Source organism: Sphaerodactylus townsendi, linkage group LG07, assembly GCF_021028975.2.
Source record: "Sphaerodactylus townsendi isolate TG3544 linkage group LG07, MPM_Stown_v2.3, whole genome shotgun sequence".
Classification (NCBI taxonomy): Eukaryota; Metazoa; Chordata; class Lepidosauria; order Squamata; family Sphaerodactylidae; genus Sphaerodactylus; species Sphaerodactylus townsendi.
The window spans coordinates 112,217,517-112,336,239 of record NC_059431.1 but is presented as its reverse complement, the minus strand read 5'-3'; the positions used below and the strand labels follow the sequence as shown (position 1 = coordinate 112,336,239).

At 46.8% G+C, this 118,723-nt stretch overlaps 3 protein-coding genes across 5 annotated transcripts; 1 reads left to right on the top strand and 2 right to left on the bottom strand.

The window, feature by feature from the left end:
- Positions 1 to 10,726: 10,726 nt before the first annotated feature.
- LOC125437062 (atrial natriuretic peptide receptor 2-like) lies at positions 10,727 to 22,055 on the bottom strand. Its single transcript, XM_048504431.1, has 7 exons — positions 22,022 to 22,055; positions 16,512 to 16,714; positions 14,491 to 14,604; positions 12,415 to 12,556; positions 11,845 to 11,939; positions 11,469 to 11,592; positions 10,727 to 10,881 (listed from the first exon to the last, which is right to left on the bottom strand). Exons 2-7 carry the CDS (start codon positions 16,704 to 16,706, stop codon positions 10,727 to 10,729), a joined length of 825 nt encoding a protein of 274 aa, XP_048360388.1. The 5' UTR covers positions 16,707 to 16,714; positions 22,022 to 22,055.
- A 186-nt stretch (positions 22,056 to 22,241) lies between these two features.
- Positions 22,242 to 76,477, top strand: LOC125436462 (atrial natriuretic peptide receptor 2-like). Its single transcript, XM_048503473.1, has 10 exons — positions 22,242 to 22,276; positions 24,917 to 25,080; positions 27,970 to 28,172; positions 31,191 to 31,304; positions 32,624 to 32,762; positions 33,252 to 33,346; positions 33,572 to 33,695; positions 75,155 to 75,232; positions 75,348 to 75,446; positions 76,179 to 76,477. Exons 1-10 carry the CDS (start codon positions 22,251 to 22,253, stop codon positions 76,355 to 76,357), a joined length of 1,221 nt encoding a protein of 406 aa, XP_048359430.1. The 5' UTR covers positions 22,242 to 22,250; the 3' UTR covers positions 76,358 to 76,477.
- LOC125436463 (methionine-R-sulfoxide reductase B3, mitochondrial-like) lies at positions 50,793 to 101,682 on the bottom strand. 3 transcript variants are annotated; one of them, XM_048503476.1, is made up of 7 exons: positions 101,505 to 101,633; positions 84,213 to 84,333; positions 63,670 to 63,778; positions 63,195 to 63,272; positions 60,551 to 60,579; positions 58,280 to 58,377; positions 50,793 to 52,100 (listed from the first exon to the last, which is right to left on the bottom strand). In XM_048503476.1, exons 2-7 carry the CDS (start codon positions 84,286 to 84,288, stop codon positions 51,936 to 51,938), a joined length of 555 nt encoding a protein of 184 aa, XP_048359433.1. In that variant the 5' UTR covers positions 84,289 to 84,333; positions 101,505 to 101,633; the 3' UTR covers positions 50,793 to 51,935. The 3 variants fall into 3 exon arrangements, with proteins under 3 accessions (XP_048359433.1, XP_048359432.1, XP_048359431.1); XM_048503475.1 differs by lacking the exon at positions 101,505 to 101,633 and adding an exon at positions 87,508 to 87,622; XM_048503474.1 differs by lacking the exon at positions 84,213 to 84,333 and having other exon boundaries at positions 101,505 to 101,682.
- Between the last annotated feature and the right edge of the window lie 17,041 nt (positions 101,683 to 118,723).

Genomic DNA, 118,723 nt, shown 5'->3' with positions numbered 1-118,723 from the left:
CCAGGGCTCCCCAGGAGGCTATATTCAGAGGAATGTAATGCCCTCCAGGGGCAATGTGGGGAGAGGTGGTCGTGCAGATACAATGCTCAAGGTTAACACCAAAGCCTTGAACAATCTGAAATTCAATTGGTAATTAGTGTATCTGGTGGAGCACAGGTCAAATATGTGTTCTTGTTGGCGTTTGTGAAAAGACTCTTGCTACATTTTGACACTGGGTGATGGGTGCAGCCCCAAAATAGCTACCATGGGAGGCAGAGCCAACCACGAAATGGCCTCCATAGGAGGTGGAGACACGCAGAAAGCACAAGGGCAGGGGAATCACAGAATCGGAAGAGACCACCAGGGACATCCACTTCCTCACACTGCTTTCCATGCTTCCCCCCCACCACGCCCCTCCCCCCACACCTGAGAAAGAAAACAATTTGTCAAAGTATTTTTGAAGACAAAGATCACTGAATCAAGCACAGAAGCCAACTGTGGAAAGGGGAGGGGGGAAATAGAGGAACTACCGTTAGCCATGGGGGTGGGGATTTGTTCAAGAGAACCCCCCATCTCTGTCTGACACCTGTGTTCAGTCTCTCCTCCAGCAGCACAGCCTCAGTTGCCAGGTGCCCTGGAGCCTTCCCCCTTGCCCCCGCCCCCTGCTATCGGCTTCTCCTTGCTTCTCTAAAGTGCACATATTGGTGGAATCCCCACGGTCAATTCATCATGTGATGCTCACACCAAATATCAAGGTTTCAGCAAGAACTCCTCACCGCTCAACCGCTGAACACGGATTCATCCAGGTTCTGGTGCTCCAGCTGCCCCTGATCACGTGTTTTTAAAGAACCTGCATGGAAGTGTACCTTTTTAAAAAAAACATGCACCAAAGCCAGATTGGTTGGGAGGCTCAGAGGTTGAATGTAAATTTATTTTCCCACCGTAGGGAGTGACATGGAGCCTTCCAGCCAATCAGGGGGCAGCGGGCTGTGTGCAATGTGCACGCAGCCCTTTTGTTTTGTTTTGCGCCAGTGGAGGCTACGTTGAAACGTGATTGCGTGGAACGTGATTTCTGTGCCAACTGTAAACTAAAATTAGACTTTCGTGCTCGAAACTGCGCATAAACGTATCAATTCTATCTACACATGCATGTAGGGACGTAGCTACGCCAAAAAAAGTTTTTTAAAAATCCCAACACAACAGCCAATCAGGACGAGGAAGAAGAGAGCTGCTGAGCAGATCACAAATGCGTGGGGAGTGCTGCACTGTTTGAAACCATGATAGACATTGATGTCCTCATCGGACGCATGCTGCAGTGGGGAGGGTAAAACTGCGATGAAAAGGTGCTGTTTCTTTTGAAACCTGGTTTTATCTTGCTTTAATTTCTCAGTGGGGAAATCACTATAGAGCAGTGGTGGCGAACCTTTGGCACTCCAGATGTTATGGACTACAATTCCCATCAGCCCCTGCCAGCATGGCCAATTGGCAAGGGCTGATGGGAATTGTAGTCCATAACATCTGGAGTGCCAAAGGTTCGTCACCACGGCTATAGAGAGACCGAGAGATGGATCTTTTGACTCAACAACAAAGACAGCTTTTTAAGAGGTCTTTTTAGGTCAATCTCACCACCTCTCCTCCTCCCCCCTCCGCCTGTTCTGCTTCCACACTCCCTGATTGCAGGGAGGGTTTTTACCATTTTATTTCAGACAGTTTTTCTATTGAGATTTTTGGGAGATGACATCCCAAATCAATACAGACTGTTTTTCATGTATCTGTCTATTGCTGCAAGGACATTTTATGTGCAGAAATGGAGAGTTGGAAACATCCCAAGAAAGAAAGACTGGACACAGAAAGTCACAGAATATTCAGAAATAGCAAAATTAACAATTTTATTAGGGGGCAATAATACAGAGAAATTTGCAGAAAACTGGACATCTTTTATGGACTATCTATCGAAAAAATATCAGGAGAGAAATGTGCAGGCTTTGAGACTAAAACAGCAGATTGCATTAGAACATTAGTAATGATACAGCGTGTAATTGATAAATTGTTTCATGTTAAATAGATGCAAGAACCTAGAATGTATTAGAATTCAACAATGAGATAGCAGGAAATCATGTGGTTTTACAGTGTATAGTTTAGTTGGCTAAAATAGATTGAGTTTAGTTATTGTTAGATTATTGTTAGATTGTGTGTGTTTTTATATTTCATATTTTTGTTTTGTATTAATGAAATAGCAGTGCGAAAGTATATGTGTGTCTTTTTTATATGTTGAGAAAACAAAAACAAATTTATTTTAAAAAAACGTTATTTCAGGTAAGACTTCCACACACGCAAAATAATGCGTTTTCAAACCACTTTCACAACTGTTTGCAAGTGGATTTTGCTATTCCGCACAGCTTCAAAGAGCACTGAATGCAGTTTGAAAGTGCATTATTCTGCATGTGTGGAATGAGCCTCTGTTTTAAAACAAGTCTCTCTTTTCTCTTCTCAGTGCCATTTTGAAGCAACGGCACGATCCTGAGGAGGCGCCTCTTGCGCCATACAACAAAGTGGAAATCCAGAAACATTTCTTCTTTAAATGTAGTTGATTCATCACTGGAATTATGATTGATGAGAGGCAAATTTCCTCAGTTTCAAGAATGAGGTGAGGAAAAACACTGAGCAGCAACAGAGATCCTCTCTTCGCGTGGGAAAAAGAGAACAGAGGGAGTAGCATTCCTCCTCCTGATCATGTGATCATTTTGGCGGGAAAGCGCCGGAAGGAGGAAGGGTGCTTCTAGTCTGCTAGAAAGTTTTGGAAATCTTTTCCGTGACTAGTCCCAATGTGGGGCTGCACAAAAGCCATGAAGATGAACAAGATGAATGCTGGGCTGGGCGGTGGGGAGGAAGCGAGGAAGTGAGGAAGCGGGCTGGTGTTAAGCAAAAAGCTAGATTATGGACCATCAAAAGTTGCAGGAATGAAGCTTTATTGTTTGCCAGATTACTTGAGGCTTGAGCAAGAACCATGGAATTAAAAAAACTAGACAAAAAGCAAAGTTAATCCATCGGTGATTTAGCCTCAGTCACACAGAACTCTTTAATTGAATGATTTAATTCAAATAAGTATCTTGATGCATTTCTTTTCCTTTTTTCACTGAACCGAGTGAACTTTCCACCCTTGTTAGAAATTGTTTGTGTTCCAGGCATTCAAGATCCTCGCCTTGTGCTTTTTGGTCTGTGATAGGCCTTTCACACATGCAAGTGGTCACACAGCAGCGCGAGCATCCTGACGACAAACACGGACCGCCTCAGAGGTGGGCGCAGTTCCCTCCTTGCATCTGGGAGGCCTGAAAAAAAGTGCTCAAAACCAGCAAGAAATGCTTTTGTCCCACCAAAAATCCAGGAGTTTTCCAAGATTCAGATCTCATCGTGGCACTGTTCCCCTCCAGCTACAAAAAGAGGACGGATTTCAGAGTTTGAACTTTCCAGAAGAACCCACATCACAGCCTTTCTGGAAAGAAACAAGAACTCTTCCCCAGCATCGAATTCCTTTGAGTGAGTGGACTGTCAGTTTAAGACTGTGGGGTCTTTGGGGAACAGCGTGGCTATTCAGAGCAGGGTCCAGCAGGAATTAAAAGTCACTTGGCTCCAGGCCAAGGACAGGCATCTGGGCCGGAAAGAAAAACTCTTCGGAGAACATTTCCAAATCTCCTGGAATAGAAGCCTCCCTCTGGGGTCTGCCCAAGACCATCTCACCCCTGCCTGAAGCCAGATCTCACTGAAGCAGCCAGAGACTCACTCAGAGGCTTTGGTTGGAAAAAAACCCCCACGCATACACAATTAAACTCCTGAACTAAGGGAGGAGGGAGCAGACAGTCCCTGGGCCGCCTGTCACCCTCGCTGCCTCTCTGGGCTACTGCCATGGGCATGGAGGGCTGGATAGTAAAAGGAGACATCAGGTCCAGAAGGAGGCTCCCTCTATGGCTGGCAGGAAGTGGAGAAGCCCCAGCACAGGGGGGTGTTTGTCACTCACCCTCACAACTCACTGGGACAAGATTTTCTGAAGGAGCCCCTTGGGTCTGTGCCTCCTCCTCCTCCACCAGTGGGGTCTTCCAGCAGCAGTAGGTGAGGGAGAGTTGACTGGCCAGGATGCTGGTGCTGAGGACAGGTAGGAATGCCTGGAGAGGCGCTGGAGTCCCTGTGGGAGTGGGCCCCACAATCGGAGCTATACTCTGTGTCCTTATGCTCTCAGAGGACGGCCATCTGATCCTTCCAAAGGGCTCATTCAGAGCTCCATGCCTCATCCACCTGTCCAAAATGGCAATCTCTTCCCCTGCGAAGACAGACCCAGTTCACTGTTAAAGAGATCTATCTATCTATCTATCTATCTATCTATCTATCTATCTATCTATCTATCTATCTATCTATCTATCTATCTATCTATCTATCTATCTATCTATCTATCTATCTATCTATCTATCTATCTATCTATCTATCTACAACAGTTCAGGTCCACAGCAGCCCCTCGGAACTGGAAACGTGGAGAGTCTTTGCTTTACTAGATCACCTTCCCTAAACCTAGCCTTCATTTCTCAATGCCAGCAGAGCTAAGTCCTTTTTCTCTGCCAATGAAGAAGAAGTGCAGACGAATGCCAGGGCCTGGCTCAGTCCTTCCCTTCAGAAGCAAGTTGACCACAACAGGCAGCCTGACAGAGCTTCAGTGGTCAGGACACTCCTCTTGGGACCAGGGGCAGCCTGCAACAGCAATGATTCGGGGAGGGGGGGCACCTCTGTCCCCAGGTGATGGAGCTCCTGTCTGACTAAGGGCGCTCTCCTTTCCAGCCCAAGAAGAGGTCTCCACTGGTAGTCACAAAAGTGTTACATCTGAGCTCCCTGCCACACTGAGCAGAGATGCTTCTACCCTGGAGCTTCACTTGGCAGCCATTTCTTGCAGGTGGGGGGGGGGATCCCTGGATTCTGGCATTTCAGTGAGGCCGCAGTCCTGAGCTGGGAATCCTGAAGGGCCCAGTTGGTGATCTACTCTGTACTCTTCAAGGTAGAGTTGCAGATGGAGCCAAGGCCTGGAAGCGCCCAAGAATTCAAACGCCCTCCTAATAATCAAGGTCGCCTGCACTAGCAGGGAGAGCTGCATGGAGAGGAGACACAGGGCAGGGGTTTCCAGACACTGGCAGGTGGATCTGTCGAAAGGAGGGGCAAAGAACCCTTCCATCCCTTTCCTAAAATCAAAGATTGCAGACTGAGACCAGACACTAGGCATATGTGGGGACAGGTAGGTGGTGTGGTGAATGGATCCTCTCCCTTGGTGTCAAAACCAATCTGAAAGTTAACAAAAGTTTTCTCCTCTCCACCCCCCCCCCCCCGGAAGATGGAGAGTGCCTCTGGAAGTCCATATCCTCACCCTTCCTTTGGCCTCTGCCTGTTCTTCAGTCTCCTGGCAAGAGGCCAGCATGGGGACACAGAGGACGGAAGGCACGGGATGAAGGGAAGCTGCTGGCTGAGGGGAAATGGCGATGGGAGGGGGGAAAGATATGGAGGAGGCATCCCTGGATGGTCAACAACAGCACAGATTTTTTTATTTTCTCATGGCCAAAGACCTACAGCGAGAAGAGGGGCCACAGCAACTGCCTCCCCCTCCGCTCCCCAGACCTGTTGCCTGTCTGAGGTAACTAGGAAGATGCTGGGATATGGGGATGTTTATTGCCTCTGGGGAGCTACGTAGGACTCAGGAGCGCACTGAAGAGAGGCAGGTTAATCTGGCTTCTTCATCACCCTGTCGGATATGGGCAGTTGCTAGAAGGAAGACACAGAGAATCATGTGTGGAACAGATAGGAATCAAATAATCTGTGTACTTAAAATAACGCGTTCTAAGAATATAATCAAACTGAGTGCCTGATAAATAAATACAGTGAGATAAAATGGGTGACGTATCCAAACCATCAAATTACTGGCCAATTAGTTTACTATCCGTGGCCAGCAAGCTTTACCCAAAAACCCTAATGATGTGGCTAACAAGCTGGACCTCCTCGGCCTTAGGACAGGAACAGATCAGTTTTCCTCCTGGCAAATCAACTCTCAATCACTGCCTGGTTCCGCACTATCTGGCAGAGAAATATAGTTGTCACAAGGGAGGAAAACTCTTTACAGCTTTTAAAGATCTGAAGTGTGCCTTCGATTCCGTGCCCAGGGAATGCCTATGGGATAAACTGTTAACGATGGGAATTGATCAAAGACTTTTGTTTCTAATTTGCCAATTGTACTCTGCCATTACCTGCCAAGTTCAGCATGATTAAGACAGTCACCTGACATAACCCATTATCGTCAATAAAGGTGTCAAGCAGGGATGCATCCTTACTCCCTCCCTATTCAACATTTATTTAAATGATCTAGCTCAGGGGTAGGGAACCTTTAACACTCAAAGAGCCATTTGGACCCGTTTTCCATGGGAAAAGAAAACACTTGGTGCCGCAAATAATTTTTGACATTTAAAATAAAGATAACACTGTATATATTGGTTTTTTTACCCACTCTACTTCTGAGAGAGCGCATGGATGCGTCAGCCCTGCCTACCTGCAGGGTGGAGCAAGGGATAGGGGCCAGCTGAAAAGCTCACCGGCCCTCGGCCAGCTCCAACAGTGGGCGGGCGAGAGGGGAAGCCGGGCAATTGGTGCGCCCGCCCTGCTGCCTGCAGGACAGGCAAGGATGAAGCCAGCCCTGCTTCGACCTTACCCGGGCCACGAGCGCCCGCCCAGCTCAAGCGGGGCCGAGGCGAGGGGGAGGGGAAGCCCACGGCGCGGCCCAGCCGGCTGCGGGCAATTGGTGTGCTCGCCCTGCTGCCTGCAGGGTGGGCAAGGATGGGGCTGGCGGCTCGGCTCGTGAAGCCGCAGTGCAAGGGCAGAAGAGCCGCATGCGGCTCTCGAGCCGCAGGTTCCCTACCCCTGATCTAGCTCCACATCTATCAACAATAGAATCTAACACACCAACTTTGGGACAAAGACCCATCCAAGTGCTTCTGTATGCAGATGATGCAGTCCTACTGTCTCGGACCAAGGTGGGGCTACGCAAACTCCTCCAAGCCTTCGCCACTTACTGCGCGAATAACACCCTGACATTAAATCATAACAAATCCAAAGTGCTAGTCTTCTCCAAATCCAAAAAGCTCAGTATGTGGAAGATAAACGACACACAAATAGAACAAGTTTACTCTTTTAAATACTTAGGAATCACCTACCACCACACCCTGTCTTGAAACCTTCGTATACAAGCGGCCACTAATACAACAAAAAACAAAGGCCAAGCAATCACTATTCATCTGCCGCTTATTGGGCCTCCCTAACTCAGTCTCTTACCAAGTCCTCTGCCTAGAGACAGGAGTCTATACGCTTTCTGCTGGAGTCTGGCTCGCAGTGTTCAAATACTGGCTGCGCCTCCACTTCAGAGCCTCCCTGAACCGTCTGACTCAATTTCTGTTAAGTGATCTATCTAATTACACCTGGCAAAATACAATCCTCAGCCAAATCCACAAAATAGGAATACTGCTCGACCACCTTCTCCAGATGAGAGTCAAGCATTCCGGACCCTAAAGCAAGGAACCCTTGACATTGATGGGCAGCCGCTCCTTGTGAGAGCCCAGAGAACTTGTGCCCCCATGTTCTATGGCATCTCCCCAGCTCTATGCCTAAATACATCAACAATCTGATTATCCCCCATCTACACAGATTTCTCATGAGGGCACGATTGAATATTCTTCCAATTGCCCAAATGAGAGGAAAATTCAACACGCCACACAAAAACAGAGTATGCCCCTGTAATGAAGGCTCTCCGGAATTGACTGAACACATCCTTCTTAAATGCAACCAATTCGCTCTCCATCGCCCTGCTTTCCTCAAAGCCATTGGGGCGATCAGATAGGGATCTGGTAGCGTCTTTTCTCAGTGACTCCCAGCCATTCATTACAGAGACAGTCACCAGATTCCTTTACAAGACCCTTGGCTCTGGAGGGAATCCTATGTTTTAGTATAATGTTGTTTCATTCTGTAAATAGTTGTCCTTTTTATGCCATTAAAGATTTTTGGAATTTGGATTTGGATCCGACCAGAGAAAGCCCCACTGAACACAGTCATCTCTTGTATGGTGATACCCATCTGCCCCTCTCAGCTTTTTGCCTCTGCAGGGTGCTCCCCACAGCTTCCTGGGTTGGGCAGCAAGAAGAGGTTGAGAGACAAAAAAAGCCCAGAAGGTGATCCAGGAGAAGTCCACCGTTCCTCTCAAAAGGATACAGGGAATACTTAAAAAGAGCTCAGGGCTGCCATGGGGGCACTCCTTGCTCCAGTGTGGGGGAGGGAGAAACCAAGGAAGGAAGGCCCTTGCCTCTGAGAAAGAGCTAAACAGGAGACCCCACAAGGCACAGGTACTGTGGGTTGGAGACTCACTGGTGGAAACAGTGTGGTTCCTCTCATTCTCCCTGTTCTGCTGGAAGCTAACTGGTCCACAGCCATCCATCTAGAGTTCCAAGTGGTTGTTCACCACACCAGTGGAAGAGTTGAGGCTGCCGTAGTTACCCGTGATGCTGTGGAAGGAATGGAAGAGACTGCTGAGGAAGCCCTTGGGGGCATGGGAGACTCACTACCCCACTTGAGAGCTCTCTGAGAGGCCAGCTCCAGTTAATAGCCACCAACCTTGTAGGGAGGGGTGACAGAGAAATGACCCCTGAAAGGTTATAGACACGGTGCCCAGAGGGCCACCCACCAGGGTAACCTCTCCCTCAAGATGTTATGGGGCCCTGAGCCCAGATGGTAGGACTGCAGGGAGAATGGAGGGAAGAAACCCCCTCCTCAGCCTTTTGCTGGGTGTTGTCTCAGCTGCTTTGAGCCACTGAGCCACTCACTCGGTGCTGGACTGTTTCAATTTTACCTCACAGTGTGCACACATACGATTCCCTGATTCCCCCCTCACCTCAACAAAGTCAGCGATGATTTAGTAGCAGGAAATCCACTTTCCACTGAAGCTGTCACTCTCCTGAATGTCTGGCCAGAGGGGGCGTAGAAAGTAACGGACTGGCTGTAATATCCCTGTGGAAAAGAGCTCATCCCCAAGCCAAAGGAAGGGGGATCCAATGAGCAAATCTAACTTCCCAGCATCCACCCAGAAACAGATTTCCCTGCCCACCCTGACCACAGACTGTTCTCCTCCAAATCCGATCCCCTTTCTGCCCTCATAAGGTGCCCAGTTCCTATGTATCATCCACTTCCTCACCTGTAAGCTGTTTGTGGGGAGGGGCATCCATTCTAGGCAGGCAAATTCAGGACCTTCCAATCCATACAAGGGCATGTCTTGCACCTGGAGTCAGGCTGAAGCTCCATTGGTTCTGCTGCAGCAGGTCCACAGTCTTCTGGGACAGCAACATGGATGAAAGTCCATAGGGTGGGCAAAGGTGATCTCCAGATAATATTCAGATGAGGCAGCAGATGGGGAAATGAACCCTGTATGTGTTGTGCGGTAGTGCTTGTGGGGTCGTTCTCCTTGTGCACTCATGGCTTAGCAACAATATGTGCCAATCTGAGTTCTGTGCCACCTGGAGTCCAGGAAAGGCACCCCAAACCCTACAGTATGGACTCTGCCCCCAGATACTTCTTGCTTCTCCAAGGTGCTGGGAGAAGTTTCTCTTAACATGGAAGAGCGGGGTGTGTGGTGGTGGTGGTAAGAAACCAACTGTGAGGTGCTCCCAGATCCCCCAGGAATTGACTTCGGATCTTAAGCCTTTTGCCCCCGCCGCCCCCCCCCCCCCAAAACCAATTTTCCATTCCATCTCAGCTTTCAGTTGAAAGCCCCTAGGGGGCAACGAACCTATTTTCTCTCAGAAGGTCAGAATGAGTAGGGATGCCGTGACCTTTGTGTAATAGGTGTCACAAATGGAGAAACCACGGCCAACAGTGGCAACTACTCCTGAACCAAGGTCGTTTCCCCACTTACCATCGACCACCTTTGCTGCGCGCTACTCTCAGCGCGCGTCATTTCTGGCGCGCTCCCGGGCTTCTCCACAACTCTTCTCCCCGCTCTGCGCGGGGTCATCAAAAGGCGCCGTTTTGAGGAGTGCCAGGAATGACGCACGCTGAGGGGGTGTGAGAGCGGCAGCGTCAGGGTGGCTTCGTTGTTGCCGCCCCTGTAGTGGGGAGTGCCACGGGATCTCGCGCTACTTGGCGAGAGTAGCGCGCAGCAGATGTTAAGTGGGGAAACGACCCAAGTCTTGGATCTGTTTGGCTTTCTGCTTCTCTGCCTGGAGCAGTGGCTGACCACCTTTGCAGTTGCTCGCTAATTGTGGTGCTTTTGCATCTGTGAAGAAGGTGAAACCGATGCCACTCCAGACAGTTAAATGATACGAAGGGAGGACTCCACTAAGGGTGGGTGAAGACACGCAGGGGAAAAGAACTTTGATGGTAACACAGAATGAAATAAACACCAAACAAGAAGACTTTAAAAAATACACTGCTCAAAACTGTTTGAATAATTAACTTCCGCAATGTTTGTTTTTATCAAAGCTGGCTGAGAAGGGAGCGGAAATAACATCTTTCCAGGGGAGGAAAGACTTCCATCGGGATGAGTGAAATGTCCCAACTGCAAAAACTTACCTGGCAAAAAGACTTCTGAGACCTATGAATGGCTGAACTGCTTGGCGATAGATCAGCTCCCCATTCCAGCTAGTAATCAGATCTTGAGCTGAACCAAGGAGTGTTGTAGCATCCCTGCTTAGGGGCACCAGCCCAGAAGCTTGGGACCACCACCATAAGCCGTGGAGTGTGGGTGGAAGAGCGCACTGGAGAATGCACACAGAATACCTCTCTCATACCACAGAAAACCAGCCACGCTTCGGTTGAAGACCTGGACTTGCCCAGGATGCTGCTCTAAAGACAAGTGTTTCAACCGAATAAGTCAAGAGAAGGACTCACTCAGAAGCCACCAAAAAGAAACCCACCGGTGGGGTGGAGAAATGGGCACGAGTCGTGGTTCTTCACTTTCATTTCCTCCCCCTTTCAAACCACTTTTGCGTCTATTCAGAAAGTGCAGCTAAAGCTCTTCCAGAGACTTAAATGACACAGAGGACGACAAATCCCATAAGGCTGAGCGAGAAGGCACATCTGTGAGAAACCCCTTGAGGATAACACAGAATCAAATGAACACCAAATGGTAAGACTTCTAAAAGGACATTATTCATCATCACCGGCTGACAGAGCAATTCGCTCCCTGTATATTTTTATTATTAGTGGAGACGACCAGTCTGTGTGGGAGATGGGGACCAGAATGACCACTTGGATGTGTGAGAACATGCCTGTGTGAAATATGGCTGACCACACTGTTTGAATACGCAGAAACTTGCCCAATGAAAAAGTGCCAGCGACTCATGAACAGCTCAACTGTTTGGTGAAAACCAGCTCCACACTCCAAGCAGGGAGGAAAAATGTGAAGATAAACTGAACACCCCCACTCTTACCATAGGTGACATTATTCATACCAGAAACAGAAGAAAGGTTGTCAAGAGGAGGCCCCCCCTTCTTCCAATGAATGGTCCCCTGCCACTTGATCTGCTTCTCCGATGCCATGTAACGACCCACCACCTGTGGGGAGAAGGGGCAGGACTCAGATTACAGATCTGTGGTGCCTCTTCGCCCATGTCTGTTGCAACTTCCCAGAATCCCAAACAAGAGAAAGGGTTGGGGGCCCTCGTGTTTCACCTCCCATGACCCTCTGGTCTCCCAATCCCACTTAGAGCTTTTTGAAGCATCTTTGATGGGCCCTTTGATGCAAGGACCCATTGGGCTACTTGGAGGTCCTCCCCAATTATGACCAGTGCCTCACCCCCCACACACCTGATATTCTCCACTTTCCACATCCGCCATGGTCCATATCGCAAAATCCATTTCTCGGATATTTTCAATGTTAATGCTCACTGTCCCAGTGACGCCTGTATGGGGAGGGAAGGAGGGAGAAACGCATCACTTCTACGTGGCCCGTGGCACAAATTGTGCGTGCGTGCGTACTGTCATGGTGGCCCCTGAGGATTTTCAGGGCAAGAGATGTTCAGAGGTGGCTTGCCATTGCCTGCCTCCATGTGGACTGAGAGAGTTCTGAGAGAACTGTGATGGGCCCAAGGTCAGTCAGCAGGCTTCATGTGGAGGAGGGGAATGAAACCCAGTTCTTCACCTCTTAATCACATGGCTCTCTGGCACCAGTTGGCGCTCGTAAACCATGGATGAGGTTGCCTCCTGGACACGAAGCAAGTCAGCCCCTTCCCTCATTGCCTCCCTTGCCTGTTCCCTTCTGGCCTGATTGCTTAGCTCAGGGCATCCACTTGACGCCTCTTACATCTCTCCTACACATTTCTTTGCAAAAGTCCATTCAACCTCCCCAGGCTCTACCCTCCCACCACCATCCCATACCCTGGATTGTTTTCAGGTTCCTCATCTTCTCCAGGATGCGGCTGGTGTCCCGCTTGGTTCCTCCTTCACGCAGCGTCTCATTCAGTGCCCGGAAATATAGGAGCACCACATCATGGTAATAGGCAGCCAACATGTTCTTCCTCTATCGTGGTGAACAGAGAGAAAAATATGAAGGAACTACCCTATCCCCCCACCCATCTCCCCTGGCCAGTAGGCAGCCACTACCTTGGGCTTGGAGGCCACCCTCTGGGGGCCTTCTAGACACAGCTGTGCTAGTGGAGCCAGAAGAAGTGGCCTTGTGTGGCCCTTGGTGGTATCTCAAACAACCAGGGGTCAGATGTCGGGAATCTAAGGGTGTTCCTTTGTCCAAGGGAAGGCTGACATTCACCACATCTCAAGCAGGCACAGTTCTGGCAGATATCTGGCTTGGAATCCACCCCCACCTCGAAATACTTTCATATGAGAAAGCTCCTGGACCACAACATCCAGCTGGGTGGAAGATAAGGGGCAGAAGGCCCGGCCAGCCCTGGGTGGGAAGAGCTAACCCTGCAGCACAAAATGAAGGTGGGGCTGGGTATGGTGGGAGGGGCAAGTGATGATGAGAAAATGGAAGGGGGAGACCGCTGCCCCATGGCCATTTCTTTGCTACCTAGAAGGTTCCATCCCAGAAAGGGCCAGCAGAGAAATGGTCACGGAAGGTCACCAGCAGTTTGAACCACCATTGCTGGGCTCCATGGATTCAGCATCAAGATGTCCAAAGCTTTGCCCCCCCCCCCCCCCATGGCAAACTGAAGAACTTTCAGGCATCAGACCAAGAATCGGCACCAAAAGAGAGCAGGGGATTGTGACAGCCAGCCTTCCCAGGCCTCACAGGATTTCCAGATTGACTCTGACACACTTGTGTCAGCCTTCTGGTTCATGGAGCCTGGTGAATTAAGCCTGCTAAGCTGAATTTAGTCAGATCTCCCCAACAGGGACATCTGTTAAAAGCTGAGGGGAAACCACGCTCTGGTCACTGCCCTGTTACAAGATCTGGCCAATATTTCGCCCACCCAAAAAAGAGGAGAATGTTTGGATAGGATGATTCTCCTAACGGAAAAATAAAGAATGGTGATGGCAACACATCCTTTTAAGGATTTTAGAAACAAACAAAGGCAGGATAAGGAACAAGCAGGGTTAAGAGCAGCAGTGGCGTAGGAGGTTAAGAGCTCGTGTATCTAATCTGGAGGAACCGGGTTTGATTCCCCGCTCTGCCGCCTGAGCTGTGGAGGCTTATCTGGGGAATTCAGATTAGTCTGTACACTCCCACACTCCCACACATGCCAGCTGGGTGACCTTGGGCTAGTCACAGCTTCTCGGCGCTCTCTCAGCCCCACCCACCTTACAGGGTGTTTGTTGTGAGGGGGGAAGGGCAAGGAGATTGTGAGCCCCTTTGAGTCTCCTGCAGGAGAGAAAGGGGGGATATAAATCCAAACTCTTCTTCTTCTTCTTAAAACAGAGCAGACTACATTTCAGGCTTTCTGTTTCCCCTGGAACACAGTCCCCTGAAACACATTTCCTTACTGGAAAAAACATTTTCGAGGCGCAAGGTCAGTTCTCACACCCCTGTCTACGGTCCAAACAGGACTCATACACCTGTTACTCTATTGAGGCCTACATGGGCTTGGTGGGAGTGTTCATTAGAAACAGTCTGCACAGGAACCACAAGTGAAAACTCAGTCAGGATAGTAACGGAGAAAGACAGCCAGGAAGACAAAGCACTACCAAGAAGGTCATTGAATTCCGCCCACCCCCACCGCCGTGTGATCAGAGGCGAAGTGAGGGTTTTCACCCAGGCTTATCCTGAGGCCCACCTGCAAAACAAAGACATGGCTGGTCCCTCCATCAATTCACAGAGGGAATCTCCTGTGTCTTTTCTTTGTCATGATAGAAGATTCCCAAGACCAACGTGAGAACTAGTTTTGGCCGCAGAATGCTGCTCTCCGTCATTTCACTGCTCACAAATGGCCCTGCCCTCCATCCCATAATAACACAGAACACAGAGAAAGGTACATGAGCAAGGGTGTCTGGATTTACCAGTGAGTCTCCGAGTTCCACGCCATGGTCTTTCTGGGCACGCAGGAGCACCTGGCTGTGGAAACGCTGGTATTCGGAGGTCTGAAGCGCATTGGAAGTGATCATCAGCACCGTCTACAGTTGGACAAGAGATTGAGGGAAGCCATCAGAGGCCAAGAGTCAGGTAGGAGGAAAGGCATTGCCCCCAAGAAAGGATGGGAGGAATCAGACAGAACATAAGGAGAGGCCTGCAGGATCAGATGCCTGCTTGATCTCGTCCAGCCTCCTGTCTCACTCCCGGGGCAACCAGTTTCCCTGAACATGAGGACCAAAAAGAGCACTGAGGTCTTCTCCTGATGCTGCCACATGGCACTAATATTGAAGGACAGACTGAATGTAGAGATGCCTTTTCCTGCCTTTTCCTTTTCCACAGGAGCAGCAGTGGCGCTGTGGTTAAGAGCAGGTGCATTCTGATTCCCCGCTCTGCCGCCTGAGCTGTGGAGGCTTATCTGGGGAATTCAGATTAGCCTGTGCACTCCCACGCACACCAGCTGGGTGACCTTGGGCTAGTCACAGCTTCTCGGAGCTCTCTCAGCCCCACCCACCTCACAGGGTGTTTGTTGTGAGGGGGGAAGGGCAAGGAGATTGTCAGCCCCTTTGAGTCTTCTACAGGAGAGAAAGGGGGGATATAAATCCAAACTCTTCTTCTTCTTCTAAATGCTACCGCTGACCCTCTTATCTACAAATGTCTTTTAAAGCCATCCATGCTATGTCCACAGGGAGTGAATCCCAGAGTTTCATGGCTTGTGGAGTGAAGTATTTTCCAATTCCCATCAACTGCCCCAGCAGAAGGAGGAGGATATTTCTGCAGCCCAACCATCACTGTATCAACTTCCATCATGTCCTCCTCAGCCATCTTTATTCCCCACATTGAAAAGTCCTAAATTCTTTAGCCTTTCTTCATAGCAAAGGGCTCCAACCCCTTCGCCCATGCAGTCGGTCTCTTCTGCAGCTTCTCGAGCTGTTCTGGGTACAGTCATTAGAGAAGAACGAAGGTCCAGTCTGGCCTTTAGTTGCTTGAATGTGTATTTTGCTCAGTTACAGACATCTCTCGCTCTCCATGGATGTCTCCATGCTTTCCTGATGCTACAGCCGCCCCCTCCTCCTGAGTCTTGGCCTTAAACACTTGCTCGACTCCACCTCAGCAACTGCACAGCTTCGGTCCTGCTGCCCCCTCCTCCGTCACAAGCTGCATCCACCGGATTTGCTCCCCCCTCTCCAGTTTTAAACCACTTCCACAAACCCAATTCTAGAAGCTCCTTCTTAAATCTAGAGAGGTTCCAATCTCTGCAAAGGAATCTCAGACACACTCAAGGACATGCACAGAGCTACCTTCCTCAGCCCTGCCCGGCATGTTGCAAACAGCCCCTGGCAAAGTGGAAGAGTGGGCCCAGGAAACACTGTGGCTGCCAGTGCAACAGCTATGTATCCTATGCCAGTGGTGAGCATCTATGAGGGGTGTAGGACACGCAAGGGACTCCTTTGGGACTTCCAGGGGAGGTCTGGGGAGCTCAGAAGACACACCACTGGTTTTGCCAGGGCTGGGATCTAGTGAGATAGAAAATTGGCTCCTTCTCTTGCAGCTGGTGCCACAAGAACCCTCTCCTCTCCCTTGGGGCCGAGGGAATCTGAGGCACAAACTCTCAGATCAGCACACAGAATGGAGGTTGGAGGCTCCACTTGGCTTCCATCAAGAGGAATTCCTTCCTTTCCCTGCTGGAGAAGGAATCCCCCAATGCCTCCTCCTCCTGCTGGGTTCAAAGAACTGATCTAATTCTGATATTTTAGTTTTTAAAATCCACTAGTCTTATCCATTTGGATAAACTTTTCATTCGGAGTTGTGTGTATGTGCATTTACAACTTAGCCAAGGAAGGCAAAGTCCGGGGTGGTGGTGGGTGGTGGTGGTGGTTTCCAGCACCAGTTATTTGCTCTTCCCTCTTCCTTCCTTCCCTCCCTCCCTCTGGCACAGTCCTGGACTTACCTGGAAAGCCTCTCGGAGGCCTCCCCCATCCTGGCCCTCCTTGCTCTGCCAGGGCTTGGCTGCCTCACGATGTCCCTCAGCTTTAAGACTCTCCTCCAAGATGTCTACGTAGAAGAAGACGTAGTCGCCGTTGGTCATGTTCTGAGCCTGTGCCAGGCCTATGACCTGCTGCAACATCTCCAGTGACCCAAACATGTAGACCACTGAGGATAAACCACAACAGTCAGAGGAGTGACAGTCAGACACAAGCAAAGAATGGAGGCAGGGAGGATGAGAAGTGCGAAGCAACATGTCCACACATGGCTTGATTTCAGATGCTGTCTGAGGAGTATGTGGGTATAGTTATGACCTTTCTTTGGGCCCTTTCTTTCTATCTCGCTCACACATACAGTGGCAGAGCTCCCATGGGGACAAATGTCCTGGGAGTCACGTTGGGGGGGGGGGCAAAATCATGCAATCGTGCCCCACCCCCTCTTCTGCCCAATTGTTGTCCTCCCTTCCCCTGTCTGGCGTGCTCTCACTCTCGGTCTCCCTAGAGCTCTCTGTTTCTTTTTCTATATAAGTAGCTCACTCAGCTAAGTATTTATGTCTCTACAATCAGCAAACCTTTCAAGATATGGTGTGTCTCAATTTCATTGTATGCAGTTTCCCAGCATCCTCAGGGCATCTGTAAATCACTATTTTGTAATTTGCCCTCATCCCTTTCTGCCCCTCCAAAAAGATATTCCCCCCCAACTGTCCCCCCCCCCATCCTCAGAGTCTGCATGCAAATGAGCCTCCTTTTCATTCGCTCTCATTCACTTTTGCCCTTCTGAAAATTGCATTGTTAAGTTTAAAAGAAAAGATATTTTAGAGAGGCTTCAGAATAGTGGAATGAATTTCAGAAACACAATAGTTAGCTAAGGAGTGCAAGTCATATATTGTTCCAACCTCCAGGTGGTGGCTGGAAATCTGGAATTACAAATGATTTCCAGGTACAGAGATCAGTTCACCAGGAGAAAATGGCAACTTTGTATAGTAGATTCTGCATTGCACTCCACTGAAGTCTGTCCTCTCTCTGAGCCCCCCTTCCTTGGGTTTCGCCTTGAAAATTTCCAGGTATCTCCCAGTCTGGAGCAGGAAACCCTAGTTCTGCACAATGTAGGATGTTTTAATATTAGCTATATTTTCAATGTTTTAATGTCACCTCTACTTGTTTGTGATTAATACATTGTAAACAAAGGAGTCTAGAAAAAAGAGCAGGGGACATGAACACATAGCTGTTCATAATTTCTGGGACTGTAGAGAGTGATGTGTTGGAATGCTTAAACTCCTCGCAGCAAACTCTCTGAGGTTCAATTAGTAATTCGATCATCAGTTATGATGAGCAGCCTCTGAGAACATTTTAAAATAATTGCATTTTATCATGAATTCTAAACTGGCTTTTTTCTATGTGTGCACACACATTCTTGAATTGCCAGTTAGGAACAGTAGCATATGTGTGGGGGAAGATAGTATGGATCCCTCATGGAACAGAACGTGACAATGAGTCTATTTTCAGGTAATTTACAAAATATTTCAGCTGACTTTTTATTTTTAAAAAGAAGTTAGTGAAAAACATAAGAAAGCCCTGCGGGATTAGACTAGTAGTCAGAGGTGTATCTGCCCAGTGACATAGGGTACCCTATGTCCCCGGGCATATGCCATCTGGTCACATGGGGGCACAAAATCAGCCCCTAACGTGACCAGGAAGACAGCTCTGCCCCCGCCCCCCACGTGACCAGGAAGATGGCAAGGCAGCAGGACTTCCTGCTGCCTCGTTGTCTTCCGGTGCCCTTGGCCCCGCCCATGTCATCACTCCTTCAGCGGCGGCAGCTCCCGGCTGGGTTCCCGCAGTCCCCAGCACTGAGGCTGGGGGTGGGGCTTGGGGGTGGGGCAACGCCCCCTGATCGATGATGACATGGGCAGGGTCAAGGGCGCCCGAAGATAACCATCTATAGGGACTCAACCCTGCACAATTGGCTAAGCTCCTTAGCTCTATGATAGCCAATTTTTACATGGAAGATTTTGAAAAACAAGCCCTGAAAACAGCACCCACAAAACCCACAACTTTGTTCTGCTTCATTGATGATACTTTTACAATCTGGAGTCATGGTGAGGAAGAACTGCTGAACTTTCTGGACCACCTTAACTGCACCCACCCAAGCATTCAATTTACCATGAGAACTGAAAAAACTGAAAAAGGAAAACTGCCTTTTTTAGATGTCTTGGTCTTTCGCAAACCTAACCATCAATTGGGCCACACAGTATACAGAAAACCAACACACAGAGATCTACAGAAAAACTCCAATCACCACCTACAACAAAAAAGGAGTACAATCAAAACTTTGACAGATCGAGCAAAACGAATATGTGAGCCGCACCTCCCCCCTGATGTAACCGGTCATCTAGACTGGGCTTTGCAGGCTAATGGCTACTCCACAACTGAAATCAGAAGAGCTTTAAGACAAAGAAAAACCCAGAGGACTGAGGAGAAACAGTTCCCCGCAGGAAAAATATTTCTACCATACATCAAGGGAATCACAGATCAAATAGGGAAACTGATGGGAAAACATAACCTACAAATAATCTTCAAACCTACCAGAAAAATACAACAAATGCTATGCTCAGTGAAGGACAAGAGAGACCCCCTCACTTCTGCAGAAGTCTATACCCTACAGCTGTGGAAAAGTTTATATAGGAACTACAAAACACAGCATTCAGACTCGTATTAAGGAGCACGAAAGACACTAACCATCCTGAAAAATCTGCAGTAGCAGAACATGCTCTAAACAAAACTTGGCATAACATTTTATTTGAAAACACTGAAATTCTGGACAACTCGGACGGTTACAATATCAGACTACACAGGGAGGCTATTGAAATTCACAAACATCAACACAACTTCAACAAGAAGGAAGAGACTCTGAAAATTACCTAACAAAACTTGGCTACCAGTACTTAAAAACACCAGAATCAAAGACCAAGGGCGTGCAAGGTTCATGGACAATGAACTCCACCCAGACACAGGATTTGCATCCGCTAATACTGTTGCTACTGCAGGGAATGCAAATGCGAGTATGAATGTAAATGGACTGTAACTCCACCCGCATTCCAATACAGTCAATCACAGCTTTGCATAGTAAATTCCACCTAAACACTTACTGATTACTTCCCCACTCTGGGACATGACAATATATACCCTGCTAAACATTCCCCTCTCACTTGACACAGTGTGTAACACACTTCTTTCTGTGATACACCTCTGAAGATGCCAGCCACAGATGCAGGCAAAACGTTAGGAACAAGATCTACCAGACCACAGCAACATAGCCCGGAAAACCCACAACAATCAGTTGAAGCTGGCCATGAAAGCCTTCGACAGTTCTGACAGAAATGGAGAGATCTGTGTGAGGGCACGAGATCTGCATCATATCTGTGTGAGAAGAATTTTGGCTGTGTGGTTTTTGCAGAGATAGAAGTCAGAGTTAGAGTGTTAAATCTCTCTCTGAAGAAAAATCGGTCAGAAAAAAACAAAAGCTGTATGAGGGTGACATAGCTTCATTATAAAGAGTGAAAAGGGTCAGAATGACTTTATGCTGACTTGAAGTTATATAAAGTAGAAGTAGAAGAAGAAGAAGAAGAAGAAGAAGAAGAAGAGAAGAGTTTTGGATTTATATCCCCCCCTTTCTCTCCTGCAGGAGACTCAAAGGGGCTTACAATCTCCTTGCCCTTCCCCCCTCACAACAAACACCCTGTGAGGTAGGTGGGGCTGAGAGAGCTCCGAGAAGCTGTGACTAGCCCAAGGTCACCCAGCTGGCGTGTGTGGGAGTGTACAGGCTAATCTGAATTCCCCATATAAGCCTCCACAGCTCAGGCGGCAGAGCTGGGAATCAAACCCGGTTCCTCCAGATTAGATACACGAGCTCTTAACCTCCTACGCCACTGCTGCTCCCACTGTTAGCTCAATTATATTTTACTTTAGAAAATAATTTGTTTGGAACCTTGAAGTTACTTACCAGTTATAAATAAAATTTATTTTGGTTCAATGAAATATTGGAACTCCCATTTAATTTTCCTTAGTACCACAAATGCCATCTTACCTCTTGTACACACTACCAAGAAAAGTATAGAATAAAAGGGGAAATAAAAGGGGTTTTTGGATTTTTATTCCTGGTGGGAGCCTAAAAAATTAAAACTACAAAGAGACGGAAAGAGAGGGGCACATCAGAGCCCTGCTGTAGGAACATGTCACAGACATGCCCCTCATCAGTTCATTCTATTTTTACAGACATGCCCCTCATGCCCCTATTTTTACAGACATGTCCCTCAGTTCATTCTATTTTTACAGACATGCCCCTCATCAGTTCATTCTATTTTTACACTGAAACAACACAAAATCACTATTATATCACAGATCACACCCTTTCCATAATGTAAGCACAGGTTGTGGAGCGAGGGGGAATTATGCCCAGGGCACGCATGCACCGTGCCCCCATCCCGCCCCTGCACCAGTGCGCACCCAGGGCATTGCACCCCCCTCGGTCCCCTGAGCTCCACACCACTGCGTAAGCACAACATTTCTAGATCCAGCCCTATGTAGTACAACCATAGTGCAAAACAAACAAACAAACATATGTTCTTTGTGTGACCTTAAGATCTTTACTAAATCCATCTTCTAATCCTGTGATGGAGAACCTTTTAGGCCCAGCGTGTCAAAAAAGTGTCACCTTTGACATGCGTGTCATATGTTCAACACAACACCACTGAGCTAATTACATATCACAGCAAGCAATGTCGGGGCAGTTTGCCATGGCCTGCTTTTATTTTAATGACAGATTTTATTTTTGGTCCAGCTTGAATTTACTGGCCATCATTTCGTTTGGAGATCCAAATCCAGTCATGGAAGGTGGAAAGGAAGCCTTCCCTGTGAGCTGTTCCTTCCCTCCGGCTTCTTTTTGTTCAAGTTTAAAAACCCAGACAGTTCAGCTGGATCCATTTCAGATCCTCTCAATCCCAATGCAACTCAGTCTCACCGGCCATAAGACCGGATCCGTGCCCCCCAATGCACCCCCTCCCCTTCCTTCCACTTCTTCCCATTCCTGCTTATGGGTCAGGTATGGGGTCTCTGGAGCATCTGCCTGCCCCTCTTTGTGCCCCTGGATGAGCCCTCCCCCCACCCTGCTCTGCCTGTCAGAGAAAACCCACAGGCTTATGGGAAGGGGAAGAAAAGGGGGGGGGGGTTCTGCCTGAGGGGCTGGGGGCAGCTGGTCCCTCTCCAGAAAGTGTGAGGAAGGGAAAGAGCCCCTCCCTTCTGCCTCCCCTCCTCTTCCTGGGTGTGCACCCAGGTGTGCTGCCTTCTCCCCACTCCCAACAATACCCGCCCCCCTCCCAAGTCACCCCACCACTTTCCAGGATGGGGGGGGGGGGGAGAGAGAGAGAACAAGCAGGGAACGAAGCCCCAGAAGGGCTGCAGTTGGCCCAGGACCCACCTTTCCCGTATGCCCGAATGAACTCGACAGCCCGTTCCGGCTTGGAGTAGACGATTGTGGAGGCGGGGAAACTTTTCAACAGCTGCTGCCAGTCGGCATGATGCAGCTCTAGAAGAAACTGGAAGCCATCCTTCGGGAGACTTAAGGCAAAGACAGTGCGGGAGCCCCAGTTGAAATGCTGGTGCAGGAGGGGCAAAAAGTTGCTGAGTTGCGACCACAGTGGACGAGCATGCACCATCGTGGTGAAATAAGGACGTGAGTTGTAGTAACCAGCGGAGAGGAGCAGCAGGTTCCACTTCGTGTAGGCCCAGGTTCCGACTAGGTGGATTGGCGCGTTGCAGCCCACACCGAGCAGCACGTCGGGGTCCTGGAAGATCTTCAGCTTCATTATCTCTTTCAGCACTAAGTCTCCGGAACAGCTGCCATTCAGGTCGGAGGAGGCGAAGACGGGGCGGACGGAGAGGCCAGCCTCCTCCAGGTCAGGCTGCAGAGTCTCCAGGGCCAGAGCCAGGGCAGGCCGCACTCGGGGCCAGGCCCAGGGGTAGCTCAGGTTGCCCTCTGGCAGGACCACTGCCAGGGTCACCTGCGTCTGGCCAGCGGTGCCATTGGGGGCCTTGGGGCTGGCTCGAGTGGTGGAGGGTGGCAGGTTCAGGACCCCGAGGATCAGCGGGAGCAGCAGCAGCGAGGCCATGGATGGGGCGGGCAAGGAGCTCTCTGGGCTCTCCTTCCCCTTGCAGCGGCCACAGCTGTGCGCTTCCCCCTGAAAAGGCAGCTCTCCCAGCCCTTCCTTCCAGGCGCCTACCCCTTTGGGCCCACCCCCAACTGCTGTTCCAGCGCAGGGCCAATCGAGGGGGTGCAGCAAGGACCGGACGGCACTGACGAGATCTCTAAGACTGTCCATGGATCTTTTGAACTGCTGAGATGGTCCCAAAGAAGCAAGCAACCCAAAAGTACTTTCATTGCAGAACTGAACAAATCCTCGATCTGGCCCTTCCTGGTACCCCCTCCCTCCCATGTAGCAGAGAATGCATCAGCCCCCTTCCCCCCATTCACAAATCTAAAAAACCCCCACCCCTGATGGGTACTTGAGGGAGGGCAGACAGAACCTGGCAAGCTTCTCCCACCCCAAGACAATGTTGTGCCTCCCGCACTGCAGTGGAATTTCCAAAAGGAATTTATGAAGGAGATAGAATATGAGTCTGGCTAGAAACCATCTGAGCCTGGCTTAATAACTGGGTTAAATTGACAGGCACAAGACAATTTGCTGTTGAGAGAGGCCCCTTCCGCACATGCAAAATAATGTGTTTTCAAACCACTTTCACAACTGTTTGCAAGTGGATTTTGCTATTCCGCACAGCCTCAAAGAGCACTGAAAGCCGTTTGAAAGTGCATTATTCTGCATGTGCGGAATGAGCCAGAGAGAGAGAGAGAGAGAGAGAGGCACCACTGAGGAGTGGGAGGTAAATCTAAACCATGACCTGTGACTTGGCTTACATACATACAACTGTAGCAGCAGTGGCGTAGTGGCTAAGAGCAGGTGCACTCTTATCTGGAGGAACCGGGTTTGATTCCCCGCTCTGCCGCCTGAGCTGTGGAGGCTTCTCTGGGGAATTCAGATTAGCCTGTGCACTCCCACACACGCCAGCTGGGTGACCTTGGGCTAGTCACAGTTCTTCGGAGCTCTCTCAGCCCCACCCACCTCACAGGGTGTTTGTTGTGAGGGGGGAAGGGCAAGGAGATTGTAAGCCCCTTTGAGTCTCCTGCAGGAGAGAAAGGGGGGATATAAATCCAAACTCTTCTTCTTCATCTTCTTTATTGGCATCATGCAGTGAAACATGAGCTGTGGCTTGTAGGAACTCCACTGCAGTGGGAGGAAGCATGAAATTGTCTTCAGGTGGGAGAAGCTTGGGGGATGCTGTCTGCCCCTCCCTCAAATATCCCTCAGGGTTATTTTTTTTTTAGATAGGGCTACAATTTGAGGGTGACTGGAGAGGGCCTTACTGCATTTCCCGCTCTACGGGGGCGGGGGGGCACCAGGCAGGTCCAGGTCGAGCATTTGTGCAGTGCTGCAATGAAGGTACTTTTGGGTTGCTTCTTCTTTGGGACCATCTCAGCAGTTCAGAAGATCCATGGGCAGTCGTGGAGATCCCGTCAGCACTGCCCAGTCCTTGCTGCACCCCCTCGATTGGCCCTGCGCCGGGAGAGTGGCAGGGGGCGGGCCCAAAGGGGTGGGGGGAGGTGACTGGAGGGAAGGGCCGGGAGAGCTGCTTTTTCAGAGGGAGCCCACAGCTGTATCTGCTGCAAGGGGAAGGAGAGCCCAGAGAGCTCCTTGCCTGCCCCATCCATGGCCTTGCCACTGCTGCTCCTGCTGCTCTCCAGGGTCCTGATCCTGTCGCCTTCCACCGCCCGGCCCAGCCCCAAGGCCCTCAATGGCAGTGCTGCCCAAACGGAGGTGGTCCTGGCAGTGGTCCTGCCCGAGCGCAACCTGAGCTACCCCTGGGCCTGGCCCCGGGTGCGCCCTGCCCTGGCTCTGGCCCTGGAGGCTCTGCAGCCTGACCTGCAGGAGGCTGGCCTCTCCGTCCACATCGTCTTTGCCTCTTCCGACCTGAATGGCGTCTGCTCAGAAGAGATGGCGGTGATGAAGGCTGTAGAGCTGAAGGACTCCCAGGACCCCGACGTGCTGCTCGGGCTCAGCTGCGGCGACCCAGAGTTCCTCCTTGGAGGGTGGAACGATGAGAGTTGGAATGTGCCGCTCCTCACCGCTGGCTTCTTCTTCAAGAACGGTCTTTTGGGGTCAACGGTGTTTGCTGGCGGGGGGTGGCCTGAACTCAGCAACTTTGCTCCCCTCCTGCGCCGGCACTTCAACTGGACCTCTGACCCTGTCTTTGCTTTCAGTTCTGACGCCTTTGACTTCCGTCACCCGGACAATTATCCGTTCTACGCTAGTGACACCATGGAGCGGATGGATTGGCCGCTGCTGGGACCCATGAGTTTGCGCACCGCAGTCATTTACAACGAACCAGAAGAGGCTGTCGAGTTCATTTGGGCCAAGGGACCAGGTGAGTCCAGGGCCAGCTATTACCCCATGCTGCCCTTCTGGGGCCTTGCTCTTCCCTCCATCCTGGAAAGTGGTGGAACAACTTGGGAGGGGGGGAGCATTGTTGGGAGTGGGGGAGGGAGAATGCAGCACACCTGGGCGCACTTCCAGTCAGAGGAGGGGAGACAGAAGGGAGGGGCTCTTTTCCTCCCTGGAGCTTTTGGGAGATGGACCAGCTGTACCCAGCCCCCCCCCCCCCAGGAGAAGTCCCCCTTTTCCTTCCTCTTCTCATAAGCCTGTGGGTTTCCTCTAAAATTTTTGGATCTCACCACTGGGTGGAAGGACACAGCCAGTGGGGGAGGGCTCATCCAGGAGCACAAGAGGGGCACACCCCACCCCACCCCCACCCATAAGCAGGAATGCCACAGCAAAGAGGTGGAAGCAGAGGTGGGATCCAGCAGGTTCTCACAGGTTCCCGAGAGTAGGTTACTCATTATTTGTGTGTGCCGAGAGGGGGTTACTAATTGGTGATTTTGCCACGTAGTAGCGCGCAGAACTTGAAGCAGTCTAGCAGGAGGTGCGTGCGTGGCAGCCTGCACCTGCGTGCACTTGTTTCTCACCCAAGGACTTGGCACAGCCCTGCCCAGCAATGCCCCGCCCCTGGAATTCCCGGCCACGCCCCCGTCGTGCCCCGCCCAGCCCCATTGGCGCTACGCCACAGTTTGAATCCCACCACCATGGGAACCTGTTACTAAAATTTTTGGATCTCACCACTGGGTGGAAGGAACGGGAGGGGGTGCATTGGGGAGAAGGGATCCAGTCTTAGGGCCCGTTGCCTGGTGAGACTGAGTTGCAGTTGGATTGAGAGGATCTGGAATGGATCCAGCTGAACTGTCTTGGTTTTTATACTCAAACAAAAAGAAGCCAGTGCCCTATTGCCATTCCCCATTGCCGTTGCCTTCCTTTCCACCATCAATGACTGAATTTGGATCTCCAAATGAAATGGCTCAGATTCAGACACCTTTGTTAGGCATATACAGCACAGGGAGAGTAACGAGTGAGGAGTAAATCCAGGAGGGAACAGTAAAAGTAATATGGTCAGCAGCCAAGGGAATCTAGTTGAAAACACACAGCTAAAATTTGGCTACGATTTCCATTAATTTAGTATCAGGATTGTTGAGCAGGAAAATCATCTTTGCATTGATAGGAAGATCTGAGACTCCAACTGAGAGTCCAACCGAGGTTAAGGCAGAGAAGTCCGACCTAAAGCTGTTGTACTTAGGGCAAGATGTGTTCAAGGGAGTCAGTGTAAGTAGGTCAGAAAGAACAGTGTCGATCATGCCAAGGGGATGTTTAAGGGCCTTGAAGTAAAGACAATGGAAAGGAATTGCATCTTGCTCGGGAATAACCCCAAAGTACAAGGGTGAGCAGGAACTCTGTGCCTTGTTCAAAAGATCCACAGCAGTGGCCTTGGACCAGCATATCTATGGGACCGTCTCTCCCTATATCGCCCTGCTAGGCCCCTCTGCTCCTCGGAGTCGGACCTTCTGGTGATCCCTGGTCCTAAAGTGGTCCGGCTGGCCCCTACCTGGTGGAACAGGCTCCCAGGTGAGATCAGGGCCCTGCGGGACATACAGAGTTTCCGCAGGGCCTGTAAAACGGACCTGTTCCGCCAGGCATTTGGCCAGCCAGGATAACACCACACTTCTGTGACAAATATCTGGCCTCCGTGGGTGCAAGAATGGGGAAGGGGAAACAATTTTAATCGCCATCTGAATTTTTATAATTTATATATGGTTTTAACTGGGATGAATGTGGAATGGATTTTAACTGTTTTTATATAATTGATGGACACCGCCCTAAGCCCTTCGGGGAAGGGCAGTATAGAAGTTTAATAAAATAAATAAATAAATAAGTGTAAAATATTCTTGGTGTTCAGTACATTCCAGCTGGACCAAAAAAAGATCTGCTGGAAAAATTAAGGCAGGCCATGGCAAAGCAACCCTGACATTGATGGGACATGTGATTAGCTCAGTGGTGGTGAACACAACACATGCATGTCAAAGGTAACACTTCAGATTTTTGACCTACTGGGCCTAAAAGGTTCTCCAACACAGGATTAGATGGTGGATTTAAGGTCACACAAAAAGATTTGTGCTGATTTTTTGCACTATGATAGTACTATGAAGGGCTGGATCTAAAAATGTTATCATTACGTTGATGGAAAAGGATGTGATTTGTGATATAATAGTGGTTTTGTGTTGTTTCAGTGTAAAAAGTAGAGTGAACTGGTGATGATCTGTGACTGGAATCCATGTTTCCACAGCGGGGCATTGCCCGGAACATTGCATCCATGTTTTTATGATGTGATTTATGATATGTGGACCACAGGATGTTGTGTAACCTTCCTCTTTACTTTGTGGGGCTCAGGGTAAAAATCATGATGTGCCATGGGGATTTGTGCTGTTGTTCTCTGTTTCTGGCACTGTGGTGGTGCCGTGAAGCTCTGAATGTGTGTTTTCTCTGTTTTAGTCTGTGGGTATTAATGAGATGGGCCAGTGAGGTCCATGTGAAACTCATGAGGATCATTGTTTTGAAACCAAGAATTGCTTAATGCGTGATTTTTGAAGTTTAGTCTGAAAATGTGGGTTTGTTTTTTTCAGTTGTTGAGGGTTTGGGGGGCAAATTAATCGGAACCAGGAAGCCCCGATGAGGGTGTGTGCTTGTGAGAGAGATAGAGGATGTGCCCATGTGAGGAAACCCATGTAATGGACATCCACATACTCCTCGAACAGCATCAAAAATCAAACCTTGTGTTCCATATGTGGCTCATGAACATATTGCCTCTCACTGCTCATCCTCCCTGCCTCCATTTTTTTGCTTGTGTCTGACTGTTGTGGTTTATCCTCAGTGGTCTACATGTTCGGATCACTAGAGATGTTGCAGCAGGTCATGCGCCTGGCAGAGGCTGAGAACATGACCAACGGTGACTACGTCTTCTTCTACCTGGACCTCTTTGAGGAGAGCCTTAAGGCTGAGGGGCATCGTGAGGCAGCCAAGCCCTGGCAGAGCAAGGAGGGTCAGGATGGGGGAGGCCTCCGAGAGGCTTTTCAGGTGAGTCCAGGACTGTGCCAGAGGGAGGGAGGGAAGGCAGGAAGAGGTAGGGAGCAGAGGTCTGGTGCTGGAATCCCCCCAAGGATGTTGCCTTCCTTGGCTAAGTTGCAAAAGGACACAAACACAATTCTGAATCAAAAGTTTATCCAAAGGGATAAGACTAATGCATTTGAAAAGTTAACTAAAGTATCAGATCAGTTCTTTGAACCCAGCAGGAGGAGCCGTTGGGGGATTCCTTCTCCAGCAGGGAAAGGAAGGAATTCTCCTTGATGAAAGCCAAGTGGAGCTTCCAACCTCCATTCTGTGTGCTGATCTGAGAGTTTGTGCCTCAGATTCCCTTGGCCTCAAGGGAGATGAGAGGGTTCTTGTGGGGCCAGCTGCAAGAGAAGGAGCCATTATTCTATGTCACTAGATTCCAGCCCTGGCAAAACCAACGGTGTGTCTTCTGAGCTGCCCAGACCTGCCCTGGAAGTCCCAAAGGAGTCCCTTGGATGCCTTACACTCAATAGATGCTCACCACTGGCATAGGATGCATAGCTGTTGCACTGGCAGCCACAGTCTTTCCTGGGCCCACTCTTCCACTTTGCCTGGGGCTGTTTGCAACATGGCGGGCAGGGCTGAGGAAGGTAGCTCTGCCAATGTCCTTGAGTGTGTCTGAGATTCCTTTGCAGAGATGGGAACTGGTGGAAATTTTGGAAAGAGCTTCTAGAAGTGGGTTTGTGGAAGTGGTTTAAAGCTGGAGAGCGGGGAGTAAATCCGGTGGATGCAGCTTGTGACGGAGGAGGGGGCAGCAGGACCGAAGCTGTGCAGTTGCTGAGGTGGAGTCGAGCAAGTGTTTAAGGCCAAGAATCAGGAGGGGCCAATTGTAGCATTGGGAAAGCATGGAGACATTCATGGAGAGTGAGAGAAGACTGTAACTGAGGCCCCTTCCGCACACGCAAAATAATGCGTTTTCAAACCGCTTTCACTACTGTTTGCAAGTGGATTTTGCTATTCCGCACAGCTTCAAAGAGCACTGAAAGCAGTTTGAAAGTGCATTATTCTGCATGTGCGGAATGAGCCTGAGCAAAATCCATTCAAGCAACTAAAGATTCTCTCTGGTCATGAAGTCACCGTCTTGTCAGGGATGATCCTCAGAGACCTCCAGTGGCCCAAGGGATGGGTGCGAAGTGGCTGTGAGGAAGGTCCAGTTATGGGTTGGCCAAGGGCTCTTTGTATTGTTGCTATAGGCTGAAAACGGCCACTCTGAATGGCCACTTCGTTCTTCTCTACAGTGATGGCTAGGCTGGAGTTTGGGAAGAAACAGAACTTTCCTCCCTCTTCTGTTGGGGACCTCTAAAGCAGCTGGTGGGAAATGGAAAATAGTTCAATCCACAAGCCATGAAACTGTGGGATTCACTCCCTGTGGATGTAGCATGGATGGCTTTAAAAGAGGGTTAATGACATGAAAACCACACTGCATTCCGGCTGTTAAGTATCTTATTCAGATCAATATTCACAAAACCATGAACATAAATGATATCTCTCTGGCACACCAAGACGGACCAAACATTATATACAGTCTGTGTCTTCATACACTCCGTTGTCTTAAAGAGCCAGAGTACATTTCTAAACATCCAATTACAAATAATACAATGCAGGTCCCATTCTCTTTGCCCTAGTGACTAGTCCATGAAATAATAATTGTGGGAGTGCACAGGCTAATCTGAATTCCCCAGATAAGCCTCCACAGCTCAGGCGGCAGAGCTGGGAATCAAACCCGGTTCCTCCAGATCAGAGTGCACCTGCTCTTAGCCGCTACGCCACTGCTGCTCCAAGTGATCCAACATTTCATGGATATCGCCCCCTTTGGTAACATGGAAAAGAGGATTTTACGGGCTGAGAATCGCTTCATTTCAAGCCAATTTGTTAGGCATGAATAAGGCGTTAGCAGAGGTCGGATTCAGGGGGTTCTGAAGGTTCTGTAAAACCTGTTGTTAAAATTTAAAATATCACTTTTTAATACTTAAAATATTTTTATTAAGTATTAATATTTTTAATACTTAAAATATAAAAGTGATATTAAAAATATTTTTAAAATACTTTTTAACAATCATTGTTTGAATCCCACCACCATCGGAACCCGTTGTTAAAATGTTTGAATCCCACCACTGGTCGTTAGATTATGCCTGTCATAAAAGAGGGTTAGACAGATTCATAGACAAGAAAGTCAGCAGTAGCATTTAGCCAAGAAAAGGCCACATCCAGTCTATCCTTCAATCTTAGTGCTAAGTGGCAGCATCAGGGGAAGGCCTCTGAGCCCTTTTTGATCACCATGTTTAGGGAAACTGGTTGGCCTGTGAGTGAGAGTGAGTGAGAGGCTGGACAAGATCAAGCAGGCATCTGATCCTGCAGGCCTTTCCTTATGTCCTCTCTGGTCGATTCCGCACTTGCGTTATCGACCTAAGTTCAAGCTGCGTTCGACCTAAGTGCTCCGCACAACCACTGGGATCGACGTGGTTTTGTACCAGCTTCGCCCCGTGTAACTGTCAAATTTCCAACTCCAGTTGGGAACTACTACTTTTTCAGGGAACCACGCTCGAACTCAGCTTGATTCCAGTAAAGTGCGGAATCTCTGGTGCCAGGAGTCCCCCATTCAGCCAATCACAGCTGAGTGTTTCGGGCATGCATACAGCTGGCCAATCAAAAAACGCCACCTTCGTCCCTCCATTCCTGTGGCAGTTTTTTTTAATAACATGTGTGGGGATAGACAGAACATGGCCATAGAACAGTAGCCAATTGGAATGGAGCAGCAAAGAGGCACAGGATGATTCCGCCCTCCGAGCTGGGATCAAGCTGGTTGCAGTGGGGAACAACAATGGCTTCGACCTAGGTCAGTACCCTTCTCAGGGAACTGGTTCGAACCTATTTTACTCATGTGCGGAATCGCCCTCTGATTCCTTTCTTGGGGGCAATGTCTTTCCTCCTTCCTGACTTTTGGCCTCTGGTGGCTTCCCCCAACCTCTTGTCCAATTGCAGACGGTGCTGGTGATCACTTCCTATGCGCTTCAGACTCGTGAATACCAGCGTTTCCACAGCGAGGTGCTCCTGCGTGCCCAGAAAGACCATGGCGTGGTCCTCAATGTCTCACTGGTAAATCCACCCACTCCTGCTTTTGTATCTTCTTCTGTGTTCTGTGATATTATGGGATGGAGGGCAGGGCCAATTGTGAGCAGTGAGATGACAGATCAGCATTCTGCAGCCAAAAGTAGTTCTCAGGTTGGTCTTGGGAGTCTTCTGTCATGACAAAGAAAAGATACAGGAGATCCCCTCTGTGAATGGATGGAGGGGGCAGCCATGTCTTTGCTTTGCCCCAGGATAAGCCTGGATGAAAACCCTCACCTCGCCTCTGATCACATGGCGGTGGGGGCAGGCAGAGTGGTAGTTCTTGGTATTTGTCTTCTTGGCCACCTTTCTCTGTTGCTATTCTGAGTGAGTTTTCACTTGTGGTTCCTGTGAAGAGTGTTTCTAGTGAACACTCCCACCAAGCCCTTGTAGGCCTCAAAAGAGGAACAGGTGTATGTGTCCTGTTTGGACCGTAGACACCCTGGTGTGAGAACCAACCTTGCGGCTTGAAAATGTTTTGCCAGTAAGGAAATGAGACTGTCTGAAATGAAGCCTGCCCTGTTTTAACCCTGCTTGTTCCTTATCCTGCCTTTATTTGTTTCTAAAATCTTTAAAAGGATGTATTGCTACGACCCTTCTTTATTTTTCTGTTAGGAGAATCGTCCTACCCAAAGATTTTTCTTCCTTTTGGGTGGGCAAAGTATTGGCCAGATCTTGATACGGGGCAGTGACCAGGGCATGGTCTCCCCTCAGCTTGTAACAGATGTCCCTGTTGGGGAGATCTGACTAAATTCAACTTGGAGCACGTTGCAGGCTTTCATCAGACTCCATGAAGCCGAAGGCTGACACAAGTGTGTCAGAGTCAATCTGGACATGTTGTGAGGCCTGGAAAGGCTGGCTGTTGTGATCCCTCTCTCTCGTTTGGCACTGGAACTTAGTCTGCATCTCGAAGGATCTTCAGTTTGTCATGGGGGCAAAGCTTTGGACATCTTGATGCTGAGTCCATGGAGCCAAGCAATGTGGTCCATGAGCCTTCTCATAGACAAATTTTGGGGGGAGGGGAGATCCTGAGCCCCATTTATGGGGATAGCTGCCAGATCTCTGCTTGCCTGAGAGGTGGTGGATGGCAGACCTCCCTTGGACAAAGGAACACCCTTAGCTCCCTGACATCTGACCCCTGGTTGTTTGAGACAGACCACTATGGGCCACCCCAGGCCACTTCTCCTGGCTCCACCAGCACAGCTGTGTCTAGAAGGCCCCCAGAGGGTGGCTTCCTGCTGGCCAGGGGAGATGGGTGGGGGGATAGGGCAGTTTCATCATGTTTCTGTTTCTCTTCACCACAAAAGGGGCAGAACTTGTTGGCTGCCTGCTACCACGATGTGCTGCTCCTGTATATCCGGGCACTGAATGAGACGCTGCGTGAAGGAGGAACCAAGCGGGACACCAGCCGCATCCTGGAAAAGATGAAGGACCTGAAAATCCAGGGTATGGGATGGTGGTGGGAAGGTAGAGCCTGGCGAGGTTGAGTTGGCTTTTGCAAAGAAAAGGGGGGTGGGAGATAGCAGGAGGCATCAAGTAGATGCCCTGGGCTGAGGGAAATCAGGCCAGAAGAGAACAGGCAAGGAAGGCAATGAGGAAAGGAGCTGACTTGCTTCGTGTCCAGGAGGCAACCTCATCCATGGTTTACGAGTGGCAACTGGTACCAGAGAGCCGGTGCAATTAAGAGCGAGAGAACTGGGTTTCATCCCCCTCCTCCACATGAAGCCTGCCGACTGACCTTGGGCCCATCACAGTTCTCTCAGAACTCTCTCAGCCCACATGGAAGCAGGCAATAGCAAACCACCTCTGAACATCTCTTGCCCTAAAAAACCCACAGGGGTCACCATGACAGGGCGCACGCACACACACAAACACAATTTGTGCCATGGGCCATGTAGAAGTGATGCGTTTCTCCCTCCTTCCCTCCCAATGCAGGTGTCACTGGGACAGTGAGCATTAGCAGTGAAAATATCCGAAAAATGGATTTTGCGATCTGGACCATGGCGGATGTGGAAAGTGGAGAATATCAGGTGTGTGTGGGGGGAGGCACTGGTCATGCTAATTGGGGAGGACCTCCAAGTAGCCCAATGGTTCCCTGCATCAAAGCTTGAATCAAAGATGCTTCAAAAACTCTAAGTGGGATTGGGAGATCAGAGGGTGGTGGGAGGCCAAATACCAGGGCCCCCAACCCTTTCTGTCAGGGTTCTGGGAAGTTTCAACAGATGTAATCTGAATCCTGCCCCTTCTCCCCACAGGTGGTGGGTCATTACGTGGCATCAGAGAAGCAGATCCAGTGGATGGGGCCAATTCATTGGAAGAAGGGGGGGCCTCCTCTCGACAACTTTTCTTCTGTCTCTGACATGAATGACACCTCTTATGGTAAGAGTGGGGGTGTTCAGTTTATCTTCACATTTTTCCTCCCTGCTTGGAGTGGGGAGCTGGTTTTCACCAAACAGTTGAGCTGTTCATGAGTCGCTGGCACTTTTTCATTGGGTAAGTTTCTGCGTATTCAAACAGTGTGGTCAGTCATATTTCACACAGGCGTGTTCTCACACATGCATTCTGGTCCCCATCTCCCACACAGACTGGTCATCTGTGTAAAACTGTGTAACTAATGGTAAAATATATACAGGGAGCAAATTGCTTTGTCAGCCGGTGATGATGAATGATGTCCTTTTAGAAGTCTTACCATTTGGTGTTCATTTGATTCTGTGTTATCCTCAAGGGTTTTCTCACAGATGTGCCTTTTCGCTCAGCCTTATGGGATTTGTAGTCCTCTGTGTCATTTAAGTCTCTGGAAGAGCTTTAGTTGCACTTTCTGAATAGATGCAAAAGTGGTTTGAAAGGGGGTGGAAATGAAAGTGAAGAACCACAACTTGTGCCCATTTCTCCTCCTCAACCGTGGGCTGCTTTTTGGTGGCTTCTGAGTGAGTCCGTCTCTTGACTTATTCAGTTGAAACACTTGTCTTTAAGAGCAGCATCCTGGGCAAATCCAGGTCTTCAACCGAAGCGTGGCTGGTTTTCTGAGGTATGAGAGAGGTATTCTGTGTGCCTTCTCCAGTGCACTCTTCCACCCACTCTCTGCGGCTTATGGTGGTGGTCCCAACCTTCTGGGCTGGTGCCCCCTAAATGCGGATGCTCCAATAGCACCCTGGTTCAGCTCAATATCTGATTACTAGCTGGAGTGGAGAACTGATCTATTGCCAAGCAGTTCAGCCATTCATGGTCCTCGCAAGACTATGTGTCAGGTAAGTTTTTGCAGTTGGGACATTTCACACATCCCGATGGAAGTCCTCCCCTGGAAAGATGTTATTGCCGCTCCCTTCTCAGCCAGCTTTGATAAAAACAAACATTGTGGAAGTTAATTATTCAAACAGTTTCAAGCTGTGTATTTTTTTTAAGTCTTCTTGTTTGGTGTTTATTTCATTCTGTGTTAGTCAAAGTTCTTTGCGCCTGCGCATCTTCACCCATTTTTGTGGGAGTTTGGAGTTTTCCCTCTGTATCATTTAACTGTCCGGAGTGGCATCAGTTTCACCCTCTTTGTAGTTGCAAAAGCAGCACAATTAGTGAGCATCTTCAAAGCTGTTCGGCCTCTGCTCCAGGCAGGCAGCAGCGAGGCAAACAGATCCAAGATTTGGCTCAGGAGCGATTGCCCCTGTTGGGTGTAGTTTCTTCATCTGTGAAAACTGTTCCACGCAAAGACCACGGCATCCCTACTAATTCTGATCTTCCCACAGAAAATGGCTCCGTTGCACCCTAGGGCCTTGCAACTGAACGCTGAGATGGAATGGAGAAGTGTTTGTTTTTTAGGGGGAGGGGGGGTCAAAAGGCTTAAGATCAGAAATCAATTCCTGGGGAATCTGGGAGATCACCTCAGAGTTGGTTTCTTACCAGCCCAGCCCACTCCTCCCATGGTAAGAGAAACTTCTCCCAGGAACCTTGAGGAGCAAGAAGTATCTGGAGCCCGAGTCCATACTGGAAGGTTTGGGGTGCCCTTCCTGGACTCCAGCTGGAACAGAAGAATGACCCTACGAGCACCATTGCACAATACACCAGGGTTCATTTCCCCATCTGCTGCTTCGATCTGAATGTTATCTGGGGGCCAACTGTACTCCATCTCCTGGACCTTCATCCATGTTGCTGTCCCAGAAGACTATGGGCCTGCTGCAGCAGAACCGATGCTGCAACAGAACTTCTGCCTGGCTCCAGATGCAAGACATGCCCTTGTATGGATTGGGAGGTCCTGCATTTGCCTGCCAAGAATGGATGCTCCCCCATCCCGCAGCTTACAGGTGAGGAAATGGATGATAAACCCTATGAAGGCGGACAGGGGATGGTATTTGGAAGAGGACAGTCTAGGATCAGTATGGGCAGGGAATCTGTTTCTGGCTGGGGAGTTGGATTTGCTCCTAGGATCCTCCTTCCTTTGGTTTGGGGATGAGCTCTTTTCCACAGGGATAATACAGCCAGTCCATTACTTTCTACGCCCCCTCTGGCCAGACATTCAGGAGAGAGACAGCTTCAGTGGAAACTGGATTTCCTGGGACTAAATCATCGCTGATATTGTTGAGGTGAGGGATTGTGAGGATTGAAACAGTCCAGCACTGAGTGAGAATATGGGACAGTGGCTCAAAGCAGGTGAGACAACACCCAGCAAAAGGCTGAGGAGGGGGTGAATCCTTTTCTTCCCTCCATTCTCCTTACAATCCTTCCACCTGGGCTCAGGAGCCCCATCTCACCTCGAGGGAGAGTTTACCCTGGTGGGTGGTCCTTTGGGCACCATGTCTGTAACCTTTCAGGGGTCATTTCTCTGTCACCCCCTCCGTATAAGGTTGGTGGCTATTAATGGGAGCTGGCCTCTCTGGGAGCTCTCAAGTGGGGTAGTGAGACTCCCTTGCCCCCAAGGGCTTCCTCAGCAGCCTTTTCCATTCCTTCCACAGCATCATGGGTAACTATGGCAGCCTCAGGTCTTCAAGCGGTGTGGTGAACAACCTCTTGGAACTCTAGATGGATGACTGTGGACCGGTTAGCTTCCAGCAGAACAGGGAGAGTGAAAGGAACCACGCTGTTTCCACCAGTGAGTCTCCAACCCACAGTGACAGTGCCTTGTGGGGTCTCCTGTTTAGCTCTTTCTCATTGGCCAGGGCCTTCCTTCCTTGGTTTTCCCTCCCCCTCACTGGAACAAGGAGTGCCCCCATGGCAGCATTCAGCTCATTTTAAGTATTCCCTGTATTCTGTTGAGAGGAAAGGTGGACTTCTCCTGGATCACCTTCTGGGCTTTCTTTGTCCCTCAACTTCTCCTTGCTGCCCCACCCAGGAAGCTGTGGGCAGCATCCTACAGAGGCAAAAAGCCAAGAAGGACAGCTGGGGTATCACTGTACAATAGATGACCTGTGTCCAGTGGGGCGTTCTCAGGTGGGATCCTCAAGGACCTCAGTCACAGAGGAGAAGAGAGAAGAGCTTCTCTGGGATGGGAGAAGTCGGAGATGGTCTGTGCCTTTTTTTGTAGTTGTATTTCTGGGTCCAAAGCTGGTTTCTCTCTTCCTGTTCACACCATGCCAGGAAGTCCAGGAGTGTTAGCGCTGGAAACTGACCTTAGGTATTAGGGAAAGGAATCTGGGGTCTCACAGTTTCTCCAGGCAGGTTTGTAGAACCTCCAGAAGAAAAGAGACTCCCTCCCAGTCCCCTGGGCCGTAATCTGCTTGGGCAGGACCACTGTTGCCACAGGGTAGGAAGATTCTCAGCTGGTTGCGCATCATATCCCAAATGTGGAAAGGCCCTTGCCATATGCACTTGTGCCCAGCAGTCTATGTTTTCGGTGACCTGGAGGCTGTGGAAGAAGAAACATGCCTGGAAGACTTGGCCTCTCCCGTGAAAGGCTTCCTGTCAAGGTAACTGGCCCCTTCTCCACCTTCCTGTGCCTGTGTCGGGAGCACAAGCACCTTCCTCCAGATGAGAATGAAGCATGTGGGTGGAACAGTTTGCAAAGGCGCTATCAATAATGCACATGCAAAAGCAGGAAAAGAACTACCGTATATACTCGTGTATAAGTCGACCCGCATATAAGTCGAGGCACCTAATTTTACCACAAAAAACTGGGAAAACTTATTGACTCGCGTATAAGTCGAGGGTGGGAAATGCAGCCTCAATTGAGGCATCAGTAGGGTGGGAAATGCAGTAGGGTGGGAAATGCAGCCTCAATTGAGGCATCAGTAGGTTAAATGTTTTTGAATATTTATTTCAAAGAAAAACAGTAAACTGGCTCTGTAAGTGGAAAAGAGGGTCAACAAGAACAATATGGTATCAACAATAACTTTAAAAGTACAAAAACCTTAGCTCAACCAGCAACCAAGCTAAAACACAAGAGTTAAAATCCTTCAAAACTGGATTCCTCATTATCATCTGTATGTCCAAATGTAACCCAACTTAGATTTTAAGAGGGATATTATCAGAAATGAAAAATCTACTATTAGCTTCCATTGTAAACAATGGGGGATAAGGCATCCCCTTTGGGGGTCAATAACTTTGATCCCCTGACCCAAACTTCACCTCAAACCTGGCTGGTATCATAAAGGAGACTCTTCTGATGAGAATCAGCCAGGTTTGTTGAAGTTTAGGAGCTCAGAAGGGTCCAAAGTTACTGGGACTCCTCAAAAGGGTAGCCCCATCTACTAACAGATCCCATTGAAAACAATGGGGAATGGGGGCACCTCCTTTGGTGGTCCATAACTTTGGACCCCCTGAACCAAACTTTACCAAACTTGGCTGGTATCATCAGGAGAGTCTTCTGAGGATACCCTGAAATTATGGTTCATCTAGCATAAAAACTGCGCCCCCCCTGTCTGTGCAAGCGGGCATAAAAAATAAAACACACAAGGTAACCCAATTTTTTAATGACCCGCATATAAGTCGGGAGCTTTTTCATCATTTAAAATGTGCTGAAAAATTTGACTTATACATGAGTATATACGGTAGATGCACGATAGATATATGTTGAAAGGCGTGGAGCCTTTTATCTCACTGTGTATTCATTTATCAGGCACTCAGTTTTATCATATTCTTAGAATGTGTTATTTTAAGTACATAGATTATTTGATTCCTATCTGTTACACACATGACTCTCTGTGTCTTCCTTCTAGCAACTGCCCATATCCCACAGGGCGGTGAAGAAGCCAGATTAGGCTGCCCCTCTTCAATGCGCTCCTGAGTCCTACATATCTGCCCAGAGGCAAGAAATACCCCCACAACTCAGAATTCTCCTTGTTACCTGGGAAGGGGGGAGGCAGCAGCTGTGGCCCCTCCTCTCACTATGAGTGGATCCTCTCCCTTGGTGGCAAACCCATCTGCAAGTAAACAAAAGCCCCCCCCCCCCATCTTTAAAGCAGAGTCCACCGACTCTCTGGGGGAGAGTTCTTGTTCCTTTCCTGAAAGACGGTGATGTGGGATCTTTTGGAAAGTTCAAACTCTGAAAGCCATCCTCTTTTGTAGCTGGAAGGGAACAATGCCAGGATGAAGTCTGCCTCTTGGAAAACTCCTGGATTTTCAGCAGGACAAAAGAATTTCTTGATGGTCTTGAACGCTTTCTTTGCTGCCGCCCTCCAGGCCTCCAAAATGCAAGGAAGGAACTGCATCCGCCTCAGAAGAAGCTACCCAAAGGCCACCCCTGTCCAGCTATGATCCTTCAAACCGGCCTTTCTGAAGAGGAACTCAACGGGGTCTCTGCCCTCTGTCACCTGGCTCTCTGGCAGATAATCACTGTGGTGGTTTTGAAAGGGGCTCAGGCAAAACATATCAGTTCAGCAAAAAGTTGACTCAGTCCTGCGGCTGCGCTGTGAGGCTGTCTGTGTTTGTCATCATGATTCTCACGCTGCTATGTGACCACACGCATGTGTGAAAGGCCCATCCAAGGCCACAGAGCGCAGGCCCCGGATCTTGACTGTCTTGGACACAAGAACGCTTTCCATCAAGGGCGGCTCGCTCAGTTCACTGAAACAAGGAAAAGAAATGCTTCAGATGACTTGTTTGTGTTAAATCATTCCATTAAAGAGTTCTGTGTGACTGAGTCTAAGTCACTGATGGATTAACTCTGCATTTCTTCTTGTTTTTTTAATTGCATGGCTACTTGCTCATGCTTAAGCCTAGAGTATTATTTTGATTCACGTTTTTTATAGTTCGCCTTTCTCATAAGGACTCAATGCGGATTACACATAGTGAGTCAGGACAGTGTACAAAAGTGTTCAGAAAACCCCAACACCATAATCTAGCTTTTTACTTAACACGACCAGAGGTGGGATCCAGCAGGTTCTCACAGGTTCCCGAGAGTAGGTTACTAATTATTTGTGTGTGCCGAGAGGGGTTACTAATTGGTGATTTTGCCATGTGATTTTTGCCTTAGTTACGCCCCTCCTCTCAGCAGTAGCGCACAGAACTTGAAGCAGTCTAGCAGGAGGTGCACCGGCGTGCGAGGCAGCCTGCGCCTGCGTGCATTCATTTCCCGCCCAAGGACTGGCGCAGCGGCTGCGTCCTTGCCACAGCCCCACCCATCAATGCCCCGCCCCCAGAATGCCTGGCTCATGCTCCCGTCGTGCCCCGCCCAGCCCCATTGGTGCTACGCCACTGTTTGAATCCCACCACCATGGGAACCTGTTACTAAAATTTTTGGATCCCACCACTGAACACGACCCCCCTCTCCCATTTTGGAAGGGAGCAGCAAACATTACAAACTACTTCTCTGGAAGGATTCTGGGGAGACCAATTCATAGCAGCCCTGAAGTTTATAATGGTTTATGGAAGCTCTCTCAATAACACTCTGCAAAACCCTGGTGAAACTAAAGGCGTGAAAAGTGATAACACCAAAGGAACATCTTACAACATATTTAGTTTTATCCTGCTTTGTGGTGTGTTGTTCATAATGTCCCCATTTTTTAATCAGTAGAATTGTGAATCTGTGCAGCACCGCTGACTGCTATCTTTACCCACTGGGGTGATGAAGGATACAGATTAACACACACTTCTGCAATGTAATTCTCAGTACTGAATCTCACTTCCTCCCCACCTCCCACCCCGGCCCAGCAAAATAGCATCCAGGTTTGGAGACCTTTGCTTCTGGGGGTTCAATTTTATGGGCCCCCAAAAGGATTATTTTGTTTCCCCGCTCCTGCACATGAAAGCCTGTGAGCTGAGTTCTCTCAGAACTCTCTCAACTCGCCCCCCCCCCCATTCCAGAAGCAAAGCTCACCAAACTTGGATGCTATTACCAGGAGACCCTTCTGGAGCCACCTTGAAAGTCTGGAGCCTCTATCTTCAAAAATGTGCAGCCTGCCTCAGAAATTCCTCATTAGCTACAATGGAGCAAAGTCACTGCAAAACAAAGAATCTTGGGCAAATTTCTTGGGGTGCCTGGAAGGGGTGTATTTTTAAAGCTAGTGACACCACAATTTCAGGGTATCATCTGTTAACTATTCATATGATGCTACCCAAGTTTGGTGAAGTTATGTTCAGGAGGACCAAAGTTATGGTCCCTCAAATGGGTAGCCCCCATCTCAGGTTAGCTCCCATTGAAAACAATGGGGATGGGGGCATTCCATTTGGGGGTCCATAACTTTGCTGCCCCTGAACCAAACATCGCCAAACTCAGGTGGTATCATCAGAGCAGTCTCTGGATGATGCCCTGAAATCATGGTGCTGCTAGCTTTAAAAATGCACTCCCTGCAGGCCGAAAAAAACACCAAACATACGCCCCCGCCACCCAAATACCTTGCATTTGCACATATTTGGGCAGGACATAATCGGACAATTTTTGTCCGAATGTGCCCAAATTTGCCCAGATTCCAGCCGAATCTATTTGTTTCATCTGAATCTCCAACCCTCAAAAGTGATGCTATTTCAGGGTGGGGGAGAATCCACCCCCAAACAGCATCACTTTCAACTTTGTTTTAACCGGGGACCCCAGATTCTCCCTTTAAGGTAGGTTTAAAAGAAGAATCTGAGCTCCCTAGTTTAAACACCATTGAAAGTGATGCTGTTTGGGGGTGGATTCCACTGGAGGTGTTTTGTGAGAGATGATGCTGACATTTGTTTGGTAAATGTTTTGCTGGGGGTGATTTGTGAGAGATTTACATGCTTAATACCCACTTGCACTGGCTTGGAGTTGTTTCTCAGGGTAACAACCTACCTCATAGGGTTGTTGTGATTAGGAAATTAGGAAAAGAGTTGGTGGGGAGAGAGCCATGTATGTTTTGATGGGAGTGGGAGGTGTTTTGTGAGCTGGTACAAAAAATAATTGTTTGGTCATGGTGGGGGGTGGCGGGAGCCCATACGCCGGGCAGGGAGGGGGGCACCAAACTCAGGTTTTGTCCCCGGGCGCCAGTTTGCCTAGGTACGCCCCTGCTTGCACCCATTCCCCCTCGCAACTTTACACCTTTAGCACACTTGACATTGTCCATCCAAGTACTAGCCAGGACTGGCCCTGCTTGGCTCCAGAGATCAGAGGAGATCAGGCTAGCCCGGGGCTACTGAAGTCTGGGTGTTTCCATAGCAATGGCAGTAAACAATCTTGCATCACAACACCTCTGTTGGGTCATCCTCACTGGCCATTTGGTCTGGTTAGGACTTTCCATACTGTTCATTTAAGCTCATCTTGGCAGGTAGGAAAGTCCTCCAAGGAAAGGTTCATGGAGTTCTCTGCCCTTCCTGCAGAGAGTCCCTCTGCCGTTGGGGGTGGAAGCCAGAGACAGAAATCCAGTATTCCTCCTTGTATGGGATTATGCCTTGGCTTTCTTGCAGAATGCAAGGCGATTAAAGAGGCCCCTGTTTGCCTGCTCTGTTGTTTTCCTCTGCTTCCAGGCCAACCCTTTTTATACTGGATGGAGTTTTCCTTGGCCTTCTGGAGTGAGATCTTATTTCTCAAAACTGTTAGCTTTTTTGGCTTCCACAGTTGCAATTTCTGGTATTTTTACATGCATATAGGTGACACCATAAGAGAATTTCATTTTAGGTGTCCATGTCACCCTTCGGGGTGTCCAGATTAGTTTCTTTCTTCCTGAGACAGAGTGAATGTGCATCATTCCAGTGGTCTAAGCGCTGCATTTTTCTTAAGGTGCCCCTTAGGAATCTGAGCCTCCTTTTGGGAGCTGGTGTGATCTCAGATGCCTCCTCCCCTCTACGGTGGGACCTTGCTGTGGGCTGGTATCTATTAGCCCCGGGCTAACCTGATCTCCTCTGATCTCTGGAGCCAAGCAGGGCCAGTCCTGGCAAGTACTTGGATCGACAATGTCAAGTGTGCTAAAGTTGTGCAGTTGCGAGGGGGAATGGGTGCAAGCCTCCCAAGCCAGCTGACAGTTTTTTGTGCCATCCTAGATAGGTTGGAGGAGGGGTTAGGCCAGTGGTTCTCAACCTTCCTAATGCCGCGACCCTTTAATACAGTTCCTCATGTTGTGGTGACCCCCAACCCTAACATTTATCCATTTTTCAGATGGAGAACACTGATGCAGAAAGTCTTAGGCAACCCCTGTGAAAGGGTCGTTCGACCCCCAAAGGGGTCCCGACCCACCAACACTATCCAACACTGTTGAACACTTACAAAAACTGAGTGCAACATGCACTACCTCAAAACTACAACAAACCGTTGCACTCAAGCTGATGTGAAATAAAATGTTCTTTACTATTATGTATCCAGTTTTGTCGTCTTATTTCATTTCATATATCATCATATTACATACATAAATCCATAATCCATAAAGGATATCCGTCCATATTTCATACTTCCAAATTCATGATTCCTAAGAACAAAAATTATTTTTTTCAGTCATCCATACACCAGAGTATATATGCTCTATTCCATCATTATCCAATTTTTTTGCAGCACACTTAAAAGTACCGTATCAAAACAAACAGGAAACGCTTTGTGCATAACCAGCGTTTTTTTACTACTTCTTCAGCAATATATGCTAATATATATAATTTTTATAGGCTTCCTACGGGTAATAATCTCTCCTCAGAGCTGTCACTCCCATCCTGCCTTCGGTTCTGTTCATTTGAGCTCATCATGGCAGGTAGGAAAGTCCTCCAAGGAAAGGTTCATGGACTTCTCTGACCAGTGGTCTAAAGCAGCTTGCATTTTTCTTAAGGTGCCCCTTTGGAATCTGAGCCTCCTTTTGGAAGCTGGTGCAATCTCAGATGCCTCCTCCCCTCTATGGTGGGACCTTGTTGTGGGCTAATATCTCCAAGTGGCTTCTGGTCTTCTGTAAATTAGTTTGTCATACCACGATGTGCCCCTAGACTCTAGAGCATTAGATCTACCTTGCTTTTCTCTTTTATTTTAGTGCAACAAATTCCACATGCTTGTGCCATACGGCATAGTTATGTTTTCTTCACAGCTTTAAAAAATTTTCTTTTGCTGTCAATTACATTTGACTTATGGCAAACCCTGGTTGAGTTTTCAAGGTAAGAGACATTTGGAGGTGGTTTGCCATCGCCTGCCTCTCCGGCACTGCCCTGGTATTCCTTGAAAGCCTTTCATCCAAGTACTAGCCAGGACCAGCCCTGCTTGGCTTCAGAGATGGCTGGGTATGGTTGGGGAGGGGGGGGTAATCAGGCTAACCTGAGGCTATTCAAGTGTAGGCGTTACCATAACGATGACAGTAAACAATCTTGCATCACAATACTTCTGTTGGGTCATCCTCACTGGCCATTTGGTCTGATTAGGACTGGTCTTGCTGTTCATTTGAGCTCATCATGGCAGGTAGGAAAGTCCTCAAATGGATATTAGCAGCAAAGACTCCAGCCTGAAGCCCTCCTGCCACATCATGGGGGGGTGAACCACATTAGCCAAATCTGCTGTTGAGTGAAGTGTGGAGGTCAAGGGTGAGAGCCCTCCCAGCTGCAAGGGATTCAGGCGGTCTTTATTTGTCAGCTGAGTGTTGCTGAGGGTCCTTTGAAGGTTCACCACCTCAATGTCCCACCCATCCATTTTCTTTTCCCCTGATAGATGAAGCGCATCTTACAGACAGGACTTTCAAGACCACCCCAGGAAGAGGGCCTAACCCTTCCTTCAACCTATCCAGGGTGGCGCAAAAAAACTGTCAGCTGGCTTGGGAGGCTTGCACCCATTCCCCCTCGAAACTGCACAACTTTAGCACACTTGACATTGTCCATCCAAGTACTAGCCAGGACTGGCCCTGCTTGACTCCAGATATCAGAGGAGATCAGGCTAGCCTGGGGCTACTGAAGTCTGGGCGTTTCCATAGCGATGGCAGTAAACAATCTTGCATCACAACACCACTGTTGGGTCATCCTCACTGGCCATTTGGTCTGGTTAGGACTTTCCATACTGTTTATTTGAGCTCATCATGGCAGGTAGGAAGAGTCACTCCTAGGAAAAAGGTTCATGGATTTCTCTGACCCTTCACTGCAGAGAGTCCCTCTGCCTTTGGGGGTGGAAGAGACAGAGACACAAATCCAGTATTTGTGTCCTCATTTGTGTGATTATTAAGCCGATTCGGTATTTTTATAGAACACACGGCAATTAGGGAAGCCCATGTTTGCCCGCTCAATCCCCCCCGCCCCCCGTTTTGTTTATAGCTGGTTGTTGATCCTTTCCTGGCCAATCCTTTTTTCAGTGGTGGGATCCAAAAATTTTAGTAACAGGTTCCCATGGTGGTGGGATTCAAACAGGGGCGTAGCCCCAGTGGGGCTGGGCAGGGCATGACCAGAGGCGTGGCTCGTGCATCTCCAGGGCGGGGCATTCCTGGAGCACTTGGCTGAGAACAGGACGCAGGGCACGTGCATCCCAGGTGCAGTCTTCGGCTTTAAGGAGTCTCCAAACAATGCTAACAAACGCCCCCTCTTTTCTCTACCCACAACAAAGCACCTTGTGGGGCAGCAGGTGGGGCAGAAAAAGTGGGGAATCAAACTCAGCTCTCCAGGATACAGCCCAGCCCCACAGCAAAGTTAAGAAGCCAAGGTGCTTCATGCCCGCCCCAGCCCATCAGGCCATTCACAATGTGTGGAAACAGAAAATGTTGTTTATTCTGATTTTTCTTTCTAATACTTGTAATTTCCCTAAATAGTTCTCATTTCCTAAGATTAATAGTAAACGTGATGCCATTGCCAATAAAACATTAAGGCCCAGTTGGCATTTGGAAATTCGTAATGGTTGAGTTGTGACATTTGGGGAGCTTTTACAGCAGCCACAGGAAACCGTGTACAAGACTTCCACACCTCAGTTCAAGTATTCCTTGCCATTGTCTGAGACAGGCCAGATAAGACTGTCCTGCTTTTGGGAGCTCAGCCCAAGGAAAGGGCCCATTTTGGAGTAAGCATCACGAAAGTATTGCCAGCTTGAGCCAAAATGGCTTCCTGCAGAGGTGGAGACAAACATCAGCCGGGTTTTCAGGAGGTGGAGCCAAAGACATACAGAGGAAGCAGGCTAAGAAGGAGAAGAAGGGTGGAAAGAATGGGAAGTGGATTGAGAGAGAGAGAGAGAATAAAATAAACCGCTGAGTGGTAGCTGCCTCTGAAAGACCATCACTTTGAATGTTACCAAAGCTGACCCGGATCTTCAGTGGCCAATCTACTTGACGGTACCTGCCAAGACAGCACTACCAAGCCCCACCCACCTTCTTCAAAACACGGGCGTGCACCCAACAAAGGTGTTGCTTAAGACACGATGCATTGGGGACTCCCGCACAGAGTCTTTCTAAACATTCAGTGAATGTTCGCCTTGTATGTTACTGGGACAATTTTTTCAATCCCATCTTGTTTTTCTGCCCTAATTTTCTAATGGCCTAACAATGTGTCTGAGCATAAACAGAGAGCGCCTTGCTATCACCACTGAGTGTGCTCCAGCTAGACTTTTCGACATCTGGATTAGAGAGAGCAAGTTTTTTCTTGGCCAGATGGAGGGTTGAAAATCTTGAGAGTTATTTTAAATAATTTACTTCCCACCGTTTCCCCAACAAGTTGAGATCGGTGAAGTTGTCTCCATGTATGGCAGAAAGCACTCTCACTTCCCTGGTAATCGGACCAAAGTGAGGGCAGAGATAATTTCTGCTTTTATTTTCCCAGGAGGGCTATTTTGAAAGGGGATGTGGCCAGCCTCTGCTTTACAACACACACTGGGTGCTGGCTGCAACAGAAAAAGTATTCACATCAGGCAGAACTTTTTTTAAAAAAAATGCTTTATTTGGTTAAAACAAGAGAAGACAAGACAAACACACACGTACAAGCATACAAAAGACAAAAATAATAGTAGTAATAATAATTTTAAACACTCAAAACATACACCCTATATCAGTGGTGGCGAACCTTTGGCACTCCAGATGTTATGGACTACAACTCCCATCAGCACCTGCCAGCATGGCCAATCACTGCCAGGGGCTGATGGGAATTGTAGTCCATAACATCTGGAGTGCCAAAGGTTCGCCACCACGGCCCTATATAATCGTCAAGAACTACAAATTACACCTTTGCAATTAAAATTCCTTTTTAAATAGTCTTTATTAATTTCCAGTATATAAAAACATTCCACATAAAGCATGATGAATTCCTCCCCAACCTCTTTACTCTAGCTCACTTCTCATCTAGGAGGATAATGCAACGTGATTGTTATTTATAACTCAATCATTTATAAACATGTGAAGTGAATAGCCATTCTATATAATCCTGAATTACTGCAAGCACTTCTAGGCATAATATGTATTGTAATCAGAAATACACAATCAAAGATATACCAATAACAGCTTGAATAGCCAGTATAACATAAAAGTGACTGGCCCCTGGAGCATAATGGCCAGAAGAAATAAATTGATTCACATAAGTTATACTGGCTATTCAAGCTGTTATTGGTATATCTTTGATTGTGTATTTCACATTACCATTGCATATTGTGCCTATAAGTGCTTGTGCACTAGATTTTATAGAGTGGCTATTCTTATTCACATCGTTGGTATAAATACAGCTGCTGTGAGCCAAGTGTAAAATACCTCAATCTATTCTGGCTTCATTGTTTCTTCACTCCCTTCTCACAGAGCCCCAACCCCTTTACTCTACCCTTCTCATTAGCCCTCTCACTATTCCCTCCCCCACCCCTGACCCTAGACTTAACCCCACATGATTCCCCCTTAACAGTGCTGTGCTAAAAAATATCCTCTCTCATCATTTTCTGCTCCCCTTTAACCTCTCTATACCCTCATAGTGATTTAACCTTAACAGAATCTCTCCACACTTAACATTTGTTACTATTTTAATTCTAATATTACAAACATTTCTTCAAAACAAAATTAGTTGGCTTCCTCAACAAATAACCAATTTCAACCTCATCTCAATATTCCACAACTCAAAACTGCAACAAAGGGAAGTATTGCTTTTCTTCTCTTCTTCTCTTTTAGTTTCTATTTCTTTACCTATTAATAACATAATTATAGTTATTTGAATTCTTATTTCCCTTTTCTTGACACTGGATATTGTCTTTCCAAATCTTCTGGAATCTTTGCCACGGTGAGTCCTTAATTTTATCTGACAGCTTGTCCAGTTGAAAAGAGTCTGTGAGTTGTAAGAGCTGGTCTTCAACTGTGGGTGGTAGTTCCTTCTTCCACAACTTTGTATTTGTATTCTGGGTGCGGTTGAGATATATAGAAAAAGTTTTGTGTTAATATTCGGTATTGTTTTAATTCCTAATCCTAGCCCGTACATTTCTGGAGTTGCAACCAATGGAATTTTCAAAAGTTCCTTGGTTAGCTTATGTACCTCTTGCCAGCATTTCTTTATATCTGTGCATTCCCACTACATGTGTAGTGTGCATCCCAAATAATGTTTAAGTCTTGTACCAAATTATCATTGAAGTAAAAATATTCTTCCATTTTTTTAACATTCATTAACTATATTGTGATTGTATAATAACCAATCTTCTAATTTCCAAAAAAATTAATTGTGTGTTAATAACTACTGTCCAGCTTACTGGGTTGTGGTCTGAAATTAACCTTGGAAGAATCGAATGCTATATCTAGGTGTTGTGAGTGTAGAAAATGAAACACTTTTTTAAAAAACACTTCGCTCTTAAGGTTTTAATCTTTCATTTGTATGTCAGGTTTAGCTTTAAATTGTATGTGTGTGTTTTTTGCTGATTTCTTTTTATACTGGATGGAGTTTTCCTTGGCCTTCTTGAGCGAGCCCTTATTTCCCAAAAGTGTTAGCTTTTTTGGCCCCACAGTTGCAATTTCTGGTATTTTTGCATGCATATAGGTGACACGGTAAGATAATTTCATTTTAGGTGTCCATGTCACCCTTCGGGGGTGTCCGGATTAGTTTTTCTTTCTTCCTGAGACAGTGTTTCAAAAAGCTAAGGGTTCTTGTGAGTGGGCAGAGTGTTTGTTTTTTGTTTGTTTACCAAGGTTAAGCACTTTTGTAAAGGTTTCTTTCCCTCAGCTAAAATATAGATCTCTGAAATATTTTCCCAGGGCCATTTTAAACCCAGAAAGTACACTCTATCTCTTCTCTCCTTTTCATGTTATGAAATATGCTGGAAATGATTATTTGAATGTATAGTATCCAAACCACAAAACACTGTTTGTGTCAGGTGAGGGGTGATAAAGTATAGCAGCTAGAAATGCTGAGATTCAGAACAATTAAAACAGAAGACCATTTATTTATAATTGGTAATTAAATTTATTGCAGCTTTATATGTTAAAAACATATTAGAAGACATCTACGTTGAAAAATCCATCATTGTATCTTAAAAGCACAGAACAACTCTGAAGAAAGGTTCATATACTTAAATTGGTATTGAATGATAAAATATTCATTCCCTTTATCTCTCTCTATAAACAGTATGTGCTCTGCAAACTTCTATATAATATAGACGAGAGACAAAGTATAATTCTCTGGTTCTAACAATATTTTCAGTTAGTAGTTGTCCATATCCACACCATACAAAGAATAAAAATATAGCAATCTCCCCCCCCCCCCACCTATATATTGTACTCAGCTTTCAAGATCCTCTGTTAAGGCCATAAACAAAGTGACCCGTGTTTTGGCTTTTCAGTACCAGTTGTGCTTACATCCTTTATAAATGTTAGCAGGAAAAAAACACAGCCTAGTGTAGCGGTGTAAATAAATAACAGTGCCTTTCCTATCTTAATGGTGCAACTCCTGCAGATTCTCCTACACCTAGTCAGATTGACTAACTTCTCTGCATTCCAGTCTTGCAAATACGAATCTCCCAATGCACAGCTTATTGAAGTTTTCAACATATATTTCTTTAATGCACGGCAGAAACATGCTGAAACTTGATAACACACAACTACACCGGCCATTTGAAAAATAAACTGCAGAGTGTGCCTCTACATTGTTACTGATGCTGAATCTTCAGAGATTTATGTCAAGATAATGTGATAGGAGAAAAATCACTTCTCTTCTAACAAAGGCAAGAAACAACAACAGCCTTTCTAAAAACAATAAAACCAAGAGTGACATGACATGTAGAAATTGCTCTACTGTTATACAATAAGGACTTCACTAACTGGAAATAAACTGCACAAAAGTACAGCAATGCTAACAGCAGTTAATTGTTCTCTGATGGATTACATTACATTCTGAAGATCTACATCTGTCTATTATTCAAGTATATGTTAATTTTCACCGCACAGTTTTCGTCCTTTGAGTCGTAAGGCTAACCAAAAGGGTACTTTTTGCTCTATTTAAGGTAGTATCCTGAGCAAAATGGTATTAAATGGTACTGTAGTGCGACATTTTAGAAAACATTGCTAGTTATAACCGCCACTTAAAGACAAACGCTCAGAGCAGCTATACCAATGGCACTGCAGTGCAAAAGGCATCTTTCAGCACAGAAAACAGTTATTTTCTTGGGAACCGTTTTCATTTCATTTCACATCCAGCTACAATGTGCATAAGTTTTAAATTAAAACTTGCTCAATTCTGTCTGTGCATATTGCTTTCGAATAAATAAAGCATATCAGAAGACGACTGTGCAAACATAGAAGCTCAAATAGTAACACAGGAGAGGATAAATGATTATCTTTCAAGAAGCTCACTGTTGTCTGTGGCCATTTCCTCGTTGGTTAGTTGGGTCGGCGATAATGACGCCAATTAATTCTCTGGGACCGCTCTCATTACGAACGGTCCCAGAAACAGCCGGAAGACGCCACTTGAGCACCGGCCGCCTGCCGATAGCCAGAAGCCCAGAAAGCCACCAGCAGTCACCGAGGCCTGGGGACACGCCCCCCCTGCCCTGCGCGAGTGCTCCAGCGTCGCAGGGCAGGGGGGCGTGTCCCCAGGCCTCGGCGACGCGCTGGACGACCACAGACACGGTAGGGGGAGGGCAAAAGGGGGGGAGGGCGCCTTCGAGCCGCTGCTGTTCGCATGGCAGTGGCTCAAAGCCGCCGTTTTCCGAAAACCTCGCTGGGGAAGCGAGGTCGGAAAATGGCGGCTTCGCGCTGCTCGGGTGGCGCGGCTGCGAAGCAGCTGCGCCCCCTGTGCGAACGGCTCCCTGGGGACGGCGTTTTTGCCGTCCCCAGGGCGCCATATATGGCTCGTGCGGAAAGGGCCTGTGTCACAGACTTGTATATGAACAGGTATAGCAGCTGGATGCTTCAAATGGCACAGTGGCCATAGCTTGAAAGGAAGGAAACCAGAATCTCTTCTAATTGTGGGAAGTTGAGTCGTTCTCTGATGAGGTGCTAACTTTCCCAGGATAAATTAAGAAGTGGGGTTTTAGGAATCAGAAATATTATATATCACATCAGTTTTTTACTGCATCCCATCCCTCCCACAAAGCTAATACAGATTATCCTGTAAATCATCTTTGGCTGTTCTGAATATTGTTAATTTTTTAAATGACCCTTACTAGGGGCACAGCTTCACTAGTGGCTGCCCTATTTGTTCTGGAAGATTGGGCTCTACAAAGGTCAACCTACTGTTGCCTCTATTCATATCAATTTAAATTGTGACTTTTAATTTAATCTGTTATATTGGAAAAGCAAAGACTCACAAAAAAAATAAAAATCTGCTAGCTGCTATAATGAACCTTAACATAAGAAAGGTCAACACTTTGAATGGGATTTAGTACTGCCAATAAAATACTACATCACACTTAGGTGATCAGCTATCAGCTATTGTGAATGCTGGCAAAAATGTTAGCCAAAGGATGGACTGGATATAATCCATCACTCAAGAATGTGGCTGTTTTCAAACAAATAATTGACTATACATGTCCACAGACATGTACATCAGAATAAATCACAAAAAATATCAGAATGCTGTTTGCACTGCAGTCTGCATTGACCCTGAGAAACTGCAATTCCTTCTCGGTCACAAAAACAGATTTTGTTTGAACCTTTAGTAACAAAGCAGTAGGCAGGCAGAATTCCATAATGTCCAAGTCTTTTTTCTTGTGGGATTCTTCTGAAGATCAGGAATTCACAATTATTTAGATGCAATAATATAATAAAAGTCTATTGGCACACAAGGCCCCCATTTTGATTCAAGAAAATATGACAGTAGTACAGAATATCTTCACAATTTAAAAAAATACGTGGTATAGAAGGTGATCGAGAATAACATTCTTCATCTAGTAACATGAGCTTTCTAAGGAATTACTTCCTTCTACAGCTCGGTCTTATCTGTTTGGACAGGAGTAGAGCTAACGTTTCCTTCTCCAGGCTGGTTCGTGTCAGCAGACTGAAAAGACAGCGAAGCCGAGTTTATGCAATATCGTTTACCAGTTGGACGAGGCCCGTCATCAAATATATGTCCAAGATGAGAGCCACACTGAAATGAAAGAGCACAATTGATTTGCATTCAATAAAATCTTTATGAACAACACAGATTCTAGTTGTAACCTAAAGGTCTTTCAGAACCGGTCTTTCAGACACATAAGGGAGACTTTAGTTTTGAAGGTTTTTTTAAAGTTTTAAATTTACTCACTAAGAGTAGAGCTATGTTTTGGTCACTGCCCTCCCTTCTGTGGTGCTGGGCTGTGTGTGTGTGTTGCAAACATCTTGCCTAAAATGTTATTTTTGTTTTAAAATATTCCTTTAATCCTTACAGAGAAACAGTTTCAACAAGGGAGGAAGAATCTGGTAAAATTCATTTGCTGTGGAAGAAACCCCAGATGAACATACTTATCATTGATAAGTATTTATCAATAAGTATTTATCATCTGCCCTGAGCCCTTTGGGGATGGGTAGGGCATTTAGATAGATGATAGACAGACAGACAGACAGACAGACAGACAGATGACACAGACAGACAGACAGACAGATGATAGATAGATAGATAGATAGATAGATAGATAGATAGATAGATAGATAGATAGATAGATAGATAGATAGATAGATAGATAGATAGATAGATAGATAGATAGATAGATAGATAGATAGATAGATAGATAGATAGATAAGGTCTTCAATGACTCTATGGCCCCTTCTGCGCAAGAAGAATAATGCACTTTCAATCCACTTTCAATGCACTTTGCAGCTGGATTTTACTGTGCGGAGTAGCATGATCCACTTGCAAACAATTGTGAAAGTGGATTGAAAATGCATTATTCAGCATGTGTGGACGGGGCCTAAGTGGTGGAAACCCCATCCACGTTGAGTAACTTGGAACATTGTGTCTGCCACGTTCAGTGCAGATGTGCAGTTTGTTAACAGCAGTTCCCTTCCAGGTCAAAGTCACCATCCCAATAGCTCTTTCCTGTGCTGCAGTTCAGAACATACTGGTCTTCCTGATATGTGCAATTGCCTTTTTGTATGAATAGGGCAACACACATATTGGGCAATCCTATTGAAAGGGAGGAGTAGAATAGCAGCCAGAGATGGCACTCTGGTAGGGCTCCCATGCTGCCTCCAAAGGGGCTTCAGGCAGCATGGGAAGGGGGGGGGGCAGTGAAACCATCAGCTGCCTGAAAATTCCCAAAGTTATGGACCTTCAAAATGTAGCTCCCATCTCCTATTAGCTCCCATTGGAAACAATGGAGGATGGGGCACCCCCTTTGGGAGTCCATAACTTTGGACCCCCTGAACCAAACCTCGCCAAACCTGGGTGGGATCATCAGGAGAATCTCCCAACAAATCCCTGAGATTTTGGTGCTACGAGTCTAAAAACTGCGCCCTCTGCAAGCCAAAAACTGAAAAAACACTTAAAAATACAAACAACCATAAACGGGGGGCAGAGCTTTGTACATGTAATGGGGGGGGGGGGTTGAACCCAAGAACCCCATCCTTACCTAAGTCCTTGGCCATAGTGCTGCTAAAAGAATATATCATGCTTAGAAATGATTAAATCATTGAAAATAGAACAGCACAATAATAATAAAGGTTGGAATGACTTGTGGCCTGAAAAGAATAAGAGTTTTAAACATTTTAGGAATCATTTAATCGGGAATGCCTAATTAAATGTTTGATTGAAGTATAAAGATAGGTTTCATAATAGTACCCCAATGTGGCTATCAAGATTGGAAGCTGTACAAATAAAGGAACAGAGATTTAAAAAGCTGGTTAAGGTCTAGAGATATTATAGAGAGGCTGGATAAGGAAGTCAGACTGAAACCTAGAGGCCAGATTATAATACAAGTGAAATCATGTCATTGGTTCATTTATTTCCAATTGATAGAATGCTTTCGACAGTAAAAAATGGGGATTTAGGCAAGAGAGAACAATTTTTGAAGAAATATTATGTAAAGATATTGTCGAATAGGGAAAATATATAGACATCTGTTAGTGTTTAAGAGAAATAGTGTACAATCTGTTAGAAACAAGGCGAGATAAACATCCACCTACACACTTTATTATATGTCTACTAGATATTATATTTGAACACAGTTATTTCCGATTTGACACTACTTTCTATACCCAAAAAAAATGGTTTGAGTATGGGGTCACCCCTTGCCCCCAGCTGTGCTAATTTATATATGTGGGACTTTGAATCTACATTTATAATGTCTAACAGTAATCCCTTTCGAACAGACATCCTTTACTAAAAAAGATACATAGACGATCTTTTATTGATTATGACACCAACCAGTAATTTCAAAAATTTAGTCACTTGGCTAAACACATTAGAAATTTCCATTCAGTTTACAGGACAGAGTAGTTCCAATAGAATTAATTTTTTGGACACCACTATTTATTTCAATGACTTACAACAAATAACTTTTGCGCCTTATCATAAACCAGTTGAAAAGAACATGGCTCTACATTACAATTCCTATCATCCCAAACATCTTCTTAACAATTTGCCTTACAGTCAACTGATTAGAAAAAAACGCAACTCCACTACTAGAGAGGTATTCCAAACTGAGGCTAATAGTCTTCGAGACCGCATCACCCCATATGTCCCTAGGCAGCCTCTCCGATCGGCGGAGGCCAACTTATTGGTGGTCCCTGGCCCCTCGGCGATGCGGCTGGCCTCCACGCGGACCAGGACTTTTACAGCCCTGGCCCCGGCCTGGTGGAACGCTCTCCCCCCAGCTGTCCGGGCCCTGCGGGACCTTGGGGAGTTCCGCGGGGCCTGCAAGACGGAGCTGTTCCGCCGGGCCTTCGGAGGACCCAGCCGCTAACAGTGCCCCGTCTTTGGCCCTTAACATCTGGGCCACAATTCCATCACTGAGACTCGCCATGCCTCCCTTCATCGTGGGGAGGGAGGGATTTTATATTGTTGGAACGCTGGACGCCACTTTATATCTTGAATTCTAATTTACATTTTAATTCGGACATATTGTTAAACGTATTGGGATATTCTATCACTGCTTTTAAATGTTATTAATTATATTGTTTTTAAATGCTGTGCACCGCCCAGAGCCCTCCGGGGATGGGGCGGTATAAAAATCCAATAAAATAAATAAAATAAATAAATAGAATGCTAACTAATTACAGTAGAAGAGGATACCCCCAAAGAATTTTACACAGAGTAATGGCAAGGATTGAAAATCAACCTAGAACACAACTCTTGGAATATAAAAAGACATCCACTCAAAATAGAATTACATGGCCAATAAATTACACCCCTAATGCTATGAACCTAAAGAAAATTATTAATAAATATTGGCATGTTTTAACACATATTCCTGGCTGCACTATGCCTCCATTAGTGGCCTTCCGCCGGACAGATAATCTCAGACAATTTTTAATAAGAGCTGACATATGCAAAACAGAACAGCCTTTGCCCCCTGTTATCGGACATTTCAAATGTGGCCATTGCAGCTTATATAACATGTCATTAAATACTACAGAAATACGAGATCCACAACATGATAATAGATTCTGGAAAATGTCTCATTTTTCCACATGTAATGCCAAACAATGTGTATACCTGATCATCTGTCCTTGCAAGCTCTCTTATGTGGGGATGACCACCAGATTTTTGAAACAAAGATTGTATGAGCATATTAGTGCTTTGCGTACTAAGAAAGAAGAGGCACCATTAACTAAACACTTTTTAGAAAAACAGCATTCTGAGAGAGATTTTAAATTTATGGTTTTATTCTTATATAGGGGCAATGTTGAAGATGTGAACACTGTCAAACGTGTATTACTTAGACAGGAGGCTTGGTGGATCCACTTGCTAAACAGTTGCCAAACTGGTTTGAATAAGGACCTAGATTTCCGCTGTTATTTATAATGTAACACATCTGTTGTACATTGTTATGCAACTTGCTGATTTGATGAGCGTTGAAGCTAGGGTCTGTTTCACTAAGCTAGGAATGCAGCAAATTCAAACTGCAGATGACTCTGCTGAGGCAGTTATACATTACTTTGTAACTAGATGATTCACTGAATGTAGAAGCTGTATGCTGCTTTACTTAGCTAAACACACAAATACCGTGTTTCCCCGAATATAAGACAGTGTCTTATATTAATTTTTGCTCCCAAAGATGTGCTATGTCTTATTTTCAGGGGATGTCTTATTTTTCTGTGTTCTGTTCGTCGGGCATGCTTCCAAACAAAAACTTTGCTATGTCTTACTTTCGGGGGATGCCTTATATTTCGCACTTCAGCAAAACCTCTACTATGTCTTATTTTTCGGGGATGTCTTATATTAGGGGAAACAGGGTAAGAGAATTCAATCTGTAAGTAACTGTATCTTTTACTGTAACTGATCATCAGCATGTTTAAGTTGAACAAAATTATATCTGTTAAAATGTTAACTTATTGATGACAGTAAATTGTTTCTTGATTCCGCTGCTTTTATGAAAGCAACTGTTACCGTATTGCTACAAAGATGTAACATATATAATGTCCAACACAATTTAAAATAACATCTAAAATGACAGCTTATATTTACGCAGCTATTTCTAATAGATTTACCTGAACGCACTGAAGAAATTTCTGTTGAAAACGTGGACTAGCGCGCAACGCGTTCTGCGAATGTGGCTGCTGTCGCCGTAGTTTCTTCATCACTTGCTGGAGCTGCTGCTGCCTACTACCACAATCCGTCTTAATATTTTTGATTCATTGAATTTTGGAGATACTGACTCTTTCAACTGACTGGAACGCAATATGACTATTGCAGGTTTCGTGCCTCATGGACAATATTTATGACATGCTCTCATTACATGTGTGTTTATTACCTTTCTATCCAGTTAAATAATCACAATATATCTTTATGAATAATCTTTATGAACGGTTTATGAAGTATCTATTGAAATTATACTCAAACTAACTGCTTATACCTCATTGCCTTGTATCCCTATATATACAGTCCTTGTTTTTTAGGCTTGGCTGGCCTCAAATCTTTCAGTGTTTAAAACTGAACAGGAAGAGTTATGATTAAATGGGCTAAGAATATTGGGGAAAATATTCAACTAGATGAATGGACTGAACTGTAGAGAAATATTAACAAATTCACATTGAGCATGGACCTTAAAGAAAACTTCTATAAAATGTTTCATAAGTGGTATCTTGCTTCAGCAACATTGTCTAAGATGTATAAGAATTGTTCACCGACTTGTTGGAAATGTGAAATAAAAGGAAGTACTTTCTTTCACCAATGGTGGCAATGCAGGAAGATACGAGAATATCTGAGGATTAAACAGCTGGTAGAGGGAAGCACCTGCTCCGTCAAGAGGTGGGAAGGAATAGTGTGGGGGACCAGGGATACGCCAGTCACCCTGTCTGGCTTCTCACTGGAGTGCACTCAACAGTGCCTCAGCGGCAGGACCAGAGGTGGTGTAAAGCTGTCCGAAGCCTAGTGCCTACCTAGTTCTGTCCCTAAGGCACCAGGACGTAAGTGGAGCATTCTAAAACAAAAATGGTCCAGGAAATGTCAATGATACGGCTGGCCTCCACCTGGGCCAGGGCTTTTACGGCCCTGGCCCCGGCCTGGTGGAACACCCTTCCTCCAACTGTCCGGGCCCTGCAGGATCTCGGAGAGTTCCGCAAGGCCTGTAAGACCGAGTTATTCCACCGGGCCTTTGGGGAGGCCAGCCACTGATGGTGTGTGCCCTCTTTGTCCCTCCCTTTTAACATTCTGGGAGCTTGTGACATCTGGCTTTACTGTCCCCCTCTTTGGGAGGGTTTTTTATTGTTAGTTTTAATGTGGGACGCCAAGTGATCTATGTGGAACGCTGTGATTTTATGTTTTAATGATGCTAATTATATTGATTTTTATTGCAATTGTTATTGCCGTCTATGTAATATTATTTTGTTGCCCACCGCCCAGAGCCCTCAGGGGATGGGGCGGTATATAAATATAATAAATAAATAAAAGATGAATTCACAAATCTATCATCTTTATCCTGAACAGAGTATAGTAACACATATACTAATTAGCACATTGACTCCAGCTGATATCCACCAGCTGTCAAGCTGTGACCCATCATAAAAACCTAATTAGTATTTGAACAACTAAAGCTTTTGAAGGTATTTAGATGAGAAAGGAGTCGGTAAGTGAGTACAACAATTTCTGCCTCCTTTAATATAAGAATGGACTTTTCCCTCTAAACTGACCTGACTGCAGCTTGTCTCAACTCTGTGCATCCCGAAGGAGTAGTCATCAGTGAACGTAATTGTGTCAGAAGCCATCACATCGTAGAATGAAGGCCAGCCTGAAAAATAAAAGGCGAGGGGGTGGGTGGGAATACGAGAGTACAAATCAACTGGGAGGATTCTTGTGTCAGGCCCTTTTCGCACACACGGTTTGTTCTGGAATAAATATATGTGGTCGTCACGGTTTGTGGTATTTGTTCGCACACACTTGCGCCGGAATGTGCTTCGACCCCTAATCTGTCGCCCATTTCAGCCTTTGCCTCAGATTTTTCCTGTCGCTCGATGCTTCTGCAACTTTCTGGGATAAAACAGATTCCCTCCACAATCCAGTGCCTATGTGCAAAACGCAACGCGAACAAGCAACTTCGAAGAATCACGCCCACTGTGTGATGCCATTTCCTCCAGCCAATCAGGATGTGCTAGACATTGCCAGTTGCGCGCACAGATTTTACAGTTTCGTTTCCGTCTCACTCGCCTCTGGCCCTTCCTCGCGGTCGGCCATGCAGTGCATAGCCTCGCCGCGCTAATATGTCGAGATAATGAGATCTCTGTGCAGAGGTATGTTGGGACAGTGAAATCACGCTGACTCGGTAGCTCGTTAGTCACGTTACGTCGGGAGCTCGGTGGCCCATCCACGAACGGGGAGAGATCACATGGATGGGCTGAAAAGTTCAGCCGCCATTTCAGGTAAAGCTCAGGGTAGGGGCGTGTCATGGCGGACCGAGGAGACGAGGGACCTGATTGCTGTGTGGGGGAGGAGGAAGTGCAGCGCTCCCTAAAGGCAAGCCACAGAAACTTGGATGTATTTGAAAAGGTGGCGGCGGAGATGCGCCTCAGGGGCCACAACAGAACTCCTGTGGAGCGTAGGACAAAGGCCAAAACTTTAAAACGGGACTTCAAAAGAGTTAACCAGCATAACAAGACTTCCGGCAATGGTCCTCGGACAATGCCATTTTTTGATGAGCTGGAACAGATGTTGGATGGGGACAGAAGCATCAACCCGCCGCACCAGCTCAGAGCAACGGAATGTGTAGTGGCCGCTTCTGCCGACGCTGTCTTGAAGGACTCCGCCAACATGGTGCACAAGGACTTTGAAACCATTGACCCGAGACCCCCGCAAGTCTCCACTCCATATCCGATATCACAGGGTAAGTATACAAGGCTCCCTCTTCTGCCCATGAATGCAGCATACGTATTGGTGGGCCTGCAGTGAGATAATGCATCCCTCTCCACTATTGGTGCAGCATTTAGGGGGTTTTGTGCCTCTGCCTGTTTATGTAGTCATATGTTGGAAACGCCGCATGAGGTGGGCGGTGGGTGGGTTGGGGAAGAGACATGTCGCTGCCCTTAGCCCCTTGTGCTACCTCATGCCACTTCTGGCCAGGGGTTTGGCATTAAGGGATCCATTGCAAGGATCTCTGTTTACTTTTGGCAAATTTGGTCTTCTGCAGTGTTGTTGATGGTGATCTTGTGTTCCCACAGTCTCCACCCGTGACCTCAGCAATCCCCTGGAAGACGATGCCACGCAGATCTCTATGCCACATATGAGTGGTGAGTTCAATTTTTGCATTGGATGGTGGCTTGCAATTGTAAACTTGGGGCAGCTGGGAATGGACTGACCACGCCCTCGTGAGAAAATGCTTGCTACTAGACGGTGCTTAGGCGTCAGTCACTGGTTAGTTATCTGTCAGGATGATTGACCATGACATTCCTGGAGATGGCACCCTTGCTACGCATCACTAAAGTTGTGTGGTAGAGAAGTGCATTTCAGTGGTGCCTTTACAGCTAGTTCTCCATGAATAAGACTGTCATCATTGTACCTCTGTCCCCATAGCTGGTCTTTTTGCAGACAGTCCTGGTGAAATGAAGATCATGGACATGTTATGAGAACAGCATTTCCGTGCATTTCACTTTTTGGATTTGGCTTCCTGTGCACTTTTTCCAGCGAGACAAAAAGTACAGATCATTCAAAACCTAATACAGACTTGACATGGTTTCCTTGCAATCATTGTAACATGAAAGAGTAAAATTAAAAAGACTTGAGACACTGGAAGGAACAAAAGCAATGCCATTAACAATAATAGCACTGTTTAAGGCATTCTGAAACCTGAGATCTTCAAGATTGGCCTGTCCCAGACTGTTTAAAGTTAAGATTGTACTTGAACTGATAAATTACTCTTTAGAGGGTAACATACAAGTAGTATATTCAACATACTGTAAACCTAAACATACCTGAACCAGAGTCAAACTTTGTCTCTGATCTAAAAACAAGAGAGAGAATCCTTTAGTTACTTTTTAAAAACTGCAATGAGAAACCTAAGATCTAATTGCAACCAGCATCTACATATGTACCTGACCTACAAACATATTTGAATCTCCCATGCATTTTTATATTAACAACTTTATCAATAACTATTTTAGTTACAATACTGACATAGGTAAAGAAAAAAACCTGGAAAATGTTATCAATTAAAACACAATGACTATACAATTTCAAACACATGTTTTTAGTTATATATATTTAAATTTAAATCAAACAAATCAGAAGCATGTTTTCCCCCCTTTTATTGTACTATGTTTTTAAGATGCTTCAACACCATCATGGGATGGGCGCTTGAGTGTTCTTTTCTTTCACAGAAATGAACAGCTGTTCCTTAATAATTGAAGATCAGACAGCATTGGGCATTTCCCCACTCACCACGATCCCCCACGATCCATCCCTGGCGCGCGCCCGGGCGTCCCCACGTCTCAAAAGGAACCGTTTACAAGAGCGCCAGGGATGCCACGCGCTGAGGGGGCACGTTGTCGCCGCCCTAGTCGTGGCGAGTGCCGGGGGACCCCGCGCTACTTGAGGAGAGTAGCGCGGGGCTTAAGGTAAGCTGCTGTGCCGCCCTCGCTCCCCCCCAGCGGCACGAAGCCGCCATTTTCCCACCTTGCTTCCCAAGCGAGGTTTTTGGAAAACGGCGGCTTCCAGCCACTGCCGTGCGAATGGCAGCGGCTGAAAGGCGCCATCCCCCCCTTTCCCGATCGACTTACCTTCCCTGCGACCTTCCAGCATGTTGCCGAGGTCTGGGGACACGCCCCCCCTGCCCTGCGACTCTGGAGCGGTCGTGCAGGGCAGGGGGGGTGTCCCCTGGCTTAGGCGACGCGCTGGAAGGTCGCAGGGAAGGTAAGTCGATTGGGCGACGGTGAAGCGGCGCCGTGTTCCCTGTCATTACCGGGACCGTTTGTGCGAACGGTCCCGGGGGGGTTGGGTCGGCGTCATGTACGCCGACCCAACCCCCAGTGTGGCCGTGCAGAAGCGGCCAGGGAGAGAGCAATAGCAATAGCTCTAAGTCAGGATCTAACTACATGACACATTTTTCCTGGATATGTTCTGAGTTTCCAAGGCATGTGAGGGTCCAATTCAGATGAGAGATGAAGAGCATAGGGAGAGGGGGCTTAATTCCCCCAGTTCAGACCAGAAATAGCCCTGGGCAGCTACTATTTGGCCCATCAGGATAAGAGAAGAGAAGCAAGTAGCAGTTCATTTCAGCTGCTTCAAGTCAGGAAAATTGTACAGGAAGGAGGCTTAAGCCTCCTAACCCAGTAGTCCCAATCCAAATCACAGGCCCTTTCTTCACAGGCCATATACGGCGCCCTGGGGATGGAAAAAACGCCGTCCCCAGGGAGCCGTTAGCACAGGTGGCACTGCTAAAACACAGCAGTGCCAACATGGCTCCTCTCCCCCACCCCCAGGGCGGCATCAGGCCGCCTCCAAAAACCTCCCTCCTGGAGGGAGGTTTTTGGGAGAGCTGTAGCGATTCCCGCTGGCGCTTGGTCACGAACAGCACCACCCGGGGAACTCGCAGTTTTCGGCGCATCCCATCCCACTCACCTAGAAGTAAGCCTTCGTGGCTCTACTGGACTGCTGAGACCCTCCCTCGCTGTCCTCCGACCCCTGGAGGTTGGAGGGCCAGCGATAGACAGAGTCTCAACAGTCAAGTACTTTGGCTCTGGCTGGAAATGAGTGGGAGAGGGACGGGGGCCCTCTGTGGGGGCCGCTTGCACGCTCCCATGCGAACGGCCCCCACCCCTCCACCAGCAGAATTCCTGCCGGTGGAGGAGCGCCCTTTCCGCAGTGCGGAAAGGGCCACATACTCCATGGGAACCATGGAAATAAGCCACTAGTTTATGTCTGTTGACCTAACCTGGGGCTCCACCTGGAAAAATGAATTGTACGGTTAGGCCTTCAGTAGTAGTAAATACGCTTTGCCTGAACCCAGTTCAATATTTGACAATGTTTAGTTAAAAAGATCTCTGGTAGAATGTGCAGGGAAATAGCTTTCTTTGCCTGGTAGCATGGACAGCTACTACCACTCAAAGCAGTTAGTTCAGAGTTGGGGGACAGTAATGAGATGACATGAAGCAGCTTTATGCAACCCAGCAGAGATGGTAGAATACATACAAAGAATGAACAGCAAATGATGAAGGGCCAAACAAAACAGAACCTCCAACTACAGTTTGTGTGCACCAGGCAGTGACATAGATATTTTATGGGGTGGGTTTGGGGGCGGGGCTCAGGAGGTGGGGCCATGCCCTCACCTGCCCCTGGGGGTGGGGACATGCTTCCCCAAGCCCCCCCCCACCTCAGTGCTTATAAAAGCAGCTCTCCGAGGCCAGGGACGGCAGTCTCTTCTGCCCTGCCCTGGTAAATAATCAGTAAGGAGTCCTAAACTTATCCCTTTTAACACATTATTTTCAAGTTAAACTTTTAGTTTACGGTTCTATTTTTGTTTACAGATAAGAACAAACTTTTAAAAAGCTTTATATCTTTATATGCAATGCTCAGAAACCACGAGAAGCCATTATTGTGCAACTTATTTGATCTACTCACTTGAACAAAGGGGTTCCACAAACCACACATTTGTATATTCCATGAGCTTTGTGATATGTGTATTCTCCCTCAAAGGCACTAGGGAAAAATAATAAAGCAATGAGCATTACTTAGTCATATTTCTACTAACATTAAATTGGCTTAATGAGAGCTTAGCATTTCCTACATTTCATAATTTAAGCATCACTGCTTTCTAACATTACTTCTTCAGATCCTGTTTGTAAGTCCTCCTGATTTCTTACATGTAACATCAGGTAAAGTACAAGTGCAAGATCATGGTGTTAGTATTTGCTTGTTGGTCCCAGACAGGGCACCTTCCGTGCAGCAAAATCCTGTCTGTTCAGTGGTGCTAATTTGCGTGAGTTAGAAAACAAGTGAAGAACTCCACAAAACTGTGTTTGGAGAGGAGACGAAACAGCAGCACTGGGAAGACTTATCTATTTGATACTGACCATATTTCTCTCATCTTGCTTACCTTTCAGTTCCTTTTTCCTGAGTAACATGGTACTGCAAAGGCGTCAGTCGTTTCTTCAAATCTTGTTGGGAGAAGAGCACTTTACAGGTCTTTTTATCCTTACATGACCCTGCAAAAGGAGAGAATATGGAAGAAGGAACTTTTTAAAAATTCAAAACCTGAATCATTGCTTTGGTGGACAGCCTAAGCACAGCTTCTACATTAGCTTTCCCAAGGACAGATCCAGTTCTAATGCATTGAGAGTGGCTCAGCTGATTGCTTCTTCAGACCCAACAAGTCTGAGGTTCACAAAAGCACGTGACTTTGCTGGCATAGTGATAATGTGATACAGCCAAAGCCTTCTCTATGCAGAAAAACACACACCCTTTTTAGGATTCAAATGATCGCAGTAAGTGGCCATCCTAATCTTAAACGTGTTTCATCATACCTTCTCTGCAAATACGTTTAGGATTTAACAGATACAAGACATCTATATTGCAGACATAAGTTAATGGGCATATGATGTTTAACCAAAACACAAGAATAAGAACGAACACTGACAGAAAACATTGTAAATTGGTTATTGTCATTTAAGATCAAACAGTCCTTTGGACTTGGTCCGTCCTTAGAAAGTATTATTCTGAAAATCAAAATGTACTTAAAATTAATTCAAAATGGGATTTTCTTGCATTTAGAAGGCAGTGTATCAAAGAATTTCCTGAGAAACAAAAAATGAGTTGTGACAAATATGTTATTTGACAACTATTGTGATTTTTAAAATATCATCAGCATAAATATCCACTTTCAAATGATTATTATTAGTCCAATTTCTTTGACTTAAGGTGCACAAAATTCTTATGCAAAATATTTAAAACAACGTAGTAACCCTGAATGTGTTCTTATCACTGTGAATGGGACTTATCCCATTTTAGACCGGAAAGAATAGGCATAAATTGTATACGCGTTGTATGATCATCTGAATGATGATGTCATAAGTCTTCATTATAGCCACTGACATTCCCGCGCATGTAATTACAAATTAACAGCCTGCAACCATAGTTGGATTGGGTCCACTAGCATTTTATCAGCGGTAAATATCTGTACTTCAGGAAACAGAATTTTTATTCTATATTAGCACATTTAAATTTATTTTCATTTTGTGAGTCCACCTAAGCCAATTTCAAGACCAAGTCATCAAAACAGGATTTAAAGTTTAGAGGCTCACCATCCAATCTATTCCTAGTAGAAACCAACATAGAATTCAAAGGTGGAGTTGGGAATTTAACCACTAAAGGGAGAAATAAATGGGATTTATCACTAAATAAGATGTGTGCCCTCCTGGGAGCAGATTGCGTAATTACACCCACCAGCTCTCCCAGCTCCTAATTCCTTTCCTATATCAAGAGAATGCCTCCTCCTGAACAAGTTCCTTTGTAATGGTTGCACATTTTGAGAAATAACTGAAGTGTGGGGAGCCTTCCGAATATCCTCAGTCAGATGGGAGCTAGTGTACCCATTTCAATGCAACTATTGTGAAGGAATACAGCTGAGCAACTGTTACATGAATTGAATAGCCAAGTTATAAAGGCACATGATGAATTTCCCATCTTGCTTGGGCAGGCCTTCCTCTGGTCAGCACCTGTATGGCAGACTCTCTTATAAATCCAATGTACATCACCTTGAGTTCCACAAAAGCCGAATACTATTGGGTGTTTTTGCTCCATGAAAGATGGATAAAATATTGCATCTCTCTGAAATATGACCAGTGGTATGTCTCACATCAACACCCACTACTCATAGCTTTTGTCAGACATGATTTTGGTGACTGTCACCAAAGAATCAATCAGATTCCCAGAGTTTTGAGGATAGAGGTTTTTGCACACTGAACCTGGAAAATAGGCTCACTGCTCTATTTACTGCCTCTCGTTACATACAACTGGAGTGCCAAAATCTAAACAAGGTTTAACCCCTTAAAATGTAATTTATTTTACAGAATTGAGAAAACTCAGCAATCAAGGAATAAGAGGGGAAGTCCTCCTATGGATTAAAAACTGGTTGAGAAACAGGAAGCAAAGAGTAGGTGTAAATGGGAAATTCTCACAATGGAGAGATGTAGGGAGTGGTGTCCCCCAAGGATCCGTTTTGGGACCAGGGCTCTTTAACCTATTCATAAATGATCTGGGAGTAGGGGTGGGTAGCGTGGTGGCCAAGTTTGCAGATGATACCAAATCATGTAGTGTGGTGAGAACCACAAAGGATTGCGAAGAGCTCCAAGCGGACCTTGATAAATTAGGTGAGTGGGCTAAGAAATGGCAAATGCAGTTCAATGTAGCAAAATGTAAAGTGATGCACATAGGGGCAAAAAATCCAAACTTCACATACACGGTACAGGGGTCAGTGCTATCAGTCACAGACCAGGAAAGGGATTTGGGAGTCTTAGTTGATAGTTCCATGGGAATGTCAACTCAATGCATGGCAGCTGTGAAAAAGGCAAACTCTATGCTGGGGATAATTAGGAAAGGAATTGATAATAAAACTGCAAAGATTGTCGTGCCCTTATATAAAGCAGTGGTGCGACCTGCGACCTGCATGTGAGCTCCCAAAGGCACCTGGTGGGCCACTGCGAGTAGGAGAGGGCTGGACTAGATGGACTCTGGTCTGATCCAGCTGGCTTGTTCTTATGTTCTTAGAATGAGTCACCCATACAGCACCATTCTACAGTGATAGCACCTAAAATACTCTTTCACACAAGAGAGCAAATCCAAGTGGTGGTCTGTTCATCGGCAGCATCCAAACATTTCCTTTCAGTCTGTTGTTTTAGGTTTGTACAGATTTTCCAGTAACAGTTCGTAGCTCATTGTAAACTACCCTTGAGCTCAGGGAGTTATAGGCCCTTTCCCCACTTTAAAAATAATGCGCAGGCCTACCGGTTTCGTAAAACGCTGGTGTTTTTGAGCGCGCAGTCACAGTCCCCACTGCAGCGGCTCCTTCGGAAGACCTTTTGAAAACCGCGAACCTAGCGCGGCGTCAGAATTCTTGCATTCCCCCACGGCCGCGCGCTACTCGTTGGTGGTCAGGGCCGGTCTCCAATCACTCCAATCTGATTGGTCCGTGTGCCGTTGATGGGCAGGGCAGGTCTGCACTCCGATTGGTCTGTCCGCTGGCTCGGAAGTCGAACAAATCTTTTTAAAAACGAGCGGAAAAGACATGCCCACACGTCGCAACGCACAGTCGCCCTTTGCAATTCCATAAATATTGCAAAAACCTGGCGGGGACTCCTGTGCATTACTCGACATTTACTTTTTTAAATCCACAATTGTCCGCAAGTGCGATGAAATCACAATTGCTTTGACCACGCCGAAGAACCCCTGTTCACTCGTCCAGGCGAGTAGACGAACAGTATGGGATCAGGCAGCTTTTCTTTTCGGTTTTTGACGAGGGTGCGCTGGATAGATCGCAAACGAAAGCGCCTCTCCCCTTTTGGTGAATGTCACCCCCTCGGTTTCGGTAACCAAAAATATGCGTGGGTACCAACAGTCGAACATTCGACGTACTGAGCATGCGCATGCGCGCTGAATCTTGGTGGGCAGTTGACTCACGTGTTAGTTGAGACGACTAAACGAGAAGCCTCAGCGATGGAGGGAAGACTCGTGCCAAAACGGAAGGCCCCACCGAAGGGAAAAGGCTGGTACTGGGGGGTTGAGGGGGTGCGCCTGCTCCTCAGGTGTGTGAAAGAGGGGGGCTACAGTGCCCTGTTAATGGGCTCAACTCGGCTGCCCAACAGAGATAAATTTGGGTTTATAACCCACGCCCTGGCAGCCAAGGGCTTCCATCGGAGGATTGGCCAGTGCAGAACAAAATGGAAAATTTTTTAAAAAGTCCTTTTGGGAAGACAGGCTACAGTTCGGTGGCACACCTCCCCCCAAAGCCAGGCCACCATACTATCGAGAGATGGAGGAGCTCTGGCATTTGGCAGGGGAGCCTCCAGCTGAGCGGCGAAACCCAGAACGTAAGTGGGTCATGGACCAGAAACACATTCATGCATGCATTTGCTCCAGCCTGCCATAGGCAATGTTGACTTGAATGGTCGCTCTGGCCATCAGTCAGATTGGTTCTCTGGCAAGTGTGAGCACCTTTATGAGCTTCACTTTTCCTGCATTTTCCTGTGGTGTTCCCACAATGGTCAGAAAACTCACCTCAGTGGCAGAGTTGGCCTCATCAACAGCTTGCTACCTTGCTTGCTGATGAGACCACAGTTTGCAGAAAGATGGGCAAGTGATGAAGGGTTCACAAGTGCTCCTAGAGCAATGCTCACACTGTCTCTTTTTTCTGCTGTGTATGCAAGTCTCAGACACTCACCACCACCACAGGGCCTAGGTGTCAGTGTGGACAGAGAATTTGTTTTTTAAAAAGGAGAACAATATTGCAAATCAGTAGGCATCACTGAAAATGCTCTTTCTTAGTGAATTATGCCGACTGATTACTCATGCTCAATGCTGAAACCTCTTGGGATAATATTATTCATAATCAGTTCTGCAACCTCTTGGGGTACCATGCTGTGTTTCAAATGTGCATTACAGGCTCGGGCTGAAACATCATTTTCAATAGTTTGTGGAGGTGTGCTTCGGCGTTTAAAACTCCCCCTCACAGCTCTATTTGAGATGTTCTGCCTGCTGACTAAATTGCGTGATGCATTACAAAAAGGGCATAATGCATAAAGGAGAGACAGTCACTTTAAGCATGAATGCATAAACACCAAGTTATTCAGCAGCCAGAATAAACACGGGGTGATATTCTTAGCCTGAAATGAGATGGATAAGAGTTCTAGAATGCGGCACAAAACCTGGGTTAGTGTAAAGGTTTCAATGGTGTTGATGTTAAGCACAGCCGCCTGGCCTTGACTGGATTCCAAGACACGGGCGATGGGCCAGAATCGGCAGCGAATACTCTGGTGGAGTCCTTATCTCACAGAGGGAGATGAGGAAACCGTTCCCATGAGAATGCGGCTGGGAAACCGGGAGGGGGTTGGACGGGCAAGGTTAAAACTTGTGGTTCTGGCGGGAGACTTCATTCCTGCCACGCCGTGTACGTGAGCTTTCTAGGATGTCTGAATAAACGGTCTTTTACTCCAACAAAGCCTTTTATTTCTGCTTCTATGGAATTCCTTACATTGTGGCAGGAATCCTAGTTCATACTTTCTAAATATTCGTGGACCTCTGGTGTTTCGACATGGAGAGGTTGAATATCCCTGTAGAAGGCGCGGTAGCCCCCAAAGAGGGTTCCGAGCTTTCTCTTCTGGATTTGGAGGAACCAGCGGGAGAACGGGTCTCGCTGGTAACCCTCTCCCGTCCTCGTATCGATACGAGTCTCCCCTTACTTCGTTGGGATGAGGGGCGAGGCAACGATCATGTGGATTTGCATGAGTCGTTTGGGGCGCTGTCTATGGACCGTGCGCCTGTGGATCGGATTTCTACCCGTTTTAGTATGGATTACAAACCCCAGATGCAACCGGTCACGGAGGAAATGGGCCTGACTACTTTCCATGCGGCAACCCAGGAGTCAATAGAACGGTTCCTTGACTCATATTTCGATGATGCTCCCAAGAATCCACCGTGGCACAGCACCGGGGCTCGTCCTAAGACCGCCGTTGACACCGGGACTTTATCGGGGATTGGGAGAGGTTTCCGTGCCAGTTTCCAATCGGACCCCCCAGACCCCGGACCAGCAGCTGCACAAGAGGCACCCCGTGGAGCCGTCGGTGGACTCGAGGTGCTGCTTTCCGATGAGGAGGAATCCGAAGAAAGCCTACCTCCCCATCCGGAATTATTTCCCCTTCCGTCCAAAGAAAGCTGGGACGAGGAAGTAGCCCGTCTGCGAGACGCCCAAGGAGCATGGCATGGTGAACGCCAACTATGGGAGGAGGAACGGGAACAGCTGCAGAAGGAGCGAGAAAACCTACAAAAGGACCGTGAACAACAGCGCAAAGAAGTTCAACTCGAACTGGATCGAGCCAAAGACGCGTTGCAGCGGCAGTATATGCAGGATTTATCAGTGCATGATAAGGTCCTGGAACACTCCAAAATGGACTTAGAACGTCAACGGGAAAGCGTCAAGGCAATTCGTGCGCAAAGTGAACTGACTGCAGCCATTCAACGAGACGAACTAGCTAAACTGGAACGAGAGAAAGCTGCCTTGCATGCGCATCAAGATGCCTTGACTCGCAAGGAAAAAGAATTAGCCGCCTTAGAACAGGAGCTGAAGAAGCAGCGGGACAAGGTGCCCCGAGCTGGAGTCTACACCGTTACCCGAGCAGCCAACGCCATAGGGGCGACGCTTCTGGGTCCTGCCGCCGCCCAAGGGCCTGCTCCCATCAGAGTGCCAGCGGCTCTGGCACCCGTGCCTCCACCTGCACCGATTCCGGCTCTCCCTGCGCCGCCTCAGCCTGCGCCGCCGCCTCAACCCCCGCCGGCGCCCCAACCTGCGCCGCTTCAGCGGGCTCCGAGAGCCGTGGAGAGAGGATACTACAGACCTCCGATACCTGCCCGTTTTGATGGGACCGCTTCTAAACTCCCCTATTTCATCCTGCAACTCGATGCCCACATGGAGGAATATGACGATTTATACCGATCGGAACGTGAAAAAATACGGGACATCGGTTCTGTCCTGGATGGGGCAGCTGCCGACTGGTTTGTGACTCTTTTTGAACTGCAGGCGGATGATACTCGCACAGTGGCTGCCTTTCTCCAAGCCTTAAGGGCTCGCTTCCAAGATCTGGATGCTGAAAATGAAGCCATCCGCACCATTAAATCCATTCAGCAAGGCAACCGCTCTTTTGCCGAATTTGCTCGTGAATTTCGTGCGGCGGCTGCTCGACTCCCTCCTGAGTGGCCTGAGCGCATGAAATGTGAATACTTCTCAGATGCCGTCGACGGCAAACTTCGAGAAATGGTGTTTCTCATCAGAATCCCACGTACTATTGCTGAATGGATCGACTTGGGATCACAAGTAGCGGCTCGTTTGGACTACGCACGCGCCGGAGGGCGTCCTCGCCCGAAGCCCACTACTACGACCACCTCTGCGGTTCGCAAGTCAAGCCCAGCAGTTTCAACCGAAACCACCTCCGAACGCCGCCGACGTTTGGGATTGTGCCTTTATTGCGGAGGACCAGGCCATTTAGCTGCCAACTGCCCGAAAAAACAGAAGTCCACCGCTCCGTCCTCACGCACCCCCTCTGCCAAGCCACCACGAAGATCCGGACCGCCCCCGACGGGCTCGTCTAAAGCGGTTACAGAAGGCGATCCAGAGGAGGGGGAAGCTGCAGTTTGCCTCGTCAGCACCCATGGATATGGGCCCGACTCCAGATGCGGTGAGTGAAGGCAGCGCCCCATTACTGTTCAAGCAATTCTAGCCAACCCCGCTAAGCATACCCGTATCATTGCTTCAGCCCTTCAGCTTCTGGTTGCTCCCATTGCTTAATGCGGCCCCAAGTGGCTGAAGAGCTCGGGCTAGACCGAGTTCCCCTGGCTAAGCCCATACTGTTCACACAAATGGACGGCAGCCCACTTGGAGCCGAAGGACCGGCACAGTTCAAAACGCAACCGGTTCTCCTTCGCTGCGCTGATCATTGGGAGAAAATTAGCTTCATACTTGCCCCAGTGGCCAAACATTCCATTGTTCTGGGCATGCCATGGTTATTATTACATGAACCGAAATTTATTTGGAAGGAACGGATCTTAGAATTCACTGATCCCCCCTGTGGAGAACACATGAATTGGGAGGAAAACCCACCTTCTAATGGCATACACCCCCTGGTCTCCTCAGTTGTGCACGTTCCAGGCACTTCCGATTCCACAGACATTCCGCCAGCTTACCAAGACTTAGCCAGAGTATTTCAAGAACAGGAATGTGATCAATTGCCAACCCATAGAGACACTGATTGTAAAATCATATTACAGCCCGGGGCTCAACTACCCAAGGGCAGAATCTACCGTATGAGTCCCAATGAGGAGAAGGAACCCGTTGCCTTTTTTTTGGACCAAGAACCTTTGCTTTCAGCGTGATTCATGTTACGGAGGGCCACAAAACACACACATGCTGCTCCCGTCCTGTTTGTAAAGAAGAAGGACGGGTCCTTAAGGCTCTGCACGGATTACCGAGGACTAAATGCTGTTTCCATGTCCAATAAATACCCTTTGCCTTTAATCAAGGACCTCTTTTAAGATGCATTGGAGCAAGAAGTATTTTACTAAGTTGGATTTGAGAGAAGCATACTACAGAGTCAGGATTGCAGAAGGCTATGAACATTTAACAGCTTTTAATACAAAATTTGGACAGTATGAATACTTAATCATGCCCTTCGGGTTAGCTGGGGCTCCCGGCGCTTTTATGGCCCTCATCAACGAAGTTCTACATGACTTACTATACAAGGGAGTAGTTGTGTACTTAGATGACGTTTTAATTTATTCACAAACCATGGAGGAACACGAGGCTTTGGTCCGGGAAGTATTACAGCGCTTGCTCGACAACTCTCTCTTTGCAAAACTGTCCAAATGTTGTTTTCACCAATCCTCCATAGACTATTTGGGCTATCGGATCTCCCCTGAGGGTTTAAAGATGGATCCGGCTAAGATCGAAGCAGTCCTCCAATGGCCTGCCCCCACCAATCGGAAAGAGCTCCAATCCTTCCTAGGGTTTGCTAATTTTTATCGTGACTTTATACCCCAATTTGCTGAACTAACCCTTCCACTCACAGATCTCTTACGCACTAAGGGCAAAGACCCACAGGCTGCCAAGCCTGGGGCTCCCCTCCCTTGGTCCAAGGAATGTCAAATAGCCTTCCAGCGCTTGAAGTCAGCTTTCACTACCGAACCTATCCTAAAACACCCCGACCCAGACCTTCCTTTCGTGGTTCACGTGGATGCCTCGGACAAGGCGCTTGGGGCAGCCCTATTGCAGAGAAATAAAGATGATAGACTTGTTCCGTGTGCTTATTTATCAAAAAAATTTTCCAGCTCTGAGCTCAACTGGACTGTAGGGGATAAAGAGACTGCGGCCATCAAAGTAGCACTTTCCACTTGGCGCCACTGGCTCGAGGGAGCTAAACATCCCTTCCAGGTGTGGAATTGGGATCTCACAAGAGCAGCGCCCTTTCCACCCCCCCTCCAAGATGTCTGCAAAACAACTTCACGTTGGGCGATTTCTTTTCTCGTTTACTCTTTTCACCGTCCATTTTTCCCTGGAAAGACCAATAAACTTGCTGATGCGCTTTCGCGCCTCCCCGGGGAGGGGGGTGGAGCTGCCTTACGAGATATCCCACGCACTGTTCTCTCCCCCTCCCAATTGGGGCTGGCTGTCACTCGATCTCAGACATCCGCTCCTCCCTCACCACCCATTCCCAGCCTGGTTTCCCCTTTCCTGCGGGAACTGGAGGAGGCGGGTCTTCGCGAGCCGCCAGTGGAAGAAGGTGACCCGCTGTTGCGATTGGTTAATGGTGCTTGGAAGCGGGGGGAATGCTGGTATGTGCCTCCCCCCCCTCCGTAAGCAGGTTCTCGAAGCCTGTCATGATGCCCGCTCAGCTGGACATTTTGGCTTTCTTAAGACTCTGCACTTAGCTCGCCGTCAGTTTTGGTGGCGCGCCATGCGCAAAGACATTGAGACTTATATCAAAGGATGTTCTGTTTGTGCGGAAGCCAAATCCATTCCAGGGAAGCCCCATGGCCTGTTACAGCCTCTCCCGGTGGCCTCCCGCCCTTGGGAAGTCATCTCCATGGATTTTATTACGGACTTACCAGAGAGCCAGGGCAACACAGTCTTGTGGGTGGTGGTGGATTTATTTTCTAAACAAGCCCATTTCATCCCGTGCACCTCCATCCCTTCCGCTCCTAAATTGGCGCGTCTGTTCATTCAGCATATATATCGTTTACACTCCTCTCCCATCAAGGTGGTGTCCGACCGCGGGCCCCAATTCATTTCAAAGTTTTGGAAGGCTTTTCTGGGCTTGTTAGGGGCCACCCCGGCGATTGCCGCCCCCTACCACATTCAAAGTGACGGTGAGTCGGAGAGAACGAACAGAACTTTAGAGCAGTATTTACGTTGTTACACCAACTACCACCAAGACAACTGGTGCGATTTAATTCCGTTTGCGGAATATGCGTACAACAATGCCGTTCATAGCAGCACGAAAAAAACCCCATTCGAAATTGTTTCTGGCCGCTCCTTCCCCCCGTTGCCCCAACTACCCGCGGAAGCGCTGAATCCTCCTGAATTCCAGCAGTGGATTTCGTCTCTAGCTGAGGGGTGGAAAACAGTTCAGACTGCCTTGCAACAAGCCAAAGACTCTCAAAAATTCCAAGCGGATAAACGCCGTTCTGATTTCCCTTTGCGCGTGGGGGCTTGGGTTTACTTATCTACCAAGAATCTCAGAGACGTACATAAATTCTCAAAGCTGGGCAAAAAATTCGTGGGACCTTTTAGAATTACAAAAGTGATCAATGACGTTACTGCCCGTTTGGATCTGCCTAACTCCTTAAGTAACATCCATCCTGTTTTTCATTCCAGCTTACTCAAGGAGGCTCCCGCTTCCGATGCCTGGCACGACCCTCCGGAGATACCCCCGCCGACTATAATTGATGGCCACAAGCATTATGAAATTGACGCCATCCTGGACTCTCGTTTTAATCGCAATCGCCTGCAATACTTAGTTTCTTGGGTGGGGTATTCATCTGGTTATAATCAATGGGTCTACTCAGAAAATATTGACGCCCCCTCTCTTATTTCTGCTTTCCATCCCTTTCCGCACAAGCCAGGGGGGGAGAAGTTTCTCTTAGGGAAGGCAGAGTGTAAAGGTTTCAATGGTGTTGATGTTAAGCACAGCCGCCTGGCCTTGACTGGATTCCAAGACACGGGCGATGGGCCAGAATCGGCAGCGAATACTCTGGTGGAGTCCTTATCTCACAGAGGGAGATGAGGAAACCGTTCCCATGAGAATGCGGCTGGGAAACCGGGAGGGGGTTGGACGGGCAAGGTTAAAACTTGTGGTTCTGGCGGGAGACTTCATTCCTGCCACGCCGTGTACGTGAGCTTTCTAGGATGTCTGAATAAACGGTCTTTTACTCCAACAAAGCCTTTTATTTCTGCTTCTATGGAATTCCTTACAGTTAGCAGGCAGATGGTGTTCATCAAGATCAACGCATTGGCACAGGTGTGGAGAACGAACAAAGAGATATCGCCACGGCCTCTGCACCGTGGCTTCACATTGGAGCAGACAAGCTGGCCCCTTTCCAAAAACAGAATGCTGTGTGGACTGCGTCTGTTTTTGGAAAAACCACAGAGACATTTCCTGGACAGATGATCCTGATTGTTATACTGAGAGGATGGGATAGTAGCAGATCAGATTGCTGTGCCGCTATGACCATGAGGGAGACATGGGGTTGTAGCCATCGGATTGTGACATGTTGCTGTGTGTGACTAAACTGCTCTCTGCTTGTCTCCTCATCTCACTTTTCAGCTCCACCAAAAGCTTCAAGTGAGGATGACAGCAGTGGCGAGGAGGGAAGAGAGGAAAGTGAGCTGGGCCCTGGCGAAGGTGACCGCTCTTTGCGTTTCTGCCTCCTGGGTAATCCAGGATTATCACCACCCCCCTCCCCTATACAGTCGCAGTTGGATGTGGCAAAAAAACATGTTGCTCTTTACAATTTCAGGGACCTCCCGCTCTTCACCGGCGCCAGCTGGGACACGGGGACCGGTGCATGGGCCAGCCTCAACAGAGGGATTGACATTTGACAATTGCTTTCTAATCAGTAAGTGAGAATCTCCAAATATTTGCTGCACGACATTTGAGAGGTGCATGTTAAAGCAAGGATGTTGCCTGGCACACTCACCGAGGGGCCGGAGTACAGATCGCCTCCGAATTTAGGCGCATGCGACCCACAGGCAAGTGAGCAAAGGCGCAAAGTGACCCTAAGAGAGAGAAGGGATAGCAGAGATGTTGCGGAATACATGGATGGTATCTTCACATCTGACTGCACGCGATATGCAGTGTGGAACATTCCCTTTGGGGAACCCGAGGCAGTTAACAAACAATGTGGAGCAGATGACAAGAGATGTGGCACCTGTGGATAAACACCACGCTGACAATTCACTCAAATCACTCTAATCACTCACTCAGTCCCCATTTCACACAGATGACATGAACAGATGGAGCATGGGATTGCTGATCTTCACACAAGCTTCTGCAAGGTTTCCCACAAGTGGACTGCCATGAATACATACGACATGATGGCCACTTCACTGCAAGAATGTACAAAGGGATGGGGGGGGGGGGGGTTGGGATGCCGCAAGACATTGTTAACTTTCAGCCATGGTGCACTGCTGAAATGTATCGTTAGGAATGTTGCAGATGTGGAAAACCAGGCATGGCTGAGGAACAATCACGGTGACAAACAGAGAACTTGACAACATTGTCCACGATGTAATCCTGGCTTGATTGGCATTAGACTGATGTTGACCCAAATTTCCCATATGTTTTGCAGTGAGAGATCTACAGTGGCGCGTTGCAAGCATGGAGGCTGCGCATAAGAGGTTCGAGGCGACACTGAATGAGCTGAGGGAGGGCCAGGAGCGCATGGAGGCTGCTCTAAACTCCCTAAAGTGTTTCTGTATGGAGCGGCTGGGCCCCATGGGCGCGGCCGTATTGGGGGACCAGCCATGAACAATGGGTGCAGGGTGTCCTCCGGCAGCTTTGCAGGGTTTTGAGTGTTGGGTGGGTAGTGGGGTTGGCATTGTTTGTAAGCTTCCTATTAATACATTTCCCTGTTTTTCACTATTCTTCTGTAATAAACACCTCTGTTTACTGATTTGATTCCTGTTGTTTGTTTCAAGGCGGGTGGAGGATGCTGTGCCCGGAATGGGGGGAGACGTGACACTGGAGGGTGCGGTGCTCTTGTCGCATTCCTGTGATGCGAAGCTGCGTGCCTTGCCAATGGTATCCCAGGTGCAATAATGTTCCTTAGGGGGTGGTTAAAGTGATTTAAGTAAACAAATAGGTTTTGCCTTTCAAAATAATTTTATTCTTTAACAGCCTAGTTCTTTTCCTGAAAACTGGACTATACCCACCCACCCACCCACCCACCCAGAGGTGGGATCCAGCAGGTTCTCACCAGTTCCCGAGAGTGGGTTACTAATTATTTGTGTGTGCCGAGAGGGGGTTATTAATTGGGTCCGCTTTTCCATCTCCACGACCTCGCCTTCCCGAGAGGCATACTGCCTTTGAACATGAAGGTTCCATATAGCAATTGCGACTAATAATGTAACTCCCTGAACTGGGTTAATCCCTTTTAGGTACTGCAATTCATTGATTCTCAGCCTTTCGTACCTTTTATCTCACCAGTCTCTATCAAAGAACCTGTGTGTTTCACCATTGCTGTGTTCAGATTTGTGAGTTGGGGCATTTTCTATAATGTGATGATGATTTAGAAATGACCTGGTGCAAAAAAAAATGTTTGGGGTCGTGGTGGGGTGGCTGCCCATGGGGGGGGCATCCAGCTTAGGTTTTGCCCAGGGCTCAGGTTTGCCTAGGTACGCCTCTGCCCCCTTTGCTGAGGGGGGGCTGGCGAGGGAACCTGTTACTAAAATTTTTGGATCCCACCACTGTACCTACCTACCTTCTTGATCTTATGTTGACCTCCACATTTGCAGGCTATTGTGCTCAGGATAAAATGTGATTGAAGCATAATTTGTTTCTTGCTTTTAGTACCAGCTTAATCACATTTTAAAATCTTAATCCAAGCATTTCTCTCTTTCAGACACCGTTGCTCCCACTACAAGAATTGGTCACATTAAAAAAAAATGACAAAGATATTTAAAAATTACTACTGATACGAATAGGCAAGTAGACCAAAAGAATAAGGAAGCAAAGCCATGTGCATAAAGCCTAGGAGACAGTTAAGCTTTATTCTAAATATAATAGTGTATAATAGCGTAGAATCTTAAATTTAAATAAAGGAAAGTAGGGGCAGGACACATTCTAAGAACTGAAAGACATCATAATTGGCTGCAATCGAGAACACCAAATATTTGTCTCATAAATCTAAATAATTTTGCAAGTAGACAATAATCTTGCTGTAGGGTCTCTAATACAAAACAAGTATAAGGTATGGGACAGCTCTAAGCCCCCACAAGTTATTTTCAGTGAGGTGAATGAGAAATTAATTCAATGATCTAAAAAAGGAGCACATTGGAATTTTAATTGCTAGAAATATTATGAGCCATACCTTGATTTTAAAACACACAATATACTCTTAAATGGTAAACAATTTCAATTTATAACAGATTCCATATAATATTATGCATTTTATAAAACAGCTAAATAGGAACATTCCCTCTGTATAAATGACGCATGATTTTGGTAAGGTACATCAAAACCAGTGGAAGCTACCCAGTTCTTATGACAGAAAAGAGCCGGATATAACACATAATGAATCCAGACAGGAAAGTACATCCCATTGTTGCATTACAAGACGCACAGCTGAATGCTCAAGTGAGTATCAAAATGTTCATATCCACCTATTCTTTGTACATGAACATATATCTGCTTAAGATTATGTGTACCAGTTGTTCACACTATTACTATTCCCACTACTCAGAGGTCAGGAGAAAGCACTAAATTATACGCTTTGAATCATATTAGTGACATTCATTAATATTTACATGGTATCCATTCTGTGACACCAAATTTTCACATTGTAACTGTATAGTTAACATTAAACTATTACTAAAATTAGTTAACAAAATTTTAGAATTAAATATACACAAAGAATAAACATTACATGCCCAATGCCTTAATATAGATGTACTGTAATTACTATTCCGAGCTTAGTGAAATATTTGTATGAATGGTATTTAAGAACCCTAGTAATAAAATGCTGCACAATATTTTATCTACATTTTTATTTGGAAAGCAAACACTTTAGCATGAACAGCATCCATATTTTTAGAATCTTCAGCGTGAAGATAATTAAATCACACAATTCTATTTTTCCAGGCTGAGCAGAAGAGAAAGAGCTTTCTACCTCATGCAAACTAGTGATGCAAGCAACCCAACAATAGTCAAAGTGTTAAAGTTAAAAATACATTTCTCAGGCTCCTTCCGCACATGCAGAATAATGCACTTTCAAACTGATTTCAGTGCTCTTTGAAGCTGTGCGGAATAGCAAAATCCACTTGCAAACAGTTGTGAAAGTGGTTTGAAAACGCATTCTTTTGCGTGTGCGGAAGGGGCCTCAAAGATGTGAGCTCATACAATGCAAAGTCACAGCAAAGCAAAGCCAAGTCCCCACCCCCAGCCCCCGTAAACAAGTTGGTGCTCTGCTACAGAAAATATTTTTTTCAATTTTGTATAAATATGGTCTGCATTAGATACTTGACGGAAAGGAGAATATTTATGGAATTAAGAGTTGTCTCCTCCCATACATATTTCACATTTTGAAAACATTTAGCCAACATTTTCAAGAAAAGATTGAAGCACAAAATTACAGTGAATATATACATATAATTGGAAATTATTTTAAATTGCCAGAGAGTGATATTATTTACATAATAAATTTGCTTTTCATATCAGATTGTACAAGAGTTCAGCTAAACAGCATTTTCCCTACACACACTTAGTATGCAGGGTTAGTTCAATTTAAGCAGAAGGATACACAGTGAGTGCCACCTACTGGAAATTCAGAATAACGGTTTTATATAACTAATGGGCTGTAAATGTGCAGACTGTGCCGTAATTCAAAACAAATTAATTTGTATTTTAAAACTATGCATCAAAATCACTTGCAGAATAAAATGTACATGCAAATAACCATTAATTAAGTACGGAAGTAATCATATATAATGCAGACTATTGGCAACACTGGGAGAATTAAAAGGGGCATAGACTGCCATTCTAAAAAAATTTTTTTTTGCCCTGGTCTTCTTGCCAGGAGCTCAAGGGAAGGGGGGGGGGGTTCACATAACCTTTCTCCCCTGGCATAGTTAAACCACCCTGTAAAGTAGGCTAGTCTAAAAAAATCAAAAACTTTTCTGTAGGGATTTGAACTTGACTTTCAACTCTTTCACTGTTATACCACGGAGACTCCTGGGTCTTATCTGAGGCCCTTTCCACATGGGCCAAATACAGCGCCCTGGAGATGGCAAAAACGCTATCCCCAGGGAGCTGTTCGCATGGAGGGTGCAGCTGCTTCGCAGCCGCGTCGCCCTTGCTCCTCCCCAGCAGCACGAAGCCGCTATTTTCCCACCTTGCTCCCTGAGCGAGGTTTTTGGAAAACGGCGGCTGGAAGGCGCCATCCCTCCCCCCTTTGCCTGATTGACCTACCTTCTCTGTGACCATCTGGCGCGGAGCTGAGGCCTGGGGACTCCGGAGCGGTCGCTCAGGGCAGGGGGGGGCGTGTCACCAGGCCTCGGCAACGCGCCAGACGGTCGCAGAGAAGGTAGGTCGATCGGACGACGGCGCTCCGCGGCGCTGTCTTTCATTTGTTACCAGGACCGTTCGTGTGAACGGTCCTGAGGGGGTTGGGTCGGCGTCATGTACGCCGACCCAACCCCCAGCGTGGCCGTGCGGAAACGGCCTGTGACATAAAGTAGATCATTCTGAAGTATATGCTATCAAAACTGTAAATTTATAAAACAAAAAAGGACAAAAAAAGTATTTAGACTAAACTTACCCAACAGAACCTGGCATATGCTCAAAATGTCTTGTTTTTGCATAAACCAACTTGACAGGCTAGCCATACAATCTTGTTAATTATATAATTAATGTGCACTTATAATTTGGTTACAAGTGCATGTCTACAGAAGAAAGTAGAGGTCCAAGAAAGTAGAGGTCCAATTCAAACAGTCCCTATAGTGCTTCTACACAATTCACCCTGCCCTAGAGCATCCTTGTCTGCCCTTGCACATCTCGTGGCCTTCCTACAACTAGTGAATTCATACACCCACCTCCATTTTGTCTAGCAACAACCTCCCAATTTTTCACATTTTGCAATGAAGGAAAAACAAAGAAGTCACTAGGACTGTAGTAAAGAGGTTAACATGGTAAACATCTAGGACACCATTGTAGCCCAATGTTTTTTTGCCACTTGGAATATGGATTTAATACAGTCATTCAATCATTTTTAGCTCAGATGTAGATCATTTCTGGATTTTTACATTTTATTTTAGAACAGTTTGTAAGTGTGTGTTGAATTTAAGCTTGAAATATTGAGAAATATTAGGCTGAATGGCTTCCAAAATGTCTGCTTGTGCAAGTGGGGGGGGGGGGGTTACCAATTCTCTCAAACCACAACACGTCCCTTGATTTCCCCACCAAGCTGTTCCTGGGGGATTCCCTCTCTCCCAGGACCAGCATGGGGGAGGGGAAGCATCAAATCAGAACCAAACTTTTGCACCAGTTCTAAAATATTCCATAATTAGAATGCTCCTGAGCATAAAAGGACCACAAAATATGCAGACAGAGCACTTAGGCCGTTTCCGCACGGCCACGCTGGGGGGTGCGTCGGCATATACAATGCCGACACACACCCCGGGACCATTCGCACGAACGGTCCCGGTAAAGGCAGGGAAGATGGCGCAGCGCTGTGCCGTTGCCCTAATGACGTACCTTCCCTGTAACCTTCCGGCGCGTCGCCCAGGCCAGGGGACATGTCCCCCTGCCCTGCGCGACAGCTCTGGAGTCGCAGGGCAGGGGGGCATGTCCCCAAGCCTGGGCGATGCGCCGGAAGGTCGCAGGGAAGGTACATCGTTCGGGAAAGGGGGGATGGCACCTTCCAGCCGCTGCTGTTTGCACGGCAGTGGCTGGAAACTGCTGTTTTCCAAAAACAGGGAAAATGGTGGCTGCGCGCCGCTGGAGGGGAGCAAGGGCGGCACGGCAGCAATGCAGCTGCGCCCCTCATGCGAACAGCTCCCTAGGGACGGCGTTTTTGCCGTCCCTAGGGCGCTGTTATTGGCCCGTGTGGAAAGGGCCTCTGATATAAAAAGTGATTTTCTACTGGTGAAAGAGAGGAAGATTTATGCACGCAACAACCACAGGAGGTTGTAGATTCTGCGTACTTCAGAAAAGGATCCAGATAACTACCACCTGGAATGGCAAGTGCAACAAAATGTTGCTCAGAAAGGACCAGGCTGATCTCTGTTATTAGAATGGCCAGAAAAATAAAAGTACAGAATAGTAATAGGTCAGTTTCTATACTCAGCAATGACAACAAGACTAACATTGTAATAGCTACAAGTATATTATCCAGAAAGGTTGGAGATTATCCACCACAAAGGAGAGCCAGCGTGGCATAGTGGCTAACAGTGTTGGACTATAATCTGAAATACCCAAGTTTGAATCCCCTCTTGTGCTACAGAAGCTTGCTGGGTAACCTTGAGCAAGTCAGACACTCTCAGTCTAAACTATCTCATAAGCTACTTTGGGTTCCCATTAAGAAGAAAGGTAAGGTAGTTACATAAGTAAATGCTTCAACAGAAGGAAGAAAGTTGCACTTTTGCAGAAAGAAATCCTTGGCAGGATCCAACCCAATGTCATTCTTCATTTAGAGGTTTTGCCATCCCATGCAGGCACAATTCTAGTAAAACCGATGCTAACTTTTCTGAGATGAACTGATTTCTTCCAACTTTTCCCTTCAAAAAGGTCAATGGAACCACACGTTTCCTGTTCCTTTTATTATTAATTCCTGTGTAAACATTGTTATTGTTTTAAATCCCAGGGCATGGCATGATGGCGTGTGAAACTGTAACCATGCTGAAGCTAGGGCTCCTTCCGCACATGCAAAATAATGCACTTTCAAACTGTTTTCAGTGCTCTTTGAAGCTGTGCGGAATGGCAAAATCCACTTGCAAAGTGGTTTGAAAACGCATTATTTTGCGTGTGCGGAAGGGGCCTAAGTTGAGTGGGGTCACTTCCATATTCAAACTGGAGTATTTTTGTCTGCCTGCCTGTCTGAAAACATCAACACAAAATCATCTCCCAATTGTCCACTATCAAGGTGTCCCCCAGCTTTGCTCTGACCCTTGCCAAACATGATTTGATATCAGCTTTCCAGAAAGACCACAATCAACATGTGTCTGCCAACTGTGGGAATAGGAAGGTGCACATTTTTACAGGTCCCAACCAACTCGGCACCATTTCCCTTGCCTCAGCATTCCCCGATGGCACTAGAGTCCTAAAAAAGACCTCTATTTAAACTATAATGACGAGGTCTAGACTACAGAGATATGTTGACTACTAAGTTTAACCAGCAACTAAGCAACTGGCATATCAGGTAAACGACAACTTTTTCACAAAACTGAAAAAGTCCTTTGAAGTGTTGCAGGGTACCGAGTCAAACCAACCAACCGCTGTGTGGATGCTTTGCTGCCATAGCAAAAGCCTCTGTATTTGCAGCAATGAAAGTTACATGGAGAACTGTTGCCATTTGAAAGCAGTATCTATAGGCTAGACTACTTTGGAGCTCAACGTACAGTGCCTTGAGCTCTGTGAGCAAAAGCAGGATAAAAGCAGAGAACCTTTCTAGATCCCCTTGCAGTTCTTCTCTGCCCCACAAAATCTTTGTTAGGTTGTGGCCCTCATGCTATTATCGTGCCCCTTTGCTTTTAAAATATAAAATTACTTAATAGAAATTTAGGCGGTTTCTGCACGGGCTGAAAGCAACAGCTTCAGCCCGGTAAAACACCGTTTTGGCGGGGACCCTTCGCACAGGCGCTGCTGCCAAATCGATGCAGCAGCGCTCTGTGCCCGCCAAAATGGTGTATTCAAAACTCGCTTGGGGAGCGAGCTTTCCTGCAAACGCTGGCTTCCATCCGCTGCCATGCGAACGGCAGCAGGTGGAAGCCGGTGTTTTCCCCTCCCCTCCCCAGCCCCAAATGCCTCGTTACCTTCTGCTGGCAGCCGCGTCGCTCTAAGGAGGGAAGGGGACACACCCCCTGGTCTCCAGTGCTTCAGCCGTCGCTGTGGCCATGGGGGCGTGTCCCCTTCCCTCCTCAGAGCGACGCGGCTGCCAGCAGAAGGTAACGAGGCGTTTGGGGCCGGGGAGGGGAATACGCGGCTGTGCGGAGCTTGCTCCCACAGCTGCGCATCCCATGGGGCCGTTTGTGCGAACAGCCCCAGAACCTGCATCGGCATGATTAATGCCGATGCAGGGTCTCTCCCTTGGCTGTGTGGAAACCGCCGGAGAGTTAGGGGATCTAATGCAAACAGTTATAAATTACTGATCAACTACTTTGTTTTCTATTTTGGAAAACAAAGGATCGCATCAAATTTTAGAAAGGCACTGAAACCAATAAGATTCTTAAAAACGCCTCCCAGGTTTCTGTTCTTTTCATTTCTTTGGTTAACAAAGCTGTATTTGTTAGTACAGTTAACAAACAAGAACTCTCTGCTCAAATAAGGTTGTTTTTTTCCAGAAATGTAAATGTTTAGCAAACCATATCGTTTCATTTACTGTAGCAGAAGCACCACCTCTCCTCAACAGGCCTTCCATATGCATGACCACAACAAGCAGCCCCCCTTCAACCTGAGGGAAGCCCACAGGCTCGTAGGGCCACTGGCTGGCTCTTGGTCACCAAATGCAGTAGGTTGAATGCAGACATCACTGTAATGTCCTCACCAACAGAGGCAAAGAACAGGGGCAAGAGCTGAGTAGGAAGAAAAGAAAAGAAAAGATGAAAACAAAATTAAAATACCAAAAAATGTTAGAAAAATTCATAGCAAAACTAATGGTTATGGGGGTTTTTTTAACTGAAAGAAAAATATGAAACTAATGTTTCGTACGCACATTTATAACGAAGTTAACTCCTTGACATTAACTTTACGCTTTACTAAATTAATACAACGAACCATGTTCAATGGTTTGAAACAGTCAACAAATATGAACTTTAGCCCACAAGGGAATATCTTACACAAAACAGAACCACCAAAAAATGGTAATCGATCAATGACTGAGGACTAAATGAAAAACCCAAAAAGTGAACAAGGGATCTGTCATTTTATGGTAGGATATGAATGGCACGAAAGATACTATCAAAATAATGGAGCAGCTAGCATTGCAAAGACAACTGTTAACTTAACAGTTCCCCCAACACAGAATAGTTGTGTGGCAAGATGCACCTTCAAACACAAGTGGACTCACACCCTGTTTGCTGCCTTGAGTTCATGGGGAAGGGAAAAGAGAGGGATAAACTGTAGTTATCCAATATCATTTAAATGGTTACAGTAGCAAGGTAAGTGAAATGCAGCTGCTTCACATGAGTCTGGGTACCACAGCTCCTCAGCTCATACTACTCCACCCCAGCGGCGAAGCTCCCAGGGGGCGGGGGGCGCGACGCACCGGGCGCATGAATTTGGGTCAGGTGGAGTGGGCGCAAAATCCCCTGGGCCCTCCCCCCGTGCCGCTCCCCACACACACACTTACTTTAGAAAACCGAGCAGGCTGGAGAACAGGCCTTCCTGTTCTGGTGGGAACTACATTTCCCAGGAGACCCTGTGTGGAGGGGACCCTGTGTGGAGGAGACCCCAGGTGGGAGGGGGCTCGCGACGGGAGGGCTGGGCGCGGATCTCCTCCCCACAGCCTCCCACTTTTTGAATGAGCAGGCTGGAGAACGAGGCTCTGTTGTGGTGGGAACTACATTTCCCAGGAGACCCTGGGAAATGTAGTTCCCACCAGAACAGGAAAGCCTGTTCTCCAGCCTGCTCGGTTTTCTAAGGTAAGTGTGTGTGGGAGGGCGCTGCCGCCGCAGGGGGGTGGAGGGGGCAAAAAAGCCGGAGTGCGCACCGGGTGCACTCTGGCCCAGCTACGCCTCTGCTCCACCCCACCCCCTCATCAGAGAAGAGGAAGCAAAACTACATGAGGGGACAGGGATTGCATGACACTCTATAAACTTTTCTAATCTCTATGGGTTTTATGCTCCAGGAATTCCCCCAATCAGCAGTATCGTTTTTCCAAGTTCCCACCCTCCAGTGCTGTTGCCCTGAAAAGGCTCCTGGCTGGCAATCCTATACAACTCCCTTTAAGTTGGACCCTATGACTGTCTTCTGTGAAGTCTTCTCTCAATAGGGACCAAACATTACTTTTCTTGACATAAAAAGACTGTGCTGGAAGAGTCATAGGAGCCAATTCAGGAATTGAGAATCATAGGATCTAACCACTATCAATCAAAACGAATGAGCTGGGCAAGAAAACACCCATTCTCTTGTACAGTTTCTGTTTTAGTACGCTTGTCTACACATTTGCATCAGATTGCTCATGCACACATACCTCATATCTTTTCCTGAAAGCAACAGAAATGTTTGTAAAGCTGCACTGGTTTCTGCATGATTCAAAGCCAAGCTAGAATTGCAGGAAATAATGTAAAGAAGTACAAATTCTCTGGTTTGAAGTACAAATTCTCGGGTTTAAGAAATGTGCTGACTGCAAGCACCTACATGCTATGTTTGGTTTAAACTTAACTTGCTGCTGTGAGCACTGGGAAGTCAGGGACTTGGCTCTTACACAATTCCTCCTTTCCCTTCTCGAGCAGGGAGATCACTAAATACCACCAGGTTTGTAGAAAAACACAGCTTGCATTTACAACTAAGTCAGAAACCTGCATATGGTTTGTGCCCTGTAAAACAGGAAATAACCCATAACTTGAAATTTGATTTTTGGGGCAAGCACAAACCAGTTTGGTGATTCTGATCATCAGCATCTGCCACCAAAAGAGAATATGGCTTGATTAAACCTGATTATTCTCACTACATTCAAAAGAATGAAGGAAAAGATAACAGTAAGCAGATTAGTGAGTTTGTTTCAGAGTTGTTTCTGCAGTGGAACTTCTGCTGAACTAAGAGAAAAACAAGATCCTGATAGATTTTTGTGTAAGGTGACCAGATTTTCACCTTTTTAAAGCGGAGCATCGCTAAAGACATGCTTCTCGCTTCCCACCCTGTCACAGGAAGGGAACGGAGCCCAGAAGGCAGGCAGAAGGCTGTTGTCAAGATTGCCTCTAAGGCCCTCCCAGACAGGGTGGGGAAACCGAGCCCCCAAAGGCAGTAAGGCCTCATGTCACAGGTTGTCAGCATCAGTGCCTTCTGGGCCTCGTTTCCTACTCTGTAACAGGGTGGGGAAAGGGGAGCGCCCCAGAAGGCAGTGCGGCAGCCTTCCAAAAATCGGGAAATTTTAAAAAAACCTGTGGGACAAATTACTTAAAGCGGGACTGTCCCGCCAAAAGCAGGACGTCTGGTCACTATGTTTTTGTGGCCCTTCTGGAAAAAACTATGAGTGTGTGTATACAGGTGCACAAATGTACATATGTGAGATGCAATGCAAATGCACATAAAAGGATACTCAGATAATCACTTCTTGCACTTTTCTCCCCTCAAGCAGAGAGGAAGTCATGAGTTCTCTCTTCTGGTCCCCTGAATATTAAGGCATAGCAAGTATCAGCACATGTGTTATTAAATCATTCTAGAGTGTGTCTGACAGAAAAACTGGTTTTATTAACATACCTGAACACTGGCTTCATCCAACTACAAAACCAAAACATTTGCAAGTTACTAAATGGAGATGGAGATGGGGGGGGGGGGGAAGTAAGCAGAGAACCATTAAACATAAATAAACATGTCATTTTCACGAGCGACGGCAGAACAACATTTTTGTTTCCTTTTTTAAAAAGAGGAAAAAGGAAAGGAAGGGAACCTCTGGAGCAGACTACTGACTAATAAAAGATCAAAGGTCTATGCATACTCAACACCACAAATAAAAAAAATAGATATTTTCCCCCCTAGTAACCTTCACCTCAGGGAACAAAAGTGTGCAGTGAAAATGTAATTACCTAGCAAAGCTGCAGTCTTATTGTGCTCCCGCAGCTGACCGTAAAACGTCTTCCTATTCTGTTTCATCAACTGTAGTACCAGGGAGCCTGTGCGCCTACCAATCGCAGCCATCTGGCTTGGGTCAGAGCCTGAGAGTCAAGCAGCTACAGTGCAACGGGAAGAAAGGCAGTGATGTCACTCTTCAGGTCAGGCAAAGAACAAAGGTGCATTCTACCATTTAAAAAGCCAGGTGCCCCAGCCATGGAGACCTCACACATGTATTTACTTGGTAATTTATGGTTAATGTGATACGCCAGCAGTGGCGTAGGAGGTTAAGAGTTCGTGTATCTAATCTGGAGGAACCGGGTTTGATTCCTAGCTCTGCTGCCTGAGGTGTGGAGGCTTATCTGGGGAATTCAGATTATCCTGTACACTCCCACACACGTCAGCTGGGTGACCCTGGGCTAGTCACAGCTTCTCGGAGCTCTCTCAGCCCCACCCACTTCACAGGGTGTTTGTTGTGAGGGGGGAAGGACAAGGAGATTGTAAGTCCCTTTGAGTCTCCTGCAGGAGAGAAAGGGGGGATATAAATCCAAATTCTTCTTCTTCTTCTTCCTATTAGCTAAGTGGCAGAGCATCACCATGTGGATAGCTCAGCAAAAAGGTTACAAGGAAAATCAAGAGAAAGCAAAAAGGAGGTAAAGCTATGGTTGCAAAAACTAGACAATAAACTATTTAACTTTCCAAAATTGTATGAAGTAAACAACTAAATGCTCTGTCCCCACATAACTGCATCAGTTCTTTTGCAATAACATACGTCTGTAGTGCAAGTTATTTATCGCAATGTTGGTGCAAAACAAAAATTCAAAAAGCCAAGAACACAACCCATGTAATACATTTTATTAGGACCAACCCAACATTCTCTACGGTTTCCGGTGCGACTTCCGGGAGGGCGAGACGCTCGGTTGCGAGCGCCACTTTCAAGAACTCAGCTGCAAAAGTAAAAAAACGGCAAGTTTGCTTACTATTAATATCCCAGGGGTTCGGAGTACAAAAAGAACCCTTGCAGAGGACCTCCGGCTGTGTTCCAAGCGCCGAGAGACGGCAGGAGCACCAGGCAAAGCCGCGACGCGAACGGCCAGGGAGTGGCTTAAAGGCACCCGACTGGGGGTGAGTGGCGAGACGCTTCGTTGATTCCTCGGGAGGGCGAGGAGGCGGACCCCAAGAAGAGGGAAGGTGTTGGGGTGCCTCTGCATACCAACTTAGAGGGGCCAAGTCGGAAGGCAGCCACCTCCATAACCAGAGACGGGCGCCAGGAGAGATCCGAGAAGCGACGGAGCAGGGGGCGGGGCAGCGGTCTCGGCAGCAGAGGGAAGGCGGAGAAAGCCCAGCTGAGTTACAGAGCCAGTAGGCAGTGCTTTACCCGGATCGCATTTTGAAAATTTAAATTATGTAAACTATATGAATGGTTAATGATCTTTTCAAGCCAGTACATACCAAGGAATTATTGAGAGTATAGACCACAGTGGCACAGCAATAACTTTAAATCCTGCAGTGCCCCAAAACCATTTCCTATTAAGACATAAATTCTCATCCAGTCTTTCTGATTTGTGACTGTGGATTTTAAGGGATATGACGCCCAGGAAACAAAATCGTGCACAAGCAGCACATGTGAATCAAGGACAGTCGAACACACCGGACAAAATTAATATGACGGACGTCTGGGCAAAATTGGAACAAATAGCGGAAACAACGTCAGAGACAAATAATCATGTAAAAAAACTGGAGGAGGAGTTGGTGAACATAAAACAAGAAATAAAAAAAATCGGCATGCTGGAACAAGGAGTGAATCAAATTAAAGAAGACTTGAAACAAATGGACAAGAGATTGGAACAAGTGGAGGGGAAAATGGGGAATTTAGATGTTGAAAGAGAAGCACAAGAAATGGACAATTTAAAATGGGAAATTAAACTTAAAGAACGGTTTTTAAAGTTTAGAAAAATCCCTGAACAAGAAAATGAGAAGTTAATGGATAAGATGACAGAAATAGTGGCAGAATTTGTAGGGAAATCTCCCCAAGAGGTGGAATATGAGCTAGATGAGGCTTTTAGAATCAACTCTAAGATTGCCAAGGAAAGAAATCTGCCACGTGATATTCTAGTAGGTTTCACTAGAAAATCATTCAGGAATGAAATTTTACACAGACACTATGAAAAAGCTTTACAGGTAGAGGGGAGAGAAATTATTATAATGAAGGAAGTGCCATCAAAAATACTGAATATGAGGAAAGACTTTGCAGATTTAACTTTAAGTTTGAGAAATAAAAATATATACTATAAATGGGAGATTCCAATTGGAGTGTCATTTCAGTTTAAAGGAACCAGAAGATCTATTTGGAACAAAATGGAAGCAGTAGATTTTCTGAAAAAATTTAAAAAAGAATTAAAGTAATTTGGGTATAGTATATGAGTACAATAACAGAAGGAAATAATTCCCCAACAATAGAATTTAGAGAATGAACTTGAAGGTAGAGATGTGAATGAATTATTAACTAAAAATTACTAACTGATATATGAATTACTAACTAAAAAGGGTATTATTTATGAAGATGTTCTGTCTTTTCTTTTCTATCTCTTTCCATATATGGCATGGTAATAATTCTGGCTTGTTAAGATGTGAAGTTATAACATCTCTTGGTATAGTGAAGTAGTAACTATTTGGAGTATTTTATTTTGATTTTTGATTATAAGCTCTAATTATTTTAATTATTAAATAAAATGAATAAGATAAAGTGCATAACGTGGAATATTAACGGGATGAATAATCCCATTAAAAGGAAAAAGGTTTATAATTTTCTGGAAAGAGACAAAAAAGCACAAGTAATTCTTGCCTCCAAGAAACAATACACATATAGTTGAAAAAAGACTGTAACTTCTTAAAGAATGATAAATTAGGCATGAACTTTGTAGCCGCCACTTGAGAGAAAAGGGAAAAAAATCTGTGAATTGTACTGTATATAGATAAAAAGCTTAGGACCCTAATATGTGGTATAAAGATAAAAGAGGGGTCAAGATATTATTATGGTTGAGGCAGTGATGACAATAAATAGAGGTAAAAGTATTGTTGGTGTGGGGATTTTATGCACCAAATACTGGGAAACAAGAATTCTATGATAAATTATTTAAAAAAATATTAGAAATAACAAGATAATTAAGGAGGATTTAATGATAATGGGTGATCTGAATGGCTTTGTTAACCAGGATCTGGATAAGAAATATGGAGAAAAATGGATTGATAAGGACAGGGGAAAGTTCCCAGAAGCTTTTTTTGAAGGAGTGAAATATTTCAATCTGGTGGATGCATGGAGATTTAAGAATCAGAAGGAAAAGGAGTTTACTTACTATTCTCCAAAATACAAAACGTGGTCTAGATTAGACATGATTTGGTTATCAACAAATATTTTAATGTGGTGCGATAAGTCGGAAATTCAAATCAATACAATATCAGATCATAATCCAATGATGGTGGAAGTGGATCGGAGAAATCCGACTAAAGAAAGAAACTGGAGATTAGATAATTATTTATTACTAGATGATGCTGTAGTCTCAGATTGTAGAGATAAATGGAAAGAATTTTTTGAATTTAATACAAAAAATTATGAGAACTGGAACGTAATATGGGATGCTTTTAAAGCCTATGCTAGGGGCACACTCATTGAAATAAAAGCCTGAGAAAGAAAAAAAACAAGAGAAGCGCTAGGTTAAGAGAAGGAACTGGAGAAAGTTCTAAACAACAGCAAAGAGAAGGATTTAGTAAAAACATAAACAAAAAATAAAACTGCAGGAAGAAGTATATCTCATTAGGGCACCCAATATGAGACAGCTGCTACTAGAAAGAAGTAAATAAAAGGGTATCTTAGATACCTTCAAAAGTTAGTTCTATGGTTTAAACATTACGCAAATAAAACCAAAATAAATGGTTAGCTTGGAAATTAAAACAAAGAAAAGCTGGGGGAATGTCATACAAAGAAATAAATAAAAGTTCAATGGACAGAAAACCAGAGATAAAGAAAAGATAAAACAAGAATTTAAAAAATTTCTATACAAAAAATTATAAGATAAGAAAAAGAAAGTATTCAGGAAATTAACGTAATAAATAATGAGAAATTAAAGAATTACAAATGGGATAAGATAGATGATGATTTTAAAAATCAATTAAATAAGGATATTTCAAAAGAAGAAATTATGGAGCAGCAATTAAAAAAATTAAAATTAAATAAAAACACCAGGGGCCCAGATCGGGCATCCTCTAGATTTGTTCTATAAAAAATTCTTGGAAGACATTATAGAAATATTAGTTATTGTATACAACAATATTGCCAAACAGGGTGTGCCCGAGTCATGGAGAATGGCGAACATTACTTTAATCCCGAAGGAAGGAAAAGACAAATCAGAGACAATGAACTATAGGCCAATATCTCTCCTAAACTCTGATTACAAGATCTTCACCTCTAATTTCACTGGCATAAACAGATTAAAAATATGTTCTTTTTAGAAAACAATCTCCCCAGACCAAAACCGGGATTCTTACCAACCAACAGGCACATGAAAGATACATATCCGATAGTTGTAAATATTATAGACTATTACTTAAAACCAACCCGGATAAACAACAACAAATGGCGCTTGTTATTCCTGGACAATGCACAAAGCCTTTGACAGCCTTAGTTGGAACTTGATAAAATGAAGTCTTACATAGAGGAAAAATTTTGGTGATAAATTCAGACAGTGGATTACACAAATATATTCAGTACAAAGGGCGAGGATTATAATAAATGGGGAAAAAACAGAAAACTGTGAAATAGAATGTGGAACCCGACAAGGTTGTCCCTTGTCTCCATTATTATTTATTTTAGTATTGGAAATTTTGATAGAAAAAATTAAAGAAACTGACAGTATTAGAGGGACAAAAATTAAAGGGGAACAATTTAAGATCCAAGCATACGCGGATGATTTAGTGATAATATTGGAAGACCCATTAGGATCAATAGTAGAACTAAAAAAGATATTAGATGAATTTGAGACAGTATCCGGACTGAAAGTGAATAGAGAAAAAACACAAATATTAGTCAAAAATATGAGGAATGATGATAAAGTATCATTAGAAACTATATGGGAGGGACAAACTTCGAAAAAAGTGAGCTATTTAGGTATTAAATTAATGGCATCCAATTTAAAATTATTTGAGAATAATTATTCAGAAAAATGGAATAAGATTAAAAAAGATCTTAAAATTTGGGAAAAATTAAATCTGTCTTTGTTAGGGAAAATAGGAGTATTGAAAATGAATATATTACCGAGAATGCTCTTTTTATTTAATAATTTACCAATACTAAAATCTGAGAAAATCTTTAGCAGTTGGCAAACAGACAGTTTGAAATTCCTTTGGGGGGGGAAGAAACCCCGGGTGAAATATAAAGTTCTCACAGACAATAAGGAGAGAGGAGGTCTGGCAGCACCTAACTTAAAACTATATTATGACGCATGTTGTTTGGTTTGGTTAAAAGATTGGTTCCTAATCCAAAATAAAAGATTATTAGCAATTGAGGGAGCAGATTTAAGGTATGGAATACATGCTTATCTTTGGTTCCATAAGGAAAAATTGAATAAACAATTCTTTCAGCATCCATTTAGATTTGCTTTGAGTAAAATTTGGGATAAATATAAAAATAAAATATATAGAAATGTCCCATGGTGGATATCGCCACATGAAGCTCTATTGAATAAGAACATCCTGGAGAAAGGATGGTTGAAACTCTCTGACATATTAAAATTGGTCCAGACAGAGAAGGGACCATGTGTAGAAATAAGAACGAAACAAGAATTAGAAACAGCTGGATGGAAAATAAATTGGTGGCTATACCAACAATTGTATAGCATAATTAAGAAAGAACCGAGCCCACTGTGGATCCAAGGTTTTGAAGACACACTTTATTTAAATTTATTGAGTAAAAATGATCATTTAATTAAACGGATGTACAAATTATGTTTAGAAATGGACCTAGAAACAGAAGTGGTGAAAGAATACATGGTAAATTGGGCTAGAGACATTGGTCCACACCCATTCCATTAGGAAAAAATGGGAAAAAAGTATGGAAATCTAGGACTTAAAAGAAACATTATTAGTAAGCGATATCAAAAAAAAAGAAAACTATTATAAGATTTGGTATAGGTGGTATATCACACCAAAACAACTGGCTAGATTTACCAGCACTTCCAGCAAATGCTGGAAGTGTAAGAAGGAAGAAGGAAGTTTATACCACATGTTATGGGAATGCAAGAAGGTTAAGAAATTCTGGCGGGATGTGCATAAAGAAATTCAGAAAATTTTAAAGATGAGTATGAAATGCACACCAGAAATATATTTATTAGGAATGTGTGACCACAACAAATTAAATGAAAAGAAAACTTTAGTTCAATCTTTGTCAATCCAAGTATGCCAGGATTTTGTTAGGCCAGATATTACGTCAGCAAACAGTTCCTTCATTAATAGAATGGAGACATAAAGTTATGGATTTAGTTAAAATAGCAAAATTGTCAGGATTTGAAAAGCTGGAGAATAATGGGAAATTTAAGAATGTATGGTTACAGTGGATTAAATATATTGAAGATAAATCAAAACAAAAATATGTGATTTTGGATATAATTTAAGAATGGTAAGGAAAAATAGATGTATAAGATAACTATAATCAACTATATTGTGATATAAATAATGGAGAAGTTGGTATGTAAATGCGGAAGCCATTTAAATGTATATTAAGTTGAAAAATAGAAAATTCTTTAATGTATTATGAGATAGCAAGCTAGTTATGAATTATGTTGTGTTTGCAAACAAATTATGATTTATGTGGAAGATAATGAGTGTATATAAAAATTTAATATAATAAAGCATTAAAAAAAAAAAAAAAAAAGGACCAACCCAATGATACATAACACAGTATCAGCTTTCAAATTCCCCAGAACTCTTCATTAGGCCAAATGTCACAAAAGAGAAAAGAAGGGAAAAGCACATGTGAAGTGTGCATGAAGTACCGTATATACTCGTGTATAAGTCGACCCGCATATAAGTCGAGGCACCTAATTTTACCACAAAAAACTGGGAAAACTTATTGACTTGTGTATAAGTCTAGGGCGGGAAATACAGCAGCTACTGGTAAATTTCAAAAATAAAAATAAATACCAATAAAAATGTTTTAAAATATTTATTTCGAAGAAAAACAGTATGGTATCAACAATAACTTTAAAAGTTCTGAAGTGGAATACATAACTCTCACAGATAGTATCTCTTCAGAGTTTCATAGGGAAGATGCTCAACAAGATCCCCCTTTTAAAAAGTCCCTACAGGTTCTCCTTCAACACGGATAGCTTATCATTACACAGTGAAGATGCTTGCGTGGTGATAGCAGCCGCTGCCCCAAAGCAAGTCTTTTTTGCAGGTCTGCAAGCTCAGCTGGACAGAAGTCCCACCTGCTTTCCAAAAACACTGGGTGGGGGCCGAAAAAGGTGCTGGCAGTGGCTGCACCCCAGTGCACCCTGTGTGTGTGTGTGTGGGGGGGGGGGTTCCTGCCACCATGGGCTCCAATGGTGCGGATTTCCCAATGAGTATGGCTCCCTAGCATTCATGGAGATCCTGGCCTGAACAAAAATTCTGTAACATATGGATTTAATATTCACACCTACTCACTGAATATTCACTGTGAATGAAGCTACTGGCCACCTGTAGTGCAGCGAAGAAAAATCCCAAGGCTTACCTGGGAGCTGCCTTTGTGCCCACATAGCAGGGAGAAGGTGCAGAAAAACACCCTCAGCTCCCAGCCTTTTTTTTTTCAAGCTCACCCACCTGTTCACCAAGCGTGATGCTCATCCCGAGGGGCTTTTTTCAGCACAAAAAATGTGCTGAAAAAGTAGACTTATACACGAGTATATAAGGTATACATATACTTACAATAAAGGACTTATGTTAGTTTTACAAAGATAAAGGCCACTTCCGCATGGCCACTCTGGGGGTTGGGTCGGCGTACAGGGAGGGCGGTCCCCAGGCCACCGGCTGACGGCGGGAAGATGCGCGGGGAAGGTAAGTCTGATCGGGAAGGGAGGGATGAAGCTCTTTCCAGCCGGGCTGCGTAAACGGCAGCGGTACTGGAAACTGCATTCGACTAACAACCTAACTTTGGGAGCAAGGTGGGAAAATGACGGCTTGCATTACCGCTTTGGGATGAAAGCGAGTAGCGGCTGCGAAACAGCCAGACCGCACCCCTTATCAGAACAGCTCCCTAGGGACAGCGTTTTTGCTGTCCCTAGGGCGCTGTAAACAGCCCGTGCGGAAAGGGCCAAAGAGACTTCATGTATAGTTTGTTTCTGCACAGCACGCAATCAGATAGACTCTGCTGCATTTCGTGCCTTGAGCACTCTGCTAACCTAATATTCCTTCAGTGGGACAGGCAAAAATTCATTGAATGCCATTCAGCCCATTCCTGCATCCCTTGGGAAGTTTGAGCAGGGGGTTGTTTGATGCCATTGAATAATAGGAGTTGCTACAAGGTAGTACAGGATCTGTTTCTGATCTTCTGGATTTCAGTTTCTATAACCTAAGGCATGGACTAATGCAATGTTTAAAACAATAGTTATGGCCTAGATTAAACTCTGGCTCATTCCGCACATGCAGAATAATGCACTTTCAAACTGCTTTCAAGGCTCTTTGAAGCTGTGCGGAATAGCAAAATCCACTTGCAAACAGTTGTGAAAGTGGTTTGGAAATGCATTATTTTGCGTGTGCGGAAGGGGCCTAAGATCTTTTTGCAATCTCAAATGATTTTTTAAAAGTTCGTTTTTATAAAGTCAGTTTTTATAAAGTTGTTTTTATAAAGTTATAAAGTTAGTGGCGATTATTTTTGCTTTGTGGCTGCCTTAATTACTTTGCATAATCTAATTGCTTGCCATTTTAGGTAAGATTAGAGTAAAACTGACTTAAGCACTCATGGATAAAACTAATTCTGCTCTTTACATTTAATCTGTACAATTAATTCAGTATAAATAATGATTTTCAGTGTGCGTTGGTAAATGACTGCAACAAAACAGAAAAGCAAAGACACTCTGGGAATGTTATCCTTTGCAACACTGTAGAGAGAAGTTGTGCAGATAGAACAGCAGTAGGCTTAAATTACATGGGTTGAAGTCAGAGAATAAAGGTAGCCCCTTCAACAATGTCCCTGAATGAGCCTGCTTCCATTTTGACCACACAAACAAATGGTTCAATTCACTCCTGCGAGGAAGAACAAAGCGCTGCACTCGAAGACGAGAGCAAAAACTGCCCCACTTGATGTGCTGTCCTCATTGACAGGAATCTCAGTGGGGGAGTCGCACGATGTCGATCTGTGCACAGAGCAGCCAACAAGGTTTTGTACTTTCTCCACTGAAAGCACTGACATCACAACAACCTGTATTTTGCTGGTTAGATATAAACATGCCACATCAAATACAGGACATCTCTACTCTTCAAAACAAAGACTTAATGTTATACTCCCTAAAGGAAAAGATCAATAATAATGTAGGAAGACTATTGGCAGATTGGTGGGAAATGAACCCAGGTATTTTCCTCTTAGCCTGGTTGAACTGCCTTCTAGAAAATTCTAGATGTGTTTTTTTATCTTTGTAACAACCCAAGTCAAATCTGAAAGGTTCTTCTAGCTAGCCAAATAAAGGGCAGAAAAGCACCGTCAAAGCAGAAGATACACAGTAGTCAAATATACTATCTGCCCCATGTCAACACCAATAGAACACATTCAGAGAATTTCCTCGGCTTTGACATTATGTCACCACCCAGGCGGATTCCTCTCTCCCTTGTATGGGTCGAACACTGGATCTGAATCCACTTCCACTGTGGAGAGGTGGCCTGTGGGCCACAGAGAGATCATCACATCACTACGGAGAAAGACAAAAGCACACAAATGGATGCTAGGTAAAGCATCGCATCTCGTTCGCATCCTCCTGTATAGGCTGTAGCCATTTTAAAGAGTCCTAATAATACAGAATAGGTTTTACACAACTGACAAACCTAGGGTAACGCCTAAAACAGACACTTCTTTATTTGGGCTCTACTTCACAAACAAAGCAGTCCACTTTTGTGACAGCTATACATATATACATTGTGCATTCTCAAGAAGGGCAACAGCTGGGGTGGGATCCAACCAGTTCTCACCACTTCTCTAGAAGTGTACTAATTTTTTCTGAGTGCCGAGAAGGGGTTACTAAAGCAACCTCCCTGCCCAATAGGGACTGGAGGTGCGTGTGCGCGGCGGCGCCACTGTTTGAATCCCACCACCATCGGAACCTGTTATTAAAATGTTTGGATCCCATCACCAAGCAACAGATTCGTACAATTCTGGTGGTGGAAAGTGCCATCAAGCCAGAGCCAACTTATGTAACTCCTTTATGGTTTTCAAGGGAATGGACGTTCAGAGGTTTTTACCTGCTTCTGTGAAACAACGCTGAGCTTCCTTGGAGATTTTCCATGCAAGTACTAACCACGGCCTATCCTGCTTAGCTACCAAGATCTGATGAGATCAGGTTAACCTGGGCCATTTTATTGGTTATGTTTTTATTCTGCTCTTCCTCCAAGGAGCTTTTCAAGCCTAACAAAATTGCTATGGCACAAGGGTAAAAGGGAGAGTATGTCTGAGCAGAGGTGTAGCTAGGGGAAATGGAGCCCGGGGCAAAAATCAGGGTTTTGCGACCCCCCTCCCTTATGGGCAGCTGCCCTCCACCACCACTAAAGAATGATTTTTTGCACCAGGTAATCTCAAAATCACCACATTATAGAACATGTCTCAACTCACAAATTTGTTTTATACACACACAGCCCTGGTCTTGATCAAGGAGAACATCTCATTTGTGAGACCAATTTGAAAGCTATCCTGCCCCCTGGCTGCTCTGGGGAGTGTTTGGCCTGCTTGATGGGCGACAGGGGCTTCTGCAGGGGTTTCCCTCCCGTAGAAGAGCTGGGAGAGAGTCTCCAACTCTTCTACAGGAGGGAAACCCCTGCAGAAGCCCCTGCCGCCCACCAAGCAGGCCAAACATTCCCCAGAGCAGCCAGGGGCAGGGAAGACAGGCACCCAGGCCACCCCCTGCCCTCCCAAGCGGCGGATCGCTGCCTCCCCCTCGGATCCAAGGCGTCAGCCGGGGGCAGGGAAGACAGGCCAACCCCCCCTCCACCCTGCCGGCCAGTGCTTGCTGCTTACCTGTTGTTTGTCGATTGGACTAGGCAGACTTCAGGCTCTGGCAGGCGCTTGGGGGCTGCTGGTGGCTAGTGCACAAGGAAGTAGAAAGGGCTCCCTGTACTGCAGCTTTTCTGTGGCTGCTCTTCTAACCGCTTGCCAACCACCAGGTCCCACGTGGCACCTGCTCAAACTGTGGGCCTGCTTCCTCCAACTCCCCGCCCCTCAGGCAGCCTCAGGAGGCCTTCTTGGGCTGCACGTTGGCCCCGGCAAGCCCAGCCACAACCAGCAGCCATTTTGCGCCCCCCACGTGACCTGGCAGAGGTGCGCTCAAGGCAAAGCGCCCCAGATGTCCCCATTGGCGCTACGCCACTGTGTGTGAGAGAGATAAAGAGAGATGCCAGTATCCTAATGTTATTAATGTCATCCATAACCAAGATGGGGATTTTAGCCTGGATCTTCACCATAAATTCCAGTGAGTATTCATTCACCTTTGAACAGGCCCCATTTAAATATGTGGGACATACTTCCGAGTCAACATTCTTATCACTTCATGGTCCACATCAGCTGAACATAATTTAAACTAATGTATTTTGTTTTTGTAGTAAAACAACTATTTCAATGACAGCTTATGAAACTCTAATATTTTTGTGCATTTCCATGACTACGCAGTTATAACTTGGATGAATGAATAATAATATACAACCAGAGACGTAGCTAGGGAAAATGGAGCCCGTGCAAAATCTGAGTTTTGCGCGCCTCCCCTGCCACCATGTTTGTTTGTGGTTTTTGTATTTTTAGTGCTTTTTCAGTTTTTGGCCTGTAGGGGGCACAGTTTATAGCTAGCGGCCCCAAAATTTCAGGGTATCTTTAGGAGACTCTCCTGATGATACCACCCAGGTTTGGTAAAGTTTGGCTCAGGGGCTCCAAAGTTATGGACCCTCAAATGTGTAGCCCTATCTCCTATTAGCTCCCATTGGAAACAATGGGGGCACCCCCTGTAGCTTCGCCTCTGTATACAACTCTTTGGATCTCTACCTTCAGTAGGTGCTGTTTCCTTAAAGCATAGGTGTCAAATTCGTGGCCCTCCAGATTTTATGGACTACAGTTCCCATAATCCCCTGCCAGCATGATGCTGGGATTATGGGAACTGTAGTCCATAACATCTGGAGGGCCAGGAATTCGACACCTGTGCTCTAGAACATAGGTGTCAAAACTTGCGACCCTCCAGATGTTATGGACTACAATTCCCATCATCCCCTTCCAGCACATGTAGTCCATAACATCTGGAGGGCCGTGCGTTTGACACCTGTGCCTTAAAGGAAACAGTTTACTATTAGGGACATTAAGGGCAGTTCTTTGATTGACAGCGGTCCACGCATGATAATCAAGTAGACATTTTAACATTAACAGTATGGTTTGTTTTACAACAGCCCTCAAATTGTTCTCTTCAAACCACGTACTATTGTATACTGGCAAAAGAGCCTTCAAATGTGACTTTAAAAATATACATTATTATGTGACCACCCCCTCCAAAAAACGGGAAAGCAAAGGAAGTAATACTATCCCAAGGGAAAGAGTAAAGGAATATTGTGATTCCCTGAAATAGCTTACAGGCATTTAAAATATCCCTGGGATATTACCATGGACCAGATAGCAGTGTCTTCACGTGTTTGGGAAAAGAGGAACCTAACAGGTAAGATTCTTTGGATTGTAGCTAAAGATGCTTTGGAGTCCTGAACAAGAAAGTACTTGCATAGCTTGGAGCTTTTCCTTTGTAATACAAAGTTATGGAAATGGTAATCTACACAATATTTTCTTGCCACTTTAAACTTGTCTCCTTGCTTCAATATCAAGAAAAGGTGGGGGGGTTTTGCAGAATTTCAACATATATTCCCTGTTCCCAGTTTTTCCATGCATCTTATGCAATGCCTCAGCCTCCCTGGCGTTTGGTTTCAACATGAGCACAAATAAGAATGACACCCAGAGGAGGAGAAGCCAAAATCTTAAAAGATCCACAGTTCATATAACCTTCAACATCAACAAATAAAATTATTCAGCAGTTTATCTGAGAAAGGGGGGGGGGGGGAGAGAGATGGAAAGAATCCCGAACGTTCCCGATCCCTGGCAAACTAAGTCAGTGGCCATATTTCTACCCACTGGGATGACACTTACACTCTGGGGGCTGTTAAATTTGCGCCCTATTAGGTTTGGTGACGTTTCCCACCGCCCCACTGCAAGAAAAGAAACACGATCTCCTTCAGTACCGGCTGCTTACAAAGAGGATCCCGAGGCAATACTGTGTGGAAAGCATCCCATCTCGGCAGGGAGTTATTCCGAAATGCCGCTACCAGCGCCGGAGTTGGCAGGAAAGCAAGCCGAATAAAACGCTTGACCCGTAACTGCAGACCTCAGCTCCACGTTTGTACGTCATGCCCTGGTGCTGACAGAGGCGAATTCTGACTCGTTGCTTTTGCAGAGGGCTGCGCAGACCCGCTCGCTTTCATCCCATTTCCTTCTAAACCCCACAACGGCGGCCCCTCCGCCCTCTATGCCGCATCAAAAACTCTGCTGGGGCAAGAAGGAAGGTGAGGTCGCTGCTCCGGGAAAGTCTCCTTCGCTTTCCACCCCCGAATTCTGGAACTCAGAGAGGGATGAGCTGTGCGAGCCAGAGAGAAGGCTCCAGAAGCCAAAGGGCTCGGGCGCGCAGGCAAAGTGCCCGGTTGACAGAAGGGCTCCTCTTACCTGCTCCCGGGGAAGAAGCCAGCAAGCACGAGGCAAACAGCAGGAACAGGAAAAGCTGGAGGCCTGTGGGCAGCAGGAGGTCGAGCGAAAAGCCTGCGGTGGGGCAAGCCCTGTCCGACAGTCGACCAAAGTGACAGGCCCAGGGAGGCATGATGGGAAATTCCTGGGCACCGGCTGCCCAGGCAGCTCCAAATATGAGCATGGACACAGCGACGGAGAAGCCGCCAGCTCCACGTCTGGCCAGCTGATAGCCTGCCGTTTGGCAGGCCAGAACCATTTCCGAAATAGGTGGGGGGAGTAGAGAGAGCTGCCTGGCAAGTGTAGGGGCAGCAGGGCAAGCTAGGCACGTCCTCCTTTGCCCGGGACAAATTTGGAATAGTCTGCCCGACCTGGCTGCCAAAGCAGACATAGAAACCATTGTGGCCATTTCCAGTCGTCTGTTCTTAGTATGCATCAGCTTCCTCACCAAAACCCCCAAAAGGCAAGCACTTTGAAGGGTGGGTACAGTTCTGTTCTTGTATTTCTTAAACTCACTTTGAAAGGTGCAAGATCAGGTGGCACATGGTTTGTAACAAATATACTTTTGAGATTCTGTCGCAGTGGTTGGTTTAATGACTAATTTACTATGACAGCATGAGCATGTACAAAATATTGTCCACTTCCTCAGAGGTGAAAATGTATTGTAGTGGCAGCATGTGCTTAAAGCACAACTTTCCATTGAATTAAGATCCTGAGAGATGGTGTTGCTTTCATGAAACCTGTCGGAACTACAGTAATCTAGATATTTACTACGTCAACTCTGAAAACTACACTTCCATAATTGCTGCAATGAAATCCATTTCAGCCTCCACTGAAATTCATGGCGAGTTATGACATGTTTTTAAAACTGGATGCTTTTTAAAACTTGGAATGACGAGAAGTGGCCACTGGAATACGTTCCTTCCTTTTGAATGATTGGATGCAGGCACCTGCATTCCAGACACACATTCTTCACAAGAACTGTTGCTGTACGCTAACAACGTTCCTAGAGGGTTGAAGGCGGTTTGAAAGAAGAAATGGTGCTTAGAGTACATTCATCCTTCACTTACTTCTGGTAAACAAAGGGAAAATAAAGAACTTGTGCAAGTGAAATGAAACAGGTATCCTTCAGAGGGAGTTTGGAACTACTTGCAATGATGAATTAGCATCAGCAAACACCTAATACAGCCATTCTCAACCAGGGTTCCGTGGTACCCTGGGGTGTCATGAGCATGTCCCAGGGGTACCGCGGCAACACTACTGCCCCCCCCTCATTTTTGTGGTGTCTCCCACCGGCGACAGCAAGGACATGGAGCTGGCCCATGGGGCAGAGCCTGCCACAAGGTCAGCAGCCACCACCACCCCCAGTGTTTCCCTTCACCCTGGGAGGGGAAGGTGGGAGGGGAAGGTGGGGGGTGTGGCAAGCAGGGGCAATGGGAGGGGAAGGTGGAGGGTGGCAGCAGGGGTACCGTGAGATAGGAAGAGTGAGGTCAAGGGTACACTGACCTCGAAAAGGTTGGGAAACACTGACCTAATAGCTATAGAACCCCGAAACATTCTCACTGGTCTGAGAGCTGCATTGACCCTGTCAATGCAAGACTGTTTCTCATTCTGTAGTTTAGGATTTTAGGATCGTTTAGTGGTACGTATCAGAAGACAGACTGACTCTTAGGAAGAAATCCACCTCAGAAAGTGTGGCTTTAAGTACAATACCTCTCTCTTCCATACACTCTCTCTCTCTCTCTCTCTCTCTCTCTCTCTCTCACACACACACACACACACACACACACAAAACACGCAAGACCTTCCAATGATCCCTGATTTAAGCATTTAAAAACTGACACATGTATAAAAAGCCCTAATAAATCTTTAATTAGTCTTGTTTTGCTTTTGTGTTTTTACAGGACAAATTACAAACATCTCATTTTGTCAAGTACCCAAAGTATTACACACATTCCCATCTGTCTTGTAGGAAGGAATGTTGGTCAACATTTTTAGGTAAAATAAGCTGAACAATAGTACAGATTACTATAATAAATGTAGTGTTTACAAATAGTTTAAGGAAGGAAGATGCTTCAGCATCAAAGGCAACCTTTTTAACGGCCGCAACTAATTTTACATTCACGCTTGCAACAGATCACAAGATGGTTACTAAGATCAAGTCAATAAAATCGCTATGATGCACAAATACAGCAAACTCTGATTATATACATATAATACATATACATGTATATTATATATATTTGTATATGTATGTAGTAATGAAAAATCTATCAGACCTTAACAAAAATCTACTCACTTGTCATATGTACTTGCTCTTGGTGAGTAGAATTTTGCATGGCTGATTATATTACACATACTTGTTAGCATCCAAGACATAAAACTAAGGCTCCTTCCGCACATGCAGAATAATGCACTTTCAAACTGCTTTCGGTGCTCTTTGAAGCTGTGCGGAATAGCAAGATCCACTTGCAAACAGTTGTGAAAGTGGTTTGAAAACGCACTATTTTGTGTGTGCGGAAGGGGCCTAAGGGTTTTTTCCAGGGGTAAGAAACCTTCCATTATTAAATATGTTGCCCACAAAAAGCAGGAAGGTAAGGCACAATAGGATTTTCTGTTGCAGAATAGTGTGCATCTTGTTCATTTAACCATTAAAAAATGTGCATTATTTGTGCAAGTTCATGCTGCAGATCCATTATCTACAATAAAACTGGGCTTTAATAAATGTTTCTTAAGCTGGTTGGTTTCTCATCTCTTCTATACAATGTCCAGTTGGATTGACAAATTATGCTGCATTCGTAGGAATTATTGTAGCCAATAATTTTATATTGTCAACTAAATTTCTCAACAAATTTTGTGGTTTTAGGTGTAAAAATGCATTAATTTAATATAGAAACATATACAACTCTTCATGTAAATGTAAGACGAGATTGATGGAGCATTAATCAAATATAAAGATGCATCGTGAGGATGCCCCTTTGGTCCAGCATTTTAATCAAGCCAATCAAATGGAGAAAGATTTTTCCTTTGCAGTGTTATACCATTGTGACAAACCAGGAGACAGTGGAACAGATGTTAAAAAGCATTTATTACAATGGGAAAGTAAATGGAAATATAGGTTCCGCAGTCATTTCTAAAATGGTCTGAACAAAGAAATTGATTACACCTGTTATTTGTAATTTAAAGCTTGTAAATCAAGCAGATATCCTTAAAAAAAAGTGGGAAGAGTTCCACAGCTGCAACTAATTAGCACTTAGCTACTAGGATATAAACTATCTATCTTTTTACTAACATACGAGCAGAACAAACCTAGGAGGGGATTACTAGGAATGTGACAGAGTCACCATGAGAAAATGTGCGCTTTTGTACACATTTATAAATTATAGATATTTAAAGATTTATAAATATATTTATTATAACATTTTAAAATATTTAAAACTATTTGGTATGAAATGTAAAAAGTATTTGTATACAATGTTTTTTTAAAAAAAACTATTTACCATATATACTCATGTATAAGTCAAATTTTTCAGCACATTTTTAATGCTGAAAAAGCTCCCCTCGACTTATATGCGGGTCATTAAAAATTTTTGTGTGTTTTTACTTTGCTGGCCAGCAGGGGGCGCAGTTATTATGCTAGCGGCACCAAAATTTCAGGGTACCCTCAGAAGACACTCCTGATGATACCAGCCAAGTTTGGTAAAGTTTGGTTCAGGGGGTCCAAAGTTATGGACCCCCAAAGGAGGTGCCCCCATTCCCCATTGTTTTCAATGGGAGCTATTAGTAGATGGGGCTACCCTTTTGAGGGTCCATAACTTTGGACCCTCTGAACCAAACTTCACCAAACCTGGCTGATCTCATCAGGAGAGTCTCTTTATGATACCAGCCAGGTTTGGTGAAGTTTGGGTCAGGGGATCCAAAGTTATTGACCCCCAAAGGGGATGCCCCATCCCCCATTGTTTACAATGGAAGCTAAGAGTAGATTTTCCATTTCTGATAATATCCCTCTTAAAATCTAAGTTGGGTTACATTTGGACATACAGATGATGATGAGGAATCCAGTTTTGGAGGATTTTAACTCTTGTGTTTTAGCTTGGTTGCTGGTTGAGCTAAGGTTTTTGAACTTTTAAAGTTATTGTTGATACCCATATTGTTCTTGTTGACCCTCTTTTCCACTTACAGAGCCAGTTTACTGTTTTTCTTTGAAATAAATATTCAAAAACATTTAACCTACTGATGCCTCAATTGATGTAATTTTATTGGCATCTATTTTTATTTTTGAAATTTACCAGCAGCTGCTGCATTTCCCACCCTCGACTTATGCGCGAGTCAATAAGTTTTCCCAGTTTTTGGTGGTAAAATTAGGTGCCTCGACTTATATGCGGGTCGACTTATACGCGAGTATATACGGTATATAAATTTGAAATATGATGGTACTGTTTATTACTCAAATACTGGTATTATTGTACATAGTATTTATTACTAGAAAGAATGGCCCCTTCCACACACGCAAAATAATGCGTTTTCAAACCACTTTCACAACTGTTTGCAAGTGGATTTTGCCATTCCGCTCAGCTTCAAAGAGCACTGAAAGCGGTTTGAAAGTGCATTATTCTGCATGTACGGAATGAGCCAATGAGACAACATGATGTACATTAATTTTTGTATAGACCCTGTATGAGAGGCAAATGCAAATGTACGAGCTTCGATATCTGAATGAAGACGGAGGTTCGAAAAAGGTGAAAAATCGCATATCCTGTTAATATAATAGACGTCGTCTTCTGGATTGCATGAGAACTCAGCAGCGAAGATAAGTGCACAATTAACAATATAACTTGGATACAGAACAGCTCAATTTCCTTACATGGTGGATGACTGTTTCAGCACTCTGGATTTAAAAGGAGAATCTGGAGAAAGTCAGGGTGTGCCTGCTGTCAGGGGTACAGTCGTTCAGCTAAAAGCACCAAACTTTCAGGGCATCACCAGGAGACTCTCCTTACGATATAACCCAGGTTTGGTGAGGTGTGGTTTAGGGGATCCAAAGTTATGGACCCTCAAAGGTGCAGCTTCCATTAGCTCCCATTGGAAACAATGAGGGATGGTGACAACACCTTTGGGAGTTCATAACTGTGGACTCCCTGAACCAAACCTCAACAACCCCAGGTTGTATCATCAGGAGAATCCCCCAAACAATCCCTGAAAGTTTGGTGCTGCTAACCCAAACAACGAGCTGCGGAAGCGGTGTGTCGCTCCGCCCTGTCGGAGCTAGACACTTGCAAAGCTACGACAGCCAGACGTCACAGGCGTTCAGCAGCACGATTAGCCGAGGCGACTGTCCTGATGCCTCGTCCGCCCCCGATCTGTCATCCGCTCCCCCTCAGCTGTTTTCCTTCCGTGCTCATGTGGCCAGTGGCACCAGGGACCGTATGGACAGCTGCCATCTGCATGGCCGACATGGATCTGGGAGAGGTGCTCGAGCAGGCAATAATTGAAGGCGTGCAGGAGCAGGACGAAGTGCAGGCGGCCACGGACACCTTCATGGCACGCAGTGGCCAGCTGATGAGCCGTATGTGGGGGAGGCTGCGCCGCCTCTCTGCCGAAGGGGCAGTCACTCGATCCTCCGTCGCTGTGCGCTGCCGACCCCGCAGGTGCGCAATACTGCGCTGGTTCGCTCTTGCAAGTGCCCCCAGCACCCCCCGCTATTGGATGGGTGGCCAGAGCAGGACCTGGTGGGAAGTGCTTGTCATGACAGTCTGGACAGACGAGGAGTGGGTGCGAAACTTCAGGATGACCAAGGCAACAGTTATGTACCTTGCAGATGCCCTGTGCCCTCACCTGGAACGCCAAGACACCAACATGCGCCCTGCCATTCCCATGGTGATGCGCGTGGCCATGGCCTTGTGGTACCTAGCGAGTGCCAACAGCTATCGTGAAGTGGCCCAACAGTTCGGAGTAGGACTGGCCACCATGGCAGACAGTGTCCTGGAGTTTGCCATGGCTGTGGAAGTGCACCTGTACTCAAGAATGGTGCGCTGCCAGAGGCCGATGGACCAGGTGAGTGCAATGTTGCCAAGGGGAACAGTGTGCATATGTGTGCATCATTAAGAGGATACAACCCAACAGCAAATGCAGAGGGGGGCCCCCCACATAACTGTCCAACCTCCCCAACCCATGTGTCAACATATGTTTCCCTACAGGTGATGGCTGGTTTTGCTGCCCTTGGCTTCCCACACTGTATCGGGGCCGTTGATGGGTGTCACATCAGGATTTGTCACCCAGGTGGAGCACCAGGGCAGCACATCAATCGTAAAAACGTGTCCTCCAAGCTCCTGCTGGCAACCTGCAATGATACGGGAATGTTCATCAACGCTGAAACAGGCTACTCTGGTCGCCACAATGATGCATTTGTGTTTCATGAATCACACTTCTGCCAAGCCATGGACATGGGCATCTACTTGCCCAACAGCCCCCTGCTGACAATCAATGGCGTGTCCATACCCCCTGTGGTATTGGGGGATGGGGCTTTCCCAACACGCAAGTGGCTGGTCACGCCTTACCGGGTCCCTGCCAACGCGCGGCAGAGTAACTTCAACTCGCATCTATCCCGCGCAAGGAAAGTGGTGGAGCGAGCTTTTGGCCACCTGAATGCGCGGTGGAGATGCATTCTGAACTGTCTCTGGGTCAGACCCGAAAATGCCACCTCAATCGTGGCGGCATGTGTGGTGCTGCACAACCTGTGTGAGAGCCGCGGTCACATAGCTCCGGATCTGCCCCCCCCAATGAGTGCACCGCTCCATCCCTAGCTGAAGGATCAGCACCGGAGCAGGAAGACGCGGCTGTGTCACCACATGGCTGCCCGTACAACCCCCAGGATGACACCCACAGGTGAGAGGGGCAGGCTGTCAGAGATGCCCTAGCCAGGTATGTCTTCAGAGCTGACCCACAGCGACGACGGGGGAGGGCTGCTGCCATCCTATGAATGGCGTTGGCCCAGCCGGATCTCTGCCTGCCGCTCAGCATGCGAGTCAGACAGTAGGTCCTGGGGAAGCTTTGATCCGTGGGGTGCACGCACCCTTGCCTTAACTGTGTGCAAATAAAAGTTTCTGCAAAGTACTTCTTGCATTGTGTGTGTTTCATTGTTCTCGGGAAACGGGTGCACCTGAGCCGATAGGGTCTGTGTGCCTCCACAGCTGTGCAGCGGAGTGGGGCGCAGGGGCGCGACCGCATCTCCACAATGCGGAGGATCTTTAAAAAGGGGTCTCTGAGGCGCCGTTGCCACGCACGTGCGTTGGGTTCAAACGGGCCAATTGATGTAGGTCCAGATCTGCTGTTATAGAGCCCCCTCTCCATTCCCCAGGCATTTGCCCTGCCACCATGGGTCCACCAAGATGTGGAGTTTACTGGCAGGCTGAGGTGGTTACAATCCTCCTCCGCACGGTCAGGGACCGTGGATATGCCACGCTCCTGATGGCCAGCACAGGGTTGACCAAACGGAGGGCATTCTGGGCTGTGGCGAGGGCCCTGCAGGAGGCAGGCTTCCACAGAAAGGAGGTGCAGGCATGCACAAAATGGAAGGCCCTGAAAAGGGACTTTTTTGCGGCCATGGAGGCAAGCGGTGGCCACCCTCGCCGCTCTTCATGGCCACCGCACTTTGCCGCCCTGCGCCAGCTGTGGCGCTTAGCAGGCCAGCCACATTGGGCCGATCGCCGGCCAGAAGGTGAGTGCGCGTTTCTCCGGGGGCGCAGCCATCCACACATGCAAGTGTGTGTAGCCGCAGTCCCCGTTTAGGGTCTCTTCGGTGGCCGTTTTCCCTTTTTTCCCTTACAGGCGCAACTGCTCGTTGGCGCGCCCTCGCACTGCTGAGGGAGCCCCTGGACGAGCCAGTGGAGGGTCGGGGAGGCGACTCCTCTTCTGATGAGACCTCCATTGCGGCGCCTGAGGAGAGAGGTGAGGCTGCGGAGCCACAGCGCAGCTCCTCCTCTTCTTCAATGGAGGGTGCGGTGGAGCAGCCACCAGCCCATAGCGTGGCTGCCCCAGAAGCCGGTAAGCAGAGTGCATGGGGGGGGTGGCTTTGCGTGTGTGCGTGTATGGCAGTGTGGTGCACAGTCATGCACCATTGCACCTGCACACCTGTGGCTAGTCATAGAGGCTGTGGCAGGAATGATGTAGTGGTTCCCCCCCCCCCTTCCTGTCCTTTCAACTAGTCACTAGATCTGACAGTCTGATCTCTCTTCCACAGGACCATCTGACATGGCAGGGCTGCAGCAGTCATCGCTGCAGCCGCATTGTGACTGCTATCGACTGTGTAAGTACAGATGCCCCTGATCTGGTCCCATAGTGCTACTGCAGTCTGCTGTGGGGGTGGCCAAGCGAGGCCAGCCACATAGGGCAGTGGGAGTGACCATAGTCTGTATCTGCTTACCAGGACCTGGGCAGTCAGGGAGAGTGGCTGCAGCTAATCCTTCTCTTCTCTTGCAGTGGCTCGCATTGAACGGCAGCTCCTGCACATGGAGCGACGGCTGGCGGCGCTTGAGCGGCGGCCGGTGGCAGAAGGGCACCCCCGCCAAACAACAGCAGAGCCACCTGTGGTCCTGAGCTCGGGCACAGCCAGTGCCACGCAACAGCCTGCCTCCTCCTCCTCCAGTCCCCCCCAGTTGCAGGTGGACCTGCAGACATCTGTCACCTTGGCTGGGATTCCAACCTCTCCAGCGCCAGGGGCACCGCCAGAAGCTCCTTTGTGGGGTGGGCCTGCCCCACACCTTGTCTGTCTGCCCTCCAGTTCAGAGGACACACCCTGATGGGTGGGTAGTGGACACTTCAGACTGGGTGGTGCCAATGTTGCTGGACTGACAGTGCACTTGCAAGCAGGGGCTTGTTGGGGGTTTGGGAGGAATGGGGGGTTGTTGTTGTGAGCCAGGGGGGAGGGTCTGGGGCTTGTTGGGGGTTTGGGAGGAATGGGAGGGTTGTTGCTATTGGCCAGGGGGAGGGTTTGGGGCTTGTTGGGGGTTTGGGAGGAATGGGGGGGTTGTTGTTGTGGGCCAGGGGGGAGGGTCTGGGGCTTGTTGGGGGTTAGGAAGGGGGGTTGTTGTGGGCCAGGGGGAGGGTCTGGGGCTTGTTGGGGGTTAGGCAGGAAGGGGGGTTGTTGTTGTGGGCCAGGGAGGAGGGTCTGGGGCTTGTTGGGGGTGTTTTGTTTCTGCAAACTGTTTGTAAAATAAACTTTTCAACGAAATCAGTTGCCTTGTCTTTGTGCCCCTGCACTTCTTCAGCCCCTGCACCCACTCACATGCCCCACATCCAGTCACATGGTGGAGGGAGAAACCACAGTAGTCAGATTGGGGTTCCCATAGAATGCTTTATTTCAGGTTCTGTGCCCTCACAGGGATACCCTGGCCACTGGCACACCCACCCCCTCCTTCACAGAGTTGTCCCATCCCCCTTGCCTTTGGGCCGACTGCCCTGGCAGCCAGCCTTCCCACGGCCACAGCCCCTTGTGGGTGGTGGGGTGCTCCGGGCTCGCTTGGGGGGTGGAGACTGGGCCCATGGTTCCCCTGGTCTCCCTGTCACGAGGAGCAGCCGAGTAGAAGGGCCAGCTACCTCATGAGACAGGCTGCGCCGAAACCGCACTGGGGGAGGGGGTGTGACTGCCTTTAGGAGCTGGCTGCAGGTGACCAGGACAGGGGACGGGGGCTGGGCTGCCTCCTGGAGCTGGGTGTGGGTGGGCAGCACGGAGGGAGCCGGGCCAGCAGCAGCCCCTCTCTGAGCACACCTGCCTCGCGTGGGAGGAGGGGGTGTGGCAGGCTCCCACAGCAAGCTGCAGGTGAGGAGCTCAGGGGAAGGGGGCCGAGCAGCCTCCTTCAGCTGGCTGTGGGTGACCAGCATGGAGGAAGCAGTCCCGGCCACCCCTTTCCTCTGGGCTCGCCTGCCTCACACGGGGGGAGGGGGCCGAGCAGCTCCAGAGGCTGGCTGCAGGTGAAGAGCTCAAGGGAAGGGGGCCGAGCAGCCTCCTTCAGCTGGCTGTGGGTGACCAGCGTGGAGGAAGCAGTCCTGGCCACCCCCCTCCTCTGGGCTCGCCTGCCTCGCACGGGGGGAGGGCGAGCGAGTGGCTCCAGGGGCTGGCTGCAGGTGAAGAGCTCGGGGGAAGGGGGCCGAGCAGCCTCCTTCAGCTGGCTGTAGGTGACCAGTGTGGAGGAAGCAGTCCCGGCCACCCCCCTCCTCTGGCTTCGCCTGCCTCGCAGGGGAGGTGGGGGAGCAGGTGGCTCAAGAAGCTGGCTGCAGGCAGAGGGCTCAGGGGAAGGGGGTCGAGCAGCCTCCTTCAGCTGGCTGTGGGTGACCAGTGTGGAGGAAGCGGGCCCACCCGCCCCCCTCCTCTGAGCACGCTTGCCTCGCACAGGGGGAGGGGGCGTGGCTTCCTCCAGGAGCTGGCTGCAGGCAAGCCGCTCGGGGGAAGGGGACCGAGCAGCCTCCAGGTGGTGGCTGTGGGCTGCCTCCGGGAACTGGGTGTGGGTGACCAGCACAGAGGAAGCCGGGTCAGCCACCCCCTCCTCTGGCCACGCCTGCCTCGCACCAGGGTTGGTGGTGCGACTGGCTCCTGGAGCTGGCTGCAGGTGGGAAGCTCAGGTGACGGGGGGCACTCCCCCTGCCCCCACACAAACACAGGCCTTTCAGGGTGACTGGCCAGCTGGGGTGGCAACTCTGACAGGTCACCTTGCCGCTGGATCCTGAGCTCTGTCAGCCTCCTCAGGACTTCTGTCCACTCAGCCATGAGCTCGTGGATGCGGGATGCAAAAGTGATGAAAGCCTCTTGATCCAGCCGCATATGCTCGGAAAGGTACCTCCGCCACTCCTGCTCTGCTTCATGAGCCAGCCTCTGGTTCTCTGCCTCAGCCACACATTGCTCCAGCAGCTGGCTGCCCATATCTGTCATGACGGCGACCCTTCAGAGTCGGCGTCGACTTTGGGCCAGTCTTCGCTCAGGGGAGTCTTCCCTTGGTGGTGGCGATCTTGAATGGCCTATGGGTGACAAGCACAGGGCTGGTACTGGCCTCCGCCCCTCATTTGGACCCACCCATGCAGACAGCTGCTGGAGATGTACCTCGCTGAAGCGGCCGTCTGGATGGCCCTTCCCCTGGATCACCATCTCCCTCCTCATCTCTCTGTGGCTCCTCCCCCTCCTGGTCTCTGTCCTCCTCCTGGGTGGGTGACTCTGACGCGGCTCCTGTCAGATGGAGGGGAAAAGTGCATCTCAACCCCTTGGAGCGCTTACAGGCACACACCGGCAGCCCTTCACCCCTCCGCAGCTATGAGCAGGTGGGATGGGCACTTACCTGAGGCAGCTGAGAGTGGCCGTTCGGCTGGTCCTTCACCAGGATCTGTATCTTGGGTGGTAATGGGAGACTTCTGCTCAGGAGGGTTGGTGGAGGGACGGAGCGCCGCACCTCTGTGTGGCAGAGGTTGGCGGCACGCCAGTGGCCTTGATCGTGACCCTGACGCGCCCCGTTTCTCCCTGTTTCCCTGCACATTCTTGGACTTATCAGCTGGGCCAGCTGTGTTGCGGGGGAGCAGCACTGACTGGAACGCAGTGTGGTTGCTGCTTCCCACGGTTCATGCATTAGAGGGGAGGGATGGGTAGCCAGCCATTTCAGGGTGCCTGTTCATTTTTAAAGTGGAGGGATCAACCTCCTCTCTCACCTGAGTCTGAGGGACTGCTGGGTGCTGGGGTGCCTGTGGCGGCTGAGGGTGCCTCCTCTGAATTGTCCTCCTGCACCGTGGCGCTGGAGTGGCGGCTCGCTGCGCCTCTGCCCCTCCGTGGGGCTGGCATGGTGTAGGTTCTGGCCACTCGCCCTGGCTGAACACTCACGTCTACTCTCAGTATACGCTGCAGCTCCTCAAAGTAGGGACAGGTGGCTCTCTCGTTACCTGTCCCTCGGTTGTGCTGCTGCACACACTTGAATTCACACCGCATGGCTTTTGTTTTTGTGCGGCATTCAACGGCTGTCCGGTGGTGGCCCCGAGCTGTCATCTGCCGGGGTATCCGCTGAAAGACATCTATATTGCGGTGGTTTGTAGCGAGGGCATGCTGCACCTGCGGGTCTCCCCATATGTCCAGCAGGTCATGGGTCTCCCTGTCTCTCCAAGTGACTCCTCTCCCTGGCTGGCATCCTGCAGCTTCCCTGTCATTGGGCATTGCTGGGGTGGCCACACACAGAGAGCCACCGGCAAACTCCACGTGACGCTGTGGTGCCGCACGTGTTTATCCAACAGTGTCTAATGGGTAGTGTTTCTGCACTTCCTTCCCGTCGGCAGCCTGCCCTCACTTGACAGTGGGATGGGCGGGCGCTTTCCCCCCTCCCCATTGGTCACAGAGGAACTTCCTCAGACCACTGCTCCACCCTTGTGTCCCATTATGGCCGATCTCAATCATGTCATCTGCACTGTCTACACGGTGGACGCCTCGCCGCCCTGCAGGCTCAAGGTTGTGTAGCTGTGAAACAATGCAGCTTCACAGCTGCGAGAGTGCGTGACTCTCACCGCCACACAGGCGGACTTGAAGCAGAGCCATGTCAAAGTACCGCTGCTGACCTCGCCATCATGGCCGCTATAGCAGTTCTACCTCCCCAATATGGCCGCCGCTAGTGAGGGCGCCCTTGTGGCAGTCGCCGTTTTTGAGAACGGCTTCGTGGCGGCAGTTCGCACGAGTGCGGTGTCGGTGCGTCACATGTTAAAAAACAGCGGTTCGGAGCGGTTTTTGAATATGGCATCTTCGCGCCGACTAAGCGTTTTCGCGACGGCGCGACTGCGCACCTCCGCCGCTATGCGTGCGAACGCTCTCGCTATGGCGTTTGTATTTCCGTTCCCATGACGTCGTTTTTCGGCCGTGCGGAAACGGCCAATGTTTAAGTGATAGATATAGTAAATAAGAATATAAAAAATTATATTAGAGTAAATTAACTGTTGAAATTTAGATAGAACTAATGTTTACAGCTGGAAGTCAATATAAGAAATTAGATAAGCTAAAGCCTCTGTTTAATAAGTAAATTACTTTTTGAATTAAAGAGATAACTCTGTTTCTTTTTTCTTTTCATCTTTAATGAAATGTTATCTGTATTTCTTTTACATCTTTTTCTTGTATATAAAGAACGAAAACAAAAAATATTTCACTTATTGTAACTTTTAACAAAATTTTATTCTGTAACAGTTTTCTTATTTGTATAATAAAGATTTATTTTATTTATTAAACTTTTATACCGCCCCATCCTCTAGGGGCTCTGGGCGGTGGATACTAAAGATACTAAAAATAAAAAGGAAAAAAAGGAGTGGAGTGGAGACAGGCGAAGGAAGGAACAGAGGAGAAGATAGGAAGGTGAAGCAAAGGGGACGAACTGAGGAAAAGGTGAGGGAAGAGGGGTAAGGAGGGCCCAGTGTTAGGGCTTACCACCACCAACCATGCTCCAGAGACCCTGAGCGAGGCCAGGCCAAACAACGCCCTGGAAGGGCAAGGAAGGTTGGCACAGACCCCTTCCGAAGGGGCCAAGAAGCAGTCACACCACAACATGGTGTGGTCACGTCATGGGTAAGTGGCGTACGCCTCCCCCCGCCTCTCGAGACCACCTAGTTGGGTAGAGCCACCTCACTTCACTGGACATTGCTCAGTTTGGTCAATGGATAGCCAAACGTCAGGACAAACTTATGAGGGAGCTGGCCCAGGTGAAGCAAGAAACCCAGGTGGCCCTAATGGAAGAGGTAATGCAGTGGCAAGATGCTCAAAACACAACACTGCAAGACTTAACTCGCCCACCCGGGTACCTTGGGAGCTGGTGGTGCAGTCGTGGAGGTACTGCAGGGTGATTACCCTGGGTACCCCTTGCCAAACTAACCCCAGAAGATTATAGATTGTTATCTAGAGGCGTCTGAGAGGATTTTGCCTTCAGGATTAGACATTCCATATGGAAGAAAAACCTCATTAGTACTCTGACTTGTTTCTGAACACATTTTAAACATTTTCCGTAGAAGTTTCTATAACATTGCCTCCAGCAGACATTCCATAAAGGGGGGGGGGGGATATCAACAGTCAGATTTCCTTTTAGACACATTTCCCAATCTCCTTCTATAGCCTTCATTGCTTCCCCTCTAGGATTATACATTCTCCTCTAGGATTAAAGAACGACCACATCAATGTTAAAACTTGCTCTTGAACATACTTCCAGATCTCTTTCCATAGGCTTTACCTACAGGATTAGACATTCCATACAGGAATAAAACCATATCGACATTCAGATTTGCTTCCGAACATACTTCCAGATCTCTTTCCATAGACTTTGCCTGTCAGATTAGACATTCCATACAGGGGAAAAATCATATCAACATTCAGATTTGCTTCTAAAAACATCTCCAGATCTCTCTTTATAAGCTTGGCAGACAAGATTAGACATTCCATACAGGGGAAAAACCATATGAACATTCAGATTTGCTTCTGAACACATTTCCAGACTTCTTTCCATAGGCTTTCCATATAGGATAAGACATTCCATACAAGGGAAAAATCATATCTACATTCAGATTTGCTTCTGAACACATTTCCAGACTTCTTTCCATAGGCTTTACATACAGGATTAGACATTCCATACAGGAGAAAAACCATATCGACATTCAGATTTGCTTCTGAACACACTTCCAGATCTCTCGCTATAAGCTTTGCAGTCAGATTTGCTTCTGAACATACTTCTAGTTATCTCTACATAGGCTTTGAATACAGGATTAGACATTCCATACAGGAGAAAAACCATATCGACATTCAGATTTGCTTCTGAACATACTTACCACCCCCCTTCTATAGACTTAATCATTTATAATTGGATGGGAGAATGACCACATCAATGTCAAGACAGGGGGCGCATTGAACCAAGCACGCATCTGGGGGCAGAAAGTCGCCCCCCCGCAGCGCCCCCACCTTACCTTAGTGAAAGTGCAGGCTGGAGAAGCAGCCAGTACACTTCCCTGGCTGCTTCTCCAGGGAAGCACGCATCTGGGGGCAGAAAGTCGCCCCCCCTGTGGCGCCCCCACCTTACCTTAGTGAAAGTGCAGGCTGGAGAAGCAGTACAGTACACTTCCCATGAGACCCTGGGGCTCGCAAGGTCTCCTGGGAAGTGTAGTTCCCACCAGGTCATTTTCACCTAAAGGGAACAGGCTGCTTTTCCAGGTGGAACTAAGGTAAAAGGGGCGGGGGTGCAGAAAGCACAGCTTGGCCTCTGCCCCACATTTCAGTAAAGAGTGAAGTGTACTCACTTCACTGGAGAAGCGGGTGCAAGCTTTGCAGGAGGCCATCGCATCACTCTCCCCCAGGCATAGCAAGCAATATGAGTGTCCGATGCAGAAAGGCTAGCACCACGCAAGCAGCAAGATTTAGCCAGTGCAATCTTGGCCTCTCGTCGAAGTGCCATAGTTGGTTTCAGAAAAGCATTAACAAAGTGCAAATAAGAATGAAATTTCAATTACATTCATGCAAGTTAAAAGGAAAAATAGGAAAGCCGGGCAAGCCAAAGCCTCAAGGCAAAACAACCCCCCCCACACACTGAACATGAATCAAATATCTGGAATAAAAGAGAAGAGGCTCCTTTGGACTCACCCTTTATTCAAGTCAAACATACAGAACATATTAAATTTACAGTACTTAAAAGGTACCATAATGTACAGTCTATTGACCTTCAAAAGCATATTTTACAGGAAGAAAACAGGTTTATATTCTGTTTTCGCAGTCATATTCTCGGGCTTAACAAAGTGTTAAGACTTCAGTCGTCACCTTTAAATTTGATTCTTTATCATCCTGAGTCATCCAATTCTCCACCTGTAAATGATTAAGAGGTTCTTTTAAGTTACTATATTGCCTCCAAATGAAGTACATTTTCAGTAGCCATTGAAGGTTAAGAGAATGAGTAGAAGACTATGAGTAGAAATTTTGGTATCGTTGTAGATACATATTGTATTATAACAAATTGGTGTTTCATAGTATATATACATGTTTATTATATACTTTTAGACAACTTCAATATGGCAATGTTATAAAATTAAAAAAACTTGTTCTGATGAAGGTCGATTCCGCACTTGCGTTGTCGACCTAGGTTCAAGCCGCGTTCAACCTAAGTGCTCCGCACAACCGCTGGGGTCGACGTGGTTTTGTACCAGCTTTGCCCCGTATAACAGGCAAATTTCCGAATCCAGTTGGGAACTACTACTTTTTCGGGGAACCACGCTCGAACGCAGCTTCATTCCCGTAAAGTGCAGAATCTCTGACGCCAGGAGTCATTGTTCAGCCAATCACAGCTGTTTCGGGCATGCGTAGAGCTGGAGAACTGCCGCGGCGAAAATCGAGCCTAATTTTTTTCCTTCTTTGCGTTCGAAGCGATGGCTGTTCGCACAAACGGCGCACAATTTTCACGTACCCATGTAAGCAGCCAATCAAAAAACACCACTTTCGTCCCTCCATTCCTGTGGCAGTTTTTTTATAGCATGTGTTTTAACGACATGGCAGCTGGTACAGCAGGAATGGCTGGTGCAGAAAGCTCTTGTACCAGAGGTCTGGGGAGAGGAGTGTCCTGGAAGGAGCAGGAGACTGCTGACCTGATTGGAATTTGGGGGGAACATGAATTCCAACAGTCCCTCAAAGGCACCAAAAGGAACATTCATATTTTTGAGAGGGTGGCAATGGAAATGCAGAAACGGGGGGACAACAGATGTGCTGTGGAATGCAGGAACAAGTTTAAGACATTGAAGAGGGAATACAAGCATGTTGTGCAGCACAATCAGTTGTCTGGGAGTAGTCCCAAAACCTGCCCCTTCTACAATGACCTAGACATTCTTTTGGGATCGATGGTCTCAGGAGGTAATTCAATCAGGATACGCGATCGAATTTGCTCGCCTACCCCCATGACGTTTCCGCGCATTCCCGGTCAACGCCAATGTAGACAAGGCACAAAGAACAAAGCAAGCTATCCAACACCTTCTCAGTATAAGAGCGATAGAACCAGTGCCAGAATTGGAGAGATCCTCGGAAGTATTCTCTCATTTTTTCACAGTGCCAAAACGAAATGGGGATTGGAGAGCGATTCTCAATCTAAAGTTCGTCAACCAACATCTAAAGCTCCACCGTTTCAGGATGGAGACCCTTCGTTCCATCATAGAGAATCTCCGCCCAGGTGACTTTCTCA

What these genes read in the sequence shown, in the direction of transcription:
- LOC125437062 (XM_048504431.1), bottom strand. Translation starts at nt 16,706, where the DNA reads ATGTTTGGGTCACTGGAGATGTTGCAGCAGGTCATAGGCCTGGCACAG. An exon ending in GCCTCCGAGAGGCTTTCCAG is followed by an intron (nt 14,605 to 16,511) that starts GTAAGTCCAGGA and finishes GTCCAACTGTAG; the next exon opens with ACGGTGCTGATGATCACTTC. An exon ending in TGGAACTCGGAGACTCACTG is followed by an intron (nt 12,557 to 14,490) that starts GTAAATCCAGAC and finishes TCACCACGATAG; the next exon opens with AGGAAGAACATGTTGGCTGC.
- LOC125436462 (XM_048503473.1), top strand. Translation starts at nt 22,251, where the DNA reads ATGCACCATCGTGGTGAAATAAGGAC. An exon ending in GCCTCCGAGAGGCTTTTCAG is followed by an intron (nt 28,173 to 31,190) that starts GTGAGTCCAGGA and finishes GTCCAATTGCAG; the next exon opens with ACGGTGCTGGTGATCACTTC. An exon ending in CATGAATGACACCTCTTATG is followed by an intron (nt 33,696 to 75,154) that starts GTAAGAGTGGGG and finishes CTCACTTTTCAG; the next exon opens with CTCCACCAAAAGCTTCAAGT.
- LOC125436463 (XM_048503474.1), bottom strand. Translation starts at nt 101,655, where the DNA reads ATGCCTCCCTGGGCCTGTCACTTTGGTCGACTGTCGGACAGGGCTTGC. An exon ending in CAGGAAAAAGGAACTGAAAG is followed by an intron (nt 63,273 to 63,669) that starts GTAAGCAAGATG and finishes ATTTTTCCCTAG; the next exon opens with TGCCTTTGAGGGAGAATACA. An exon ending in AAAGTTTGACTCTGGTTCAG is followed by an intron (nt 58,378 to 60,550) that starts GTATGTTTAGGT and finishes TTTATTTTTCAG; the next exon opens with GCTGGCCTTCATTCTACGAT.